Source organism: Pseudopodoces humilis, chromosome 4 (assembly GCF_049639895.1).
Source record: "Pseudopodoces humilis isolate 2021_Gansu_Grassland_sample_001 chromosome 4, ASM4963989v1, whole genome shotgun sequence".
NCBI classification, from domain to species: Eukaryota; Metazoa; Chordata; class Aves; order Passeriformes; family Paridae; genus Pseudopodoces; species Pseudopodoces humilis.
Window position 1 is genome coordinate 66,453,230 of NC_142203.1, and position 144,179 is coordinate 66,597,408.

Genomic DNA, 144,179 nt, shown 5'->3' on the forward strand with positions numbered 1-144,179 from the left:
ACCAGACCAAGACACTGAGTGCTGCTTCCAGGCTTTTCTTAAACACCTCCAGGGACGGTGACTCCAACCTGCCTGGGCAGCCCATTCTAATGTGCGATCATCCTTTCTGTGAAGAAATTACTCCTAATATCCAACGTTAACATCCCCTGGCACGGCTTAAGGCTATGTTCTCTTGTCCTGCTGCCAGTTGCCTCAAAGTCTGACCCCAGCCTGGCCACACCTTCCGTTCAGGGAGTTGAAGGAGGCAATGAGGTCTCCCCTGAGCCTCCTAATTTCCAGGGTAAATTCCCCTGCTTCTCTTAAGACCTGTTCTCCAGGCTTTGTTGTGCTTTCCAGCTTGGTTTCGCTTTCCTGCACTTGCCACAGCACCTCAAAGTCCTTCCTGAACTGAGGAGCCCAGACCTGAACACCGGACTCAAGATGTGACCTCACTAGTGCTGAGCACAGGGAAAGAACAGCTTCCTTAGGCCTGCTGGCCACACTATTTCTGAAATAGGTATTTCTGATTCCTGTGGGTGTTGAGGAGCTCAGAGGCACAGCCAGTGCAGCACAAATTCTCAAGGTAGCTTTTTCCTTTTACCTGTGCTCTTCAGAGGTTTTAGGGTTGGTCCAAGTGGGTTTCCTTCTCTAGGTCAGGTAAGTAGGCACTACACAAACTGTAGTGTAGAGCTTTGGATCAGACAGCAAGATCTGGAGGACCTAATCTCAGTGTTTAGTCCAAACATTGCAAATTGAACACGTGTCAGGAGTGCCCTGGCAGCCAGGAGGGCCAGCCCTGTCCTGGGGAGCACAGCATCACCAGCCAGGCAAGGGAGGGGATTGTCCTGCTCTGCTCTGCACTGGGGCAGCCTCACCTCGAGTGCTGGGGGCAGTTTGGGGTCACCTCAATGTAAGGATAAGCTATCAGAGTCTATCAGGAGGAGGGCAGCTTAAATGTGGAGAGGTCTGGAAGGCAAGACTTGGGAGCAGCTGAGGTCACATGGCTTGTTCAATTTGGAGAGGAGGCTGAGGGAGGACCTCACTCCAATGTACACCTTTGTCACAGAAGGTTTTAGCTGGAATAGTCAATTTTCATCACAGTAGCAGCTAAGGAGCTGTGTTTTGGATTTGTACTGAAAATACAAATGTTGTGTTGATAGTAACAGAAGAGCTTGCATTATTGCTGAGTAGTGCTCAGACTCATGGCCTTTTTTGCTTCTCATCCACCTGCCAGAGAGGGGTACACAAGAAACTGAGAGGGGACACAGCCAGGGCAACTTACCCCAGCTGACTGCAGGTGTATCCCACCACACCATGCTCAGCATACAAAGCCAGAGGAAGAAGTAAGGGGAGAACATTCAGAGTGACACATTTATCATCCTCAGTCACTGTTACATCTCATAGAGCCCAGCTTTTGTGGGAGGGGAATACCTGCCTACCCACAGGACATAGTTGATAAATTCCTTGCTTTGTTTTGCTTCTGTGCATGGCTTTTGCTTTACAGAAAGCTTTGGGTTTTACTAAACCTGTATCTCAACTCACAAGTTTTCACTTCTACCCTTCTGATTCTCTTCCCCACCCTACCAAGTGAGAGTGAGCAGGCAGCTCTCTGGGGCTGAGTTAAACCACAACACTGTGTCAGGGAAAATCCTAGTGGACACCAAGATTCTTCATGCAGAGGGTGGTCAGTGGTCATGGCACTAAGCCCGTCAAGAGTTAAAAAGGATATGGACAGTGACCTCAGTCATATGGATTATGTGTGTTAGTTCTGCAAGGAGTTAAGTTGGACTCAATGATACTGATGGGAGTCCTTTCCAACTCAACTGTGTCTAGATATTAGATTATGTGAACTGAGGACATGCCTATATATTCACCAGGTTTTTTTCCAATCATATGAAACACAGACCACTTTGCTGCTCAAGTTATATAGGATTACCCTCGCCTTGTCGGGTAGGTGATATTTAAAATTTAACAGGTCAGCTTCCTCTTGAGCCAGCTGTGTCCTTTCAGCATTATGCTGGAAATTGAAACAGAGGAATCACATAGAAAAAGGGCATGAGCAAGACTTTGAAACACAAGTTTGGGTGAGTGCACACAGAGACAGACTAGTCAGTGAAAGAACCATATCATGAGGTCAGGAACTGTGAACTAGATTAATGGTATGTAATAAAAAAATAGCTCCAGAGAAGTTGTCCAGAGCAGCTGTGGATGACCCATCCCTGAAGTGTTTAAGGCCAGGTTGAATGAGATGCCGTGTTATTTCTCAAAACCCAGAATCCCAGAAGACAATAGAAGAATGCAAACTCAATCTTTATAAAGAAATGTATGTCTTGTTTACTTGAAAACTGAAGTTCAGACATGTTTGTCTGTACAATGAAAATTCAAATATTTACAATATTCAGTTAATATTGTATGAAGTTTCATCCCTTGTAAGACCTATGTAGATCCTTCAGTTCTGAATAACTTTTTTTGCTTCTTCCTCTGAATTTTGCGTAGCTTCTTCTTATCTTTAACAATTGGCTTTGACTCTGGTTTCACAAGCTGTATTTCCACTGGCTTTTCTTCAGCTGGTGTTTCAAAGACCACTTCGGTAGGATCTTCTTTAACAAGGACCTTAGTCCCTTTTTTCTTAAGCTTTTGCACTTCTTTCACTTGCTGCTTCTCTCTAAACTTAGCTGCCACTGACAATCTTATCAGCCTTCGATGCTATGAAAGTAAGAATTTAAATTTCATCATGTTTCAAATAGGCAAGATGGAAGAAATCTGGTATTAAAGAAACACATGCTAATTTCTCTGCTTAATGGTCAAGGCTCTCATCTTGTAATAATGACGTGTAATGTCATCTTTTCAGTGACATGATTCCTGCATTCATTTCATGATTACAAAACTAGTCTGTTCTCAAACTGCCATTAGGCATACAAAGGGTCATGGGGAAAGGCATATGCACAGACTGACTGTAAGGCTGGTTTTCAAATTAGTTTCTAAATGAAAGAGAAATTACAGAAAAAATGAAAGAGCTGCTTACCATATTTGGGGACTGGTAATGAGGATTTTCATACAGAGTTGGTCCTCCAAAGCTACCTTGGAAGATTTTTATAAGGTTCAGGACAAAACGAGGTCCAATTTCTACTAGAGATGCATCTTCTTCTATTATCTGCAATTAAAAGAAAACTTTCTCTATTTCTCACAGATTGAATCAAAGCATATAACCTTGCAGGCACCTTGCACATGGTAATTAACATAGCTGAGTTTAAATCTGAGGTACAGTACCCAATCAGCTAGATTTGTATAAACCCAATTCTATACATAAAGTAGTTCTTTGAAATTCAAGCAAGCTTTTGGAGTACGATGTATTTGTGAATTTCTTCTACAGAAAGTAAGCTCTAGATCACTTTGGATCAAGGCAGCAATTTAGGTGACTTTGGATCAAGGCAGCAATTTAGGTTAAGGCACAGTTTAGGCCTTGAGTAGTATATCCTGCTACCAAGACATCCCTCACAGAATCACAACTCAAGTTCAGTGAACCAGATCTCTCCAGAGATATGGAAGAAGGTAAGTCATTTCAGAACACTGAATCTGCAAGCACTAGGGTCTGGCATATCCTGATTAAAAAAAAATTATTCTTATTTTAATTAATGGACTTGATAAAAAATTACCCCACTGACCTCCTTCTGAAGAGCTAAGAGAGACCACTCACCTGGTAATTGCGAAACCAGATCCTTTCATCAGTGACCGTGAAGGTGAAAACATGATCAACAAAAGGCTGGCTTTTGGGGTGGTAGTATGGTGTGCTAAATATCTGTAAAAAAAGGCAGTGTTTCTGAACATCCGCAATTGGAGAGGTCAAATAATGGCTTATTTTAAACTCATTTTAATTTACTAAGATCTCAAACCCAGGTTATATTTCATTACCCAAAACTTAAGAACAAGTGTCTTGAGTCATGCTGAGAATATGACACAAATCCTTTGTGATCTTTTCAAAGTTCAGAAGTGTAAAACTGCTACTTGAAAAAAACACTTGCGATTTTTAACATTTTAACATTTTTAACAAAAAAAAACATGTCCAGTGAAGAAACACCAGACAGCAGAACTACAGACTGACCTGAATAAACAATTCTTTTAGCAGGGCATAGTGTGGCTCCCGGTCAAATACCTACAAAAATTAAAGATGTTAGTTTATATATAAGACTAAATGTAAGTCATGCAAAAAGAAAGAAAAAAGAAAAAAACACACCCAAATGAAATTAAATCTATACTTACTGGATCAAAAGACAAAAGAGGTCTTGAACCCCTTAAGCAATTTCCTGTCATCTTCAATTCAGCCAGTGTGTGAACTACAGTGATTTAAAAAAAACCCAAAAATTATTACTTATAGAAAACTTTTCAGACAAAACAGCAAGAACACAAACACAATAATGTCAACCAGCTTACCATTCTGCACCAAGAATTTAGCAGATGGTCCCTGTGGTGTGTTTGAAAGCCTGCAGAGGACAGGTGATGGGGAAGAGAGAAAGAAAAATGTTAACAGCATCCAGACGACATGCTGCATTTCCACATGACACCCCAAACAGTTATTCTGGTATTGAAGCAGTTTCTGTCACTGTACTGAGTTCCTTTAACATGCTAATAGACATTTGTTTTCTAAATAATTTTGTTAAATGTTTCTGCAGTCTCCAAAAGCTGTCATGCATTGTAAATTTGCATTATCCATGGAAGTGCAATATTAGAACAAATTTAACTAAGCAGCACCATTTCATGCATCTTCACTATTACAGTAGAATTCAGCTAGAACTGAAGCATCTGCAGCTAAAAACAGAAATGTAACAAAGCATAACATTTCCTTACCACATGTAGAGATCCTGTTTCTTTTTGGCTTCAAAAAAGATGCACTTGTTGCAGTTTTTCATTTCACACACCTACACAAGACACATCAAATTAGCTGATCACAAACATCCCAAAGACAATTTTGAAAATTTTCCACATTCCTAATATTTTCCCCTCTCCAAAATGCAAGTTCAAAAGCAAAGATCTTGTCTTATTAAATGACATCTACTGATAATTTTGGTTTGTGCTTTTTTTTTTTTTTTTTTAAATCTCATGTACTTACTACAAGGAGTAATAACTTCATTAAATCTACAGGACCTGAGACATTAGGTTCTAGATTCAAAACTCTCAATGTCCTACTACATTTGGGTTGGCTGCTATTTGTGTCCTGCATTGTTCAAGTATAAGCTGTACTACACCTCTCACCTGCACAGTAAAGCACATTATGCTGTATGTCTTCATGATGATAATCTGTATCTAATTCAAAGTTTCATTCTGGTTTTATTTATCAAAAGTCAATTTTCTGTTTAAATGACTGCTTTTTGGATACCAATTATTTTCACCTAAGAAGTTACACTTTGAACTTGGTTGCCCCTTTCCCTTGCACACTGAAATTCCATTGAAAATAAAATAAAACAAAGAATTGCCAAGATAAATCCTGTATTACCTCATTGATTACAAATAACTGATCTTTACGGTCCATTTTAGTATCTGGAAGACAAAAACAGCATTTACAAGGCTGGAAAACCAATTTAATACATGAGATTCTTCTAACGATAAATTTTTGCCTTTTTAGCAAAAATTAATTTTACTAGTTTATAAATGAAACGGTAATTATTGCATTGTTTCTGTCATGTTATGGAATAAATACAGCAACAAACAAACTGCAGGTTCAGAACTGATGCCATAGGATTCACTTCCCAGAAGATACTATGATACAACAATTGCTGTACTTGTTGGCTCAAAAAGTGTTTAAGACACCAATTTCATCATAGCTCTTCTGTACCACATTAGAAAAAAATAAAAGAACAGGATGTTAAGAGCTGTTGGCTTAAAAATACTCAAAGTGTAAGTTAGGAATGATGTTCAACCCCCACCTGCTTTAGAGTGAGGCATCAATGTCCTTAAGTCCTGCATTAGGTGTCTTGTTCTGAAATTAATTCCACGAGAGGAGAATATCAGCACTCGCTCCTTGTTTTTCCATTTGCCCTAAAAAAAAGACACAACAGTTATATGGGAAGCTTCTGGCCTTCATACTGTTATAACACAGAAAAAATAAGTTTTCCAGACAGCCCAATGCTCTCGGCAGCAGTGGAGACTTGCCCACTGAACAGGGGGGCACTGCTTTTACAGGAGGAACCGTCCCCATCCTGATCCCCAGTGTGCTCACAGGCACAGCCTTTCACTCCCACCGAGGTACTAAAAAGCCACGTGCATTGCCTGTTTTCCTAAAAAATGGGCTCCGGGACACAGCACAACCCAGCTTTTCCTGTCGATAAGCATATTGCGAAATCTTTGTGTTTACACGCAGTACTTTACGTTTTTTTACAACCAAACAATTACCGAAATCTTCTCCGTATGATGCAGGAAGAGGCACAATTTCCATACGGCCTCTGTATACAACAGAATTGCCCAACTCTTTCCAATACTTCTGAGACTAAGGTAAACACATCGACATCAACCAGAACCGCAGTTTTCCCCGATTCTCGTGGAAACAACGCACCGCCACGTTTACTTTCACCAGTGCTGCCATTATAAAAGATTACGAATAAACCTCTTTGTCCCGCCCAAGCAGCCGTGTTCCCTCCGGCAGCCTGAGCCCCGGGCCGAGCGGCGGTACCTGGGACACGGGCGGCGGGATGCTGTATTCCTGCGGCGGGGCGCTGTTGTTTTCCTGCGGCGGAACGCTGCGCTCCCGCGGGCCGCCCGCGCTCGGGGCGCTCCTGGCGCGCTTCGCCTGCCCCGCGGCCGCCGCTCCACGCTTCCTCTTGGCCGCCATCCGTCCGCACGCCATGCTCGCCACTCGCCTGCTCCACCTCCCGTGTCACGTTTCCTGTGTGAGATTTCCTGTGCTGGCGGCGGTCTGATCTCACTTCCTGCGCTCGCATTGGCTGTGTTCACTTTTCCGGGGCCGCGCTTCGCCTGCTGTGCTCCCGCTGCCGCCGCGCTCCCGCTGCCCGGCGATGCCGTTCTCGGCGCAGCCGCCCGCCAGCGGCGAGCGCTACGCGCTGTCCGCCAGCCTGGACAATGCCCGGCACCTGTCCAGCCTCCTGCGGGCCGTGCACTTCCAGGACCACGCCACCTGCCTCGCCACGGCCAGCGGGCTGCGCGTGACGGTGGAGGATGCCAAGTGCATCCAGGCCAACGCCTTCATCCAGGTACGGGGACATCGGCCAGGGGAGGGCACGGCTGCTGCAGACCTTGCACAGGGCCCCCACACGTTACCGCCGCTGTCGCAGTACCGGGAGGACAAGGAGCCACTGGACAGGGTACAGCGAAGGCCACAGAGATGATTAAAGGACTGGAGCGTCTCTGTTGTAAGGAGAGCCTGCAGGAGCTGGGCCTGTTTAGTCTGGAGAACAGCAGACAGAGAGAATCTCATTAATGCACATACTTATCTCAAAGATGGGTGCCAAGAAGATGGAGCCAGACTCCTTTATGTGGTGACCAGTGATGACAGGAAGGAGAGCAATTCACATAAACTAAAACACCGAAGTTTCACCTCAACACGAGGAAGAACTTCTTTACACTAAGGGAGCACTGGAACAGAATGCCAGGGAGGTCGTGGAGTTTCCCTCTCGGGAGACATTCAAACCTTTCCTGGATGTGTTCCTGTGTCACCTGCTTGAGGTGACCCTGCCTTGGCAGAGGGGTTGGACTGGATGATCTCCAGAGGTCCCTTCCAACCCTAATGATTCCATGTGCTCACCTGTGGAGAAGGGGAGACTTTGCTGGAACCAAGGCAGAGGTGCCTGAGCTGACATGGAGGAAGGGCCATGGTGAGGCTGCCCTTGTTTATGGGTGTCCATGCTGCTGGAATTCCAAATCCTGCACCCAGTACATCCCTGCACATTAACAGTGTAGTGTGTTTGTGTCCTCATCTAATGTATTGGTGTCTGCCAAACTCACGGTTCCTTCTGACCATGTTGTGCTTAGCTGCACAAGGAAGCACTCATTGTGTTCCTCACTAAATGTTTTTATAGCTCATCCCAAAGCCAAAATGTTGGATTTATGTCAACTGTGAAAGAGTACAGATTCATAGACTCCTGACTGAAGATAGTTGTGCTGTGCTCAAAACCCCAGGATGGAGTTTTCCTTCTGGGCTGCCAAGAAAATATGACATTACTTTTCCAAAAACAGCTCATGACACCCTGCTTTATTTCTGAGATACTTGATTCTTGTAGGTGCTACAAAGCAGTGACTGCCAGTGACAAACAGGATAGCATGGAGCAGTTTACCACCATCAGGCTAGTCAAAGGCAGGATTCAGCACATATTTCAGAATGGTGAAGTCACTGTTTTGTTCTTACATTCAGTACTTGGAATGTTTATTCATGCTCTGAGCATAAAAAATGTAAGTATTGTTACTGAACAAGAGTGACACATTTTACAGTTCCATGAATTTTTCCAGCTCCAGAACTGAGCAGGTCTAGGCTTTAGTTTGTAGCTTGTACATAAATGACAAGTGTTTAGGACTTCATGTTTATGCCATCCTACCTTGCTTCAATTGTGGCCTGATAGTATTTTCCTAGTTTTAAGGATGAAGACACATTTTTTTATAATCAATACTGTGTTGCATGTAGAAATTACTTTGTGTTGCACTGATTTCTGTTTGGGAAACTCTGAAGTTTAAACTGGAAATAATTGCAGAAACTCCCAACTTGTCATCCCTTTGCTTTAACTTGCAGGCAGAAATTTTTCAGGAGTTTTCTGTTCAGGAGGAATCGGTGATGTTCCGGATCAGTTTGTCTGTTCTTCTGGACTGCCTCACCATTTTTGGAACCAGCTCCTTGCCAGGTGTGGTGTATTTTCCATGAATCCATGAAAGTCTGTGTGGGCACTGCAGGATCTGTACCCAGGTGGAGTGGGGTGATACCATGACAGCTTTCTGGGCAGTTCTACCCTTGCAGCTCTGTGTTGAACTCCTCATTCCTCTACAGTTTTGGTTGTGACTGACCTACAGATTTAAATTGAGTGTGCTAAAAGCACTGTGATTTTGGGAAAGCTGAGGTTCAGGTGCTGATAACTTGCAACAGGAGGGTGTGACCACAGCACAAGCTCAGCTGCATTAACTTCAGTTTGGGTTGCACAGGTAATAAGAGTAGTAAGGAAAGATGATGAGGATGATGAGAATTTTCCAATTCCTCTAAAGTATTTGTAGCATGTCTTCATTGTCACAGCTGGTGTTTCCTGTCTAGTGGGTGAAACTATTTGGATTTCACTTGTCTCTATACAAGTAATTTAATTTTACTGCATAACCATTAGCTTTTCAGAGAGTATCTAAGAGGCAGCACTAAGTGTGCTTCAGTAACATATTGGAGGTTGGACCAAACAAGGTGAATCAAATTGATCTATGCCTCTTCTGCCAGAAAAATATGAGTTTTCTAAAGTGGCCAAATGTCCTAGATATGGTCTCTGCATAATGTATATTTCATTCTCTTTTTCAGGAACATCAACGGCCCTTAGAATGTGTTACCGTGGTTATGGGTATCCCCTGATGCTGTTCTTGGAAGAAGGAGGAGTAGTAACAGTGTGCAAAATCAACACTCAAGAACCTGATGAGTTGTTAGATTTTGATTTCTGCAGTACAAAGGTTGTTAATAAAATTATCCTGCAGTCAGAGGGACTACGAGAAGCATTTGCTGAACTGGATATGACCAGTGAAGTTCTGCAGATTACCATGTCTCCAGATAAACCCTACTTCAGGTACTAGAAACAGCTTTAAACTCAAATGTTCATGCTTGGCTTCCTCTGGTGAAGACTGGAAGTTTTCACAGTGGAGAGAGGGGAACAGTTTTAGAATACTGGTTCATTTTGGAAAGAATTGTAATGAGTATAGGAAATCACAGGATGTACTGTTAGTAATAAGCATTTTGACAGCCTGGTAAATGTGACACTGGTGTAAACAGTTTAGCATTTTTGATTTAATAAAGTGAAACAAACAGTAGTGTTTTCTGAAACAGTCATTGAGATACATACAGTGACTCATTTGAAGAGTTTTTACAAAGCTCTCATCAGTTCTTTTGAGATGGTGTTTTTTGTCTTCCAGGTTATCCACTTTTGGAAATGCTGGAAGTGCACATCTAGACTATCCTAGGGACTCTGATTTGATGGAAGCATTCCACTGTAACCAGACCCAGACAAACAGGTTAGAAAGTCTATGGCTGATGCCCTCTACGCCAGGTTGTGCATTATTTATGGGAAGTTCAAAAAGTGGTTTTGCATTACTGAATCATTTATTTTATTAGTATGGGGGGCAAAAATACTCCCCATCTGATAAAAGTCTGTGAATGTAATAAAAAGCTAAGTGCTGGCAATGACAGTTTAATGTTGTTACCAAGTAAAGACCAAATAAGCGTGTTTGTAATTGTTTTTTGTTTATTCTGGGTCTTTATTTGTAAGTAATGTTTCAGCTCCTCTTTGCACAATGTGTTTTTTCATATTACTGTTTTTTCTCTTGCAGGTACAAGGTTTCTTTGCTTAAACCATCCACAAAGGCACTGGCTTTATCTTGTAAAGTGTCCATTCGAACAGATGCTCAAGGATTTCTTTCACTGCAGTATATGATTAGGAATGAAGATGGACAGATCTGTTTTGTGGAATACTATTGTTGCCCTGATGAGAACATCACTGAAGCAGAACTGTAGGTGTGTGTGTGCTAGTGCCTGTGATATATTTTTGTTTATATAAAATACTATATTTTTTTACAAAACTAAATGAAAGCTGTAAAGTTTGATAGAGTTAGTACTGTTTTTATTTTTTAACTCTGGAATAAGAAAGCTGAAGACTCATTTTCTTCCACTGCAAACATTTCTTATCCTTGACTCAAACTGAAGCTGAAAAAGCAGAAAGGGGGGTTGATGTCCTATGGACACTACTTCCAGCACAGATGTTAAATTACTGTTTGTGTTATATATTGATGCTTTTTACTTTTTAAAGTTCTCCAAGAATTTTTCTTTGTGTTATATTTTTTGTCTTTGGCTTTTAGTAAGCAATTACACAAGGGAAAACCCAAATGCTAGCTGTTATGTTAGCCAGTTAACTTTCAGTGACTTAAAACCAATTTTGTCTTGTAACAGAACAGCATTTTCAGACTGATCTCTTAATAGCAGCAGGTCTTGCTGGCAAATGCTGACATGTTGTCAGTCAAGTCACTAGGCTTCTCCTCATCTTTATTAATTCTTAATATAACTGAATTCTTTGGAATGCCATCTGACACCAATTTACCATTTTGTCTGCAAACTGATGTTAAACTGGTAAATTGATATAGAAGCCAGGATTTACTTACTCATTACTCATAACTATTCTGACAACATCATTGTTTTGGATAAGTAGTTTATTACACATCTGCAAAGAATGCTGCAGCTGAACTGTTTCTGTATATTCATGTTCCTCTTCCTACTCTGCTGCTCTCTACTGGTGGTGTTAAGAACGGTGAGAGAGAAAAGTTTCATATTGAAAATTATTTATGAAATCCGTTTGCCTTCTCAGTAGCCCTTTTCAGCAGCAGGAGTTGCTCCTAAACTGCAGCAGGGGAGTATCTGCCTGTGTCCTATGCAGCAGTGTATTCAAATCACTGCTAAAAATGGGGCTGACCTTATGCTCACTGAAAAGAGAGGTTCTTGGGCCGCTTTCTGCACTGTCCCATCTCCAGAACAGCAGATGGATTGTGTTTAGATCAAAAGTCCCTCTCCCTTCACACCAACCAGCCAGCTCAGAAGGGGAAGTACCTGGGAGCAGCCAGGCACGGGACTGGATGCAGAGTCTGCAGATCACACACAGAGTCCAAACTCTCCCTGCCTCTCTGCTGTGGGATGTGATGGAAGAGTCAGCAATCTGCAGGTGGTCTCTACAGATTTAGACTCTTGTCAAGTTTTGTTGTCTGTCAGATCAGGTCTTATTTTGTTTTCTGTGGAAAACAGTGTGATCATATGTTACCAAATCGATTGCTTCACAATTCAACAGAACCCTTTGGGTTTATTGTAAGTTTAAAATGCTGTTGTGGATCGTTTTTCATCTCTTGCTTAGTCCAGCAAGAGTATATTTTTGGCATGCACAGTGTTAACAGTTCACTTTCATTGTTTTTTTGTGTAAATCATCCGTTTATTTCAATAAAGTTTACAGTAAAGTTAAATGTTTGTAATTTATAGACAATTACAAATTTTTGAACTACAAGGCTGACATAGATACCTAATATGCTAAATTACTCTTATTCACTGTGGGTTTTTCCCAAACTAAAGTATACCCAGGACAAGTATAAATGAACTTCCTTCCGGCATACTGTTTCAATTTCTTCAATGAAAAAAAGTTATGGTGTCATTGGGAATTATTAATGTTATCCCTGACTACTGAGTATCAAGGACGATTTACATAATCCTTGGGTGACAGGATAAAAATGAAGTAGAACACACCACTTTCTTGGTGTGATTTATTTTAGAATATCCAAGTTTCTTGTATTGTGTTCAGGAATTGTGGCTTAAGATTTGAATTTTTATATAATTGCCTACAGATGTATTGGGTTACTTCTTGAAATAGTACTTCTAATGGTTTCTTCTCTAGCCTACCAACAGTGATCATGGAAGTAATACACTAAGAAGTTAGAACACCTCAAAATACCAGAAAATAACTTGCCTTTAGTAAATATTAGGTACTGAAGACACATGTGGTTTTTGCAGGACTTAATGTCTGTACCCCAAATGGACTGAGGCCTGGCCTAGTCTCCTAGATACAGGGAGGTGCTTGTGCACTTTTGACTTCATGGATATGATTCTAGGGAGACAAGTATGTGGGAGGTCTGGGGTACAGACTTGGTGCTGAAAGGCAGTGAATTGATTTAAGATCCAGCTGTGATGTATTCAGTTACATTTCTGCATTCAAACAGTAAAATGAAAAGGGTGAAGAGAAGGGTGATGACTGGAAGGGCACTGTGTCTGTTTGACCTAGTAAGTTACTTAAATTCTGCAGATCTCCACTGCTGCAGTAGATTTCCTGTTACACTTTGTATGGGATCGAGAACTCAGGTTACCTTTGGTAGATTTTGTCTCTATATTTAACAAGACTTTTGCCCTTGCAGACTACAGGAAACCTGCAGTAGAAATGTTCAGCTCATGTTTTCTTTCCTTTAGTAGTATCACAAAAGAAGCTTGTCATAACTTAGAGTTTTTCCACCTGCTTTCTTTTGAAATGCTGCATGCAAGCTGTCAGAATTGTCATGTAAAGTAAACCAGTTTCTGGGGTGTGGGGTGTAACCAGTGCCTTCCCCCTGGGTTCAGCTGTGGTAGGTGCTACCTGGCAGCTCTGATGGGCAGCACTGGGGGCTGTGGGCATCCCACATCCCACAAAACTGGCAAGTGATTTTCCCTCCAATTATTTTGATTTTGAGATTTTCAGAGTAGAAACTGACCTCGGGTCTTCAAGAAGGCATTTCTTTGATTCTGCAGAAAACTACTGCCATTAGGCCGTGGGTCCCCACCAGTCTTTGAAGATTCCAGAAGTCAAAATAATTCCTTTGGCTCCTGAAAATCTTTATGCAACTAAACACCAACAGTACTGGTGTTACTGTTATCTCCTGCCTCCCAATATGTTGGATTTGTCTCCTTGGCTTTCTACAGTGATTTGGATTTGTAAAGGACAAAATTCCCCAGGGGGAATTCAGTTCTGTAACTCTATTTTAAAGTCAGTGGTGGGAAAGAATCAGTTGCTTAACTTTTATTTAGTTTAGTTGTTTATTATTTATTTACACGTGAATTTACAAGGAGATAGTGCTCTTGTATACTTGACTAGATGAGTCTTTAGTGAGGTTAATGGAGCAGCTGGAAAAGCTGGGATAAGCCATATGCTGTTTCCTGTAGGTGTCTGTTTTTAACCTCATTTTGTAGCAGCTTGAAGAATTCAGCAGGTGTGTCATACCAAAATAAGCAGTGCTTTTGCTAACAGTAACATTAAAAAACACTGACATTAAACTGAAAAAATACAGAATTATTTTTAAATGCTGCTGCTGCAGAATAGTCAACTGATGCCTTCTTGTTGAGACAAAAACTCATTTTTATGTGTTTATGTATTTGGTGGGTTCAGCCTCTTTCTACCCTACTTCTGTCCTTAGCCAGGTCTAAGGACAACAGGGCAGGGCATTAGCATTGCTACAGCTAATTGCAAGGGCTCTTCCAAGCAGAAAGTGTTGGAGGGAGATGCAGTTGGGTGCCCCACACAGCTGTGATGTCTGTGGAATAATAGACTCTCACAGAAGTGAGAAGTGGGCTTGAATGTCCACCACGACTGTGAACGCCAATCTGTGTAAGTATTCTGGTGGAATGCGTCCAAGGGGGTTTAGAAAGAACTGCACTGCCCAGGAAAAGCTTCCCTTTTGTAATACCACTGAAAATCTGAGCAGAGAGACAATGGGAGTTTCACTCCCACTTTCACCTCCACCACGTCAGCATTTGAGGTGGGGCTGTGTCTGTGTGGGAATTAAAACTGAACAGCCTCCTACCCCCTCCAGTTCAGATGTAACCATGGAGTTGACCAAACAAGAGAGCAGAAAGCTGGAGGTCTGAGATAGGAAATCTGTCTGAACATATGTTAGGATTTTACCCAGTAAATGCTGGTGGAATGCAGGAATGGGTTTGCAACGCAAGGGAGGTGTGGAATTACTCCACCCAATTAGGTGCTTGCACCCCATATCAACCAGAAACGAGATTTAATCCATGAAACACATAGCAGCTGAGAAGCCCTAAGTTATGTCCAGGTGTTGGAAAGATAAATTACTTGTTGGCAGAATTGCCTTGTTAAACTTCGATGATCTCATACCTAGGGGGAGATTAACAAAGCTTGGGAAGAAGGATGTACCACTGATAGTAGGTAGACACAAAGAATGCAGGATTTTAGGGCCATAAGGAGATTTGGCAGAACTCCCAAGATAAGGGAGAAACTAATAAAGCCAACTCAGCAACTGTGCTGAAACTGACTGACTGGCTAAAAAGAATTCCAGCAGGGAGAAATCATGACAGACTGACTCATGGCCCACCATGTCCAAAGAAGAAGAAGACTGAGGGTGCAGACTAATTAGCATAAGAACTGAGAGAATCATTAAGCAAAAGAAGATAGAATACTAATTAATAAAAGAACTAAGTCCCTTGTAGCCCGTGAACATTAATGCTTATGTTTGCTAATGTTGAGGGATACATCTGGTGCAGGCAGCTGTGTTTGCACGCTGAACTGGAGATGCAGGATGTGAGCCCAGAGAGAGACAAGAGGCCAACCCTGTGATTAACAAAGAGCACAAAGCCCAGTGAAACCAGCCCAGGTGAGTGGACACTGGAGACACAGCAGAGGCAGACAATTTGGATAACAAGAGATGAAGATGGGTGATGTCAGCAAGGTGAATTGACACGGAGAGGGTGGCAGGAGCTGACTGGAGAGAAAGAGCTACACTTGTACTTGGGTAGACAGTGAGGGCATAAAATTCCCCGTTGTTCCTTTTTTGAGGGTCCCTCCTTTGGAGGCATTGCCACAGACTGTTTCTGTGTAACTGCACCATGAATAAATGAATGAGATGTCTGAGACTCTTTCATGGGAAACCTGGGGTGGAACCAGCAAGGTAACCTGGTCTGACTATGAGTGGAGTGTTTGAGGCATCAACTGCAGCCCTGGAGCCACCCACTGTGAAGGGCTTTGGTCCCAGCTGTGGAAGTCTGGCACTGGGAGTGTGACTGCCAGAGAGACTCAAGAATGGTCAGACAGGGGAGTTTCCTTAACACTAGAATGTATAAAGCATAAAAAGTTTTGAGAGTTGGTGTGTTTGATTTGTGCAGTACCACTGAGCACCCAGGCGTGTGCAACCGGAATAAATAATCAGTGTTTCTCTTGACTCTGTAATTAGTTGCTTGTTGCACACTGGGAAATGGGATTTTTTCTGGACAAACAAGCTGGCCAAACACATTTACTCTCCTAATAAACGAAAACTAAATAATGCTAATAAATTAAATATTGGCATGGAACAGATTCTGGAGGAGCTGGGGTATATCCAGGCTGCGAGCAGTCAATCTCCGGAGCTGACCAAGGCTCCCAGAAAAGTTGTAAGAGAGGCACAGGCTGTGCAGAGCTGCTGTGTCTCCCTCCATGCTGCAACCCAGCCTGGGCGACCCCGACTGGCTTTAATTATGTAGGTATTTGCAAGGGAACACGGTGCCAGACACCCACTGGCCAAAGCATCTGCGGAGGAATCTCTGCCAGCCTGCCCCTCGCCGGCTGTCGGACGGTGACACGGATTCTTCATGCGGCAGGAAGGGCAGGAATTTTAGACACTCTGAAAACCACACAGCCACCCTCGGGCAGCGCAGGGCATGGGGACAGACCCGCTCCCACCGCTGGCTCCCAGACCCTCGGCAGTCGTGCAGGGGACGATGCAGCAGCAGCAGCACAACCAGGGAGCACCTGTGCTCCCCACCGGGACCTTCCTGCAGCCGCCCGGCTCTGAAATAATTACACGGGTACCTGAAAGCCGGCTCTGCAACATCTGTCCAGCTGTGCTCACAGCCACCTGTGGCCCCACCAAGTGCTGAATGCAGCGCTGCTCTTTTGGGAGCTGCACTTTGAACAGAGAGAATCCAGACAAACTATTTCTAGGAATGGTGCAGTGCAGACCTTTGTGTTTTGAGTTGTCACTCCCCACTGTTTTTCAGCTGCGAGGGAGGCTCTGAGGGGAGGGAATGACAGGTTTCTTTCTCAGGAATGTTTTGAGTTTTTTCTTTTTGTCTGGAAAATTAAGTTTAATACACCATCCCCCTTTCTCCTCAGACTCTTTGGGGGATGACTCCTGCTGAGCAGTAGTGAGTTTACAAAGAAGCAAATACATCCAACCATTTTTGGACAGGGCTTCAGAACGTGCAACAGGACTGTTGCTGCTCTACGACAGGGAGGGCAGGAAGAGTGCTGTGAACTCGAGTCCAGGATCACATTAGCAGCATTTCTGCTAATCCCGAAGGGAAAATTGATCACAGCAGAGCAACAGCTTCCCGTACAGGCACACTGGTGTTTTGATGCAGGCAATGCCAATCTCCTGAGGGTCACTGGGTGTAGGGTACCAGCTGCAGCATCCCTGCCGGGCAGGGTTAACACCAGCACACTGTGAGCAGGCAGGCAGGAGCAGACAGCCACCCGTGGGGACAGGGGGAGACAGGCTCCAGCCCTGAGCTCCTTGCAGGAGATGATGTCACAGAGATCTGCCTGTTTCCAATCTCCAGCTGCTGGTAGGAGGCCCCATTACCAACTGTCTGAGCATTTCAGGCTGTTGGAAAATGTACAAAGAGGGCTGTGAATTTGGGCAGATCAGCATGTGAGCAGTCTTTTAAAATAATAGACTGAAAGCCCGATGATTGCAAAAATACCTGTGTTAAACTCATCAATTAAGAGTCTGTCAGGGCAGCCAAAGGTTTGTAAATACCTACAAAGCATTGCCATAGAATGCCCCAGGGACTACGGGCGCTAACACAAAACAGAACCTCCTGAAGCTACCTGTAGGATTGGGGGACTGACATCAGCAAGGCTAAAAGCACAAACCTTTGCTGCTTGTGCAAAGGCAAAAAATGGTCATCAGAGGAGACACATGTTAGTGACAGTCTGTGCAGGATGCCACCATTGTGTCTGATGCGACAGAGGCTGTAATTCCTCCCAGAAGACTTTTTGTCACAAGTACCGAAGCCTGGGGAATGCAACTAAGAGTTTTGGGCAAAGCACATGACTTTCTCACCAGCATACTTGGCTGGCAGATCTGCTCTGTAGTTAAAAAACTTTTAATTCAGGCCTCCTCAAATTAGGAGACACTTACTAAATCACTGATTTTTATTCAGCTGCAATTTACCCCTGTAATTCTAAGACAGGGGTTTTAAGGAAATTACTGTTTAGGAGAATGAATTTGTTACTGCCCTGAGAAGAACACAGATATAAAACCAAAACAAAATACGGTTCTAGTCTGTGCTTAGTGTCTCTGTTAATTATGTTCGAAAGGATCATGAAGGATCCATAGAGAGGAGGAGGCGGGGATGAAGAAAAGCATTTGAAACTTCTATGAAATGCTCTGCTGAGAACTGGTGAGCACCCACAAGCATGCACAGTGACCCATGGCTGCAGAACCAAGTGGTGCTACAGATGAAAGTTTCAGGGTACTCTAACTCTTATACTGTGCTTTGACATTAAATTCAGTACTTTCAGTATCCTCTGTGGCAGACCAAACCCAGTTAATAGACGATTTAGATCACTGAACTGTCCTAAAAGTCTTGCACCAATTTTTATTTGATTGAAAAAAATTGCTGTGTTACAGCTGTGCCTGCAAAACATGTGCTGGGCTACATCACATCTGCTTGCCTATGCTACTCTGAAACCTCCACACCTAACTCCCCCAGAGCTTTTCCACACATTACTCAACATGCACAGCTGCTCTGCAGCCTGGATCCCAAGCAGCAGACTGAAGCCCCTGACCCTCCAGACAGCCAAAGGGAGCTGCCTCTGCCCCAGGACCTGCCCTGCACTGGGAGGCCTGACCACACCACCTGAGGCAGCAATTCTCCCCTGCAGCACTTGGGTCTCTGCCACATCTAAGAGCCTCTGCCCTCTGTGTCTGCCTCTTGCTCAGATGAGGGCTGGCATGGGCGTGAGGAAAGCCTCAGGATGCTTTGGTGGGGCTGACCCAAGTAAGAGCCTCCCTGGGGAAGGTCAGACAGGCAAAGGGCACATGAACCCCCTGTTCTAGTACCATGAGCCAGCTCTTCTCCTACATCCCTTGTGATTCCCCAGCCTCTTGGCTTACCCTCCCCACTCCTGCACACTCTAGGCCGGTACTCTCCTGCCAGACCCCTCCAGAGAGCAGATTTGTGGTATAAACACAATATACATACTGTAGCAGTAACTTATGTCTCTCTGAAGTACCCAGCAGTGATATCACATGCCACCTACTGTTTCCCCCCAGCTAGCTACTCTCAGGCAATCTCACAGAACATGAACTGGGCTTTAACAGCTCTGTATAGTAAAATGGCACCCATCAAGGGATTTCTTGCCAGCTTTTCCACTGGCCCTTTCTTGGCTCCTTCTCCCAGGGCCCTGTGTGTGGTCTGCTGCAGCACAGAGCAGCATGGTCTTCCCTGGGCTTTTGCTGTCTTATGCTGACATGAAGCACATCACATAACCATGGAGCTGACCTGAGGAGAGGTGGGAAGGCAATCAGAAGGCTATTCTGCCATCCCTGAGCCCCCTGCTCAGCCAGCACAGGGCAAGATTGGCCCTCTACCTGTGCTTCTACCCCACTATCTGCTCCAGAAGGAAGTCTGCCCAGAAACCCAGACTCATCTCAGAGGATAATGACCCCTGTGCTCAGGTGTTGGTTATACACCACTACATGCTGCTGCAGCCAAAAGATCTGTCCAGCAAGGATACATGGCACACTGCAAAAAGTTCTCCTCTCATTGCTGCTGAAATCTTCTGGGTTTTCACCCTCCAAAATCTTCTCATGTCAACTTGGGCTGGCAAAAGAAGGGCCCTCTGAGAGCTAGATAATAAATAACCGAGGCAACACCTTCTTACAGGAACTTGCCCTTAGTTTACAGCAAGAGAAAGGGACAAAAACAAAAAAAACCCCAAAACCAAAACAACAACAAAAAAACAAAAGAAAAGGTGAACTTAATGCAGATCTAGGATGTTGTTTCCTCCCAAATTCCTTCTGAAGCCTGCTACCACTATTGTCACCATTCCTGCTGTGACAGGACATAGGGTGGATGAGAAGTGCCAGTATACTCAAGCTCTCTGACCAAATTATACCTGTTGTGTGCAGACTATAATGAGCAAGTTGGGCAAGAGGAGTTTATTCCCAGTACTCATACATTTAATGGAGAGAGGGAAAGGAATTCACTATAATAATGCTGCCCATGCTGTTATGACTGACCATGCAGGAGGCCAGAAACAGGTCTGGATGTCTCAGAGTAGCAGCTTAGGCAGATGTAGCCCACAGGCCCAGATCCTGCATGTCAGCTTGTCCATCTTCAAAGGAAACCTGGTGCTGGGCAGTTTACAGAAATTTACTACAAGAGGCTAAAGAGCCTTGATGTGATCGCAAGAGATGCAATTGCTTCAGGCAAGATACTAGCAAATTAGTCACTGATGGAACATTTTCTCAAATAAAACTGAGAAGAGATGATGATAAAAGGCAATGGGGCTGTGTAGTTTAAAAGACAGACATGTCCACATACCCATATGCATACACATTTACATATATTCCCATTGTAGTTCTGTGTGTGACAGAGAACCACCAATTTTGAAGAATTGTGGGACAGCATCAATCTGTGCTACAGCTCTAAGGTATTTTAAACTTTGCTGGAATAAATTCAGTGGCAAATGGAAAACCTGTATGACACCTAGCAGGATGTTTATGTGAGAAATGGCCATGAACTTATCAATTACATAGAAGGCATCATCTGCAAAACTCATTGCATGGGGTTTGGACTGGATTTATTCCACACAACAGATAAAGATAGTTAATTATGAAGATGCAATTTCAGGGAGGAAAGTCTCGTTCTTGTGGCATCCATTTAAACAGGAGATATAGAACACATCTGTACTATGTTAGAACAGTGTAATGAGATTGCTCTCAATACAAAAAGTAAATGAAGACAAAAATGAAAAAAAAATTGGAAATAGTTTATTTGCTGCATGAAGAAACCTTGTAAATTACATATAAAGAAACTTGTTATGCTGTAGTATATAATTTCCAATATTCCACAAAGATAATTGTAATAAATATACAAACCAAACCAAAGTAGAAGACTAAATCCATCAGGCAACCTACAAAATGGTTCATCAAGTTTTATACTTCCAGCATTGGCATGCTTAAAAATTTTGTTCTTTTTGAAGTGATGCAGCAAAATTTTTTTTCACATTTCTTTGGAGCATTTTCAAAGCTGTCTAACTATAAAATACCGTTCAAAATTAGACAGCATTAGTTAAACCACTCAAGAAAAGTAACACCAAGGTCTAACTGATGCAAAGGTGGTGTTTTTCTTTTTGCTTTTAAAATCCATTTAGCTTTGCCAGAATTAGGAATTATCTGATATAAGTGCACTATGAGTCCAGTCAGCCTGAGGCACTGCTGACTCCTGTCATATTATGACTCTATATAAACTTCATAGATTATATAGCTCTGAAAGATTTCTCTATTAATAGAGACATATCCCCATAGAATAAAAAAAAAAACCACAATACCATATTGAAGCCACAAGCTTGTTAAAATGGTTGTACCCTCAAGTGCAGTGTGTGCTTAAAACATTTTTCCATAGTTTCATTCTATTCCACATCAGGCATTTTTATTTGACTTTAAATGTAGAAGTGCTGATAAAGGCTTTATTGATGCCCCTAGCCTCTAGAAACAACATACAAAAATTTTTGATACCTCCTGCTGTTCTCTACCTATCACTTCTAAATTTGTTTGGAACAGCAGGCTGAATTTTAGAATTCACTGCTCTGGACCACACTGACAGACAGGTCTATTATTCCATACAAATTTCTTACTGAAAACACTTCACTATACTTCACTATTACTGAAACTTGGGGGTATAAAAAGAAACTCTCTAAGACACAATTACCTAAAAATATTTGTTAATAAGCTTAATGCAAATATTATATAGAAAAAATGGTTTAGTTACAAAAAAATTCATTAGAGGGCCAGTAAAAATATACCGAAGAGAAGATCTTTACAAAAGTGAGGTTAGGAAGTATGAGGCATTGACATTCACTGTAAACATCCTGTGTTCACTAGAATCCTTTGTCTAAAAGTATATGACCTGGTTTTGTTCCTGAGCTTCATGGCCAACGCTTGCATAGACAGCTAAACCTATCATAAAGGGCTGTTTATAGAGACAGTTCTGTTTGTACATAACTTCAATAAACTAATGCTTTTACCTTCTGAAATAGTTTCATTCCACTACCAGGTATTTAAGGAAACTATGAAATATGGTATGGGTTTTGTGTACTCAGTGCATTGGGTGAACTGGGGCAGCTACATTTTAGTGTGTTTATCTTAAATAGTATTACACTAGAAGAGTAGCTGTTTGACACTCTGGCTTAGCATAAATATCTTCTCCTGCTCGCTGTTGCAACGTTCACTTCTGCTCTGCCAAAGACTGCATATGGCAAAATGTCAGCAATCTGAGTGCTGCAGCTTCAAACACACCCAGCAGCGAGATGCAGCTTATAATCAGTACAGAAGACCTCACAGAGAATTTCACCTTTACCCAGGCAACACCAGTGCTTTCCTCCAGGTTAGCTTGCTGCTGTTGGAGGAAGCTGGAAAAGTACTCACAGGGTAAACACGACATGGAGTGGCCTATGTAAAAAGTCTGAAGAACATACTTGCATTTTGGGTATGAAAAGCAGGCATGTGTTTAGCTACTGCACATGGAAATGCACATGGAAGTGGTACAGACAGACAAATATATCCCCCTCACAAATAGCACAACAACACAGAAGCAGCAAATTGCCAATTTGAAATCTTATGTTAAGGCAAATCTAGATAAAATAACCATAACAGGATTAATAAAAATAGGGAGTTTTCCTTGGCTTTTTTGTTTACTTTTTCTGTGACTGGCTTTTACACATTGATAAAATTTGTTTAAGCACTTTCTGGACATCTTCATCCATTTGACCCTAGACAAAGGGAGAGAGAAAAAAAGATGACTGAATTCATGCAGCTCTAGTCTTTAAGAATATTGACAACTATTTATCAGGTATAGTAATTAGATCAATTTCCTAAGTGGAAGCAGTGTTAAATTTGTTCTTGAACTGTCATACCTTATGGGAGGGATGTCTTAGTGAAAACATGAAAAATTCTTACTAGATCTGTGAGTGACTGACAACATGCAACCATACCTGCACAGCATAGAGAAGGTGCATCCTGTAAACTGAGACAATTTCTTGGTGTTGTTTCTTTGTTTCCTAGAAAACAGTTAAGCAGAAAGGCACAGAGCATTCAGAACTATTGAACTGAGAACTAGATTCTGATTGGGGAAAACTCAAACCATAGTCTCATGTAATGCATTGAAGACCATCTCAGACAGTGTTGTGTCACCAGGCACTCTAAATTTGCTTGGAAGCATGTCCAGGAAAATGCTGTAGTTCTGCCTACCCCAGTAAAAGAACTGGTGAAATCATCAGTTTCAAGAAGTGCTGAGCTGCAAGGTGTGGAATGAGCATATACTCTATTTCCAAGATTATGAGGAACCAGAACTGAGGAAAGCCAACAGTACTCTGACAAATGAACTCTCAACTGCAACTCAGCTCTTCCCCAAAGGCAGTGACTGATGCCTTAAGATTTTAGCTTTTATATTTTTCAAATCCTGTACTGCTTTAGGGTATAACTCTAAAACTCCATAGCCTGTCAGCTACTGTTCTCCCATTTTATTCAGACATAATAATTCCTCTCTAGGCCTGTAACTCAAGAACACCCTACTGCCTCAGGCCCCGAAAAGTATAAACAAAACTGAATTGGGGAGGAAGCAAACTGGGGGTATATGACTTCACTACCTGAAGCTGTAACTGGAGGATTAAACCCTGATATGCAAATAGAACAAACTTGTAATTGTCTGAAAAGCTCCTGATCATCATCTATTTTGGGTGTAGCCCCTTTGGGGAAGCTCTGTGTGCCTTTAATGTACCTGAAGGCACTTCATTAAATATATCTGGTTTATTCTCCTAATTCTGTCTGGCCTCTGTTTTCAGGTGAGCCCGAAAAAGGCATCAACCCCTCTGTTAGAGATGATGCCTCCCCAGATGAAAGGAGGTGCTTACAAAGGTCTTACTCTGTAAGACCCTATCTTAGTGAAAGCCACCCAATCCTTTTCAATGATCCCAGACTGCCAGGACTCAGAAGCCACCTGTCCAAAGATACATGGAGCTGTTAGGAAAGCTAACCTACAAGAAGGAAAGAGTGCTTCTGTCCTGTTCTAAATGCTACCTGCTTTCCCAGTATGCTGCACACCTTTGCACTTTTTTACACTACTTTGCTGGTCCTAATTAGTGGGAGATGAAGGGTCCTTTCAGACATGGAGCACTGGAATAAGAAAGTCTGGGCCTTCACACTGACAGGATGTTCTGCCTACCATTTCTCTCATCTGCAAGGGAATTTTTTCTGGCGTACTGAGCCCTCTTTTTTTCTGCTCAGAAAGGCAGGAAGCAGACACCACTTAGCATGTCAGCCTGGGAATTCTCCTTTCAGAGGCACTCCAGAGCCCTCAACAAAGGCCTCCAGTGAATACTTTCTTTTCATCCTCAACAGTGAATGAAGTGCTCCTTTGGGCAGGCAAGCTCTACGAAATATCAATTATGACTCAACTGAGCTTAGATGGCTGGACCTTTCATGCACAAACAACAAAATTTTAAAAAAATAGATCTGAAAGGCATTTAGAATTCCAGAGAATAAACTATGCTCCCCATAAACATTGCATTTGCTTGACTTCAAACCTCATGCTTTCTTCCAAAAAGCTTAAATACACAAAACATAGAACTTCAGCTGATGAATGTTCTTGAAAATGCTCTGCACAGTGATCATACTTTTCCACAAATTAAGGTCTGAGCAGCAGGTTTTGTCACTCCATTTTACTACAAGAAATATGTTTCTCAACTGGTCTGAGAAAAAAATGTGGAAAACAAGCTTTCTTTAGTTATGCTCTTTCTAAAGTGCTACTCAGGACTTGAAAATTCCTACATGTTTCAGAGAAACAGAAATTACAAACTTTTTTGATGAAGATTCTTTTCCCTGTACTCACTGATTGTACTCTATTTTAAATAAGGAAGAGTGAAGACTAGTACATGTTTCCTTGGAGAACTGGAACTAATGTTAGGTTTACGAATTATCACACTTACAGTCAGTTGGTTTTGCAACTGCTTCACTTGTTGCTGTAACACTTCCAGCTGCTGGCTTTGTCTTTTGGGGGCACTGGTTGAGTAGGAGAGCTGAGAAAGGCTGTTCAGTGCTTCTTTTAACTTGCTAATTTCCTTGGACATTTCATTGATCTAGGGAGGCAAAACACAGGTTTTCATTGAAATATGCTATGAGTGCTGTATTCCTGTGTGTCTTATCTTTGAGTTATTTGTGATTTAAATTTAAGAGATAGGGAAAACTAAATTGTAAATAAACTCTATGGACAAACAGAATGTCATATAAGCAAAGGGTTACAATGCTCCTCTATTCCCCATCCTAATCTAGTCTATTCAAACTACACTCCTTGCTCTGAACATCAGCAATATTTAGCAAGAGCTGCATTTGCCACCTTTACCAATTTTGCTGCTGAACCAAACACAGGCCAGCTATTCACAGCTACCAAAATGCATAATTCCTTATAAAGGAACTTGTAGTGAGGCATATGCTAACTGCAGAGGAAAATTAGTGAAATCATGCTATGGTTGAGATGATGTAGTAATATCCCAACACTGAATTTTTGCTCCTTCCTGATATTTTGTTTTCTTGTTTCCCCTGGAATATCTTCCTGCTTTAAATCTGACTTCTTTGACTTCAGTGGCCTGAGTGGTGCAAACCCAACCTACAGAGACCTTAAAAGAGGTAAATTGAAAGATCATGTGTATCTCCACAGGGGAGAGAAACCAATTGCAAAGCCAAGCATACAGAAACCTTCTTTGTCTTTGATAACTGGATTTTCAGAGGGGCAAATGCACTCAGAAGTTACTTGAACCAATATTGCCTGTTAGGTCACTTTGCACTCGGACACAACACGCTTTGCACTCTGAACTCACATTACCCCTCCACTGTACTGAGACACTGACCTTTTTGTCTTTATCTTCTTCTATTTTTGACGAGTTTTTCATTTCAATAAGAGCTTCTTGAACTTGGTGGTACTTGTGCTGAAGATCAGTCACCTCCCGTTCCTTTGCTTCAAGCAGAGTATGCATACCTTCTTTCGCTTCTTTCAAGTGCAATATTTCATTTCTCATTTTCATGGCATCTAAGGATATATTTTCCTTCTCTCGGATTACATCCTTCAGTTTGGATGACAGAGCACTAACTTCACCCTCTAATGAGGACTGGAGCTTTTCATATGTGGCCTTGGGTACCATGGCATCATTAATTGCAGCTTTTTCTTCCAGTAAAGTCTTTTCCAAGTTTCTTAATTCACTTTCCTTGTTGCTAAGCAGTCGTTTAAGCTCATTTATTTCTTCCTCCATCTCCTTTATGGTATTTCTGAGTGCATTGATTACCTGGTGGTGTTCAGTAATTGGCAAAGAGTTTTGTTTCTGAGTGTCTAACAGTTGCTTGAGTTCTTCTGCTTCATCTAATACTTTTGTGTACTGGGATTTCACTTCTGATAACTCATTTTCTGCTTTGTATTTCAAAGAATTTGTTATCTCCATCAGTTTCTCATGTTCATCTCTAGGAATGTAGTCTGAAGTTATATCATCTAGAGTTTTTTTCTTCCTGTAGTCTTCAAGCTCTGTTTGTGCTTCTTTGTACAACTGAGACAATTCACTAAGTTGCCTGTTGAGCTCATCTATCGTTCTGTGCATCACATCTTTCTTTTCTCCAGCTTCAGCACTAGATTCCAACTGCATCTGATTTGTCAACTTGTCCTGTAGCCTTTTGATTTCCTCTTGCCCTTCCTTGTACCTCTCAATCAGCAGTGCTTTCTCTTGATTAATGTTATCAATAACTGAACAATATGAATTCTTCATTTCCTCACACTCTTCCACAGACAATTTTCCTGCCACATTCTGCTCTCTGTCTTCAAACATTTTCTGTAGCTCTCTCACTTTTTCTTTTTGTCTTTCACTTTCCTCCAATGCTTTCTTTAATTCTTGCTTAAGTGCTTCAACTTCTCCATATGTAACCAACATACTCAGATCAGAACTGGTTTCTTCACTTTCAGAGGAAACAAGACCTGGCTTCTTTTGCCTTTGTACATTCAAAACCTCTTTCACAGCTTCCTCATGCCTATTTTGAGTTTCTTGGAACTTCCAATTAATATCAGAACCATTTTCTGAAATGTCTGGGCTATTTAAATGACCTGTTTCTGGGACTCTAGACTGGACTTGAGTTTCCACATGCTTTCTTTTGGCTTCAGAATTCTCTAATTTTCTCGGCACATCCTTTAAGTCTTCCTGCAGGTACTTCATTTTTTCTTCTCTAGGGCTTGTCAACTTTTCTTGGATTTGAGTGGCATTTAATGTAGGCTTCAGCTCCTGTGCCAAGAACTCATTTTGTCTCTCTGCTGTTTGGTCAAACTGTGTTTGGGTTGAATAAGATTCTGCAGCTGAATCCCCTTCTTTAGGTGTTCTTTCCTGTTCAAAAAAACCCACCAACATTTGCACAATAAAAACAAGTACATGATTCTATTTTTTTAGACTAGAGTAAGCAAGGAATATTGCCACATCCTACAGACAGATGATTAAAGAGCCATGGAAGAAAGTTCTAGAAAAGCTAAAAACTCAGCTACTCCCATTTGTCATCTACAGTGAGAGAAGGCAGTAAGTGCCAAGCTCCTCTGAAAGTCTGGGCTGAGCTCCATAAGCTAATAATCAAAGCTATGCAAATTAAAATCTGCTAGCACAACTCTTAACAACATATTTTAGAATGTGGTTATCATAATAAACAAAGTTATTCAGCAATTTATGGGAAAAGTGAGAAGATCAAAACACTGATTTAATCCTTTGGGGATTTTCAGTGTTTCCATGATCTTACCAACAAGCTTGTTAAAAGATCTTCACAGTACAACTCTTTAAAACAGTAAGCAGCTCTTTGTTCTGCCTAGCAGATTAAGACAGCACCAGAACAGCACAAAAATATGCCACCTGTAATTTGTCCTGCAGCTCCTTATTGTGCAATGTCAGAGAGGCAATTTTTGCTTGCATCAACAGAAGTAGATCTTGTTGGTCAGCTTCAGAACTTGCATCCAATAAACTGTCAGCACCTTTAGAGAAAAAAAAAAAATATCAAAAGCTTTCAGAAAGCTGAAATGCTAGTTAATTAGTTATTCCAACAGTACAAATTAAACAGTTTGTTCCCATGACCACCTAATGAGTGAGCAAGCAAACTGCTCCCTAAGAATGTCTTAAGTTAATGCAATAGAAGCAGGATGTTTTGGTGGGGAGCTGCTTGTGGAATTACAAAACATCACTCTCAATACTTAGTGTGTCTCATGTTCTAAGTGGAAAGGTACAGAGGTTTTCAGCATTTCATGCCACCTAAAACACCTAATGAGATAAGGATTAATTGTATACCTGTTATGCTGTCACTCAGTCTGTCCTTATTATCCCTGTGCAAGGAGCTGAATTCTTCCTGCTAAGACATCAAAAGAAAACATTTTCACAGAAAGCAGATGTAAAGCTGGACAGCTCACCAAAAATAACTACAGACAGTACAGATTCTGCTGGATAAAGCCTGTCCAAGTGGATGTATTTAATTTCTAAGGTCTTGATTAATTGTAGCATGTGCCCGGTATTTCAAAGTGTGCTAAAGCCATTCAAGTTCCATTGCCCAATTCCCATTAAATACTAATGAAATACAGACAACTATCTTGTAAATAGTTTGGAAGACTGCAAACCCTGAGATAAGTAATAGCAATATACTGACGTATTAAAAAGTCTTCAGCAACACAAGGTAAAGATCATATAGGACATAGTCAAGCCTTTCACTGACATCTTTTGGTAAAATGGTCTCTTTTTGCACTGCCCACTCCATGCACTTTGCTGGTATTAGAAATTGAACCCTTGAAACATAAATACTTTCATAACCATACTCCTAAACCCCACCTATGACTATTTATAGGTACATATTTGTTACACATTAAAGTAATCCTTACACTTGTTTTATGAATTGCATTGAAATAGATTTGGATTAATTCTTGCTCCTAAAATTCAGCTAATTAAGTCACAGAAGACTCTGCAGTCATCAAAATAGAACATCAAGCAAAACAGATCCTGTATTTTCCTTCCCAAAGCTCGTAAGAATGGAACACTGATACCTTGCACACTTGATCAGCAAAGAAAGCGTGCCCTTTTCCAGTCATGGGAGTTGAAGTTGATGAGTGTGAAGAGGACAAATCATTAATCTGTAAAAAATTTTATATAAATAGATATGTATATGTGTATGCACATACAGATACCTCTCTAACATGTGCCCATTTACACGTATGTATATATGTGTATATCTATATCTATATCTCTACATACATATACACACATATATATATGTATACTCGTGCATTAAAGAGTACTTTCACCTGCACTAACACAAGTCACAATTCTAGATTACTTTCAGAGAACAGACCTAATTATTTAGTAACCTTCTGAATCAGTATTACATGAGGAGTGTAGCTGTTACACAGATTACATTCTGGTTTAAGATTAAACCTAACTATTAAATAGACTTACATACTATCAAAATGCAGTTAAGTATTTTATTTTGATATGCATATATTCTCAGAATATGTATCCATATATATAACTAAAATATAAAGAACGTATTATTTACTTACTGAAATCAGCAAAAATGACAACTTCAACTTTAATTGGAAGAAGTAATTGTACAGTAAAAATTGTACAGTTGTATCTTAGACCTTGCTGTATTTTAAGCAATTTTGCTTAGTTATTCTAAGCAACATGTGGTTTCATGATGTCATCCTAATGTTAGGAAAAGTACTCATGGTAAGACAGGCACATAAAATAACAGCAAGAGAGAAAATCCTGCCCACATAATTCTAATAATGTTCAAAATGCTTTATGTCCCCTAAAAGAATCTCAAAATTGGTCTTTTCTTTACCTGAATAGGACTGATAGGAGGAGGTGGGGCTTTGCGTTTTTTTGGAGTTCCACTTCTTTCTGAACTTAATTTAGAGCCTTGATCATGCTGAAAGTTTCACCAGCCAGAAAAGGTAGGTTTGTTAGTTTGGTTAGTAAAGTCTGAGCAAGTTGTTTTATAAAAAAAAAAATAAAAAATATAAATCCCACATTAATATCAACTTTAGCAGCTCATGCAGTGCCTTTTTTTCCCCTGTGTAAAGACCACATCTCTACTAACACAAAGATATTAAACATGCCTGACAATAAGTATCTGCTCCCTTGTAAACCATGCTTCAGTGAAAACAAACAAGATTTAGTGAAAAAGCAGAAGCTGACAATAGGCTTAGCACCAGTGACCTTAAAACACTTCCATTCGCACACAGCCCAGTCATGCCATTCTTCAGAGCCACCATCATCGGTCCTCTCCACCAGATTCTGCCTGAGCCACCCAAAAATCCCACCTCTGCACTCAGAAGAGGAATAAACCAGTGCATTGCACCCTTGTCTATTTCCCAGCCACCAGTAAGTCAACAAGGTCTACTTGCACGCCAACATATGACACTAAATAAAAAATGTAAGAAACTAATTTAATCGTCTAAATCTGCCGTGATTCTCACAAGAAGGGGTTTCCAGCAACTAAGGATAACCTTCAATTTTACGTTTTAGAAAGAGAGATATTTTCTAAATTCTCTTTTCTGCAGCTCAAAGAGACAGGACACCCAAAAGCCAAGCTCCTTCACTACACATGAGGAAAACAGGAATCATCCCAGCACACATGCACACACATACTCGCCCTCCTTTCCTCCCCTCACCAAAGGTGCTGACTGCTGCTACACAGGGAAGCCAAGTCTAAAAGTAATGTTTCTGAAACACATTTCTTAACTAAGCAAGAAAAACCTTTTACATTACACAGTAGTCATGGCAACCCATCTCACATTGACATTTACTAGTGCTTCTGTTACTGTTTTTTTGTTATGTTACAAGTCTAGAGAGTCAGAGTATTTTCAAGACCAAAAGAACAAATACCTGCTTCACTTTTGTTGGAGACTTTGCCTCTGTGGAGCAGAAAAGAAGTGGAATTAAAAAAAATTATTAAAGGAAGAGTTATTTGCTGTTCTTAACCCACCTCTCTGCTCTACTTCTCATACCATAGATAAATGGTTGGGTTTTTGAATTCCTGTCTGAAACCTGAGAAATAAAATTTGTAATTTCTAAGTCAATCACATCCTTTCTCTTCTACTGTCTGGTTTCATTTTGAGAAAAAATTTGAAGAAATTCTTCATGACAATTCTTATTCTATTATAATCTTGCACCATTCTTATGCATTAAGCTTCCTACTTTAGAAATCCATTGTAGTTTGACCATGCAATGCTCTGTCTAATTTAGTTCATTCTCCAATCCCTCTGCTGAGGGGTTCTATGTAAAAAAGAGAATCCATTCCAAAATGTATGCAAAATTTCATGATGCAGCCACATCAAGTTGTCTTTCTCCAAAACACCTTTTTGTCCTGCTCAGGGCTTTATCCCATGCTAAATATTACCAGCTATGGCAAAGAGTTTTTGGGAAGTCTCAGCCTTGCAAATGGCTTTCGCAACATTTCAGGCTACACTTTGAAGTAAATTTGTTCAGTGCTAAGCATCCATGTAGCCTGTTCAAGAAGTAACAAACTACAGGTCAGCCTCTCTCACATACCTGCATCCTGCGATATCTTTGACGACAGGAGATTCTGGATCCCTGTATTCTCCGAGAGTTTGGCGTAATGCAGGGCATTCTGTCCAAAGACATCTACTAAACTGACATCAGCACCTCTCCTAAGGAAAGCATCCACCATGTTAAGGCTACTAGCTTCACAAGCCATCATCAAAGCAGTTCTGAAGAAGAGAAAAGAAAACAAAACACAAACGGCAAGTGTCAATGGCATTCTCTTTAGCAGCTCATTTTTCAGGGAAAAAAAAGGGTGACTGTTATTGTGCAATAAAGCTCAAGATTCCATCAACATGCTTATTGGTACATAAATATAACTGCTGTTTCTTCTTACAAACACCTGCCAGCTCTCCCTCCTCTTCCTCATACACGCCAGCTGCAAATACAAGTCTGCAGACATTTCTAAAAATGGCTTCTTGAGGCTGAGAGGAGAGTCAAAGATAGAAAAGACTGCAGGATAAAGTCAGACTAATAAGCCTCACTGCTACACTCTGATTACAGTGGTGGTACAACATGAAAACCTTTATTTCATTCCTGCTCTCCTTCACATGTGTTCAAGACAAATCAGACAAACAGATTTCAATCAAAAAGACAAACAAATCTAAAAGATCTTCAGTGAGTCCAAGAGATGAGTTTGACCTCAAACCCTGTCAACCTAAAAATAAAGAAAAAAATAAGTTAATGAGAAATCACAAACAATTCCCTTTCCAATCCAGGGCAGCTGCACAGAGAAAGCTCCTAGAGTAAGCACAGCATACAGAAGGAATCTTCTCCCAACAGGTTGCATCTGCTTTTCCCAATTATTTGAAGGGGTCGAAAGAGACATGCAGAACAAACACACAGAGAAATTACAAACACACAGAAAACCTCAAGCATGCTTCCAAGCATGGTCTAATACTGCCTTCCTGCTCAGGCACAGTTCTCCTTTCTCAGCATGAAAACATGTCAAATAGGTTGGCCAAGTTTACTGTCAAACACATTCCTCAGTGCAGATATGATGCTGAAAAGTTACTACAGTGATAATGTTTGCTAACTATTAAGACAACAGTTTCACTAATGAATTTAACATACTGTAATGGGTGAGTCACTTGGAAAAGTGATGATGCTGCAGTGCTGTGATAAAAGTAGCGGTGAGTGATAATTCGGATAACACCTCCTGAGTAACAGGGATGGTTTTAGATTGCCAAAATAATTCACTTAGTCTGGACATGATAGGAATCTGGAAATGCCATTTTTGAAGGTTATCCCTCTCTTCTCCCAAGGAGGTTTCTCCTGTTTCAGTAAAATCTTAACTACTTCTGTGAACATGAGATGCAGGAGTAGTCACTTCCCTCATCACAATTAAAGCAAGAAGTAAACCAGCATATTCCACGAACAAAGTTTTGTTGCTCCTACACACAGTACTATCTTAAAAAAAACACAGAAATGGGATCCCTATCTATGACTCCTCTGTCCAATTAAAGCAGAAAGTCTGAACATTGTCTACTGATTAAACACTAGGAGAGTGAGGGGAAGGCAGAGGCCCCAGCATGTGCAGCACCATGGGTTCAAAGCAACAATGAGGCCATGAAAACTGACAGAAAACAAAGGGGTTTTCTTCAGACAATTGGAAACAAAGAGCACTCTAATGAACTTTGGACTGATAAAAAACAAGTTAGGGCCCAGTTTTATACTCACAGGTGTCGCCAGAGAACAGAATCAGCATTGTGTCACACAGAATAATCAAAATTGCTATGAAGTGTAAATGCCAAGTCTTCTCAGTATCCTACTTTACCTCCACAGTTTAACCAGCTGTTTATAAAACAGTCCACAGTTTTCTAAGACTCTTGATCTTTGTCAGTATCATCAGAACAAGTGCATTTTTCACCACAAGGATGTCGCTTTTCAAAAAGTTTTCTGATACATGTACTACTTCTTAATGCAGAAAAATCTCTAATTGGCACCTTCTAAAATAACAGTATCTCCACTACAGAGATTTACTGTATTTTTTTCTTGCTGCTGTGGCTGCATTATGGCAGAAAAAGCAACCCTCCACAGATTTTGCTCTCAAGTAGCAGTTTTAAGTATTTAAGTTGGAGGTATTAACTCATTCCAAGAAGAGAGCAGCATTTCAAACTGGGACACTTAGAAAGTGATGTGTGGGTAAGTGCTATCAATCATATTCATATAGGGAACATTTTAAAAATGGGCTATACTGCTCTGGTAGCCTAAGGGAAATCTCACAGGCAGATTATTTTTATAGTCACATAGTTTCTGCTTCATCTTTGACTTCAGTCAGATTTCAGTAAGCCTTCTCAGCAATCAGGATATGCTATCTAGTACAGAAAGCATTATTTCACCTAACATCAACAATTTTGGGAAGGATCTGAGAAGAAATCTTCATTTGACAGTCAGCTTTGGTGAAGAATCAACATGTTAACCTGCTGTACCTTCCATTTTTATCCCTGGTGTTGATGTCTGCTCCATGATCCAGAAGGTATTTGCAAACTTCTGTATGACCATGTTGTACTGCAAGCAACAGAGGTATGTTCCCATCCTAAAAATGCATACAAAGAAACTATGAACAATATTCCATCCACTTACAAAAACACACTGAGATTTAAGGTCAGCTATAAATTTTAACTTTACATAGCAAAAATGAGGTGCTATTAGTACATTTTTCCTGTGTACCATAAACAGTTTGTTTATAGTTGAGTGTGCTATCATTCCCTTGTCTGCTGGGGATGATGCAAAACACAGGGAATAGGAACAATTTTTGCTTTTGTATTCCCTTTGCTGTTTGCCCGATGCTAAAACACCGTTATTTTGAAACTACAAAATATCTTTCCATAGCTCTAAAACAAAAATGGTAATTTTAACTAAGTACTAGGCAAAAATACAAGCTTTCATAAAGTCATAGAATAACACAGTTGTAAGACACCTTTAGAGATATCTGGGGTTTCTCAATCCAAAGCTAGGCAAACTTAAAGTTTCAGCACATCGCTCAGAGACTTGTCCAGTCATGTTTTAAGCATCTCCAAAGGTAAAGACACAGCTCTAGGTACCAGTTCCAACGTTTGACCATCTTCTAGATGAGGCTATTTTTTTACTAGTAGCTAACTGGAATTTGCCAATTAGGTCCACTACCCAAATTCTGACCTTTGCTTATCATTTTGTCATGCACCTCTGAGGCTGGCCTCTATTTCCTATAACCAGCCATGATGCAACTCAGCACATTTTTAATATACTCCTACAGCCTTAAGACCGAACAAACCTTTTATACCTTTAAAATGCGTCAACTGAAATCTTGTTTCTGCTAGAAAGACCAGATATAGACCAAAGCCAAAACCAAACAAGTTTGAGTACCTTTATCACTTCCTCCTGGCCTCTGCTTTACAGATCCCTTCCTTTTGTCATTAGGTTTTCTATCAGGCAGTTGCATCATTCCCAAAACCAGACCTGGTTGGTTGTAGACATTTCACAGTAGTGAATGTAGTGTCTGAACCTTTGGAATATGTCAGGTATATTTTTTATTTGCAGGTTTATCATACTCTGATTGGGCTTTGTGAACATTTTGCAGCCCTTGGCAACAATATTGGACCTTTTCCAAAGCCTCCTGGGGACAATGGAAGCACTTTTAATTATGTTTTGAATGTGTAAGAATTGATCCTAACTACTGATGCCAGTGTCTCAACAACCAGCAAATCCTGCCACTATGTTATCTGATGGTGAAGTGCTTCCACACTTCTGCAATGGCAAGCTGCAAAAGGAACTTCCTCCAGCAGAGAAATCCCAGAAGGTATGAGCACAGCATTGCTTTGAACTACTGCACCCGAGATGGAGTGTGGTAATGGCATGGCATGAGGGCAACAACAGCTCTGAAGAATCTGCAGTACACAACAGGAGAAGGCGTACTTACCAAATCTTTGGTGTTAATGGGACATTTGTGCTCACACAGGAGTTGAACTGCCTGAAGACATCCACATGCAGCTAAAAGAAAATAAAATTAAATTAGAAAAAAACAAGACAATTGTGAAAGCCCATTAAACCCCAATTTCAAAATTTTCATCTCACACTTCTACTTGCAATACTACAGCATTACAGTGGGGTACAAAAAACAAATTCTAGGCTGATGAGCTAGGAATATCAAGCACAACAAAGCAGGAGAAACTTTCATCAAAGAAGTTACCTGCATAATGTAAAGCTGTTTTCCCAGAATTGTCAGTGCTGTCGGCTGGGCATTTACTCTGCATAATTCAGTAAGGAAAAGGAATAAAAAGCAATTAGAGAAATACAAACAAAATAAAACACATGTTTTATATAGACAGAGTGCTTAACACCTTTGCAAAAATATTTATGTGCTGCTTTAAAGAAGAACACTGAAGGAAGGTACAGCTTCTCCCTCTACCAATCTATTTCCTGTCTTCATACCAACTTAAATTGAAGCCATAGGAAATACTCATGGTTAAGAGAACTTGCCCTAAGAAATTTTATGGTTTCAGAATAATTTAAGCCAGTAAATAAAAAATTAAGTAAATAAATAAATCAGTAAATAAAACCTCTCCTTTGCCTCAGATTTTTTTTTTAACATTTGAGTAAAAACCAAAGCAACCATGTCCTAAGGCAATTTGTCCTGCATAATTTCATAGAACTGTGGCATGGTTTGGATTAGAAGAGACCTTAAAGATCATCCTGTTCCAACTCCCTGCCATGGGCAGGGACACCTTCCACCAGACCAGGTTGCTCAAAGCCCCATCCACTGTAGCATTGAACACTGCCATCACGGGGCATCCACAGCTTCTCTGGTCAACCTGTGCCAGTGCCTCACCACCCTCACAGTAAAGAATTTATTCCTAATACCGAATCTAAACCTACCCTCCTTCAGTTTGAAGCTGTTGCCACTTGTCCTATCATGACATACTTTATGTAAAAATTCCCTCTCTGGTTTTCTTGTGTGGCCCGTTTAGATACTGAAAAGCAGTTCTAAGGTCTCCTGGGAGCCTTCTTTGCTCCAGGCTGAACACTACAGTCTCAGCCTTTTCTCACAGCAGAGGTGCTCCATCTCTCTTGATGCCTTAAGTTGTAGCTTTCATATTTTCCAGATTCTGTACTGCATGAGGATATAACTCTGAACTTCATATAAAGTATTAGCAAGATCTCCTCTCAATTTTTAGTTAGACAAAACAATCCTTTTCCAGCCCGAGAACCAAGGACACTGTTGCAGCTTCAGACCCCAAACAGGATAAACAACAGTGAATTGAGGAGAGCAGTCTGGGAGGATGAGACTTCAGAACCTGAAGCTGTAACTGGACAATTGACCCCAACATGCAAATGGACCAAATTTATAAAAGTGTGAAAATGTGTGACCCATTGTCCATCTTGGGTGTAGCCACAGCCAGGCTCTTGTACTGCCCAAGGTACAAAAGTATCCTTTGAAGGCCTTTTTAATAAATACCTACTTTATTCCTTTAACACTGTCCAGCCTCTGTTCTAGGTAGCTTCTCAAGGCATCCCTCTGATCACCTTCATGGCCCTCCTCTGTGCTGGCTCCAGCAGGTCCCTGTCCCTCCTGTGCAGGGACCCCAGCTCTGGATGCTCCAGCTGGGTCTCAGCAGAGCAGAGCAGAGGGGCAGAATCCCCTCCCTCCCCTGCTGCCCACGGGGCTCTGGATGCAGCCCAGGACACGTTTGGCTCTCTGGGCTGACCCAGGTGCAGCATCAGCACCTGGCCTTGTTAAAGTTCATGAGGTTCCTATGGGTCCACTATCAAATGCAATAAAGGTTTATTAGCATTTTTAAAAATAAGCACCAACAGTCCAGTTATATCTTGTTGTATTATAATTATCAGATACTATTAATCAACCTAGACTTTGAAGCAATAATTAGTAATGAAAATATAATTCAAGTCCTTATGAAGGCTCATTTTGGTACAGAAGATTTTTGTTTTAGTTACAACAAAGACAGAGTATCATTGAAACTTAGGTCACTTGGGTTGAAACTAACCATCATGATGATCAAATCCAACTATTAACCCAGTACTGCCAAGTTCATCACTAAAACATGTCTCACATCTACACATCTCTTAAATCCCTCCAGGTGAAGACATTTTCCTAACATGTAAAGTTCCCTGGGTGCAACTTGAGGCCATTTCCTCTTTTCTCACTGTGATATGCTCTACCCTAAGCCTCCTCTTTTCCAGGCTAAATACCACCAGCTCCCTCACATGACTGGTTCTCTAAACCCTTCACAAGTTTCAGTGTTCTTCCTTGGACAGGAGAAGACAGGACCCTAAAATGACATGTTGCTAGAAAACAAACATAATTTTTGACTTCCACATGCAGCACTGTCTCCAACATGCCTATGATTATCTAGGAAAACAGGATTACACAGACTGTTATACTGTGTAACAAAAATGTCATGATTCTGCCTGTGTAAAATAACTATTCAGCCTGTTTTAGTTCAACACCAGTTAGACATTCCTTGCACACACACTAAGGTCCACAGAAGATAATCCTAAGGGCATGAATTACTGGAGAATATTACCAACATATCGCACATAGGAACATATTTATAAATCTGCATATTGAAATAAAACTAGAGAAGCATCAACAAAAGCAGTGTGTGGCTGCAGCAGTCAAGTGGAAGGGCAGCAGATCCTTGGTGTTAAACATGGTTGAACATGTTTAGTTCTAATATAATATGCTAGTTCTGAGCCGCGGGTGCTGCTGCCGCGATGCCGGCAGTGACGGCCTGATGGCGATGTGCATCGCCGCGATGGCACGGGCTGCGCTGGCTCAGGATAACCCTTCCCGCCTGTGCAGCAGCAGGGCAGACAGCCTGCACGGGGTACGGAGCTGGGAATCAGTGAAACTGGACTCTGTGCTGTCAGAGACACTGACAGAGGTCAGTCACTGGACAGCTGGAGAGCCCTGAGGCAACCAGGGAAAAACAGTCTGGAGGCTGGGATACAGGATCCAATCTCTTTCTGCACCATCGTGTTCAGGTGGGGCTGTTAATCATTATTTCATCTGTATTCTCAGTCTGTATTCATTATTTTATCTGAGATTTACTGATAACTCCAAGCTTAGAAAAATATGTTCTGTTTCTCTGATCACCACCATGAAAACATATCTGTATTTCTGAAATGGAGCTGACATAGACAGTGTCTTTGCTTACTAATGTCTTTGCTTACTAGCACTCATCTTCAACACAATGAGACTTCTGCTCATCTTCACTTTTGTTTCTCTTATTTTCTCTCTCCATTCTTTCAACTCCCTTTCTAACCCCTCACTGTCCTTTACCTCATTTCATTGAAGATTAGATAATTTCCATATTATTTTTGGGTCCAAACTACTTTGTTTTCATCTTTCTTTGACTTTAAACTTGAAAACATTTCTACTGTGAACAGACAAAAAGCATTCCAGTGGAACATTATCAGAATCCCCTCAGAAGAGAAAAACCTCTTCCCCTGTAACTCTTCATCCACCCAATTCCAAATCATCCAACCACACAGACCAAACACAGGAAGTTAAACTGAAGTTACAACCTACTTGAAACCCAACCAAGCTATGTCAGAGCAGCTGGACATGGAAATCTGTATTTGCAGACCACTCAGGGAAGACACACTGTTTTATATCATCCATTCACAGTGCCTAAGAGGTTCTTAAATTCTTTGTGTTTAAACTCTTGATGCCAAGGAGAGTATAGACAGCAAACAGTATAGAACTGTGGTGCAGATTATTAGCATAATAATCTATAATAATATTAGCATAAAACGAGTCCACATCTAATGGAACTAAATTAAATTTTCAGAACTCAAAATAAATTTGATTTTTCTTTTACCTGAAGTAACCTCTTAACGCAATCAGGATGGCTGTTCTTTGCTGCAAGATGCAAAGCACTGTGCCCTAAATGAATAAAAGCAAAGAAAATTAATTATTCAATCATGCCAAAGCACAGGAATAAAATCATCCATGACAAAATCTTGAATTATCTGTCTTGTTCCTGTCATGACACATAAAAAGTAAGGGTAGAGAAAATAAAGTAAAAACCTACATCAACCAGAATGTCTTTACTACCTGTTGTTCAGGCAAGTAACAGAATACTTGAAGTCTTAATTCATATAAAGGAGTGACAAAAACCTCATGTCAGAATACACCTTGGCAGAAGTAAGTGCAAGATTGTACATTATATCTTGTTTCTTAGAAAACAATTCTCCACTATTCACAGTCTCCCTTGCACACAGATGTCTGTTATGATTCCTGATATTGGAAATGAAAACATAAAACAGCATCAAGAGCAAAACCTGGCAAATTCACCACCTACAGCTATACTAAATTTGTGTCAGCCATGAAATGCACTTGGAAGACACAGGCCTACTTTAGTTTGCACCACACAGATTCCCTATTACCTATCAAACACAGGTCTACATTGGTTTGCATTTCAAATAATTTATTTAGCCCCTCTGAATTCATATTTAGCTACGCAATGCCACGATCTACTGACTATGGATTTATGATGAAACACTGAAGTCTCTCCTCCAGCTTCATCTTACAGAGCATCTGAAAAATTGAAGATGACAAGACAGTAAATGAAGAAATTATCCATGCAACTAAGAAAAGAAGGACTCAGGATGTAGTACTCAATAAAGACAAAGACACTTGTGATAGGAAACGCTCATTGCAAATTATGTGACTTTTACATAGAGATGTCACTAAAGAGCACTGGGCTGACACTTTCAGGTAGAAGTAGGCAGGCAACCTCTTACTGTGCAAGCAACCCATAAATCATCAGGCCAGGTGAAGCATGAGTTTAGAATTATAGTCTGCATTAGGTACATATATTCCCTTATCATTATGTAAAATACAAATGCTTCTTCCAGTATCAGAGACACTTCTTTATAGAGGCAAATCATTCCCACATATGACAGATTCCCTCAGGCTGAAATGAGTGGCAAAACAGAACCCATGAGCCCAGCAATCACAGATCATTCCTGGAGAGACAGAATGCTGACAGGTCATCCAGGTGGCTCAGCTAGCCAGAGAAAATGCTGGGCACAGATTCTGCAGATGTGTCAACTGAAATCTATAAGGAGAGTTTGCCAGTTTCAAATTCAGCTCCCATCATTCTCCTAGTGAAGCAGTAATTAAGCACAGGACTTTTGAGAACTGAAACATCATATTTAATAGCTCTCAGCTCTGTTTTGGCCTGTATCAGCTGTTTTCACTTGTCATAATCATGAGGTAATGTCTTACTGCATCTCCTGTAAAGTTAATGGGATTAATAGCTTGGATAAACATGAAAGCCAGACTGAAGATCTTGATGCAACCCATAGTAATAAGAAGAGGTGGGGGTAAGAATTTTTTTGGTTTTTTGTTTGGGGTTTTTTGTTTGTTTGTTTTGGTTTTTTTTCACTTAAAAATAGCAATCTAAAAAACTGAGCAACTATTTTACATCTAGAGGCCACTACAAATGCTGAAACGTATAGCATTAGGACAAAAGTTTTAAGGACTTTAAATTCTGAATTCTGTGTGCAGGAAAGCAAGTATGCCCAAACCTGCAAGTGTTACAACTGCTTTTCCTACAGGGTGTGTGGGGGAAAGCAAAACTGTCAGATCTGTATTTTCACTCTGCACATCAATACCTATATAAACAAATTGAGTGTATCATACTACTAGTATAGGTTCAGAGAGGCATACCTGCACCATCTTGGGCTGTCACATCTGCACCATGTGTTACCATGATCCTGAGGCACTCTGCATGCCCTTTTGTGGCTGCCAGGTGAAAACTGGAAGAAAACATTTATTTATTATTATTATTATTATTATTATAATATCATTTCTCTCTCATTCACTAACTGCATACTGGCAAGTTCTTTCCTCTCTGTTGTTAGATCTTTTGGCATCCTTCCACTGCCTCCCAGGAAGATAACAGTTCTGGAAGTGAGATGGCACATCAAAAAGACTTTGTAGTCATACTTTCACAATGCAGCTCAAATAACATGTGCATTTTGGGACCCTCATTACAAGAAAGATGTTGATGTGCTGGAACACGTCCAGAGAAGGGTAACAAGGCTGGCCAAGATTTAGAGAACAAGAACTTGAGAAGCAGCTGAGGGAGCTGGGGCTGTTTAGTCTGGAGCAAAGGAGGCTCAGGGGGAACCTTGTCACTCTCTACAACTCCCAGACAGGAGCGTGTAGCCAGATGGGGGTCGGTCTCTTCTCCCAGGGAACTCAGGATAGGATGAGAGGAAATGGTCTCAAGCTGCACCAGAGGAGGCTTAGATTGGACATGAGGAAAATATCCTTCACTGAAAGGGCTGTCAAGCCCTGGAAAAAGCTGCCCAGGGAGCTGGTGGTGTTACCAGTCCTGGAAGGCTCTTGGACGTGTTTAAGAGACAAGCAGATGTGCCACTGGTGGGGGAACACTGTTTAGTGGCAGACATGGGTTAATGGTTGGACTCAATGATCTTAGAGGTATTTTCCAACCTGAACATGACATGACAACCCCCATGACTCTATGATTTTACACAGGCTGCTGTCCCATCAACTCATATCATATACCTTATGTACATCTAGTCCCACACAATTTCTTCATTTATGTCCCTAGTGAGGTAATATATTCCCAAAGAATGCCTGGGCTTGGAGAATTAATAAAGAAAACAATCACAATAACTGACTTTGTAGTAGACATTTCAGTCATAATAGTCAGATTTAGTTAGATTTAGTCAGATTTAGTTAGATTTTCCCCTTTCAGTGGACAAAATTTAGTTCCTCTAAAACATGATTCTGCATTTCCCTAAACTACATCAAGCTGTACTTCTGCACTGTCATTTATAAAGCTCTTCTGTCCTTCGTGTCTGGGTTGGGGAAAACACTTTACTGTGTGTATCACCTGGAGAAATCAAAGCCACTTGTGAGACTATGCCAGAGATGTATTTTTTCCACTTGCGGTTTTGCTGCTTACCCCAAGCACTTGCTTGTTTAGACAGTGTGAAACTGCAGACATTACCAACCACACCATGGCATGCACTTTCAAGCATCAATTACCTACGATGTAATTACAGAACAAACCAAAGAAATTATACTGAATTCAAGCCTTTTTACAGCTGAAATTTTATGTTTGACATCCTCAGGCTGGGCACATCAAAATTCATAGGAGGGCTACAGAGATGCTGCTGACTTCATTTTGCCCTGAAGCAAAAATGAAGGAAAAGTTTCTGAAAACAGAGAAGTGTTTATCCTCCTGATGCATAGCGTATCAATGTCGTCAAGTCTTAAGATATGGGCCAACGTCCTGCTACCATGTGAGTCCTTCCAACATTAGTCTGATGTGCACAGAGCAGTTTTTCAGTGGGAGTAATGTAAAACAAGAATTCAAGACAAAACACTTCTAATTACTATTTCTTTATCTGTGGAAAGCTAGTACCATCATCAAACATGCACCAAACTGAAATAGCCAGTATTCCTGGGATTGTTTCTAGTATCTTTTGAAGGCGGTAATAATTTTTAACATTATGCACCCCTGTGTAAAAGGAATTTTCCCCTGGAATGTAAAAGAAACATGATAAATCATGGAGCCACATGGCTCTCCATTTAGGAGTTTATACTTTGAAAAACTGCTTCCTTTAAGTGTTAAAGCTAACACTGAAAGTTCAGCCTGCTAACCAGGGAAACTTAGAACAACAGGCAGGAATGAAATGGGTATTTCAGACACAGAGTCTGTCAACTGCAACACAATGTTTCTTTAAGCCATAGACTTCTTTGCAGCCTTCTTGAAAACTCAGCAGAGAAAGAAACCTGCAGACAACATGACTAAGAGAGGAGAATTAATCAAAACAGAAGAGGTTCTGGAACAGTGCTATCACGTACAGCAACCACCTCACTTCCTAAAAGGAGTCCTTCCTTCTACACCAGCTGCTACTAACTGCAAATGGCAGACAGGCAGCACTTAAGCCTTGAACCTTTCTCTGCAAATATAAAAGCATTCTGTGTGTTCATCCTGCAAATTCTGCTGCCATAAACAAACTGAAGAGTTAACACTTCCAAGAGCACAAGAAGCACTGCTGCTGTCTGTTCTCCAGTCATTCAAAATCAAAACTTCATGTACTTGGTGACCAATGCAAAGTTGTATAAACATTCTTTGGAAGAAGTGGTTTCTCAGGCTCTGGGAAAATGACTGGGGGAGGGACACAAGAGGAGTCTTACAAATTCCAACACCTCTAATTTAGCCAGCACAACATACCAGCAAAATACCAAAACATGTTCAGATACATTTGTGTAAACACAAAATATAATCAAATTCACTTATGTATTAGGAAGATTGTGAAGCACACACTCAGCTAACTTACATTTGATAATATTCATAGTAATAATAAATACCTGAATAATAATAACTTGGCTAAATCTGGGGCACTGAGGTTTTATGGACAGACTTTGTAGGACAGTGCCAAATGCAACATGAACACGCAAGTGCTAAAGAAGTTTTATTTAGGTAAAATCTGACTGCAAAGAAGTATCAGAGAAAATTAAAAATAACTCTTTTCAGGCTATGCTCCTATGAACACATGAATCCCACCAACAAAAACAATTCCCATGGCAGTTCTCAACAAGTCATTACACACGCAGATGTTTTATTTCACTAAGAATGGCTTGCTGTGTGTCTCCTCTCTGCATCCTTGTTCTAGTACTATCTCTCACACAAACCTGTAGTGAGAAATTTCTTCTTAATAGTCTCAAAGCAATTGGAGGGGAATAGGGATAGGGATAGGGTTACTTAACTGCTGGTTTAGTAAATACAAATCCTGATCTACAGAGAGAACAACTCCAGAATGGAATGAATCTATTACAGTCATATTTAAGCTAAACTATTTAGAGTGTTAGACAATCCCTCCTCCTTAAGAACCAATTCTGTTTTTAAAGGTAATAGCCCCTACTTTGGTTTGGGGTTTTTTGTATTTGGGTTTTTGGTTTGTTTTTTTTAGTTACAAAACCCAAACAAACTAAACAGCCAACCCAAAACAAACAAAGAAAAACCCCAAACCCAAACACTTGACTAGTAGATACTGAGGACTGCTATATACCAAGGAAGGCTCTTGAAACAAAGAAGACTGTAGACATTCATTTCAGTACAGAATAATTCTTTACAAGCTACATAATTTCCAAAAATATTTGAGGCAAAAACTGCAGGTTTCCAAACACTGGAGTTCTCTCCATCTGGATGCCTTAAGGAGTGGTGCATTTTACTTGCATCTTCTATGAATAAACTTTCCTTGATATGAAAGCAAACAATTTTTCCTCCCATTTCCTGGTTGTGCAATGACTTAGGTAAACAAAAACAAACATGTAAGACTTGATTTGGACCAAGGGCTACATTGAGGGTTGGATTCTCATTCCCATTACAACATAGCTCATTTTCTCTTCACAATAGATAAGCCTGTTATTGCCACTTAAAGCCACATTCTTGATAGCCCAGCCTGAACTGATTTGAGATAGATTTCTTTTATTGCTGTAAAACATTCCTGTTCTTCCTGAGGAGAGGGGTGGCCTCTTTTTATTGCATCCAGACGTTTCAGTGAGCAGAGGAGCAGCTACCATTCCCAGCAGTTCAAGAGCCACCTCTGCAGCAGGTGAAAGATCAGTAGGTTGACACTGCTTTTTCCTATTGGAAATGTACAGGTCTCATAACTATTCAGTACTTAACAAGAAAAGGTGAAAAATTATGTTCATTGTGAGGAATGCAAAGCCCAGTTGGGGTAAACAGACTGTTAGAGTAGGAGTGAACTAATTTAATGAGGTTCAGATTCAACTGGAGAACAGCTACAAGGCTATCACAACAAAATCTTGTCAGATCCCCAAATTTCTTGACCTGAAGTATTACTCAGATAAAAACCCCACATTGACAGACACTTTTTATGATGTTTTCTGCTTCAACAGAGGGCACAGCTGTGTATGACATCCCTGAACTACTCTGAAGCAGGAGATTTTTTACAGATATGCCAACAGGTGAAGCACTTACATCTCTCCTAAACAAGCCTATGCCTTATTCAGGGCAAATGACCTTTTCCACATTTTGGTCACAATATTAAACCAGCAAGGGAATGAAGACTTCCTTAACCAGCATTTGACAGACAAAGCACAAGAGTCCAGACAGAGCCAGTCTTTGCCAAAAGACCAAGAACGAGTGTTTTCAGAAATTATTTAAATGTCAGTCAAACTAAAAAGGACAGTAATTTTTACTACTCAGCTCACATAAATTTTCTTTATAAATCATTACACCATACGTAGAAGAACAGAAAAAATCCACATTTAGGGGTTAGACTTGTAAAACTGTAGCTGATGGCAATTGCTAAGGTGGTATTAGCAGTAAGGCTCTGCTATAGTGAGGTTCTCTGCTTAACCATTTGCAGAGCTACTTCCTGCAAATCCTCTTACTGAATGGTATTTTGACATCTGGCTTAAAACAACTGGGTGGTCCATATATCTAGGGGAAATGCCACAAAAGTAAAGAGGAACATGATAAAATCAGAAAAAAAAATAAATATCAAGTCTTAATTTAAGACACTAAACTTCTAACAAGGAAATTTTCATTTGTGTAAAGAAAAACAGGGGGGGAGAAAAAGCAGAATTACACCCCATCAGAGGGTTCAATCTCTGTCTGGACCTTGCTCTTGTCTGGAAGAAGGTCATGCTCCAGATTTTTTTCTGGGCAGAATTAACATTCTCTGTAATACAGATTTTCTCCAGGGCCTGAAAGTAGTTCAACACACTACTTACCAAAATCCAAAGCAAATAAAGAATACGGCTGAATTATGGATGCTAAGTGAATACTGTATTTGCTATTTCCTATTATGACAAACATGGAACCCAGTCAAACTTATATGCAAGCATATCATACTATTGTTCTCTGTAATTTCAATCTGAGTGCTCTGAAAATATTTTAAGTGCAAGAATGTTTGAAAAACACTATGAACTCATATACACTCATTGTCAAGGTTTATTTTGAGTAAAAACATCCCTCCCCAAGGCAGATCATTCTTCTTCATTTTCTAATGGATGTCAACCCTTTGTTGACTTTTAAAAGTCTAACTTGCCTTCCAACTATATGATTTACAGTTTCCTCACCAACCAATACCTTCACACAAACAAACAAGAATGATAAAGATACAGAGCTGCCTAGAGACCCTGTTTTGCTGATTAAATAATTGAAAAAAAAACCTAGAAATAGAAGACATTTAAGCTTTGCTACTACCAGGTTAGACAGGCAAGCAATTCACCAGATATCTCAGCCACAAAGTGACTCACTGATAACCTGGCTGACTTTCTGAACTAACTGTAACGTTTACATATTTTAGAAGCAGCACCTAGCTTACAATGCTATCCCTCAAGGCCTCAACTCCTCCTTCAATAATAACAGCTAAAATAAACACAGTAGATGACATCTGGCTTTTGGTGGCTTTCTACCACAGGCTGAGTGGCAGAAGCACCAAAGTTCCCGAGACCTGGTCTGAAGGAGAAAGGGCCATGAGTTACCACTAAAGCAGCACATTCTGTGCATGAGGAAGTCCAGTGTGGTCTCCTCTCACATGCAGCACCCTGATCAGTCACCGTAGAAGAATACAATTTACTGATCTTTGAAGGGCTTGAGATTTTATCAGCATTAAAGCAATTTTAGAAGTAAGCCCTTTTTGACACATCCCAAACCCAATAATAGAAAAATTACCACCCTCAGATTAAATGATTGGGAAAGCCCCAGAACAGTCCTGAAACTGGAGGTGTCTTCTGCCTTCCTCTGTAAGCCCTCTCTGGCTTCTGCTTCCTCCTTGCACCAGCACAGGCAGGTAGGTAAGTGTGGCTGGTGAGCTGGCACAGGAAACAAGACCATTTGAAAACCAAGGCTGCCTTCCACTGCTTCATCACACAGCACAGAGGCAATCTGTCTGTGAAAAATAAGGAGCAGCATGTAGAATTTCACCTTAGACCTAAAATTAAACCATGAAGGTTTTGCTATAAAAGTCAAAAGGATCTTCATCTTTTCCTGACTGCATCACCAAGATACTGTCACTCATTTGCGTATGAGTACAAAATCACTCATATTTTGTAGGGAGAGCCATACTGATGTTTGGCAGATCAGACTGTCTTAAAAGAAAAATCTAACATCTACAGGTAATCATTATCAATACTTACCAGTTATTTGGGGTTTTTTTTATTATTTTCTTTAAACAAATAAAAATTATAGCTTCACACTGCACCCATTTTACATACTCCCAAGAGCAACTGTAAAAAATGTGACTTTTCAATAATGGTGGCATTCCATATCATTATCCCGTCACTTGCATACATGTAACCAAAAGAGTTCAAAAATTATCTTAGGAGAAAGAGAGGAAATACATTTTGTTTTCAAATCAGACCTGGCACCAGTACAAGCTGGGAAAATTATGTATTCAGAGTTTTAAAACATTCAATCAGTGAGTTTCTGCAAACAACTTCTAGAGTGCAGTGCAAGTTTTTAAGACATTGACAGAAGCAGGTATGGATTTACCAGGAGCTGTGTGAGATTATTTTCCCCTCTCTCGCCTTTAGCACCAGCCACAGTAAAGTGAAGTGCTGCACACAGCCTGTGTCCTTCTATTTTAATATGAGATGGCATCTGCCAATACACACAGAACCCTCTGATAAAAATCCTCCATGCCCCTTCTGTGTTAGCATGTATTCTGGGACAGCTTTCAAAAAAACCAATAAAACCAAAAAACCCACCACTGAAACCAAAACAAATGCAGTTTTCATATAAAATTTCCAGCTTTGCATCATAGCATTAAAAGTCTTGTTTCAGTAATACACGCTTTGAACTACAGGGCATTAATAAAAGGCAAGCCTCTTTAATGGCTGCTTTCTTACAGAAAAGAAGCAATTGCCTTATGCAACACAGGAGCTGGCAAGCTACAGACTCCTGATTTTAGCCTTCAAACTCAGCAAAATATCCACCCAGCTGCTCTTCAGAGAGATTTCTGGGATCCCCAGCAGCTTTATACTTTTCATTCTCAGGTTGTGCTCCAGCAGTTCCATTTTCACATACAGTTTTCTTTGGCAAACTCTATTACTGCATTAACACAAACTCCCACTTCAAATCTGAAATGTATGGACTTTGCTTCCATGTACCATTAACTGTAAACACAAGTGCTCACAATTTAGATTTATCACATAAAGTTTCTTGCACAGTGTCTATTTTAGAATTCCTTAGGAACTAATGTCAGTGAAATGCAACAGAGATTCTGCAAGCAGAAGCTTCAGGGCATTGCTAGGTGTTGACAGAAAGTCTGAAATTTAGACATAATTTTTTTTTATTATTTTTGGAGTTGTAGGATAGAAAAATTGACAAATGACGAAGTTTCAAAAAGCTTAAAGACCCCAGAAATCTGTGCAGTATGGCCTGAGCCTCCAAAGCAGGAAGGCAGGTAAGTAGGGAAGATTACTTTAAGGGAAGTAGGGAAGATCATTTCTTTAAGACCACATCCCATGTATAAAGTCCAAACAGCTGCTCAGTTACATTCTCAATATACATGCCCTCTCTGGCACATCATCTTTATAACACAGGGTGAAATCCCTGAGGATGTGCCCAGCTAGGCATCTTTAGCCCTTTCAAGGCCCAACAGAGTTCAAAGTTAAAATTAAGCCCAAAAATGAGAGCAATGACTACATCCTCCAACACAACTCACTTGGTATGGCTGCCTGTGGGTCAGCAATTGCTAATAATCACCTTAGTATATGGAAAGTCATGAACATTATAGCAATGTAATCCTGAACCATGTTGGCATAACAAGAGGCCAGGAAGAGGCTTAAAAGAGTGAGAGCAATTGAGTAAAGGTTAATCTAAACCAAATATTTTTGTAACATGAAAATGCAGCAAGACTTAAGAATTGCATCTAGTGTTCCAAGACTTGATGAGCAGAAATATCCTTATGAACCTGAGGGATATTGACAACGGATAGCTCAGGATATGTTATCCTTGCTGTTTCTGTATCTTTTATGCTCATAATACTTTCCACCTCTTCAGATTTGAAGCACCTGTTTGGATTTACTTATTTATTTTTTTTACTAAGCTGTACAAAGTGAACTTCCCTTACTTCATGGGATAATTGCAAACCAATTTACTTACAGTAATTAATCTACCTGTAACACTTTCTTCAAAGACCACTGGTTACTATGACCACTTAATATTTTTTTTAAATAAACTCTTTGGATTATTATGGCAATATATGTTTTATTCTGTATTTCAGAATAACTGTCCACCTGAAGATTCTGTATTTTGGAAGAAGACTAGGGGCTGGACCACAGGCATGTGCAACTTCAGAGCTTTTCTAAATTTTTCAGTAACTTTCCAGCTACTTTTCAGCAGTTTCCTAACACAGAATGCATCTGTAAAGAAGGTAGCAGAAAACAGAGTGAAACACATCCAGTAAATAAGCAACCACCAGCACAGTCTATTGCCTGAGATCTCAGTTTGAAGTTTAAAAAAACCCTAAGTAAATTGAACATTTGCACATTGCTCTGTTTTGGCTGTCTGCTCCCCTTCCTAGATTAGAGTACATTTTTAAGCCAGTAACAACCAGTGGGTATAATTAAAATCTACACATACAGCTCATTTGGTTGCATAAGTCTTTGAAAAACATGTAAAACAACTGCAGCCCATTATGTAGATATAAATCTGAAAAACAACTGCAGCATTAACCCTGTCCCCTCCAGCCTTGAAGAAGTTGAATCTGGCCCAACCCATGAGAGGCACGCTTCCCTCATGGCTCTCCTGCCAGCTCAGATGGTACAAGTGCAGGGACTAGCCACAGCATTCCCCATGGGAAAGTGGGGCGCTGGGTTTTGCCTCCACATGAGCCAAACTGCAGCTGTTTCAACCCAGGCATACAAAAACTCCCAATCATCCAGGCTGTGCTCTGATCCAAGCAACTGACAAACTTGTTGAAAGCTGGCCAGGTCTGGCAAGATCTGGGTATTTGGCAACTCTGCAAATGGAGCTGAGTTAACAGAGAATTCCAGCTGCTGCCTGATGCTGCATTACAGGTTTGGCTGATCGTGCCTGTGGCAGGAGGCTCACAGGCTCAGCTCACAGGCTACCCAAACATGAGTACAGGGGGCCCTTCAGAAGAGCATTTGCTTCTCTCTGAGAGGACAGCCCCAATAAAAGACAATGAAATACAAAAGTTCTTAAGAATAGCCATCAGCTGTGTAGAAATGCAAATACAGAACAGAAGACACAAGCTGGCTCCTACAAGAAATTCCAGACTGATTGTTTTGCCTTTGAACTTTAGATATCATCTGCATGAAGCCCTATGCATGTAAGATGCAAACCCATTGGGAGGCTTCTCAAATGCTTAGAGAACTTTATATGGAATAGGGAGTTCATTCTTTAAATACATGGAATTTGTTTAATTTATAACATAGGAAATCACTAAAGAGATAAAGTAAAAAAGTTTAGCATCTTGTAACTGAAATACAGCTAAAGATGATTCATTTCTGTCTCTTCAGAAGATGGCCCCTTCTCTCTCCCCTTTTTTTTTTTTTTTTAAATAACAGGAAGGTATAAAAATGCTAAAATGTCTTATAAAAATTGCTTTTAAAATGTGTATAATAGAGCCTGGATGCTACTGATTTCAAATCCTGTTGAAAATGTAGGCAAGAACTAGTGAGGCATTAAAACCACCAGAAATGGTCTACACAGTTTCAGTCAAGAGCCAGGAACAAACCACTGTCATGAATTCTACTGCACGGATCTCATTTGAAAGCCTGCATGATTGCCAATATGGTGATGTTTGTAGGCAGTGTGGACTTTTTCATGTATCGCCAAATTATAAAATCAAAGTTAAGTATTACTCCTCTCTTACGGAGATGAAAGCATTCCCTCTCACCATACCTTAACAATCAGCTCATACCGAACATAATAGAAAGTTAATTAGCCCAATTTAGTATCTTGGCAGTGGACACATTCATCCACCCATGGCCTAGAGTTTCATTAGCATTTCTGAGCATTTGTCTAAAGCAGAAAGCAATTTTTCAGGAAACTTAATATCAACATCTTAATTAAATTATATCCCTAACAATGCTGCAGGGCAGGGGAAGGGACAAAAAGTGAACAATCACAATTTGAACCTAAAAAGAACTTCAGAAAAGATTTAGAGAGACAACAGCTTTTACACCCAGATTTCCCATGGAAATAAACTTTATTAGAAATTCTGGAATAAAAACCAGATTTCAGCCATCTGTTGGCTAGAGATAAAACAAAGGTTGAGTTCCCTGTGGTCTTTCTTTGTCCATGTTCAGAAACCTAGACATTATTGCTACCACCTGGACCATCAGAAATTAAATACTATGATAAAAAATAATTAATATTTTTTTCCTCAGAGATCAAATCAATATAGTCAGTGTGCATTCTGATGCATTTGTGTGCATCTACATGACACACTCTTACAAGTGCCAGCTCCTCTACCTGGGCAGCAGTGTCTTGCCACAGTCCATCAGCCCAGATGGGTTTCCTTCTGCATTGCCAATTGGTCCTTTTCTCTCAGTCCAGGCACAACCAGAGAGTGTTTGCCAACACCCACAAGCCAGTGTAGAGGTAGAGCACTGTCCATTTCTCTCATTCAGCAATATGTAAAGACAGCAGGGTGGCTTTCAGCTCTGCAACCTGTGCTTCAGTGCCCATCACTTCTGAGGCAGCTTGAACCCCTTCATAAACTGCTAGAATCTTTTTCTCAGCTGGTGTGTAGCTGGCCTCAAATCCTCTGTATCCCAGACTCCTGAACCCATGAGGTCATCCTTGAGTCTCTCCAGGTCCCTTCCGTCCATTCTCCCTGGCTGCAGCGTACAGCACATTCCGCACAACGCGCCCTGTTCTGACTGGCCCAAGGACTCCTGCTTAATTTGTTCAAAAGCTTCTTTTTGTTCAGGGCCCCATTTGAAATAATTCTTCTTCCACGTCACTTGATAGAGAGGGCTGACAATCTGACTGTGCTCTGAAATATGCATTCTCCAAACCCCACAGTGCCTAGGAAAGCCTGTGTTTCCTTCTACCTGGTTGGCAGGGACTTAGCTGCTATTTTGCTGGCCACACCCACTGGAGTCTGATGACTTCTATCTTCCCATTTTACTCCTTAAATTCAATTTCCTGAGCAGGTCCCTTGACCTTTATGGCAAAACCAGCCTTCAGGAGAACCTGGATAATCTCCTTCCCATTCAAATAAGTTTTCCCTGCTGTGTTTGCTCATACAATGATGCCATCAATGTTCTCTAAGTATTCTGGAGCCTTGCCCTTTTCCAGTGCAGCCTGGATCAACCCATGGCAGGGGGTGGGACTGTGCTTCCACATGTACTGGATGCTTCTCCAGGTGAAAGCAAACTGTGTCCTGCATTCTACTGCCAGTGCAATGGAAAAAAATGCATTGACACTCAGTGGTGTGCACTGATATTTTAGTGCCTTGGACTCCAGTTTGTACTGAAGTGCCAGCATGTTGGGTACAGCAGCACCCAGTGATGATGGTGTGACTTTGATCAGGCCTCGACTGTCCACTGTCAGTGTCCAATCTCCATTGGATTTATGTCCTGGCTGCATGGTGCTGGCTATTAAAGGGTGATTTGTGGCTCTGTTAACAGACAGCGTGTCATGAGTGAAGTGGAGACTGGTGGCTGTGTTGGCCTCAGAGACCACAAAGTGATGAAGTTTAGAATCTCTGTTGACAGGGCAGAAGTGCCAGCAAACCTTCAGCCTTGGACTTGGGGAGAGCAAACTTCAGTCTGCTCAGGGAGCTAGTGAGTAGGGTCCCCTTCGAAAATGCTTTTGAAGGGGCCCCATCAGTGCCTGCCACTTTCTAAGCATCACCTCCTAAGTGCATAGGAGAAGGTTATTCCTAAGTGTTGGAAGTCAAGCAGACGAGCAGAAGGCCAGAAGAAATGATCTTCTCTTGGAAATAAGGTGAAAAAAGAAGGTTTATGTCCACTTTGTAGGTGTAGGTCAGGTGCTATGGGAAGAATACAGATATGCTGCTGCCAATGTAGGGGGAAAACTCATGTGGAGTTGAAGCTGCCCAGAACCGTGCAGGACAACAGAAAGAGTTGTTTTAAAATATATTAATGGCAAAAGGCAGGGCAGAAAACAGATTAGCCTGTTACAGGATGGGGATGGACACCTTGCAAACAGGGACACGGACAAGGCTGAGATGTGTTAGGCCTGTCTTCAATACTGATAAAAGGCTAAGAGGGTCGCAGTGGCCTGAGCTGGAGGACCATGGCTGGGAGAATAATTAATGCTCACTTGACCATAAACTTGTGTGGGATCTGCTGCTCCAACTGGATCCCTAGAAATCTAAGGGGCCTGATGGAATTAATTTGAGAATACCTAAAGAGATGGCTGATGTCTCCACAAGGCCTCTCTCAAAGGCTTTGAACAGTCCTGGGAATCCAGAGAGGTCCCAGCTGACTGGAAGCTGGCTAATGTTGTCTAAGTTTTCAAAAAGGGCAAGAAGGAGGACCCTGGAAACTGAGTCTGTCAGTCTCACTGCAATGCTCAGTAAGATTATGGAGAAGATTCTTCTGGGAGGTACTGAAAAACACCTGGAGGACAATGCAGTCACTGATCATAGCCAGCATGGCTTCATGTGGGAAAAGTCCTGCTTGTCAAACCCAACTTCCTTTCATTACAAGGTAGCCCACCCAGTTAAGCAAGGGAAGCCAGTGGATGTTACTCTTATCTTTCTGCACTTCAGCCAAGCTTTTGATATTGTCTCTCACAGGATCCTTCTGCGGAAAATGTGCAGTTCACAGCTGGATAAACACATCCTTTGATGTGTGAGCAACTGGCTCATGGGTGGGATACAAAAGGTTACAGTGACAGGGGTGACCTGTCACTGGTGGGGTTCTGCTCCATTCTCAGCCTTTTGCTCTTCAATACCTTCATAAATTACTGGGACACAAGACTTAAAGGGATACTAAGTAGGTTTGCAGATGATTTGGACTCCCTAAAAGGCAGGGAGGCCCTGCAGAGAGACCATGACAAATCAGAGGCCTAGGTAATCACCAACCATACGGAGTTTAACAAGGGAGAGTGACAGATTCTGCACCTGGGCCAGGGCAACCCTGGATGTGCGTATAGACTGGGGAATGAGACACTGGAAAGCAGTGCTGGGGAAAGGGACCTGGGGCTGTGGGTCAATGGCAAGTTGAACAGGAGCCAGCAGTGCCCTGGCAGCCAGGAGGGCCAACCCTGTCCTGGGGGCATCAGGGACAGCATCACGAACCAGGCAAGGGAGGGGATTGTCCTGCTCTGCTCTGCACTGGGCCAGCCTCACCTCGAGTGCTGGGGGTAAAAAGGTGTAAGAAGGGCATTGAACTGTTAGAGTGACCAAATGATGGCTGTGAGGATGGTGAAGGGTCTGCAGGAGAAGCCGTGTGAGGAGTGGCTGAGACTGACAGGACACCTCACTGCAGTTACAACACCCTCCCAAGGGGAAGCAAAGGAGCAGACATTGGTCTCTTCTCTGTGGTGACCAGGACCCAAGGAAACAACCTGAAGTTCTGTCAGGGGAGGTTTAGGTTGGATAATAGGAAAAGGTTCTTTGTCCACAGGGTGGTTGGGCACTGGAACAGGCTCCCTAGGGCAGTGGTCACAGCACCAGCCTGACAGAGTTCAAAATGTTTGGACAACACAGTCAGGCACATAGTGAGACTCTTGGGGTGTCTGGTGCAGGACTTGGATTTGATGATCCCTGTAGGTCCCACCCAACTTAGATTATTCTATCATTCTATGTATTCTTCCAATAGCTTCTTTTAAGGTAAATATTATTACATACAAGGAAAAGTTCTCTCTCAAAGGTAATTAAAACACTACACCTTTTGAAAAGTGATGTTCTTCATGCCAGTCACCCTCCTTATATAGTAAGATCCGAAAGGAAGAAAACAAAAAAGAATACTATGTACATAATAAATATCAAGTATTTACAGTTGGGATATGCTCCAAAATTTATTTTTAGTTCAGCCTCCAAGGCATGAACGGTCTCTTTCAAATGAAAATATATCTTTTCTATTAACTACTACGGGCAGTAGTTTTGTGGAAGAATCCTTAAAGAGCAAATTTGCAGAGGTTTCTAAAGCTTTTTTGTATGATTGTTAGAGCAATTTTATTAAATAACAGCTGATTCAATTGCAGTTTAAAAAATTGTACAAAGATCTATTGTTTCACTTAATAGCCAAAAGCTTTTAATTCTAGTTTAGTACCTTGCAGAAACATGCAAACATGGCAGTAATGGACTGGCACACTGACAAAATAACTTCAGGACAAGGAAGTGCTACCATTTATACACTGTAAATCCTTTCCAAAATCCTTCCCCCACCCCCATCCCTCCACTTCCCCTCAATAATGGCAGTAGCTTCTTAAAATAACAGCCCATTTGAACACTTGATCTTGTGGAAAGCGCAGCACATGAATTAATCCAATCCTATAGTTCCTGAAAGAGATCTTTTTGAAAACCCTTTATTGCTAGTTTAAGTGGATTTAAATGATCAAATTCCAAGCTGGAAAGCCACATTTTGTTGTTTAAGGAAGCTGGACCAAAAGAAAAAACAACCAGCCTATCTGGCAAAGTAAGACTACAATGGCAGAGTCAGATTTCTAGATAGGTTCTATTACAACTATGCTTGGCAATAGTCTGTGCTATGTAAGTGGGAGCAACAATAGGACTGTGTCAACTTATGCCAAAGGTGGATTTGCTCCATGGCCTTAAAAGTGATTTATTGTTTATAGAAAGAACTTAGTCAAAAGCAGGGTGATGGTGTGGAAAGTCAAGTGAGTCTTAAAAAACTATAATTTCATTACTCTGACAAGGTATTTTTTAAATACCTTTTTTAAAGAGATACTGCTGAGGAGTTATACCTCCTAATGAAAATTTGTAAATATTATCTCTAAGAAATACCTAGCTTAATACTAATACCTTGAATTAAGGAGGTATCTAGACTTCATTCTTTTACGCACCATTTTATTGCATGTCAACAAGTCACAAATGACAGGGACTAAAGAGAACACCAAGAGGAAATTATGCCCAAAACTGAGCCAAAGCTGCTGCACATCATAGCAGGACTCAGTGGGATGATACATACAGTCCTCAACAGGGTGAATAAAGAATATCATCAGTTCTGGTCTCTGTTCCTTTCAGTTACAGCATTTTATAATAGGAATCCATATAATTATAAAATAAAAATTTAAAAGTACCTCTCTGAGCATAAAAAATTATCCTCTCCACCTTCTGTTTAAAATAATACACTATATTACTGTATCTCAAATACCTGGACAGAATTAAAAATTTTTCTTAACAAAAAGAATGAAAAAGAAAAGTCTTAAAAGAAACACGTCACACTTAAGGGTACAGACAACGATGGAACTAACAAACCTGTATTGCAATGTGTAATTGTTTCTACTTTTTGCTTTCAAGCACATTCCAAAGTCTTTAATCACATTATGCACTCTGTTACATAATTAAATCCACCATGTTCTTCTGATTAGTCAGCTTCATCCCAATCAAGTAAACAAATGCATCAATATTTACTCACAGGGCTCAATACAACACTCATCCAAAGAGCTCACCTCCCACATGGCACTGCAGACAACTTCCTAAAATGTAACCAGTGAAACCACATGGGCCCTGTGGGGCTCAACAAGGCCAAGTGATGGTCCTGCACCTGGGTCACGGCAAACCCAAGCATGAAGACAGGCTGGGCAGAGAATGGACAGAGAGCAGCTCTACCAAGAAGGACTTGGGGGTGCTGGTGGACAAGAGTCTGGACATGAGCTGACAATGTCAGCTCACAGCCCAGAAATCATATCCTGCTCTGCATCAAAAGAATTCTGTGGGCAGCAGGTCAAAGGAGGTTATTCTGCCTCTTTATTCTGCCCTCATGAGAGGGAGCACTGGTCCATCCCACAAATCCATGTCTCTCCAGGCTGTAGACAGCAGTGCTGTGCAGGACAGTGTCAAGTGTTCTGCTCAAGTCCAGGCAGATGATATTGTTGCTTTTTCTTCATGGACCAGAACTGTGACCCAGCTGCAGAAGACCAACAGATTTGTCAGGCATTATTTGCATTTATTGAAGCCATGTTGGCTGTCACAAATCACTGCCTTATTTTCCATGTGCAAGGCTCATGGGAGGAGACTCTGGAGAGACCTTGGAGCACCAAGTACCTAAGAGGGAACCTACAGGAAAGCTGGAGAGAGACCTTTCACAAGGACATGTCTCTACATGGACATGTAGAAAGAGGACAAACATGGACAAAGTGAATGGCTTCAAACTGAAAAAAGGGTGGACTTAGATAAGGTAGTAATAAGAAGTCCTTCACTGTGAAAGAGGTGAGGCACTGGAAGAGGTTTCCCAGAGAGGTTATGGAAGAACCATTCCTGAAGTGTTCAAGGCTAGGTTGGATTGGGCTTTGAGTAACATGGCCAAGGGTGGGTGTCCCTGCCCATGACAGGGGGATTGGAATGAGATCATCTTTAACGTCTCTTCTAATCCAAACCATTCTGTGATTTTGTGAAATCTGAGCACAAGAGTGGACAGCTCTCCCAAGAAGCCCTGTGAAGATTTTCAGTGATTTCCAGCACAGAGGTTACTGATGTCAGAGATGGGGTAGCTAACTAACCAGCACTACGCTGTTGCAGCACACCAACAGACCTCAGTGCTGGGCTGCAGAAGGGTCTACTCATGTAAGCAGAGCTTCTGAAGCCAGGCACATGGCAGGAATGAAGTGCTGTCATCACATTGCAAACATAGAAGAAACAAGTCTATACCAAAATGATGGTTGTACTCCATTTTGTACACACCAAAAAAATACTCAGAGTGATAAAAACACAAACAAGACACAGCCCAATATTAGTAAGACATGCTGGAGAACATTTCTGGGCCACCTGTGGTAGCTATGTCTCTTCAGGTTAGTGCCATTGCTTCCACACCTGTCAGTCTCTATCTTTTAAAAAGTAGACAGAAATAACCTGACCAGATCTCCTAAATTTTCCAAAGCACAAGAAACAAAATGAGACTTGACATGCTGTATTTCTTCATCACAGCAATGCTGCTTTCTTTCTTCTCTCTCAAGAAGAAAATGGTGTTGTGCCTTTTAAACCACAACACAGAAAAAAAATTCAAAGTAAATGACAGTTAAATGAGCATACAGAACAAGAAGCAGCAGAGATCTTTATAGCACTAACTCACAATTGTTCCAAGCAATTGAAAGAAGTATTTACAACTGCATTATTAGTAGCAGCATCATTCATATCAATATATGCTCACTAACTTCTTTGCAGCTGCAAATAAAGAATGACAAAGGAAATTTTTTTGGTAACCATGTAAAGCAGAAAAAACCTTGCACCAATACCTAGCTACATTCTTAGGAGTTAAGAGGTACAGATAAATTCAGTCCTAGGTGGTTCCCTAGAAAAATCCATAGTATCAATTTATACATGAAACTTGCAAAGTAGGTGCTACACTGGATACACTGTATGCAGAAGGCAGCTTAAGAAGACATTGAGAATGGAAATCTGAAGTTACATTGGTTGTAAAAACATGGTAAATACTAAATATAGCTGTAATTTTGAAGGTTCAATGGCCAAAAGAAAAACATATGTAAGCAACTTTTAAAAATTAAAAACCTATTAAAGTATGGAGGAGAAAGCCTGGTTGATGAAATTGATGACTTGGACTTCTGCAGTAAGAAATTGCAGGTCATTATGAACCAATCCATCACTCAGTTTCTTCAGATGCAGAGCAGAAATAAGAGCAAATGTAGGAAATTGAACCAGACCAAGAAAGAAGCAGAGTATGACTCAATAAATGTAACCCAGAGGTAATTTATCAGAACTTATAGTTTGGTATAAACTGCTTTGTGCTGCCTTTTCCAAGATAAAACTGCCTTGCTATGCCCTTCCAAATCCTCCTTTGTCTACAACTATCCAGAATTTTATCAAGGTTTTGGTTCTGTAACAGGACATGTGTCTCACTTATCCACCAAATCATCTTTCTGTGCCATACAGAAGAAAGTATAAGGACAGCAATCTTTTGGCTGTAGTTTTCTTAGTGGAATCTTTTATCTTCCACAATTCAGAATGTTCACAGGAGAACAAGAGGAAGAACAGAAAATGAAAATGCTATATATGAAATAGATAACAAAAGGAATCTCGTTCAGTCAAACCCATTAGGATGAAAATATATCTTAGTTTCTGTCTTATTAAAGTAACGTCCATGGGAAAAAATATCCCCAAAGATTAATACCTTTTGGAGAGTGCAGTCTTCAGTCAGCCATGAAGTTTGAAAACACCCTGTCTTAAAATGGTCCCAGTCTACCCAGTAGTTTGTTAACCTTCAAGTTACCTCCATGGGTTTATGATTTTGAAATGGCATTTTAAACAACGAATTATAAATCAAGACTTGCAGAATGTGTTGTGCTTCAGAAGAATAAGAAACCATTTTCAGGATAGTATCTGGTTTTTAATTCACAGAAGAGGCACGTGCATCTAGGGCTGGGGTTTTCTATGAGTTAATCACAGGTTTTGGTTGGACTTACGCAGTTTTTCCTTCACTATCTTGTTTGGTGGCACTGGCTCCCTTTTTACCCAGCAGTGAAGCAACCTTCTCAGGGTCTCCATTCTCCACCGCCTGCAGCAACCGATCGTCATTCTTGTTCCACTCGTTTGTCTGAGTAAAAAGAAATGAAAGAAGAAATATTTTCAGTACCAGTTCACTGTACAGGCTCTCAAGAATGATCCTGCACACATTTATCACCATTGAAAGCTTAAACAAAGGCCCAACCCAAAGAAATGGCACAGACGAAGTCGAATAAAAGTAATCTGCAAGCTGTGCAGCAGAGGCTCCCAAGGATTTGATGGCTTAAGCCAGGGCCTAAGCGATGACTAAAGATGAACTGTAACTTGGAAACTATGTAGATGAGTTGCGGGAAAAAAATAGCACATTTTCTTACTGTATTTTCAAAAATTCTCCTTTATTCTTCTAGTCCTGGTTTCCATTTCAGAGCTGCACTGGCCCCATTGGACCTTTACAACATACATCACATGGATAAGCAATGAGGTGCCTCATCTTATCCAGACCCCACCCTAACAACCCAAACCAGCCAAAAACTTTCCATATTAAAGGCTTTTCCCAGCTCACATTTAGTAGAGCTTAATGGGTGAAGAGACTGCCCTTTGCAGACTGCAGCTAGCTTTATTGGGTTTTTTATCCCATGTTGGTCTTTAAAAAAAAACAAACAAATCACTCACACAGCGCTACTGGAAGAAAAGAAAACAATCCTACTTTCAGATCTTTCCAAACCTAATCCACTAAATCTTTTTGTTCCCTCTCAGCAGCTGAATCAGTCATAGAACATGACTTCCCAACTTGATGACTCTCCATCCTCCTCTGAACCATCAGGACAATGGCCTATTTCCTCTAAAAGATTTCCAAGTTGAGTCTAGCAAGATCCTAAGAAAAGAGGACAGTTAACCTTCTGTATCCCATGTGATTACAGCAAAACTAGCTCTGGAAAAGGAGTTGAAAGTTGCACACATACATTCTAGTCTGGACCAACAACAGTGTTCAGTCTCCAGGAAAAACAATCTGGTGCAGTTAAAAGCTGTATTTGAACCAGTGTTAGCACCCTGCTACACTCAGGAGAGTTAACTTCAATAGCTGTGGCTTTCTCTTTGATATCAGTCAGCTCATCTCCACCATGACTGCCTGTCCATGAGCATTTGATTTGTACACAACTTCTGAAATTACTGAATTCATGTTAATACACACCTTGAGAAACTCAACTTAATAAAAAACAATAAAAAACCACCACCATCTCCCCCACAACACCTTGCCCTGATGCTCTATATAGACTTTTTTCCTACAGATACATAAAACCTTTGACATTTCTCTGTCTGGGCTCGTGGGGAAAAGTGTATGATGTGCACACTGATAACCCCACAGGCTATTCACACCCTGAAAAACAGGAGGAGCAGGAGGAAAGTGTTCCAGGTTAAAAGTTATTATAAAACAAATTAAAAGAACCATTAGGGAGAGCGCAGTACTGGCAGGAGAGCAGACAAGAGTTGAAAGAAGACCACCTGGAACCAAGAGTACGAATGGCAGCTCTGCCAAAGGAAGAGATGCAGAGAGAGCAGCTGCAGTCTGTTAGGGCAGTGGAGTGACTGGTGGGTCAGTGCACAACCAGCAGGTTATAGTCTTTACCCTTATGGCACTGCAGTAAATTTCTATAGACTCTAGAGCACTAATTACATCAGAAAAAAAAAAAATTGTTTCTCTAAGCAATATTTAGACTCCATGACAATGCAATGAGTGGTCAGCCAAGCAGCAGGCTCCACCCAAAATGAGACTCATTGCCCATTCTGTATTTGGGGAATTTCATGCTTTAAAGGCAGCGTATTATTAAAAGCAGATGTTAAAAAAAATGTAACTCACTTGTAAATAAAAAACTTTAAAGTTAACACTCTTTATTTTACAGTACGTCTTTTGTTTTGGAGTTTGACCTGTTTCTGAGCTTTTTTATTATTCAGTCATATAAGATATTTAAATACAGGCTATTTGATGAATCAACCTTAGTCTACACACACCAAACACACAGATCCAATCCAATACTAACCTATACTTTGAAGAAAAAACACAACGCCTAAATTAAGATTTTTTCCTGACCTGAAATCACCAATTTACTTTCAAAGCATGAAATAGAATAAACTACAGGAAGATGTTAAGATTAAGGCCTACTGAAAATCCTCGGCAGAGCAGCTTTCAGAAGAACATTCAGCTATAGAGTACAAAAATGGCTATATCTTCAAGAAGTTTCATGAATATTCCTTCAATAGTCAGCTATTAAATTGAAACGTTATTGACATATAATCCAATATTCAGTGTTCTGGTACAAGCAAGTAAGCACACAAATACTATCTCCCATATTTAAGAAATATCTGAGATGAAGTGTCAGTCTCCCCTTTGAGAAGCTGCTGTGGTAACTGTATACATCTGTAATTACACCATCATAAAAATCCCAAACCAAATAGGTAAGAATACAGTTGTGTCCCAGATTATCCCTCAGTATTGACGTAGCATGGAAACTGCCCTGAGGAAATACTCGGATATTGAATTGAGAACCCTGGAGTATTCAGAAAGCAATTCTGATGATGCAGAGTAATGTTCACGCTAACAGTAAAACATTTTATGACATGTGGAATCACTCTTTTAACCTGTTTTAAAGAATAAATTCTTTAACTCATCTTTACTGTAGTTTTCAACCATATTGTTTTCTGACTTTCTGGTATCCTAAAATGAACGCTCACACACAAACACAATTAAGGAAAGACTTAATGACGCCTCAATTAAAAACTGCTGCTTACTTATCTGTACAGCTAAAAAGATTCCCCCATACTTGAGAAATAAATAGAACTGAACTTGGACAAGCCATTAAACGACCCTGAAAACACTCAGTTGAATCAGATGTGTCTCAGTGTCAAAGAAAGGTTATCAGTGTACATGTTTTTATTTTTCTCACAGAACTGGAGAATTAATTCCTCTTCCTGCTTAGAGGAACGTGGTAGAGGCTGGTTAGGCTAGATCTGTATTTGGCAGTCATTTTAGATTCCTGTTTTCAGCTCTGTATCTAAGTAGTGTTTCTTCTTGCAAGCATTGTGACTCAGAGATGTTAAAGGAATGAGTAATTTTAGAGATTGTCAAACATCTAAATCCTCTTATATTAGTTCTTGTAATTGCATGTTTAACATCTATTACCTACTGTACCTGAAACTTTGCTTTGTTCCTGAAAAACAAAAGAATACATGCAGTTTCTCTTCATCATTGCACAGCAAAATTATGCTTATTTATAAACTAAAATACCTGTGTCCTACCCAAGTTGTTTAAAAGCCATCACACTCTATTGCTCACATAAAGTCATTCATCCTTTCATTAAAGCAATAAAGATTCCATTCTAAGGCATCAATAATGTGTCATCATCATAACTGTAGATGAAATGTCAATTTTATGCAAGCTACAATAATCTATTTACAGAGCTTGTTTTATTTTTGAAATAAAATTATGTATAAATCTGTTCACATAGAAGAAACAAGTATGCAGGCATCAATTGTTGTTCAAATATTCCTCTGATAGGATCAAACTGTTTTTTTGCTTCCCCATTGTGCTCAAAGACCAGCACTATACAATGCATTCCAAAAGTTAAAGGTACAGCTAATAAAATAAATGGCACACAATGGACTCTCAAAAACCCATTTCAATATGGAATTGTAGCCCTACTGTCCATGTTCTTCAGGGAAAGAAAAACATTGAAAGGCAGGGAACACATATGACAACCAGAAATACTCTGTACCCAGGATTTGACAAGAAAGTATGAGGTATTTAAGTCAGAAGGGCTCTCAAAGTGCCTCATGCTATCAAACATTGCACAGACACTGCTCCCCATAGCAGATCAGAAAACCCAAATTTCTGAACAGAGGCAGTGACTGCTGCATTACATTACATTTTTGGAATCTCTTGTAAGAGTAGCCTGGTTTTGACCCCACAAGTCACACACCATCAAGCATACACCAAAGACCTGGGAGGTAACTTCTGGGATACTTCATGGGTACTCCCTGTTACTGTTCTTTGTAAAAGCCACCTTGAACTGACACCCATCATGCAGCACCAGCACTTGTCTACTGGAAAACACATGGAGATGCTCTCTTTTGCCAGGAGTACAGGATGACCAGCAGAGCTGGAGACCTTAACTTCATAAACCTACTGCATCAAGCTTCCTCCACTGCAGTCCCCAAACCATATCCCACTCCACTTTTCCAAGCTGCCCAGACATTTCTGTAAGGTCCCTTGTTCAGCTGTGTGCCACATCCTGTCCCCTCCATCTAAAGACTTCTAACTTGCCTTGCTCTCAGATCTCATCCAAATAGCATGGCACCATCCACCACACAGCCCTTGGGAAGCTTCAGTTCTGTTGTACCACTCATCAAGGTAACATAAAAGAGTGTCAGAGAGGTCTCCACATATAACATTGAGTTTGAAATGCAGAGCACTTCAAACTCAAGGTTGGCACCAAATAGCAGCACAGTCTTCAGGAAAACCTTTATCATAGCAGAAGAGCAACAAAACCACAGCTAAGCAGGTACTTCTCATCACCAACAAAGCTAGGGTCTTTTGTTTTGTTTGGAGATGTTTTTTGTTTTGTGTTAAGGCTGATGCAAATGAACAAGTTAGTCAACTGAGTATGTATCGCAAACCTGAGCATTTCAGAATAAACACATCTGTGTAATGAATTTGGAAGAATCTAATCCTTGAAAAGACTGCACATATGAGTTCTCTTCACCTCCACCCTCACCCTACACACACCCCCCACTTCTGTAGGCCACATGCCAAACAGTTATCAACAGCCTTCCTTTAAACAATTAACATTTTGCAATAACAATGGCTTGTGAACACATGCAAAACTGATGAAATGTATTTCAGCTTCACAGACCACAGCCAGTGCTCCACTCAGTACTTCTTCAGGTTTGGGGGAGGGGTAAGAGTTAGTATGTTGTTTGTTTGGGTTCTTTTAAAGGTGTATAGCGTTCAGTATAGGTAGCAATAATGAATATTACATATGCAGAGACAAAGTAATCAGAACAAAGCTCAAGATGTACAAATTTTTGGATAAAACAGGTGCTTTTCAGTCATGTCTAAAAATAGTTAACATTTTCCTATTAATGTGCAGGGAATCAGAAAATCTGTCATCCCTAATAAATCTTAAACTGACAGCTGAAAGGATGGAATGCTAAAATCCAAACATCAGGTGGCATTGAACATCCCTCTCAAGCATGATTTTTATTCTTGATTTTCAGTTTTCAGATGGAAAAAGTGAGCTGTAGGACCTCACTCAGAAGCACCTCCCTGGTAACAGTTCAGTTTTTCATACTGAAACGCTCATGAACCTGAGAAAGGAGCTGGCAGCACAGAGCTCACAAGCTCAGGATGGAAAGCCACTCCTGCACAAGCCACTGCGTGGTCGGTATTAATGAAGTGAGACTGAGAACTTGATTGACTTGATCTACACCACTGATTGATTTATGACTAGTGATTAAAAAAGGCAATACTCAAGCCAATACAGAGTGCTCACACCACCATCAGGATGACTTCTCAAAACCATGGCTCCATCACAAACTTCAGCAGCACTTACCAACAGCAGCTGCACTGGCTGCTGTTGAGTTTCCTGTAAGCTCTCTCTGTGCACAATTTATTTCCAATTTAATAATTGCAAGATACTAGTACAGTACTTATCTCAGTTGTAGGGCTGAAACCATTCAGTAAAAATCCTTCATGTTTGGGATCACACATATCAAGTTGACGAGTTGATAGATTTTGAATCCAAAGAGAAACCTTAATCTCAAGGCCTGTTTTCCTACAGAGTTAAGGCTTTCCCTCCTGTTTAAAAAATGGTTTTCTCTGCCACAAAGTGAACAATTTCCTTTCCAGAAGTGAAGCTGAGGAATCAAAACGTGTTCAAAAAAGATACCTATTCTTGTTTTCATCACCACCATATCAGGATATTAAGCCTCAATTGTCTGAGATTACCAGCACATGTCATGCAAGAAATAATGAATAACAAGAGGTGATAGTTCTACTTAGCACTTGTACAACTTTTTCTATGAGCAAATACCTGAACAAACATTAACTGGCAACAACTTTGTTTCTTTATCTTTGGCATGCAGCCTACAGGAGATGATTTAAGTGACCTTGCATTGTTGCAAACCTACTGGAGACAGAGTTATGTTATCTCCACTGAAATCAGAACTACAGGGAAGCTGAGTAGCAAATTGAAATTCCTGATAATTTCAAACTCAGCAACTCAGTGTCTGAAAAGGAAAGGAATACTTAAAGACTGGCGTCACAAATGCATGGCAAAGACACTGAACACCACTGCATCACAAGGCCATCCACAAAAGTCCACATGTGCTGGACTTCCCAAGAGAGTTTTAAAAACAAGAACAATCTTATTGTACTGAATGCATTCACAAAACAAAACATTCCTTGAAGTTAAAACAACAGATGACAGTTTTTCTCAAAGGAATGGCTTATCTGAAAACACTATAACCAAGGAGCCAGTGGTATGTAGGTAAGGAGCTTACACCTTTCCTGGCCTTCCCATCTGTAATTTAGAGATTGTATTTGCCAGCAGCAAGCTTGGGTGGTGGGATTGGAAATCTCACTTGCAGATGGGCAGGATGTTGTTGACCTTGTCAGCAACAGCTTATTCCAGTCTGCAGCAGCTTCTCCCAGGACATTCAGAGCTCAGCAGATGCCAGCAGCTGCTGCCTCCCAGGCTCCTTCCAGTTGTTGTGACTCCCAAAGCCTGCCCTTGGCGCAGATGCAGCACAGTGGCATTGCAAGCTGACCTCTGCTGCACCGCGCCCGACCGAGGCAGCGCCCTGAAGGGCCATGCCAAAAGATGCTGTGTTCATTAACTTCACCTCAAGTAAGGGCTAGACCTCTAAATAAGTTCTCAGAAAAGTAAAGCGTGACAATGGCTTTCAAAGTATTCATAGTGATATTATCTAAATGCCACTAATTGCTACAACCCAGTCTTTTCCAGCTTCACTTGACTATCCATGTGGCCTGTTTTAGGTGACTGATGGCTAATAACATTAATTATATTTACATAAGATGAAACATTCACAGCTCACAAGATGACACATGCCATTCTTTAAAGGTGGAAATTGCAGCAATGCAAGTAACCTGTGCACATTTTACAACCAGAATCGTCAGTCCATTGCCCTCCTCTTGCTTCTTGAGCTATGGTGCCTAGATGGAGTAACTGGCCTTGTGAATTGCATTAAGTCTGTTTGACACTGGAGACTGTATTTGTATCAGACCATGAATTTCATTTCAATCAGAGATAAAAAGCACTACAGGGAAGGCAGGAAGCAGTTGGAATGAATGGACAAGGAATGGTAACAGAAGACTAATGGCAGATTGTCAGTAAACCTTGATAATTATTCATTCACTGGGTAGCTTCCCTAGATAAAGAAGTGATTATTATCCAAGCAAACCATTTTTTCATGCTGAGCCCCAGAATAATGCAACTGAACAGCAAGTCACTCAGCAGGGCACTTCTATCAGCCAGCGAGGCTGCCCGGAAACCTTCCTGGCAGAAGGGGACCAAAAGCTGTGAAAAGAAAGGGTCTTTCACCAAGAGAGAAGGGGAAAGTTGACCTGACTAAAATGGTCATCTGAGACTCTAAGTCTGGGGACTGGGGGTGTGGGGGAAGGGAAGTTGTAGAAAAAAGTTAATGTGGTCTTCGCTTAAATGATGACTGGAATTTGCAGCAGGTTGTGAGCTGTGCTCCAAGAACACTCAAGAGGGAAATGAAAGTGGAAATAAGTTTGCTGTTTTGCTGAGATGTTTGTATTTATTGCATGCAAGTTTCTTGGGTGTTTTTTGTCTGTTTTGGTGGCAGTTTGGTTGGGTTTTGTGAGTGAGGTTTTTTGTTTGCTTTTTGCTTTGTTTTTTGTTTGGGTTACTCTAAAAAACCCCTATGGTTAGTTTCACAGTTTCAGTCAGGCTTTTAATGCAGAGTAGCCATAAGGTGAGGAAGTTAAAGCACAGAAAAGGTGAGGAAGTTAAAGCACAGAAAAGCAGCCACCTTGTAACTCAAATGCAAGACTTCCATTTCTGTGAGAGCAAGAAAGTGAAGAACCTGAGAGCAAAAGTCAGCAAGGGACATCAAGAGAGCGTGACACAGCTCACCCAAACCAAGGAATACAGCTGGCCCAACTGCGATTTCAGAGGCTCATGGTGGAGTTTTGTATGTGTTGGGAGGCACACAGCTCATAGGTGCTGCTTCTTTCCCTTCATTCTGAAGGCTACAAGGATTCTTTCATTCAGATACAACTTTTCAGCCCTTCTTAAAGAGATAAATCAATCTTTGCATTTGAGGAACAGTGGTATTTCCTGCTAACATTACATCCAGGTACATCAGGTGTTTTAAGAAATTACTGATGTTTTCACTAAAGTAATTTCATTCCATTGAGTATAAAGGAAAAGCAATGAGCAAACAGCTCACAACATGCAAGGCATTAGAACAAAACAAGAAAAAGTACATCTAAATCATTAGTAACATACAGCCAGAGCACTGGCAATAAGTCCAGCTACTGTCCATTGTTTATCATCTCACACATCATCAGTAAAGCAACTGAAGATTTATCTTTATTTTCAGATAGCAAAGGATGTAGCAGTAACTGCACCACATGCAAACAATCACTCTCAGTAAGACAGAAGAAAGTAAAGCCAAGAATTAATTGTGCATATTTGTATAAATGAAACTATGTTTATCTTAACACAGGAAAAAACACAAGGGACTTTCTAAAAATAAAGATGTTAAATCTATTCTGTTTGAAGTGGCCATCTCCCATTGTTCTGTCTTTTCTCAAAGTTCTAAAGATCTGAGCTACACAGAACTCAGATGACTGTTCTCATCTTGAAATTACTCAATAATTTCACTAAAACTAAAACATATCTAACAAACTACTGATTAGTGCTGGACACATGGGAGCTCTTCCCTTCAAAAAAATCCATGAGGTATCAAAACACAGACTTAAAAATGACCACACTTCTTAAATGGTTATCCAAGGATCCTCAATTTTTCCTTACCCTTAAATATAAAAACCTACATAAACAGGAAACTGATAATCAGCATGAGACATATGAAAAAGACCGCTTCTAACAAATTTTTAAGACTGAAGAACTACTTAATCAACAGACTTTAGTTACTTACAAAGGTCAAATAGCAGCCTACATAAAGCCTTTCAAGTTTTGGGATATCTGCTACAAAACTGTATCACAGTCAGCTAGGAAAAAGGGGAAATCAAGAGGTTCAAAGTAAAATTGCTTGGATAATCTAACATGAACTTTTACATGGTAAGTATATTTCAGTAGTAAGCAGGCTGTAAGATACAGGGAGAATGCTAACTCTGCAAGCAAAGTTTATTCAGCTATTGTGTTGACGAGCTGGACAATCCTCAATACTGTGTTGACACTGTGGTCTGTGAAGACCACAGTCCACCCAAAGACCAAGGACACATCTGAACTCCTTGGTTCTAGACAGGAACAGGAATAGTCCCTTAGATTTCAACATTTAATGCCATAGATATACGACTTCCTTAGTGGAAGGTATGTAAATTCTGCACATTAAGCCATTAGAGAACATTCAAAAGAGGTGAAGGGTCTGGAGGGGGAAAGCTGTGTGAGGAGTGGCTGAGGGCATTTGGTCTGTCCAGCCTGGAGAAGAGGAGACTGAGGGGAGACCTCACTGCAGGTACAGCTTCCTTGTGAGGGGAAGAGGAGGGGCAGGCACTGACCTCTGCTCCAGGGTGACACTGACAGGACCCAAGGAAATGGCCTGGAGTTGTATCAGGGGAGATTTAGGCTGAATATCAGGAAAAGAGTCCTCATCCAGAGGATGGTTGGCCACTGGAACAGTGGTCACAGCACCAGCCTGACAGAGGTCAAGAAGCATTTGGACAATGCTCTCAGGTACATGGTGTGTGACCCTTAGGGTGGTGCTGTGCAGGGTTGGGAAATGGACTCCACAATCCTGATGGGTCCATTCCAAATCAGCACACTCTATTTATTCTACAACCTGGTTTGGGTATCTGAGCTGATTATGTCAGCTAGACATAATCTACCTAGATTTTTAGTAGCATGCTCCAGTTTCTGTTGACTAGTAAACTTAGAGAATACAGGTACTTAATGGATCTTCTTGATTTCTGATGGCCAAATGGACATCCATTCTGTACTGCCACTTTAGACCTAAGGCTCCATTTTCCCTCCTGTCTGTTGCTAAACCCCTCAAAATACTGCTTATCTTGCTACTTCTGCACAGTAAGCTGATTTTCACTATGTTTAGAGCTGCTACCCGTTTTTCCTCCCCATTATTCTGCAAAGGAGAATACAGACACAAAGACTGCAGACAAGAAAAAAAAAAATTAAACACCAAACATAACTGCACACTGTCCAGAACTGATCCAAGAAGTACTGCTGTAAGCTGTGTTCATAAGGTACAAGCCACCATGGCACTTTGTGTTTGTATTACAAATGCCTACATCTGGCTCACAATGAAAGTTGCCACCTTTTTTTCCCTCTTTTAGCAAGACAAAGTACATTACTTGACTAAACTTCACCTTCTTAATATCCTCCACAAGTGCCAGAAAAGTTCTTAGATGTTTTTAAAAACACTTCACAATATTTTTATACCTACTAGAATGCCATTGTAGGAAGCAATATAATTTCTAAATTCATAACAAAATATGTATTAACATTTCAAAACTATTCAGAGTAGAAAAACAGTCTATTTATAGTTGAATTCATCATTCTTGTAAAGGACATAACCACTGCTACAAGATTATAGCCTTCTATTCTGAAACCCATGACAAAGCCAAACAAAGCATAGTGCAAGCATAGAGACAAATCCCTATTCCAAGAAATTATTTTGTTTGGAGTCTTCAAGGACTCAACTCAATCTCCAAAAGTACTTCATGACTACATAAGAAGGGAAAAAATTTCACTATCTGTCTGATCTTCCTGAGGCCACTAACAGATGTTAGTGCTGTAGATTGACCTCTAGACCTAATATTTGTCAGTTTCCAAGATCAAATATTAAAGAAGCAAGCTAAGTTTAGCTGCTTTTACTTCCATGACTGCAATGAGGGATAAATCCAAGAGTCATGGGGAAAAGCAAGCAATTGTTTTGCATGAAAATAAAATCCACTTCACTGCCAGTGAAGAACATGTGAGATTTCACACCACCGCATCTTCCCACGTTGTTTATCCTCCACATCACATGCACGGAGAATCAGACAAGTCTTTTATGCGTCAGACTCTCTGTATGCAGAACATCAACTGCCCACACATGGCAGGCCTGAAGCAAAAGGAGAGAAAGAACAAGCAGACACTCACCCCAGCTCCTTTGCTTAGGCCTCATCTGAAGAAAGAGCTCCATTTCTCTGCAGGCATGAATAATGACATGCACAAATTTTCTGTTCAGCAGGCATGGATGGCCTTGCCTTTCATCTGATCAGAGCCAAAGCTTGTGCACCTTTCTCCAGGCAGCCCCGGAAACTCGGTTTTGGCTGCCACAAGCCAGTGCTGGGGGTTTAACCCTTGCCAATTTGACCAGTGATTGAGCTATCTGCTGCCTGGCACAACCACCACAGCTCAGTATTAATGGACCAATCTGCACATCAATAACCTGTATTCATCTGAATATTTTTATCAATAATATGTGATTTGCTAGAACACCCAGTCCTTTCACTAGAGTGCTTTTGCTAATCTGGATACCCTGCAACTCACCAAATGCACTAGGATGGCTCACACAAGAAGACAAGAGCTACAAACAAGCCTCTGCTTTTCTGTTTTGATTAAAGATTCACTTGACTCCTTCTAATTAGTCCTAGACTGGACTATATTTGCATGTCACAATCATCAAGATACTCTCCTTTTATCAAGGTAAGTGCTGCCAGGGGTTTGTCTGTCCTTTCCCTCTAAGAAATACTGTTGCTGCTATATCAAGACACCCTACTGAAAGTTGTCTAGTTTATATTCTGATTTCTTCACAAGATCTGCACACATTTTCTGTAACAGAGCTCAGAAGCTCAACAACATAGAGATTTTCAATTGCCCCAGTACAAAGCTACTGCAAATTAAAAATCTATAATTAAATTATGTCCAAAGCACAAAATCCTGAAGGTCAGTCTGCTTCCCAGAGCCTCTCTGGAGAAAGAGCACACAAACCCAGGAAAAGTGAGTGGGCTGGCTGTAATACAAGCCCCTTTCACATCATCAAAAACATCCCTGCTACAGCTATAACCATTTCATCACAGTTCTTGCAGGGGCTGACATGAGAGAGAAATCCCTAGTAGTATCATAAATCTTATAAAGCATTTTCCCCTTGATGCTTACAAGCAAGAATGACCTAACCAATATCCCTAGCCATGCTCCCCATCAGGATCAATTTACTCTAAACACATTTCAAAGACTGAGACTGCACACCAGGGCTACGTTGGATTCCATGAAGCACATCTAACACAACAACTTTGAGTAACTGCTGAATTCAGACATGTTCCCAGGAACAAATAGCCAGTCAGTGGCAAAGTAATTCTCATCTTTTTTCAAAACATGCTTTTCAATAATTTATGTGAAAGGGTGGAGGAGCAGAGGGAGAGCAAGGATTTGTAACAGGTTTTAATGGAAGAAGAGATAATGCCTAAGAGCCTTATGAGTCATGACAAAAATGCAAAGAATGTGCATTTGTTGATTTTTTGGTTTATTTTAGGAATCCACGTCACATATCTTAGGGGTTCCCTTCTATCTCATGAGATAGGAAACCCAGAATAACATACAAGCATCCTTTTTTTCATCCTGTAACAGCATCTTGTAGCAGAATCAATTAATAACTGCAAAGGATTATATAAATAAGCTGAAAATGAGATAGTTTTCATTGCCAGAGACAGCAGAAGGTTTCCAAATTTTATGGGGTAAAAAAGCCAATAAATTTAACAGTCTTTTGAAGATGCTAGTATAATCCTTCCAAAACTGAAGAGAACAGATGACTCAACCATATGGCTAAGTTCCACCAAAATTCTGTCTTGTAATCATAAAACATGATGTAATGCAGTTTGGTCCCAGGAGAAGGAAAGGCGTTAGACATATGTGACATGCACAAGCATTGCCTGGATCCATCTGGCTGTTTTAAAAAGGTATTACACAAATGAGCAGGGTTTTCTAGAAGACTCCAAGATAAACATTCTTAAGCCATCTCTTGGAAAAGAAATGGGTATTGCTCTTAAAAGCTACATTAATGCACCAGCCATTATCATTACAAACTAAACAGGTATAATGAGCAAGTTGTTACACCTTTCTGCAGCAATGCAGCTTTAAAACATTTGCCTTTATAAACTTTGAAAGCAACCTGTGGTTTATTACTACTTTGCACTTAATAGCATGAAACTTCTTGGAAAAAAGAATTTAAAGGACTATTTAGAAACCAAAAGAAGACTACCTTTTAAAATATCTGGGAAAGGGAAAAGAAAGCACATTAATTCGTCACCTCACTAAGCGAGGAAGGATGTAATTTTCTGCATTATGTAAATGGAATGTACGCTGAATGGAAAAAAGGTGCTGTGATGGAAATCAGAGTAATCAACTGTAAGACATAAAGTACTCTTCAATTCACTACTGAAATATGTGCAACAGACTCCATCAATACCTTGGTGACTCAAATATCACACAGTCTCTTCGAGTTAATGGCAACCATTCAGCACATTGTTATCACTCTGGTGCTCATTGTATTCAGGGTGCCATTTAAGAAGGTATGCAGAGATGCCTTAATTAACATGTAATGTCTAAGTGTTATATTAAAAAAACCTCCACTTTTTATTATAGGTGGTTTAAATCCGCCCACAACTCAAGCCAGGTTCCAGAAAAAGAAACTAATTCTTGCATGAAAACTAAAGAAAAATGACAAGCAGGAATAGTTTTGTTTCTCATCGTGACAGAACCAACAAAGAAAAATTCTGGGGGACTGACTGAGGTGTAACTACTCCGAAGTCTTTCTAAAAAACATCAACTTGCAATTACCCCCATGCAATAACACCTTGCTTAGCAACACACACCTGAGCCTGTCTGCCTGAGCACCCACTGAGTATCCTTTTCCTCTAACAGTGTGTACACTCAACACTCTAGTGTTGACAAAGACATCTACAAAGAAACTAAGAAGCCAATATACCACACAAGAGAACCAGGAAATGCATCCATACTACCCCAACCCAGTCCAATTCAGAAGCGTTAGGAATCATTAGGTAAGGCATAAAGAAGGAAACAGAACAACTATGGACTGTACTGACCAATGTGCAGTATTGGTCTCTTTCTTTAAAACTGCATTAGAGCTGGAAAGGTTTCAAAAGGGCAAAGATGATCCAAAACAACATTTGTATGGAGATCAAAGGCCTAGTTAAACTAAGGGGGACACAAAGGCGACAAAAACCACAGAAAAGGGGGACGTGGACAGGGATCAACCATTACAGCAGAGATGACAGACCATCACAAGAAGGTGGAATCAGGCCAAAGTAAAACAACAGATAGACAATATCAGACTTGTGGAAGTCCTTTCCAAGGATGTTGCAGTCAATAGGTTTATGTGGGTTCAGGGAGGGACTGACCTAACATTAGTCACAAAGGTTCACTACAGGTTTGGAAGAGTTTCCACATGTGTGGGGAAACTGCTTGAGCTTGAGCTACACTAAGCAGCTAGGAAAGCATTAAGGAGAAGTGTCGTACACACTCGATCAGCGCTTGCTCTTCCCTAGATATGCCCTAACAGGCACTACTGGAAACAAAAGATTCTCAAACTGAGTGTTCTATTAGTAACAGAACAGAAAACTGTTCGGCTCCATTTTTATTATTTTTTGTGCCACAGCTCCTATTCCCTCTCCTGCTCTGCAGAACAAAAACCAACAACACACTGGTGTCTGTACAGCCTGATAGGCACCAGGACCAAGTCAGGCTACAAACACTGCCCTAAACCAGTGTCTAACCACATGTGACAATGCTGCTTTGCTTCAGTAGTGAGAGAGGGAAAGCAGGAAGAAAAAAATGCAGAACTGCTACCGCTCATGGGGCCTTCACCTCACCAACAAGCACAGTCCTAAGCCAGGAACCCCTGTGCTGAGGCAACCTCCACAAAATAGGGCTGTACAGACCTCTCTGCTCTTGCTCGATTATCCCAAGACAATGAAGGAAAATGAGGCAGCAATCTTGAATTCAACATGTCAACTGTGTATCACCAGACCAACATTTGTTAAAAGACAGCAGAGCAAAAATGGTTTAAAGCCACCAGATTTCGCTACACTGCCTTAACCACTCAGGCAAACAGCTGGAATACTTTTGATTGTATGGTTGTCTCAGGCCCCAGCTACCAATTTCTATAATCTTCTGGCAACAGATTTTAATGGAAACATGCGTCACAGGATGAAGTCTAAACCAAGGACAGGCTACAGCCACACTGTAATTCATGGTTTGAATAAAAAACCTCTGCATGGGTAGAAAAGGTCATTCTGACATGGGCTGAGTACACATCTTTATTGTGAAAGGATACAATTTCATCAAGAGATGGTATATTTTATGCTATGCATATCCCGTTATTGAATTATTTGTTGAACCAGCCATTTTGAAGGCCAAATATATTATTTATGTACCTAACTAAGGATTTGAAAAGGAAGCTCTCAAGAACCCTCATATTAGTAAAAGAATACTTTCTGTAACTGTTGAATTATCAATCACCACAATTTCAGTTTTGTTTCATCCTTCTAAAAATCTTCACTGCACTAAGGGAAAAAAATAAAAAATCAAGGACTTCTATTTAGAAAGCTCTGCATAGTATTTCACAACAGCCCTGCAATTACTTCTGAGAAATCAAATTTTAAAGATTTGGCCTGCTATGTTATTTGAACGGGAAGAGGCTGACAAAGCTAATAAAGTGAAATCAACCTCCTGTTACTCTTCCAGAAGGAGTTGCAGTGAAGATACCACTATTAGCAAAATCTGGGAGTAATACTACTGTAGTGATGACGGAAATTACAGTAAAGTGTGAACAGACAATTCCTCCATAATCTCACCACAGAACATTGCTATCTGCTCGAGAAAAAAAGGCTCAAAATGCTCTTCAGCATCTCTAAAGAACTCTACAAGACTGAACGATTATGCACTGGAAAGTGTTTCCTTAGGAATGAGGAAAGTTTTGGCACGCACTCTGCAACGTCACTATAAATTAAACCTCTGTGCTGCAGCTGTCCAAGGCTTTGTACTCAGTCCCTGACACAACACGTTGCCTCAGGCTGCTTGCTGAATGCCTGCCCAGCCACTGAACTGGTTTTATTGTGCTCCCCCTTGTAAAACCCACTGTTACACGCTCACTACAGCCTAGCCATCTCCAATGCCACTTTCTTTTAGGCAAATGCCTAAATTGAACAAGACATCAAACCTTGAGCCAAGGCTTTGTGATTGCTCGAAGGTTACCTGCAACCCCCATGGCATATTAAAAGCAGCTTTTACACAATAGCTTTTCACACGGTATTTTAAAAGAAAGAATCAACATCATGTATAAACGAGGGAAGGAGGATTCCATCATTCCAAATTTAGTTTTGTTTTGTTTTGTTGGTTTTAACAAACAATATTTTTTGTTTGGGGTCTTTGGAGTTATTTTGGGGATTTTTTTTTGTCTTGTTTTGTTTTGCTTTTTTTTTTTAATGAAGGCAGAAAAAATTCTGGCAAATGAGAAACATTCTGAGAATATTACATTATTTGGAAATAGAGGTTTTAGATTAATATTGAGCTTCATGGGTAGCTAGCCACTTCCTTAGCTTTGTTTTATTTTAGAATGCGTCATTCTTTTATTTCTATGCCTATGCAAAAAGTTTTCCAAACATTTAATGTCAGACAGGAAAACTGAAGTGGAAAATGGATGACAGCCAGTCTAACTGAGCTTTATCAACACAGTCCATACATCCTGGCACATTATAGATACTCTAAGTTACCTCAAGCACTACAGCCACTGCTATTTGAAGAGACACCACAATTTTGCAAACAGAAACTATGGAACTTCAGTGTAAAGTCCAAAGTAACATACCATGTTGTTTATGATCCATATGCCGTTTGTACGAGATTGGAGCACACAATAAAAAAGGCAATAAAAATTATCCCTGCATGTAAGTAGAACTACAAAAGTTAGGTGCTGTAGTACAACATTTTTATTACTTTTAAGCCATCAAAAATGACTATGTTTAAGAAGTATATTATTAGCCTGCAAAACTCCAGATTTCATTGTGTATTCCTCTGTCTATACATGCACTTCTCACCAAACCAAGTTGATATTGATTTTCAGTTGGCTGAAAGAGCAGTAACTGTGGAGACAAGCAAGCATGGGAAGGATTTATGCTCAACCACATTTCAAGACATGGTCTCTTCTGACCTTGGCAGCTTGGGAGTGAATTCTGAACACTTTCAGATAGGTGGCAGAGCCTGTCTTACATGGATGATCTCTACAGAAAACACCGGACCAAAAGCAGATAGCTAATTCCCTGCGCTCAATAAAAACCGATGTTTCTTGCTACTGCACCGAAGCAGCCACTAACAGTACTTATTTTAGATACAGCTAAAATGTCAAGAAAAGCCTGGTTACCTTGGAGATCACTCCCAGACAGCTCTGGCACAACTCACAAGATGCACTTTACCAAAATTTTTCTCTTTTTTGTACACAATCAGACAATTTCTATGTGCTTGAGCAAAACACAAGGACACCAAACAAAAGAACCACCAAATTAGTTCATACTTCAACTACTCGCCCAGCACAACTAGAATTTCAACATGAAGTAAAGGAGAAAATAATTGTGTCCAGATCCTACTCTGTAGGTGAGCATTAACACCATGGTGTGATAGAAGGCTTCTGTACACACAGGGGGTTTTGTTCGTTTGCTTTTGTTAGGAATTGTACAGACAGCAAGTAGGTATCATATCAAAATTATTAATTTAAGTAGCCTTTCTTCCCACCAAATGTAGAAAATATACCAATTATTTCATTGGTTTAATAGAATCTCTGGGATGGAGGATTGATATTTTGGGACACATGCTGGAACAAATACTCATGTTTACTTTTAAAATAACAAAACAGCAAACTCACCTTGAAATTGCCCCTTCTAAACTGAGCCTAAAATCATTTCTATCTGGGAAATGAACTGCAGAGCCCTGCAATAAACACAGTCACAGGAGAACTGGAAGGATCTATGAAAACAAGAGTTCAACACATCTGTGATGATGCACAGTATTCAAGAATACTTTTGTTGTGTTTCTGAAGACAGCATAAAAAAGGCATTTCTTGCACCAGCAGATGAAAAAAAAAAAAAAAAAGGCAAAGAATCCATTCAAATAGTACAATTGTATCTGATTTGCATGGTTAAGCATTCCAGTTTCCTTAACTGTTTAGGTGGGAGGACAGGAAACATAATCCATGACCTTTCCCACAGTAAGCTATACTGAGCTGTATACTCTGTATTTACCTGTGTTCCACATAGCTAGGTTAGCTGGTCTTCAACATGGCAAAAAAATTAACTCTTTGCAAACTATTCATTTCACAGTCAATCTATGAACAGAGACAGGGGAAAGAGAAAATTTATAACCACTCAATTAAAAAGAAAAAAAGCACAGACTTCCTAGTATGTATTTTGAAACTGCCACAGGATATTTGAACTCAATTTTCCCTCATTTTTAAGGCACATGTACATCTCAGGGCTAATCAATAAGCCAGAGTAACATGGTTAACAAAAGCTACAGGCTGGTCACCACAAGGAAAATACATGTTTAGAATTCATTGCACTGATTTTACAATTTCCTCCTATTTTAGCATTTCTTCAGAACAGACACATGTATCCATATTTAAGTTTCTGCCTTTCTTACTGCATCTGTGCAGCTCACCTACTCACACAAACACATGCGATACTTGCCCTTTTTTTTCTTTTTTTAAAAAAGGCTTGTTTATCACCAAATTGTCAGAAGTGAATTCCTGCATAAATCAGGCTCTAGGAAAAACAGACAGCTCCACCGCCTCACTTTAATTCTGTACACAGTGTTGTCAAACAGGACTTCTAGATCCTTTCAGCAGAGATATGTTCCCCTATTGTGTTATCATTTGTAACACCCCCCTGCTCCGTAAGACTGCCTGAGGAGCTACCAGTGATGCATGCTGTCTCTGCTGCCCTACTGACACACAGCATTCAGGCAGTGGATATGCTTTTGCAAAAGACTGACTTGATGTTCCTCTTCTCTCAGGAAGTCAAGCAGACATTTCCAGGACTCTGTAAAAGCCAATCCACCACCACAGCTTAAGCTCTTTACTACTTGCCCCCAACTTGGCTCCCCAACTCTCCTGATAAAACCCTTATGTTTTATCAGAAGTACAGCAGAATTGATACCTTACTTACCACTGCAGCTACCTCTCATGCTGCTCAGTCCCTGAGCTAAAAAATCTGCAACCACACCACACCAAGAAAATGGAAATGTTTCTCTTCTGCTCAGAGAAAAGCCAGGGGAGCAGTGAGCAACAGATGCATCACGGGCTGAAGTTAACCCTCTCAACAGCACACACAACTTGCAGACAGTATGCTTTACAATACATGAAGAATGTCAAGTGTTTACAAAGGAAAACATAGGTTGCAGAAGGTTCCAGTTTCCATAGGCCAAACTATCACAGCTAAGCAAGATAACGACTTACCTTTGCATATTACACATAATTACACACCAATTTTTAACTTGAAAGGTGTGTTTTCCCTCCACCATCTAAATGCTGTGAAGTTGTACACAAAAATAAGATGGCTTTTTATTCATGACTTACATTCCAAACCTGAAACAGGCATCAAGTTCTTCTCAAGATAAAAATCGTTTTAAAATTCTTTCTGGTTTTAATTTCTTTTGGTGAGAATACTCTAAATAACAGAGGGTTGGGAATGGAACATATTTCTGTTCATATTTTCTGAGTTAGCCTTCCCCCCTCACCCTGAACTTTCACCTCCTTGCAGACATTCATGCCTGTTGAAAATTAAAACGTCTGCATTGCAGGATGGGCCATTATAATTCAACACATGCTGTTTTGGAGGAGAAAAAGCATGGTTTTGAAATAGCTCTGTTACAGGTCAGGAATGTAAAGCAGAGTTCATATTTCAGATGACAATGGGAACCAGAGCTTTTTCCTGCAAACCCAACCCAGCTTACACGCAATGAAGGAAAAAGAAATCTGTGCAGTTAGGTCTTTGCAGGATCCTGCATCAGGCCACTGACTGCTTGTGCTTTAAAAAGGGCAGCATTGCAAAGTCCTGTTTTTACCACTGAATGAAAGTTTTCAAGATCTGTTTTTTGAACACACTTTCCTGCTGTAGTCTTTGCTCTGCCACAGATGACTCAATCACTTACTCTGTACCCTTCCAGACAGCATCCCAGGCTCACAAAACAACTGCACTATTGAAACACCACAAGCAGAAACAGTACAGCTCAAATGAGATGATATCACAACTATGTATTATATTCCTCAAAGCTATGAAGGCTGTGGTCTGTTGCATTTTGCTACAAGCCCAAACAACTCCCCACAGAGGAGGGCAAAAATCTCATTGTCTCAATAAACTAATCCCACTGTTTCAGTTCATCTACTCCAAACAATCCTTTTTTGCACTGAGATTCACGTGTATGCTTAAGAAAGACTAAGAAAGTCATTACAGCTGTGTGATATCAGTGCCAATATCCTACAGTGGAGCATCTTGTTTGCTGGCCTCAGAATACAGAGGGGAAGCCAAGCAAAGCCAAATAAGACCACAAAGAGTTCATTCTCACAGAAAGAGCATCTGTGGAGCAGCTCCCAAGCTCCACAGAACCTGTGTTGCAAAACTTGTCCACCCCTCACTTGCATCTTGTCTGAGATGTTAGAACCTACCAGTTGTAAGAACTTATTTGCTATCACAGTAACACATTTTACTGTTCACTAGGCTACAGCACCTTTCCCAGGTAACAGGCTCATGGTAAGAACTCCTGAGAAAGCTCTATGTATCTCTCATACAGAAGATACAGACTTTGCATGAAAATTATTTAATGACTGCCAGTTTTTAGCAACATCTCCTGAAGCAAGGCATCTCAATAGCTTCCTCTCCTAAAACCTCTGCTGCTCTGACAGAATGGAGGAGGCAGCAACAACAGACAGAGCAGGCACCAGGTAGACATCATTCCTGCACATGCATTTTCAGACATGTGAGATTCAATAAACCTCTGAAGGGTGAAGCTGAAAAATTTGTATCACACAATAAAGCACAATTATGATAATGACAAAGTACCTTATTCTCTTCCATTTCTTGTCTGAATAAACAGTACAAAAGTATCAAGAAACAGGATGCAAGTTCTATCATTAAAGTTCTCAAAACATTGACAGTTTTGACTCTTATGAGTCAAATAATAATCACTTTAAATATGACTCTTCCGTGACAAGGGGTTACAGCATAACATACATGATCCTATCAACATAACATACATGATATTCAGGTAGGAATAAAGGTATTGTAATGATGTCACAAAAGGCAGAGGTCTACTTATTTTATTAGAAACAGTGCAGGCAGACGAGTGTCAGAGTTCAGTTTATCCTAACATTTCTGTCAGGGTTGAAAGTGCCATTGCACAAAGCACTAGAGAAAAAAAAAATCTAACCTTAATTATTCTCAAATTCCAAGGACAGCCAGATGCTTGATGAAAAAAGGACAGTCTCCAGAACAGCCACGTTAGGCAGCTTTAATTAAACAAGTTCAGTGCAACACTACTTTCATAATTCCAACTATTTTACAGAGTTGAATCAGATCTCCTAACAAGTTTATTTAGCGCAGGATGAAATCACATCCCTACACTTAAATATAAATTGTCAGCTTTAGAAACAGGTCCCAGCTGGTAGCTGTTACCGCTGCTTTGTGACCAAGAGAAACATTCATCCCTTGATAAAGCTGGTTTTAGCAAACTCAGCAATACAGGTTTGAGGGTCCTGTTTTTTTACAGAATGGCTCCTCTAGAAATAAAACTCAATTTGGTGCCATTTCCTCTCCCTCCCCAACCCCCCAGAGATTTATGCAATCATTCTATACCAGTATACCAACCCCAAGATTACCAAAAGCTAGAAAGCAGTCTCCAAGATAAATACGCTCATGAAAGTTTCATGAAAAACTGATTATGTTGACAAGAATAATGCTGTGCTTCCACCAAAGGCTGCAGCATGAGCTTAGCTATTGTGTTTGATCTGTCAAACGCCAAACAGCTACCTGCAGTATCTGCTTCAGTAACTTGGAACAGCCCCAGCAGACACTGTGTGATGCCTGGCAGGCACATGGGACCCTGGAGAGAGTGATGGGAGAGAGTTGCCTCTGCACAGATGTCAGAGAAAGAGCAGAAAAGGCAGACACTAAAGGCCAGAGTGGGAAAAACCACAGGTACTGTGATAATGTGTAGGAGTACAAAACAACCATGCAGGGGGGCCACGCTTCACTAGTTCTGCTTCTGACAAAGGACCTTGTGAAATCTAAGGAATCTAAGACTGATTCTGCCCAATCCCAGGAAAAATTGTAAACACTCTTAAGATGTTTCCTAAATGGGTCACTTTACTTTCTTACAGTTTCTGCAGGGTATGCAGTCATAGCTGCAACATAAATCGGGGAGACTTGTTTCGCTCAGAAAGGAGGTTTAAATTGGGATATCAAAAAGGAAGGTAGAAGAGATCACAAATAGAATGTGTTTGGTACTTTTTAACACCAATGGCAGCAACTCCAACCCTCACTTTGCATACAAAAAAATTAGTTGATTAAATCTTTTAAAAGCACTCTCTGTATTGAGTCACTGAGGAGGGAGAACTGCATGAACACTATGCTGCTTTCCACTACTGGAAATAAGATTCTCTGTCACTCTCATCAGCTGAAATTACATTCTCCCCAAAAACTGCTGTGCCATGGCAGCCCTGACAAGCTTACATACTAAAACACTGAGATAGCTAAGCATTAACACAGAGAGCACAAATTACCGTCAACTGCTGATCTTCCCCACCACTGCTTTCCTGTAACAAAGACTAAAGGCATTGTAATTAACTTTCCTCATGAAATGCTATGTTCTAAAGTTGGGCCTAATTAGATGCAATATAATTCTTGCCAGAAACAGATAATGTGTGTCTTTCATCAACTTGGGTGATTGGAATTTATTAATGTTCGGCATGTCTGCATAGCACAAATCACGTTTTACCCGCTGCTCCACAATCAAGCACAGTGTCTCTTTTAAGGTATGATCATCTGCATTTGGTACTTTGTAAGTGGGAAATGTGGCTTTCATTTTAGAACAAAACCTCATAAAAGAAGAACCCCTCAAACTGGAAAGGCAAGAAGGGAAGATAAAAATAACAGCACTAAGCATAGCAAGATCCTGGCCCAGTACAAGTTTTCTGACAGACACACAAAAAGCTTGCAGGGAACAGTACAGGGATATGGAAAGAGGGAAAAAGGCACAGCTTAGCAGCAATGCTTTTCATTATAGCAGTAACAACAACTTAGATATGTTGGTAAGCACAGTGCCTCAAGGGCAGTGTGAAAAAGCCACATGAAGAAATGCCAAAAAGATCCTCAAAGCTGCAGGAGGACAATGGAGGCCCAGGCTGATGGTAACTCACTCCCAAGTCGGTGTCTTCTGAAGTTAGTTTAGCTTGAAATACTTTTGAACTCCACCCACTATCAGCTGAAGAGAAAACAAGGAACAGAACATGGATGATGATGATTCATGTCAGTGCAAGCTTCTATTTTTCTATTTCAAATAAAACTCAGACTCCATGTCAATAGACACATTCTCTTTTCCTCTGTTTTTTCTGTTTGTTTTGCTTCCAACCAAGAACTTTTCTCCCTGGCTCAGCAACGGCAGGCAATCTCAAATGTCTTAACCCTTTTCCCAAAAAGGGAGACTGAAGCGACCTCTCCACCCCTGCAGGAAGCAAGTAGTGTTAAAGATCCAGCAAAGGTCTCAAGCTGACTTTGCCAGACTACTCCTAAGTGGAAAGAAAAATGGTAGGCTCTCTCTGTTGGTGTCTTCCTCTACCAAAAGGGCCCAGGAACAAACAGAAAACAGACCAGAACAGATAGAAAACTGACCAGAAATGCAGGGTGAGGAAGGGGTGTAACACCAGAAGATGTGTAATTTTGAATCTTGCCTTACAACCCCAAGCTGCAACAAATCACACATTTTATAAGGATTAATTGCATGGAAAAACCGATTAAGTCTAGAATTACAAATGTCAGAAAGACTAGAGAAGACCCTCTAATTACATTATAAGGTCCTGTCCCTGTGTTTAATCAGTTACAGAATTCAAAAACGACAGTTTTGATCTCATGTAGCAGGCACTCAGTCCAAGTTGTAGATTCTTAGCATATTACATGCCTTCTACACAACCTTCAACATTCTGTGTTAATTATTGTTATGGGTGATGGATTTCATAACCACAGCTCGTAGTCCTCTTTAATAATTACTGTTGTACAAATATTTCTGACTTCTGTAAACACTGTTACAAGAGACCACCTAAGGCTGGTGGTCAGCAAAGCTGCTGAACCTGGAGAGCAAAATCACTGTGTCCAGAAGCTACAGCTGCGTATTCCCGTTGGGATAGGAGCTGGAGATGAGTAAGTTTGAACTCCTGGTCATGTACCAACACTACTGCTCATCTTAGCTAGTTTTGTCCTACTTTAGACATCCTGGATTGATAACTAAGTTTGAAAGAGCCCAGGATAATGCCTGATGTGACTATTTAAGGACATTTTAAGATCAGCAGTAGGTTAGTTTTGAAAGTTACACTTAACGTGCATGTGTTTGAAATTACTTGTGAAGAGACAAGACTACAAGAAATCCACATCATACACACTCTATGCAGGAATTTAGTACATTTCTGGTCTAGCCTTGCATGCTCATTGTGGCAGCACTCTGGTAAACATTGCGAGTGTTTTCAAGATTTGCCCTATTAGCCAACCACCAAATGCACATCTAGAATCAGACAGGTCAGGTATAAAAATATCTATGAGCTTTTAGACCAGGAAACAGAGCCTTAGGAGAGCCTTCACGGGTTCTTTTCAAAGCCTCAGAAAGTGGTAACTTACTCTAGGGCAAGTAACCTTTCCCATAGAGGAAGGGACTTACCTCACCTATGAATAGCAGGAAGCCGAAGTTCATGCTGTGTACAGATCACATCTCCACAAAACAAGATACTTCCCCCACAGCTCTTTGAAATATCTACTTCCAAAATTTATTTTCTACAAGGTATTCTTTTGTGTTACTTGGCTGGATATTTTGGTGACAAGCAAAACCAGCAAAGAGATACAAAAGGTCTTTAAATATTTCAGTTAGTGTATGGTAAAGAAAGACATATATCTGGATTTGGGTTTTTTATGTTGTTGGTTTTTTTTTCTTCTGGTTTGGGTTTTGGGTTTTTTGGGGATGGGGGTTGATAGTTTGTAACAGCATGAATTTGGCAATATGTAAGTTTCTTCCAAATTTCTCTACTTAAGACTTGAAGAAAAAAAAATGCTGCTTTGATGAAGACCTGTCCAGAAACAGAAGAATTAGAATTCAAGAAATAAAGTGAATAAAGTGAATTAACATGCAAATTCCTGAGAACACTGGTAATAATTGGAAATTGTGATGAATATTCTTTTCACATTAAGTGTCAGTATGATAGCACACCTACCACTTCTAACAGATCAGAAATGCACATAGCATGATCTCTGTTTCACCACACTTGGTCTGTATTTAGAATTGGTTGTATTTAGAATCCAGACAATTTTCTTTAAAATGCAGGCAAAGGAACTTGGGTGATGTAACTTAAGAACATACTGAAACCTGCCTCTATACTCAACCCAGAAATGCTCACAGCAGCTGAAGCATGCAATGTGAAATAAAGCTGGTTAAGAAAAGACAAGGGAATTGGTTAGGGAATAGGGGCTTCTTGGCATTCCTTTAAACCACTTCCTGTTCACCCTTGTGGAGTGTAATATAACGCTAAGAAAATATATCTGACCTCACTCCTTTCAGCTGCATTAAAAAGGTTTTATAAGCAATTTAAATATCAGATTGCACATTCATAAACAACAGAAAAGAAAGAGGTTATACATATTATTGCCTTCATCTTCCACTAAGACAAGTTGGGGGAGTTTTTCTTGGTTTTGTTATTTTTTTTTTAATTTAATGAGAACTTTTGATTTTCCCTGGGAGACGAGGTCAACAGACTAGGGCACTTCCTGTCTGCAGCAATGTCGTGTGCTTATGCAGACATGAGTCTTCTGACAAACAACTGATTTATTTCAAAGAGGGGGTCATTACAATCATGGAACATAGCAAGATCACATTCTTTCCTACTTGTTTTGCTTAATCACTATGGATTACTCAAACATACTTGAAAAGAAGATGCATTTCAGCTGTGTGTGAAAACTGACAACTCATCCAAAATCACACACACACACTGAAAGCAGGAGGAGACATGCTCTAAGTCAGAGCAGGACCATGCACTGACAAAAACTGTGAGTAATTCCACAACTGAACTACTAAAATGTAAAAATTGTGGTCCTACAAAGTCCTTAGCACCTTCTCACCACAAACATAGCTCTCAGCTTCTCAGAAAAGATTATTATAGCAGACTATGATCAGGGACATTCACAGCTTCTCTGTTTAAAGTCACCCCTCTGAATCTCACTGATGGGACCCTCATGCAGTCCTATTACACACATCTGGGACAAACTCAAGAGACCTGCAAAGCAGGTCTGGTCTCCAGCAGCGTACAACACTAACTACCCACTGATTTTAAACAGGGGAAAGCTCAAGAGACAGAGTTTTTCTTGGTCACCATAGCCAGCTGACATACCACAATCAGAACAGTCTGATGAAACCCAAGCTATGTAGAGCTCAGAAAGTTTTTAGTCTGGGTATGGTAAAAGCTGCTTGTCTCTCCTTAAAGAGTATTTACACAGTCCTCGTGTTTCCACAGTATTTAAGCACTGCAGAATTACTATTATACCTACAACAATTACCCCACTTAAATATTTTTCCACACCTCTTCATTATTTTTAAGGTGCAAAAGTGGAGTAATAAGTCCCTGCACAAGGCAGCAAAAAATCACACTGAAAGACAAGGGGCTGAGCCTTTTTTCCAATCTCCTGACTTTTTCTTCCTTTACTGCACTGCATTGGCAGTTCTCATGATTTTCAACTAGCAGCTTAAATAAATTCCAGTGGCAAGATTTACAGTGTCCATTCTGCCCCCCTCCCCCCAGTGAGATTGTACTAAGTTTGCTTACAGCCACCTTCACTACATGTACCACAGACAAGGTTGTTTTTCTTATGTCAAAGGATGTAATTTTCTAATTGTGTTCACCTTGTGTACAGAGCTGAAGCAATCCTACATTCATAAAACTGAAGGTACTGAGCACTGCTGAGGTAATTTACAGGCCAGTGGAGGGTGGGAGAAAGGGAACCAAACATCAGAAAAACTATTAGTGTTTAAAACAGAAACATAAATTTAAGAAAATTAAAATTCTGCCCCAGCCACAATTATTCAACCTATGGGAGTTACCCAGGAAACAGGAGAGGAAAATGAGTGGAGGAATCGCTACTGCCAGAGAGCAGGAAGATATTTGTTGTTAAGTAATATTCATGTGCAATTTCTAGATAGCAGACTGTTTTCTTATTAGCTTATAGGCAGACACAGCCACAGCCACCACTGCAGCAAACAGGTAACTTAGCATTTCAAGAATAAATCATAAAGTGATTTGATCTTCGCCCAAAAGCATCATGATACTTTGCATTTGGAAGTGCGAGGAAACAGATTATAGATCTAAATTCTAGGCATGGAAACTCCCTTATGCGGAGTTCCAAGGCACAATAATTACATTCTTATGCTAGCAGAAGAAACACACAAAAATGACAAATACATTTCACCTAGAAGTTAATTTGCTAAACTTGCCTTCCTGGTCTCTGAAAAACACTTACTTCATATTCTTCCATTTTGCATCAGAAATTCTCAAACTGGACAGAGTTGAGTTCCTTTCAACACTGCACAGCTAAATGACACAGCTACTGAGTATTTTACAAGGTGAAACAGCAACCATAGTTGCTCGTTGGCCCAAAGCTATGCAAAGATACAGTGAATGAGAAGAGTCTAGACAGGAGCTTCTATGACCAGAAGCGTGTCTCATGCTCGCCCAGCAAGACTAAATTAAAAGAAGAAAATAATAAAGAAACTTTGGTGTTGACCACCTCATGTGTAGTGACTGAGCAAGCATCACACATACAAATGAGAAAAAAACATACCATGCATTATCCCAAAATCCCAAGCAATTTAACAGAAACCAGTGGTCAACAGAAGAAACTTACCTATAGCCATATATAACCATATAGCATATTTTTCCCACACACTGGGACAATGTTTGTCCTGCCCCATCCACTGTATTACAATTTAGAAAACAATATAAATTAACATAAATTACATTTATTTTCCCAAAATGATCCTCTAAGGAAAGCAAAATTACTCACAAACATGAAAAGCCAACAACCTACATCTGATCTCATGCATCTTACCATCATCTAAGTAAATGGAGATAGCTGCAGTGCATCACCACTGGAAATTTTCAGGAACTTTTTCCTGTGACATTAATCTGAGCTAACATTCCTCACAAACACATGGAAACACAACCTTCCTCTTGAGTGCACAACATGCTAAATAACCAGCACAGCAATCCAGCTGAAGCGAGACCTGGCTTGCACACAAGGAACCTACACTATGAGAAACAAAACCAAAACACACTGAGCAACTCCAAGTTTACAAGCAAACAACATATGCATTAAGAAGTGGTATTCACTACTGGAAAAAAACTGCTGCCCAACATGAAGCCTAGGGCAGCTTCTTGTGCTGCAACACTTCACATGCACAGCCCTATCTGCAACACCAGGGCTGCAGGGATGCACACCTGCTGCCTGCTGCATTTATCACACTTTGAACACAGGACTGGAGAAAGCTGTGAGACAAATCTAGCAAAATTAGACAGCAACAGGCCGTTTGTACCAAGTGGGACAGGAATACAACTGGGTGGTCAAAATGAAATCCACAAGAATCCCATCCTTAAGTATGCTGTTACTGTGCCAATAACACGCTCTAAGACAGTTTGAACTCGTAGTCTTTCTCAACAACGTAAGGCATAAGCATGTCGTATATTGCTCAGGTTCCCTTAGCTAGCGAAGGAATTAAAGAAAAGTGCTCTGCCTCTTCCCCTGATACGCACATAGAAATAATGTCATCAACACATGGCCTCTCCCAAAATGCTGCTCTCTAAACCAGAGACACATGGCTCTGGAGGACTGTTTGGTGGGTAAGGAATTGGCAGAATGGCCACATCCAGGAGGCAGTCATCAATGTCAATGTCCAGATGGAGATCAGTGATGAGTGGTGTCCTTCAGGGCTCTGTACCAGGACCAGGACTGCTCAATGTCTCCATTTGTGACACAGCCAGTGTGATCCAGTGCACTCTCAGCAAATTTACAGATGACACCATGCCAAGAGGTGTGTATGACCTGATGCCATTCAGAGGGACCTGGAAAAGCTCAAGAAGCAGGTCCATGGTCCTTCATGAGGTTGAACAAGGCCAAGTGCTGGTGCTGCACCTGGGTGAGAGCAGCCCCCGGTATCAGCACAGGCTGGGCATGAACAGACCCAGAGCAGCCCTGCCCAGAAGGACCTGGGGGTGCTGGTGGGTGAGAGGCTGGACATGGCCCGGCCATGGCACTCACAGCCCAGAGAGCCAAACGTGTCCTGGGCTGCATCCAGAGCCCCGTGGGCAGCAGGGGAGGGAGGGGATTCTGCCCCTCTGCTCTGCTCTGCTGAGACCCAGCTGGAGCATCCAGAGCTGGGGTCCCTGCACAGGAGGGACAGGGACCTGCTGGAGATCAAAGGATTGGAGCACCTCTCCTTTGAGGTGCTGAGAGAGATGGGGTTGCTCAGCCTGGAGAAGGCTCCAGAATAGTTTACTGTGGCCTTTTCATACTTTTCTCCAGACCTGTGGCAATAAGACAAAGGGTAATGGTTTTAAACTAAAAGAGGGTAGACTGAAACTAGATGTAATGGGTTGCCATTGCTCCTGTCATCATGCCATAAGCAAACATGCCCCAAAGGAAAAAAAAAAAAAAGCTGGAGGAACAGAACAAAACTCAACCTCTAGACCCCAAAAAGAAGCCACTGTTGGACAACCTGCCAATCTGACCATCTTCAATATGCAAGTGTATTTCAATGCTACATTGAGGGGAAATTCATCCCTTACTGGAGCCCGCCATATGCGTCCATGGAGCCAGCATTTTGGTTTTCGTCCTTGATTCAGTGCTCATCCAAGCAGACCAAAGTCTTTCTCCTGACTTCAAAGGGCCCTGTTTCAGGCTCTGGATAAGCAGACGGGTTACCCAAGCTGGCAAGATTGCTAAGAAGTTTCCACCACACACAGCAAAGAAGCAAAGATGAAAGAGAAGAGGTATGCACCCATGAACTGAGCCACACAGGTATGTCAGGCACATTCATACGCATCAGCAACCACATCATTTGCAAAGTTATTAAAATACCTTTGCTTCTATCATTGTAATCAAGTCAATGCAAGTGTTCTGGACAGTTAGCTGCGTATTTCATCTGAGACAAATGCAGCGTATCTGGGGAATGAGAGTCCTCATACAACTCTACAGGAGTAAATTTAGCTGGTTTCAGATTATGTTTTGCTAATTATACAAATGCAAAAATCCAAATAGTAGGAAGCAGAACTAGTGTCATGTGGAATAAGAGCATTTTCTACCTCAAAATACTTCAAAGTAAATATAGAGTCCACATAACAACCTAAATACAGGGAGAGATAGAACCTGTGGGAACAATAAATGTGGATGCAAACTGTGAGTCAAAGAAATTAAGATATTTTGAAGCTGTAGTTAAAAGACATTCCACTGTGATGGCTTTTGCCAGCTCAAGTTTAACAGTACTTTCAAAAGCTTAAGGCTGTAGCTTTGTCCAGATCTTTTAGGTCTTGAAGTAGGCAAAATAGCTCATTAAACAGTTTTCAGATGTCAGAGCATCTACACAAGTCCACGCTTCCCATTTCCTGGGAAGAATGGCCACTGACACAATGGTTCTACTTTATGCTTTAGCTTCACAGATATTCAGAACATGTATGAGACATATATTCAGCACACCTCAGGTGTGGCAATGTGCAAGGAAGCAAAAAAGGGCTTGATATGCCTCTAAGGCTGGATTTTGGCCTGGACTGCACACAATCAGAACAGCTTCTTGAAGAATAGCACTGGAACACACTGCTGGAATAAGGTCTTTAATACACCTCTCTCAGTCTGACTCACTCCTTAGCATTTGCTGTCTGCTTGTATCATTCAGTCTACCAAAAAATAAACACAGAACGAAAAGGCTCAAATCTGAAGTGTGTGGGTGTTATATTCACTAGATAATATTACAGCAGATACTCACAGCAAACTGTCTTTACTAGCAACAAAAGGCAAGACAAAAGCCTTCAAACACAAAGATTAGGCCATTCCTTAAAATGCTCTCCTTCACATGAGTTTAAACAGACAACTTCATATCAAATAAGGCACAAGCAGTGCCAAAAAGGAAGAGGGGATATAGTGTACCACATTAAGGACACACAGACTGCTCATTTATAATTTTTTAATTTATTTTGCTTTACATTTAAATCTAACTAAAGATAAACAAATAAATGAAGAAATTGCAAATGCTTTTTTCCCCAACTCTTCCAAAGTTGGAAGGCTTTGAAATTTTGTGCTCTCTTTAAGGGGACACAAAAGAAATGTTTCTACACAAAAAGATTCCTTTCTTGTTATCGACAGATTCAAAAATACTAGTTTTCTCCAGTTTTTTATGCCAATTTGCTTTTCTTTTTCCTACTCACTCCCATTTCATAATCCTGTTTAAGGAAATAACCATGTGTTTATTCAAAGTAAACCAACTCCAACCCAGGTATGTCTACTGTAATTCCAAACACCACAGCACAGCTCTCATTTAACCAATTCCCTCGCCTTTCTGTCTCAAACATTTGGAGATGCTGCAGGTTGTTTACAGAGTATCTGCAAGTTATTTAGCCTTAAACACTTTTTGTACTTTCCCATCCAGAGACATATGATCAACAGGCAACCCGCAGCAGCTGAGTTGCTTCTTCTCACAAGAACAGTCATCAAAACAGTAACTCTGACCCTTCAACTGTCCCTCCTTTCTCCTCTTTGTCAGATCTTCTTGCTCCCCTTCTGTTTTCCCATACCCTTACTTTCCAGTGTTTGCTTGTCTTCTCCATTACATTTTCTTTTCACCATTAAAAGAGATGCTACATAACTTTTGGGCTGATATTGGCCCCTTCACAGAGGGCTCCTACATACCAGAATTACAGTTCACCTGAATAAAATAATTTCATATGTACTCTAAGGACATTCCTATCGACAATAAAGAAAATACACTACCTGATGGAAAGAGGTTCACCCTCAACTGACTGAAACCAGCAGCAGGTCTTACTCTAATATACTCAGAACATGTTTAATTTCTTTCCTGAACAAAGCAGAGCAAGCTGAGTAGAGCAGGGCTGTCCAGAACTGGAGGCATGAAGCCAAATAGCAGAACATGGAGTGGTTTTCCATTCCCAAGAAGACCTGGTTGAGGGCAATCTGTCCGGTCCGGAGATCAAGCCTTCCTTCACACACTGTATCTTAGAATCAAGGATTACTACTGAAGAACACAGTAAACTGAGCAAAAGTAACAGTCATAATGATGTCTTTCAGGCTAGTTCAATCCAACACACAACAAAAGCAGGATACTGAAATAAAAGCGAGCCTCAGTAGTTCATTTTCTGAATAATTATGTACATTGGTCATACAACACTGCCATTACACTTTTTTTGCCAGACAGAACTTTGTATGTGGTGTTCCTTTGTCACATTTACTCTGAAAGAAAGTATCTATGTATAAAGCAGATACTGCAAATTTCAACCCCACATTCCTTTTTAGGTTAATTGTAGCTTTTAGTGGACAGAGAAATTTAAGGGCTGTTTGCAGGAGATCCTGCTTTTTTACTCTTAAAGTTGCCTAACCAAGTTTTGCTCTCCCACACATTCAGCCCAGAACACATGAGAACACTGAGTTTAATTTAATGTATCCCAGCAATCTTTCCATCCAAACCCCCAAGTAGCTTAGCTTTTCATAATTTAAAAACTGCTAAATGTAAATTCACTACTTCAAACATTTGGCACTAAAAAGAAATGAAAAGCCTTAATGAGCACAGTGTCTAGATGAAGACTGAGATTTTACACTACAACATACCTAACTGCCTTATCATTTTGAGATTTATGGAACAATGATTACAGCAAAGGCCAAAAAGCAGAAATTTTCATTAGAACTGCAAACTTCTCAATGCCCATGAAATAGTACAACAAATAGGCCTTTCTAGAAATATCAGAAGTTAATGCTGGTAAGTAGCATTGGGGAATCCCAGCCTGTCTTGGCTCTGCTTCTGACAATATGTACCTTTTCTGCTGAACTGCACAGTCAATTTTCAATTCTAAAATACACTCCATTATTTTAATTAATCAGTGTTGAGGATATTTGGAAACAAATCCCAATTATAATCTTCTTGCCCATTCAACAAGATAGCAATTAGGAGAAAATTTGTCTTGGTCAAATTGCAGTATATGTTTTTCAGATGATCTTCAATACTTAAAGAAAAGGATGCTAAAACTTTTCAGTTTCTGCCAATAGACTTAAGATAGTGAAAACAATCCAAACCATCAGAGCCTTCACACAATATACCTTTTCTAGAGTAAACAAGAACATGGTTAAAAGCCAATCTACCTGAACAAACCACTTACACACTTACATCATCCTAGTATCAAAGAGCTCGACACTTAAATATGTGTAGGTGCCTGAAAATGGTGACAAGCATCTTGTCATATTTAAGAAACAGGCAAAACATGTTTAGACAGGCTTAATCTTCACACATTTGAAAATCTACTTTGCCACTGTTTAAGATTCGAGACACCTTTGAAGTCAGGCTCAAATTGACTAGTTACTACAGAAAACACTCCAATCTTAAATATTAGAGGAGTAATAAGACATCAATAGCTACATTTTTAATTGCAATTTTTCAAAATCTGCTTTTCTAAGCAGAAACTATGAAGAACTTCTGTCTTACTGTGTAGAAACATTCATTCTCCATTGTGTGAATAAACTATGGACTGTGTATAAACAAATTCATCTCTGAAGTGATAGTTCCTGGTATTACTATAGCAACTTTTTCAAGTGTTACATGTGATAGACTCTAACAACAATTAAAATGGTCCTCCTTTTAGGCGGTCAGCTTTTATGTGTTTGATGGTAGCTTTTGAGTTTGATAATGAGAAGCAAGAGATGAGGAGAGTAGAGAAAATACAGCTTCTCAGACAGAAGAGTCTTGTTGCTTTGTCAAGACATGATTGCACTTTCTGTTGTCTACACATTCTTTAAGCATGCACATCCACTGCTTAGCTTCCAGTCTTGGCATTTGCTTCCACCCAGGCACCCTGTTCACAGACTCCCAGTCTACAAGCATCCTCCTGTGACTACACATCATGCTTTGACAATAGTCATTAGTGACAGAGCGATAAATCTCATTCCTTCTCTCCAAATACATGTGTTCACATGGCAACAGTCACCCCCAGGAAGGATTTCACAGCGATTAAGTGTGTCAAGGACAAAGGATTCTCCAGTTAATGGAGCTGGCTTCACACACAGTAAATCAGGTGAAATACAGGGATACAGCAAAAGCATGAAGTGAGGAGTCTCTCTTCCATCTGAGACTCATACTGTCATCTCTCAGCTGTGGACTGTATCAAGCCTCCTAAACATTTAAATTAGCAGCCTTATTTACTTATGTATTCCTGCAGCTCCTTTCCTGGCATGCCCAGCCTTGTGTTTTTTGTGTCAGTGTTCTCAGGGTGCGATCAGACAATGGAACTAAACCAAGGAACAACTGGAGAAAGGGATGTCCTGCTGTTCCTCCAACTCCCACCATTCCTCCCAGGGCTGACCCTACAGTAGCACAGAGCAGAGAGTTACCCATCTGACATTCACCCCACAAAGTATTTCTCCCTGACTTCTTGTCCTTGACCTGGCTCACTGCAGGGTCAGATACCCTCAAAATGAGAAGAGCACATGTGAAAAAAGAGGAAGCAGGGCCATTTTTTTCACAAGCATCAAGATTGGTGTCATTTGAGCACCAAAGCAATGCCCTCTGTCAGAGACACCAAGAAATATATTTGAAGATCAGCAGTTATACTCATTTTCAACTCAGCCACTGCAGAAAAGCCTAGAGAGCTTCAATATGTCAGTGAAATTTCCTTCATGGTCTTCATTCTATGCTACCAGCCCTACTGCTAAAGAAGTGCTTGTAATTCCTGTTTCTCGTGCACATCTTGACCACTTGCCTCCTACTCTCCCTACTGCTTATTTTCTAATGCAATGTTTCTAACAATGAAGTTACAGACAAGGGTATTCCTCTTTACCCCAAGACATCTTCAGTTCTAAAGTACAGTACCTTAAAGATTTCTTTTAGAGAGGAATGAGAAAAATACTCAGTGCATCTCTTATGACTTTACCCTCATCCCCAATCCAAGAGCAGTTACCACATCTTATAAACTGAGATATAAATACAACCAATTCCCATTAAAAAGACATCCTTTTTCTCCTCCTCAAAAACTGTAACTAAGAGTAGCTTCTGGAAACTGAAGAGAAGGATAATTTTCCTCACTTATCTTGCACAAAATATAGGACAGCTCCTTTGGTTGCCTTGAATTATGCCCTTAAGGCTTGGCTTCAAAACAGAGGAAACCAGACTTCATGGATTTAGACTGTTGTGCTCTTAAGAGCTGCATATCTAAATTTTAGGTATCTGAAAAATCCTTTGCGGTCAACCTAGTCTCCAGCCAGCAGACAGCACTAGTACCAAAACAGCAATTACATTCAGACTGCCCTTGATTCTGGGGAGAGGTGCACACAAGGTATCAGGGCTAGATAAGTAAGCAATAAGTGAACCAGTGTGATTTATGACAGTGGCTGAACTCCTACAGCAAGGTCTGGTTTCATCACACATGTCGCTTAGCCTTTGCTCTAGATCAGCAGCCCATCCAAGCAGCATAAAATTGTGAATGAAGTCATCCTCACATATGGGCACACCTAACTTCCAAGTGTATTAGCCAATGGACTGCTCTCATTACCCAAGCAGATGCCTATTAAAAATTTTAGCGGTGTGGGTGAACACAAAATAGCAATTGCTGCTGCTCCTGCAGCTCTAAACTGAAAGGCACGGTCAGTGAGATGGGACACCAGAGACATGTGATATAATTTTTATTTGTTGTGAAGTGGCACAAGACACTTTGCCATTGGCTGATTCAGTCCAGTGACCAAGGAAACCAAATACTGCTTAAATAATCAAAACTGTTTTCCTCTGCACCCAAAATTAGAATATTTCTGAAATATTCTAGATAGTCTAGAAAGCAAAGGTTGGTTTATGTATTTAGCTTGTTTATAGAGGCAGTCTTTTAAGAAATACCTCTTGCTAAACTGAAGGAGCAAAGCATCCATCAGTGCTGCTCCTGCAAGGACACCAATTCAGCAGCTGTACAAATGCTAACCTAATGCTAACCTACAGCTCAAAAGACTTTCTGAGCAGTACCCAGCACATCTGCAGGTTACACCTCAACAGCAACCCTACCTTCTTCTGCTACTGATGTGCACTACAGGCTGGCTAAAGACACATTACTCTAATGGTGTGCTGTGAGAGCACCATCTTTACATCAAAACACCCACACTGTGCACTGTGTAACTTTACTCCTGAACATCAAAACTTCTCAAGGTGCTCCATTTTCAAACCTAAGCACCTTCATCCAACACAGCTGCCCCAGGACCCCATGCAAATCTGGAGATGACAAACAATACATCATTTTTTTCAAAAGGCCACAAAAACTTAGGATGAAGAATGAAACACTGTGCTCTTCACAGATCATGAAGATTTCTTACAAATTCCACACGATACTTGGAAAGTCAATTAAACACACCTATTTCACAGATTTATTACTAGCAACACAAAAGCCAGAAATGAGTAGTAGTAGTAGGAACAGAAGGACAAGAATAGGACTAGACTACAGCAGTTCCACTACTCCAAGGAAGTATTGCTTGTTACATGTGTCAAAGTTTGGTTTTCCACTGATACTTCCACAACAAGCAAGATTATGTGCAGCCTAATGTCTCTCTAAATGCTGATCTGGAGATTCTCCTGAGAACCTCTACATCTATGTCTTCCTTCCCCACTCAAGTCTCATATCCACTCCTCATGTCACACTAGAACTGATAAACCACAGCTGCCCTAATGGCTCAGCTGGTTCCTGTATTCTTGCTGACAAAGGAACCCTGCCACAGACTGGGGAGAATTACATTAAGTGCTCAAACACCACACTGATAAGAACGGTATTAGGCTTAGACAGAAATATTATTGGGTAGCAAAGTCCTTATGAGGCTCAATCCTAAACCAGGAACAAAGCTCCAGTCTGGGCACCAGCACAATCTAACAGAAGTTCTGCAGACCCCACAGATGTGTATGATTCAGCTATGGGGAACAAGATAGTAAAATATTGTTAATTTGCATAATAGATAATGGCTCTACAAATAGGAACAGCCTACTCCATACTGTACTCAGCTGTTGCCTTTGTGCTTTCTTCTCTGTAATTCATTAACCTACAGGCTTATCAAGGTGGGAGTGAAGAACTTGTTTCCAGCACGAAAACCAGCAATCAAAGGGAGCAGAAATACTTACGTCACTCTTCCTGAACTTTGCTTTTAAGCTCTTCATGCTGATGACATTCAACCTTCCAAACCTTTGAGGAGCTTTTTATTCTTCTTCAATATCTAAACAAAAAATAAAGAAAGTAAGATTCCAACTTGATACCATTCAGTTCACTGGCAGGCAAGTTCACAATTCAATTTGCATACCTCTATCACTTCTGAGGATTTAGCCTTCAATCTTTAAAACAGATTAATAGCCACCTAAGGGAAACTTTCTAACTCTTTCTCTAAACTTAGAAGTAAGCCTAAATCTGAGCACTGAACAACAGAGCAAACATTTACCAAAAACTAACCCGTGTATCATGTTATACTAACTACATCTCCACGTATTTAGGTTGCCAACGCATTCATACATGAGCAGATTCCTCTGACCACTGCCTATTTTAGTATTACCATCAGGACAGTCATTTGTAAAGTGGCAAAATCATAATTAAGCATTCATTAAAACTTCACCATCCCATCACCACAGGTCTGCACTGGGTAGCAGAAGTACTTTATTCTGTGCACATTATTCTATGTACAAGTCTAACCACAGACCAAACTCTAAACTGTACTTCAAGCATGCAAAACACATAACTAGGAGAGTTCAAAATGACACAGCAGACAGAATTGCCTGAGCAAGACAGAGGTTATTGCAGGAAGAATTGTTTTGGATTCTTCCCCATATGGAACTGTATGTGGGTTTCCAAGAACCTTAGCTGCTTGTAACTTGACAGTGCACTATCACAGTCGTGTTCCCCCTTCCTCCCTTTCACATGAAGGAAAGCAGCAGTTGAACAAACATATAAAACTAACCTAACAGACAAGCTGCAAACTCTCACAGAGGAAAGTGAGTGTCTAGAGCAGTTTCCTACAGAAAGTTTCAATGATACCCCACGTTGCCAATCCAACATAATAGTGAACAGCACATTAAAGTAGCACAGCAATGTGCTTTTTCCTAGAGCACAGCAGAAAATCTTAATGAGAGAGCAACATCTGGATTGGCAAATGCACCTAGGTAAAAATGTTCCACATTTTTAGTTTTACAGTATGCTTACTGAAATAGCTAGTTGCTTTCATCTACAAGTTTTAGCTGCTATACAAATTCTTTCTGAAGGAACAGTTTAAAGTTAAGGATGTTCAGCTGTATAAACTTCCTCTCTCCACCCTAGGAAAAAAGTAGAAAAAATTTTACAAGTCTAGTCAGATAAATAAATAACTGAAATAGGGATTGAAGCATAAATTCAAATAGGTCATGCAGGGTCACTATGTTCCACATAACTCTTCAGAAACAGAAGATTACAAAGTGAGATTCAGTTGTTTAATAAAAGAATAAAAATTACATCTCACTATTAAAAGCAAGTTGCTGTGTTCTACATGATGACTCCACTATGACTTTTAAAAATCCAACTACACAGCACATTGTTAATAGAATATATACGTATATGAATGCTTCTACAAAATACAACCCTAACTACCATTCAGGAATAGCAATCAGTGCTAAGTAAACATGTTATTTAGTTCAAACCCATATTTATCTGACAGCCATTTAAGACAAACTCAAGTACATTTCTTCAAAAAAAAGCAAAAAACCCAAACAAAAAAATCCCATACACTGTAAACACACAAACACATTTCCCACAGGCTGCACCTCTCCAGTAGGCAGCAGAAGGTAATCTGGATAGTGTAATTCTGTAAGTTGTTAAAAAATCATTAAACTGAATTAAATTACCCTAAGTCTAATTAAGCAGTAATTTTCAAGCCATGCCAGATCCCTAACTGCATTCAGGTATATGAACAAGTGGTTTCATTCAAAATTCTTGCATTTAATCACAAGGAGAATGGGTTTGTCACATTTTGTCTAATTCTTTAGCAGGTAAAAAGAAAAAAGGAAAATAGTTTTTGCAGAACCTTTTGACTCCCTGATCTAGCTGAAAATTTCTTAGCTTTTTCCTAGGTGGAATGGAGTACTTGTAATATAGTAAAAAAAAACCTAAAAAAAAAAAAAACAAAAAAAATCAACAAAATAACTCAACAATCAAAAAGAAGGAATTATTTCAGATTGCTCTGAGAGAAGCATGTCACTTGATGTCTGCTACACCTACCCAAACATTTGAGAACGTGTTTAAATTGCACAACAGCTGTCATTACCTGCACTGGAAAGGAGCCCGAACCTCAGCAAGACCCCAGTAATCTCCTAAATTATCCTCTAGTAACATCAAGGATGATGAAAACTGCAAATGCCAGACAAGAAAAATACCATTACTCACCTGGCTTTCTTTACACACCAGCTAAAAAAACCCAAATCAAACCAAACCAAACAACCCCCAAACTTCTATGAAAAAAATAACAATATAAAGAAACTTTAAAGATGTGAAACATTATACAATATCCCACAAAACCCAAAACTCAACAGGACTTTGTGTTTTATAACTTAAATATATTTTGACATAAAAAACTTAAATGTTTAATTATACCAGTTAATGAAGTATAAATAAATCCTGTGCACAGGGAATTGAAAACAAGAAATCTTTCCTCACATGCAGATTGCCAAAGAATTGTCTGCTGTAGGCTGTCTTTCCCCTTCCCACTCCCTCAGCATTTCTGGCTCCTATGGACAAAAGATTTATCATAGCTCCCAAGGAAGAGAAAGTGCTCAACTACAAGGCTGTGAGGGAGATGAAAACTCCTTGTAGGTACACAGAGCAGCTGCAAAGCTGGACCCTCTTCTCTGAGGAACCTGTAGGAGAGTCTAATTAACAAGTTTTGCAAGCACTCCCAATACATTACTCTCCCTCTTGTGAGAAAGGAAGAAGCACACTTTATACACTGAATGAGAAACTCACATCCTCAGCTTAATTAAAAAGGCATGCTCAAGGACACCAGAACAGCATTCTCAAGCTTAGTGTGTTTTTTCACATCTGTATTTTTTCCATATGATGTAGTTAAACACAAACATTAAGATTACAGTTTGTGCATCATAATGCCCATAATCCTTCAAATGCAGAGATAAAAATGCATGAAGTGGGGAGGGCTGCCTTTTGCTGTCACTGTTTAACGGAGGAATTCCCCTCTCAAAGGGTGTAATTATTGGAATTGATGCAAAAAGAGGTCAGCATCCTGATTCGGCAGTGCTTTATGATAACTGTTCATTTGCCAGAGGGGGGATAAAGGAAGCGCCATTAAAATTACTCTCCTGTTTTACAAGATAGGAAGTGACTACTAGAAATTCACCAGGGAACACCAAGACACTTCAAAACAATATTTCTGCAATGAATCACAGGTATTAACAAAAAGCAATCTCTATTAATAGAGATTAAACGGCATTTCTCCATTTTCAGAACGAATGTGGTAATAAATATTGAGCATTGTCATTTTATAGCTGCAGCAAGTTAGCAGCAGATAAGTGCTTAACTCCAGGGATTCTCAACAGCTAATGCTGATCACGTGTTTTTAACCATTAGCTCCAAAATTAAAAATCTATCCTTTATCTCATCTTCCTTTAGCTTAATATCAAGAAACAGCCCTGAGGAATACAAGCCACAAAAAACATCTTTAGGTAGGTGGTAAACCTATCTAGCTAAAACAAGAAACATTGAAGTGGTGGCAATCTTTGGCCTCAATAATTTCATTGCAACTCTGTTTTAATACACAATACAATCTTTAGGTTTAAATGTAGGAAACAGATTAAGATAATTTTCCCCAGTGATTTATAGTGAGATTTGTGCAAACCACAGTAAACAATAATACAGACATTTTTTTCCCTTTCATTAATTTGCATTAAAATCAGAGCAAGGCCTTTCAAACAATGTTACAATTAACTCCTTCAAGGGGACAAAATCCAGTGATGCAACAAGGAAAAGACTTTGTTTCCCTGAGCAAAACTGGAAGTTTACAGTAAAACCATATACTATGAACAGTGTTCATGCTAATGAGTAATTCCTCACTGGTAAGTGCTGAATTCAATTAATTAAGGTGTCAAAAATCTTACACCTCTTTCAGAACACCCTGAGAAGCTTCCATCTCACACAGAGCTCTTTTGCAGCAAAGCATGACTAATGTTTCAATTAATTTCCCCTTTCCCTCCCAAAACCACTTCAAAAATATTTTTTAACCTTGAAAGGTTACAGAAAAGATTTACAGACTCTAGGCAAGATCTGGCAACACACAAGATGTGGGGGAAATGGAAAAAGGGTCTGGAGTGTGGAAGAGTACTCCTGCTGCTGCTATACCCTTACATCCTCATTTGTGTGACTACACATACTCTCATGGGGAAAATAAGGGGCCCCAGAAGCATCTTCCCCCAAAGCACACCATCATTTACCCATGGATGATCACTTTCTAAACCACAAGCCCAGCTCTGACCCAGAAGCACAACCTAGCAGCAGCCAGCACTGCAAAGCAGCCAGAGGCATCAACTCCAATGCATCCCTTCTGCTGATCACCTTCAGTATCCAACTTCATAAATGCTTCACGTCCCTGAGCTTCCTCGACCTACCCTCCAACACGAACATGTGCTCCAGCCCAGGCTGCTCTTTAACACTGCCGAAGTCACAGTACTGCCTGGAGGCATTAGCCATTGCTCAGCTTCTTTGGCTGCTCCCACATAAATGCAGCAAGCCCTCTATCCTAAAAAGAAATCCACCCAACACTCTACCTCCCCTGACTACTTCCTATTTCCATCCAGCTAAGCATATTCTTCCATTTCTCAGGCCAAATCAGAGAAGCATGTATGATGAGACCAAAAGCTACAGGAACATTTCCCCACTCTTTATCAGCACAACTCAGTTTTTCCATCTTGAGTAACCCACCCTCCCATCATAGGAAAAGTCAAATGGAACAGAATTTTATAAACTCAGTGTTACCTATAAAGACAAATAATTCTTGGCTTGGTTAATCTACTATTACTTACTAATGAAAACACACTGAAAAATGCACAGAGAAGCCCAAGCGCTACACAAGAGTGGGAGTGATTTATATACAGTTAATCCCACTTTAAACAGAATCAGACATCAGAGATAGCAAGGGCCTTGGGTAACCTAGTGCATTCCCTCTATCTGCTCACAAATCACTGGCAAGGATGTGCTGAACTGTACAAATTTAAGCATCTGAGCCCAGAAGTTAGAGCGCCATGGATGTTGCAACACTAACAATTATACAGCTATTGCTCCTCTTTCGAGGACACTTTGTATCAACTCTACCCTTCATTTGATATTCAGAACTTGCAAACGTTGAATTTTCTTTCCATGCATTCAGCTGAAGCCACACCAGCCACTGAGGATGCTGTACAGCCAGTATAAATCAAGGCAAGATGGTTGATCTGGGGATACATGCAGTTTGTTTAAACAATGTATTCAAATGCACTTCTAGACAGCCAGAAGACCGTTAGCACCAACAAGGATCAGAAGCAGAATACAGAAAAATAAAAATGTGACATTTCCCTAATTTGTTTACTTGGCATATTAGACAGGACTCTGGGCAAAACTCTAACTCAAATTAAGTCGAAGTAAATTTGTTGTTCACTCCTTACATTTTACATGATTTTATTCCAATCCCACTCTTGTTCTTTTGTCTGGAGGTATCTATCAACACACACCCAGGCATAACAAAAGAGACAAGACTTGTTGCATGAACTGGGGCATACCGATGCTCTTTCTCTGCCTTCAGTTTTCCTGTCTCTAAAACAAATGCACACACACCCCCCCTTGCATGGCCCTGCATTAGTTTGATCATACATAAGATACGCTGCAGTCCTGAAGACTTTTCTACATTTAATATTCAGTTCAACTGGATGATGCTGGTAATAAAGCATCTAGCTACAATTAGCGATAGAGAAAAATGCCTTAGAGTCCCACTTCTGAAATGTCAGTTCTTAAATGAGAAATCCACATGGATAACAACAGCTAGTACTTGTTTACACTTCCTTCCTAGTATTCTGTTATCAACCATTGAATTTGGTGTTCAGAATGAAACATCGAACATGACAAACTGTACAGTTGCAATGTTAAATCTATGAAGAGATATATTCATGACTTTATGGATTAATATTCTGAAACAGCCTAAGGTAAAGCAGTCACCTAACAGGGGTGGAATTAGAAAGACAGGAACATCAAAGCAATTTACTGAAGACACTTGACAAGCCCCACTCCCACAAATATCTTGGAAAAGTATCCTACTGGAAACTACTTTAATCTAGAAATACCTTCAGAGACTGTGCTGATAACACAGCTCGCTACTCAGCTACCAAGCTCTTGGGTAAATAGCTAATGAAAACTGAGCATCTTTTTTAACGTTATCCAAAACTTGAGAGTTTCATGTGCCTCCAACTTTCAATAAAAAGCACTAAAAATTCAGATATTTTCTTTTCTGGAAGACTCTTGATGCTATAAACTAGCAAGACGTAAGCAAAATTAGCACCTACATTTGGTAAATTATATTTGTGGAATGGTATCTATGCTGCCATTCAATGAGATCTGAACAGGCTAGAAATCTGGGCAGAGAAAAGTTAACAGAGGCAAGAGTGGGGTGCTGCAGCTCAGGGACCAGCACAGGTTAGGGGTTAGTCTGCTGAAATCCAGCTCTGTCCAGAAGGACCTGGAGTTAAAAAGCAGTACGTCCTTGTGGCCAAGAAGTCCAATGGTATCTCAGGGTGCTTTGGGAATAGTGTGGACAGCACACCGAAGGAGGTTCTTCTGCTCTGCTGAGGCCGTATCTGGAGTGCTGTGTCCAATTCCCGGCTCCCTAGTTCAAGAAACACTAGGAACTTCTGGAGAGGGTCCAGTGGAGGAACACAGATGGTTAGGGAACCGGAGCACCTCTTTCACAAGGATAGGCTAAGAAAGCTCAGTTTGTTTGGCTTGGAGAAGAGACGACTGAGAGGGGTTCTTATCAATGTTTACAGATATCTTAAAGATGTGTGTCAGGAGGATGGGGCCAGACACTTTCCAGGCATGCCCAGTGACAGGACAAGGGGCAACAAGCATAAACTGAAACACGGGAAATTCCATCTGAATATGAGGAAGAACTTTACTTTGAGGGTGACAGCACTGGAACAGGCTGCCCAGAGAGGTTGTGGAATTTCCTTTTCTGGAAATATTCAAAACCTTTCTGATCATGATCTTGTGCAACCTGCTCTAGCTGGACCTGCTTTGGCAGAGGGGTTGGACTAGATGATCTCCAGAGGTTCCTTTAAACCTCAGCCAGTCTGTGATTCTGTGATCTTAATTACAATCGAGTGTCTTTTTTCTTATTTTAATCAGGTTTTTGAAATTTATATTTGATAGCAGCAGCACTAAGTGCTGTATAAATACAAGATACAGGGAGAAGAAGATACAGTGTTTAAGACACTTCTCCCAGCCTTCATAGACTTAGGAATCTTCACATATCCCTTAGAGTTAATATGCTGGTGTCTCAAGCAAGTAGCTATAACCAAGGCCCTCAGAAAGTACTCAAATGTCAAAACTCTGCAGAGATACTTCGAAGTGTTCCAAAGTGCCTTTGGGAAGTCTGACATCTGCAAGAACTAACAGTAGCTCCCTGCCTCTCAAAAGTTATGAGAAAAGAAATAGAACATCATCAGCTACTGAAGTTACAGTCATAGGCAGACCAGCATACAAATTCTTTTCACGTTGTAATGTATGAACAAATTTGGCTTTCACTCTCCTCTACCCATTCCCTCAACAGATTCATGTGGGAGGGGGAAAAAAAAGAAATGCGCATCTTGTTTTACAGTATTTTCAGTACTGGCAATGGCTTTCAGGCAGAAAATCAAAAGAAGACTTTGACAGCTTTAGAAAATGTACGTAAGTTACTACAGCATTCATCTAAAATGCAAGTTCTGCCTGCAGAGGAAGGACTTGTCAAGACCTAAATCTTCCCAGGAAAATGTAGTAACCATAAGGCTCTCCCTAAGAGATGACCATCTCACGCTCAGCACACAAATCACAACATCACCTCTGGGTGTTACTGGCCATCTTGCTCAGGACCTCAACACGAGGGAAGGGTGCATTCTTCCACTCCTGTGCGCTTCCACTCCTGTAGTCCTTGGCAAGTAACTGGACTGTCAGCTAGTCCAAAGTGCCAGTGAGAGCTGCAGTTGCTCCCACAGTTCAGCAGACTGGCATGTCTCTAGCAGCTGGACAGTGCCAAGCTCTGCTCTAACATATTACCAGAATTATACCTGTTAGCATTACTTCCCATGAACCATAAGAGCCCATGATCAGATGACTCTAAATATAAGGAGCAGCCAGGACTGACAACTCTGAAAGCAAAATCCAAGCTCAAATACAGAGCTATTACCTGCATGCATCCACAGGCACTTAGACAGCCGCTCCAAAAAATGCTGACAACTGGGCAGGCTTCTCAGACATGCAAAGGTACAAACACAGCAGGAGCCAGCTGCTCAAATCTATAACCCCAGAAGATGTTATGGATTGCTGTGCTTCTACCTTGGAATTTTTAGTACTCTACTATGTCTGCTGTTAAGTAAAGCACTAAATATTTGAATTTATTTGTTCTAATTCCCCTTGTTTTTTTTGTTTGTTTTTCTCTATATTTATTTCAAGCACTATCCCTGTGGAAAAAGAACTAGACCACAATAAGCTCCCAAAAGAAATGTGATTAGGGTATTGTTATAGGAGGACTTAGGAATTACCAACATCTTACACAAGAACTAGCTTTCATGTTTCTCCAGTCATTGCTTCTCCCTCAAAAAAGGCATGAAGTCATCAGAGCAGGGGAGAAGGAAAACTGAACACACAGATGAAAAAAAAAAAAAAGGAAGAGATGAGGCAAGCAAGTGATGAAATGTTTACATCACTTCATGAGGCGAGCAGCCTCCCATCTAGTCTCTTCTTCACTTGATGTTATCCATCTATCTCTTGGTTCAGGGAAATAGAGGGAATGATGTAGCCTTTTATTACTTTGCTAGCTGATGCTCTCTTGGAAGGGGAAAAGAACAGCAGAGGGCCAGTAGTTTTAGAGACTGGAAGAATGGGTGTCTGCTACTGCTCAGTGACTTACTGGCACTGAGCTTGGCTTCAAATCAAGGGAACCCTGAGCTCATATGATGTGCTGTTCTACTCAAAATGCTCTTTCACTCTGTTCATATGTCTGTTATGCAATTCTTCTATTAGTAAATAAAATCTCATTGACAGTTTTCTATGAGTGTCCCAAGACAAGAGCCAAGCAGGTCATTGACAGATATTCACTAAATTCAGTCACTCCTAGTTAATCCTGGACACCAGAAAACCTCTCTAACACAAAGTATATGTAATTTTTGGCACTCAAGACAGATATATAGATAGATATAGATATTTTTATTATTATTATATTATATTTTATTATATTATTATTTTTAATGGCACAGCTAATCTGCAACCTGCTAGGATAGAGAAGAAAAGAAAACCAAAAAAAGAGACTACAGCTTCTACAAAAGTAGCAGTAGACTGGAAGTGTTTTATATCAGTGCTGTAGTAAGCACATTCATACTCATTACAGAAGCAAACGGGAGAATTCGTTAGAGATTCTGCAAGGCTGTTAAAGCATACTCTTTTCACAAGGAGAAAGTTAAGAATGTCACAAGTGGCAACAGCAGACTGCAGAAAGCTTGAGCTGCCAAACGCAGTGCAAGAGGAAAATAAATCTTTTGCATGCCCTGTGAGAAGTTAGAAGCACAGGTTCCCGATTAAACTCTATGCTATTCCTAAAGCAGACTACTTTTTTTTTTTTTTTTTTACAGCGATAGAAAACCTGGATCTGTTAAGCCTGCGCTGCCATAGCGCAGCCCCCTGCGCGCCCGCGGGGTACGGGGATCCGCGACCGGCAGCGAGGCGGGGGGACCGGCGGGGCATTTAATCGGGGATCCGCGGCCCGGCAGCGACCCTGCCCTCCACGGGCTCCCACCAAACACCGGGGGAGAGCACCGGGACACTCGGGGCTACCCTTCTGGTCGGAGGGTCTCTGAGGGTCCCCCCGGGGGAGGATTTACTCCCATCAGGGCGCCCCGGGACCGGCAGCGCCGCTGCCGGGGCTCAGGCGGACCTGCGCTACCAGGGACCCCCGAGCCCGGGGCGGCCCGGCTCGGGGCCGAGGGACCCGCGGAGACCCCTCTGCGGGCGGGCAGGGTGCGGGGCAGGGAACCGGCGGTGCCATCCCTCACCCCCGCGGGCGGCTGTCACTGCCCGCCACGCATCTCGAGAGGAAAACAAAACAAAACAAAGCAATCAAAACATTAACTACATAGTAAACGAAAATAAACAGTCAAACGGCAGCGACTCACGGGCTGCGTCCCCCCGCTGCTCCCCGCTCCCCCACACCAGGCAAACGGGGCGCTCCGGCAGCGCCCGGCGGAGAGAAGGGAGAAGTTCCCTCCTGATGCGCCCCTCAGAGGCTTCCCCGCTCGGGCTCCCCCGAGGAAGCGCCCGGAGCCCCCCGCGCCGGGGGGCGGCGGCGGGAGCAGGTGGGCGCCGCACACAAAGACCCATTCACAGCGCCCGCCGCCGAGCGCGCACCGACCCGCGCCCGCCGCCCACGCCGCGCCCTCACCTCACGGAGCGCCCGTGTCCCGCTACGCCGGCGCGGCTCTGCCGGGAGCCGCGCAGGCAGCGACCGGCGGCGCTGCCGAAGGGCGGAGCGGCGGCGCGGAGCGCCCCGGGACACTCGGGGGCGGGAGCGGCGGGCGCGGCGCGGCGGCCACGTGACGGCGGGGGCTGGGCCCCAGAGCGGCTCGGCCCGCCCCCGGCGGGGGCTGCGGCCCAGAGCGGCTCGGCCCGCCCCGGTTGGGGACGAGGAGGGGAGGGGAGGGGAGCGTGTTGGTGCGGGAGGCGGGAAGTAGACCACCCTGCCGGCTCTGGGGCGGGCGTGTGTCTCTGGAGGCGTGTGGGGAGCCAGGGAATCACTGAGCGTGCCGAGTTGGAAGGGCCCCACGAGGATCATCGGAGTCCGACTCGTGGTCCTGCGCAGGACACCCCAAGAGTCACAGCATGGGCCTGGGAGCATTGTCCAAGCACTTCTTGAGCTTTGTCAGGCTTGGAGCTGTGTCCACTGCCCTGGGCAGCCTGTTCCAGTGCCCAGCCAGCCTCTGGTTGCCTGTGGTTGCCAACCAGCCCTAGCACCTTTTCCTGATATCCAGACTAAACCTTCCCTAACACAACTTCAGGCCCTTCCCTCAGACCCTGACACTGGTCACCCCAGAGAAGAGATCAGGGTCTGCCCCCTCCTCTTTCTGAGGAAGTTGTAACTGCAGTAAGGTCGCCCCTCAGTCTCCCCCAGGCTGAAGGAGGATGCCAGGTCTCTGCCATCTCTGGGTGCTTTGGGATCTCCTAAGGATAAAGCTGGGGACAGGGGAAGGGGCCAAACCTATCTCAAGTCCTTAAACACAAGGACTTCAGTGCATAAGGGAAGTCCTGCATTTTGGTTCTCCCTAAAGCTTCCCTGTATGTCAAATGCCCCATGGTCAGATCTCTATGTAGAAAGGATTGTTAGAGAAGAAAGAGAAATGGGCTACTTCTTGTTCAGAATCCATATTATTGACTGGTGTAGTGTTTGGCTACATAGGAGCTTAGAGGTCAGGGAATCACAAATGGGCTTTGTAGCAGTACCAAGGTTCTGATTCCCTGGACGTGCTCTAGTCTGTTTCCCATGTAGGCCAAACACTTTTCAAAGTTGAACCTCTGGAGCGCCCTTTCTTGAGTCTTCTGTCAAGCCAATGGCAAACCACCTTGACATCTCACCAAAAAGATCAGGTGATCTATGCAAGACCTGGCACACTTTGTCTATGAGTTAACGTGTTAAGTGCGCCTCTGCCTACCATCCCACCTCAAGGGTCCTGCCAGAGCTGCTTCCCATCTCCTGGTTTCACTGACCACAGCTGGGCTCCCTGACTGAGAGGTTCTCCTTTAATCCCTGTGATCGCTCTTACCTTCTCTGTTCTCAACAGTATCCACACCTTCTGAAGTGGCAAAGAGTACAGGGAGGAAATGACCACTTCAAAACTTTAGGTCATTATTGTAATAGTGGCAAGTATTGTTATTAAACAAATACACTTGATTATCTCCAGAAGTATACTTTCCTCTGCTAATCTGCAGTCCTTACCTTGGTCAATTTGTTCTGCATGTGTTTTATGTCTGAGAACAGCCATCATTGTGCCAGCACTGTTCATTTTATTTGTTTATTTTTCTTAAAAGGTCACACCCCAAAATGTTAATCTAATATAGTTAATTATAAGAACATAATTTGCACAAAACCAATAAAAACAGGAAAATCAAACTTTCCCTGCAATGCTAGCTCATCAGATACAAAACATGTTCCATCTTCTATTGAATTATCTTTAATTCCTCTTATTTTAAGAAGCCAAATATATTCGTACAGTATTGTTAGAAAGTCTCTTGCCTACTTACAGCAAAACCAGCAAATGTCTGTGTAGTTATGTGTGACTAACCTGAAAATGTTAGTTATCACCTCTTGCATTTGCATAGTTTGACCTAGTATGGTTTTTATTTCCATTCTAAATGCCAACATATAATAAAGATGGAGTTTGGCTATGTTTGTACGGGATATTCACATATAAAATGACACATGAATAACTGATAGTACCTTCTGTCTACAGTATCATAAAATGTTCAGTTCTTGAGAAGTGGAAATATTTCCTATTTCCCAGAGAAGTATTTCTCTTCATATAAGCTGTGGACCAAGGTAAAGGCTTTGGGGTGTGTTGTTGCAGCAAGCTTAAATGCATTAAACCAATCTGATCCATGCCTCAGAACCTGACTGCCCTCTAGGTTAGTCTTCTTACATGGAAGGCTATCCTTTCATCTCTTCTTTCCTGAGCCCCCTTTTGGGTCCCCTTCCAAAGGCCAGGCATTGCCTTTTATTCAAAACACTCCTATGTAATTTTGTGGCTGGAGCCTCTGCAGACACAGGACAAAGCTGGGAGCTGGATGAGCTCAGCTGTGTTCCAAATTTTGTCCTTGCTGTGCTATGGTACTCTGCCATAGTCATGTTTTTCCACCTGTGCTTCTACTGTGGGGCAATCACAACTCTTTAAGAGCTTCATTAAATACTCAGCATAAGCTAACATCAGTTGTTAGCTAGATGGAGAGGACTAAATCTGTGAAGTACATCCCACACAAGCAGCTTCTCTCAAAATATAAATATTAGCATGTTGTCTGTGTGACACCCTTCCTGTGCCCCTCCATTCCTTTGTGCAGCAGGCATGATGTGAGGATGGGGGAGCAAGAGACTACCCTCCTCTGCTCATTCTCCTGGAAAATGTGAGAGGTTGCACTCAGTTTTGACTTGGAATTGGCTGCCCACAGTGAGGATGTAATGAAACCACCTATGTATTCCTAGCCACTTCTCCAGAAGGGAGAGGCCTGCAAGTGGCTTAAAGATGCCTTTAATCACATCTTATCACTCAGTCTTGATAACATCTGCTAATTAGCTTCCCTTGTCACAGTTAATTTTTTTATGCTGCTCCTGGCTAGTTTGTTTTTTTTTTTTTCTCCTCTTCTGGCCACTGCCTTTAGCAGAATACAAAGCACTGGCCATATCTCCACCTAGAAATTATTTGCAAAGGAAATCACACTCCTGAGTTGGCTAATCATTTCCTGCTACCCCTTCCAGCAGCCTAAACCTGTTCTATAAGCTCCAAGTGCTGCATTTTCAGTTCCCCTGTTGGACTTGTTCCAGTTTTATTATTTTCAGTTGTAATATAGTTTGATTTACTAATCCTGGCTGTTATTTTTCACTGACGTACAATTTAAAGAGAATTTAGGTTTAGATATTAAGACATGATTTTGTTTCCAGACTCTTCTTTGCCTACAGTAAAAGATTTTTTTTCCATTCTTTGTAGCAGATGTCCCCCATAAATGCAAGAATCACTGTGGTAACAAGTGAGACAGTTAAAAACTGTCATTTTTATCTGCTTCCACCAGAGCACTTTCTTTTTTTAATAACTTGTTAGCATGGAAAGGAGGTGATTGATGCCTCTTCACAATATGGTATGTTTAGAAAACTTGGCCGGGAATTTTTTGCCTTTACGGTTTCCATGCTCTTCATATAGCAACAGCAATGAGCCTGACGGAGACAACACAGGAAAACACTAAAAGTTGCAGAAACTCACAACTGGAGTTGTTCAAACTAGGCTCTTAAATGAGACAGAATCTTCAGAGAGAGGAAAGCCTACCTAGGGACTTATTTTACTTTGAAATGAACTTTCAAAGTGTGAAGGAAAAAAATCCAGTAATAGTTGCAGGGAATTATCTAGATTATTTCAACTTTCTCTTTCAAGATGGATTTCTTCCACCTCCAACAACCATTCTTCTTTCTCATGGTTTTTACGTCTGCACTCACCTTTGCATATCCTTCTGCAAGGAGCCCCGGTTTATAACTTGACCTTTTCACAATCCCAGGTGACATTTCTTGGAAAGCTCCAGTGAAATTCTGCCTTTGTGATGATTCTTCCTGCACCACAGTGTCCTGCTTTGCTGTGGCTTCAAGTGGCCCATGAGGCTGGGCTGCCCTTTGAATCTGAATATTCCTCCTCTGCCGTAGGAACAAAAATCAGGAGCCAATGGAGGGGTCATGCTGTCTGCATTACTGCTGCTAAACCCTTCAGTGGTTTTGCAGCAGAGGTCAGATGAACCCTGGAGACCCAGCCCTAAACAGCAGCCTTACCTTAGTGGGGCCGAATAGATGTACCAGTTAGGAGAGAACAGAAATGTAGTTTACTGTTCTTTCCCTGTGAGAGAAAGGACATTTTCTGCCTCTGGTTATACTTTTCATCCTAGTTTGTAGCTACTGGAACTAAAAGGAATTAATGCAGTCCTTCTTAAGTACAAAGAGTAAAAATTGTTTTCTTTTTTCTTTCCTCTTTCTCACATTATTATGGAAATGCTAGTGTCTTTGATATGAAAGTGATTATGTAGGTTTAACTAGAAGAAAAAAAAGGTTTTTTCCTTTTCACCAACATCCAATGTAAAACGAGTTTATTTTGTATATCTTCCCTGTAGGGACAAACTCAGCTATGTGTTGCATGGAAGTGGGCTTGATGATCTAATGCAGCTTTCCCACAAAGCCTCAGAATTATTCCATAACATATTTAATTCTGAAAGTATTTTAAAAGTACAAGCCCAAGGAAACAACAAAAGAAAATGACACACTCCTTACACAAACATACTGTGCTTGAAATGGCAGGGCATCTATGCTTTTTTAAATTTAAAAATGAAAAAGTGTTTAGATTCTTCTCACAGAGAAGTTCATCAAGCAGAAAAACAACTGACCAAACAGACATCAAAACCTCTGGAGGTAAAGAACCAAGCTTTGTTAAAAGCCTATCCCAGAATTAACAGGTCATATTTCAGGTCTCAGTACCATAAGTACTGTTTATGTGTAGCATCTATTGCTTAATCCTTGAGTTAGGACTGCTTTATTCCCTCTTGCACAGGTGCATGGGAATTCTGTGCATATGGGCATGCTCAAGTTTTCTGTATTATTCTACAAGCAAGAGGAAGATTTTCCTCTCTGCTTGGCCCCATAGATACAGATGGGAGCCAGCACCACTTATGAGAAAATCCTCTATCCAGACATTGCACCTAGAGGCTTCCCTGAAAGCTTGAGGACTGAGATGGGAACACCTGTGTGAAGCCACCAGACTACCACAAACAGGGAGAGCACACCTTGAACAAAGCTGACTTCCACCCCTCCACAAATATAAAGGGCTCTTTGAAGGCACACCACTGAAAGTCCTGAAAGGCCAGTTGCCCAAGAACAACCAAGAAGAAAATTACTCTAATCTGAGGATCACTAAAGACCAAAATTCTTAGTATTTAGTTACACTGTTGAGCACCTTGATTATGTTGTCATAGCACAAAAGTCAAAGCAGTTCCCACAGCAAGAGGAGGCTACATGCCTTATACACTCCACACAAGAGTGCAGGGAGTTGCTTTGTCTTTAGTCTTGCTCTAAGGTTCCTATTCCAGTCAGAATTTGTAAATCAATTTCCTCTTCCCATTCAAACCTGAAAAAACCACATTCCTACATATTTTATATGACTATTTGCATTACAGAGAAGCCAAGTACCTTGCAAATGGCATTTCAAACTGCCTATTTTTTGTCTTTGCTCTTCACAGGATTTCTTAATGCATTTGGCATCAGCAAGCTGAAACTCCAGTTCTGTCCCATGCTATATTCCCATGACAAGATTTCTGCTGCTGATTTTGTTGTGGAGGTTCAAAATCCCATATGCATTCTATCTTTGTTGACATTCTTCCAGGTTTTGGAAGTTTCCTTACATCTCCAGAGAAACCAAATCTCACTTTGTCAGTCGTCTGTTTTGTTTTTTTAAATGCTTCTCTGATGCAGAGTGTTTCAGACCATATTAAAAGAATCCAAGGATTGTTTCCACTGTATCATGATAACCAAACTTTGTGTCTCATTCATAATTGTATGCAAAGGCCCCTGCCTCTGCTGGGGTTGGTGTAAATGAGTGTCAGACATTCCTTTTTACTTCTCAGAGATGGTTACAGCATTTGTCCTGCATCACAAGGAAAAATATCAAAGGGTTGGAAAGCGGGATGGGATCCAAGTTTAAGACTGCGATTTAGTGTGGAGACATTGGAGATTTCTGCACTTTGCACAAGGACAGATATAAATCTTAGGTAATCCTGCTCCAGCAGAGAGGCTTTTCTTAAGGACTTCTACAAATGAAGCATCTAATTACTGCCAAAAAAATAGCAAACAAAGGAGTGAGAGTAAATCTTTAATATGGTGTAGCAGTCCTTAAAGACCGTGACAAACCAAAACATCACAGAGGAATATAAATGTACTGAGAAGTTCATAAATATGGACCTGAGGGCAGAGTTTCATGAAGTGATGAGGTCTGGCTTTGGCATTATCAAAGTTTAAAAATGCCAAAGCCACATTATCCAGAGTATTAGTTAACTCTACTCAATAGAAATCATTCATACTTTCTTGAAATGATTTCTTTAAAGTGATTTCTTCTGTCTAGTGGAATTTTTCTCATGTGAAATATCATGTATCTGTACAATGCTTTGCTGAAATGTTGTCTATTCGCACAGTTTTACATTGTGTGCATAATCTTTTGCTTGAATATTCAGTCTTAGGCAGTTCACTGCCTAATGCCAAAGTATCTTCAATTCACCTGTTTAGCAGGCTCCTCTGGCCTTGAGGGAAGAAATAACTTGTCTGCCATGTGAATGACCCACAGGATCACATCATCCTCTGTGAGGGTTGTGTCAAATGGTCAGTGGTCACCTTCTCCTTCCCACACACTCACCCATCTTTCATGACCAGTTGGAGATTCAAGGGTCTGTAACTGAGTCTAGGCCAAATATTACCCTTCTCTCTCAGTCAGAGAAATACAAGCCTATCTTCTGCTTTCCAATTACAACAAACAGACCACAAGCCTTTATTTCCTAGGAACCATTAGGTCCCTTGTGCACATCAGTGTAAACACCATGTGGTAGATGTGCAGATCTCTTGCCATACCAACACACGTTAAGTGTGCTCAGATTTAAGGCAGATCCTGTTTATGCTGAGAGGTGCCTAGCTATGCCCAAATCCATTAATAATTACCTTGAAACCATGGGCTGTTATAACTGATGGTATGCAGAGTTCCTAGAAGTTAAGGCTCTTATCTTCAGCTCCTAACTGGGATCAGCAAAATCTTTGAGTGTCTTACTGTTGTCCTTCAGTAAACAAAACATAGGGATTTCAATATGAGGAAAGAACTTTAGAACTTTTTTTTTTTTTTTTTTTTTAGTTTGAACTGCTGCCCAAGAAATGAGAAAAAAGGTTGGTTTTTTCTTCTTTTTTTCAAGAGTGCCACTTAGGCAGAGAGACCTGATTTTACAAATGGTTCTGATGGTACTGACCTCTAAGGAAATACAGGGCCTGACTCTGGAATCTGTTAGCTTTTGCTGGAACTGAAGTCTGTTCTGGCAGGTTGTGACAGTGAGAGCCCAGCTGACAACATGGTGCTGCTTTCAATTCCTTTAGTTTTCAGAAATAATAAGAATAATTAAATATAGACATTTGGAACATTTGTTTCTAATCAGCTGCCCTACTTCTGATTCCACGAAAGAAAGAATGTGATTACTGAGAGATATGGATACAGTTTATTAATCAAATTTTAAGTATATTTAAAAGCAAAGGACAAGAAACCGTAGCCTCAGGTTGAAATTATTACTGGAAGGAATGGAACCACTTGCAATAAAATGTAATAATAAAGCACAAAAATAATTAAGAAAGAATTGCTTGCTTGGGTACTTGTTTGTCATTTTGTTTTACTCTGCAGTTGGAAAACACTTATCTTTGCAAATGAACAGTGCGTACATATTAGCAGTAAGGATGTTGTCAATTGTATTTTAAGTAGCTGAATAGCAAAATTATAGCTGCAATTGGATGCTGAAGATTGGAGACAGAAGGACACAGTACACTTTTTTTTTCTATGAACATTAGATAGTTCATGATTGTTGGAATGAAATAAAAACCAAGTACCTTAAAATAATTTTATTGCCATTTCTCAGTATTTGCTTCTGCAATCATATGCAAAACCAAGAAGTTTTTCTTTAGAAAATTCAAAGAAAGGAAGAGTCTTGAGGATATTTGTGCACATGAAAACTTACAAAATGGTTCTTAAACCATAAGTTTCTGTCATTTTATTTTAAAAGAAGTGTAGGTCACCTTCCCCCTTTTATCAAATGAGTCTTCCAAACTCCACAACTTAATTTTCTCTAGGCAGCTATCCATGAGGAACCATATTTGAACCAGATCACTAAATAGTATGCTAAAGTTATTACCTGCAAATATTTTAAATGAAGATGCTATAATCTCTGAGTTTTGATATATTTGTATTTTCTGTCATTAGCTGGGCCCATATTTGATCTCTCTCTAGAAATGATTTCCTGCTGGGAAAAAGTCTTAGCCTCTGCTGTTCTGCCTTTTGGATCAAGTTTCTCCTTCTCTCATTAGATATCCAACAAATTTCAATTTGGGTCAAAACATCACAATTACATTAAATCAGTCCTAAATTCAGCCTTGCCATTTATTCCAGAGTTCTGCATCTGATGTTCTTAGTCCAGTTTGTATATGAAGTAGTATGCAGAATGAAATTGGAATCACACTCGCCATTATTATATCTGGATGATGCATTATTATGGCTTTATTATAAGGCTGCAGTGAGATACTATCTGGTTGAAATGAGAGGCAGACTGGTGAAGATTCAGTTTCTGGTACCAACTTCATCCTTCAACATAGCCAGTACTCTGAGAGATTTATTTGAAGTACTGTTTTTTCTGGAGAAAGCAAATAGAGTCCCTTTGCCCTGAGAGTTTTTATTAATCTAATACGTGCAATGAGAAATTCCCTTTGGAATGGAAGCCTTGCCTTCGAATTTTATGTTCACTTTTATTTCTACCAGATCTTTCATGCAGCTTTTGAACTTCACCTCTCTTTCTCAGCACCACACCTTCCCAAGACTGCTCTTTTTCAGGAACCTGAGTGTCCCACATGCTGTCCTTCAAAATATATCAAATCAGACCTTTTTTCCATCAATGAGAAATGAATATTATACAATGAATAGCAGGGTTCAGTGAGATACACCTTCCCAGCCAGGACAATTTCTGCCAATGTCTGCTTTAGCAAGACATTTAAGGCTTAGGTCCCCGTAGATTCACTACACCAGTCAGGAGTTCTTCCTTCAGACAGCATTTGGCCTTGTCCCCTGAGCAAACTGTCCCCAAAGCAGGTGGTTCAAAGACATCCAAAGAGCAAATTTCTGATTTAGACCCCTAAAATCTCCTCCTTCCATGTCTCCAACAATGAGTTGGAATGTTTAATAGGCTTTTAGGGTGGAGGTTCTTCTGAATCTAATGGATCTCCTCTCTGAGGTGACAGGGTACCAGGGTCTGAGGGAAGGGTCTGGAGTTGTGTCAGGGGAGGATTAGGTTGGATATCAGGAAAAGCTTCTTCCCCAGAGGGTGGCTGGGCACTGGAACAGGATCCCCAGGGAAGTGGTCACAGCACCAACCTGACAGAGCTCAAGAAACATTTGAATGCACTCAGGCACATGGTGTGACTCTTGGGCTGTGCTGTGCAGGGCCAGGAGATGAACTCAATGATCCTTGAGGGTCCCTTCCAATTTAGCTGGTTCCACAATTCTGTCATTCATATGCACCAAAGTTGCTCTTCAAGTCAACCCAAAATGATGGGAGTTAACTCTGTAGCCACACCAAACCACAATGTTATTGCACACACAGTGCAAGCTTCCTGACTTACTCTAAAAGTGATTACTTTAACCCACTTGAGGAACCAGAACCAGGACATTCCCTTTGCTTTGTACACTGTAGCAAATACCTGTCCAAATACTTTCTCTGCATGCAAGGAGGGAGGATTGCATGGTACACATGCATGAGAGCTGTATCAAATTAAATTGAATCCATGCCATGCCAACAGGCATTTAGGTCTCAGTTCAGATCATGATGGAGTGAGATTGCCATCAGTATTTAGCAGAATTTAATCCACAAAGTAGAACAAAATTCTGTATGCATCTGGTATCCAAAGAAGCATTTATTCATCAGGAATGGTTTTGTGCTTTGTGTAACTTCCAGCAGGTTAGTGAACAATGGGATATTTATCATGAAAGGCGTAATTGAACTACAAAAATTTGTTTAAAAAAATCCTTAATTGTGCTGTAATTTTACCTGTCCTCAGTAAGAAATATTATACAATTTATAACTGTTTATGCTTTTGTTTGGGATTTTTTTTGTGGTTTTGGTTTGGTCTGTGTTTGTGTTTTGTATTTTGTTTTGGTTTTTTTCCCCACTCCTTCCTCTCCTGGATAGTCAGAGAACAGTCTCTTCCCTTCAGTTTACTATCCATTTGTGATCAGTCTCAGGGTAAGGAGATTAGCACAGACTTCTGCTTTGTGGGCTTCTTGCTGTATATGGAATTGCATTTAACATGAACACTTTTATTTTCTGAGGGTATTTATTCATCAAGAACTTTGTAAAAAAATTACAAAAAAATACAAAATCTTAATTTAATGCCAATTTAACAATGATTATCTACTCATTTACAGCCATGATTTATATTGTCTACTACATTTTAAATTCCTTTGGAGTGGATCCAATTACATTTTCACTGCTTTTCCTGCCTTGGTGCAAATAAGAACCTACCCATGTACTCCGTTCTTTCCTTTAGCTAATATTTCATAGGTCTGGTTGAGGAGCCAGCTCTGCTTCCATTTACATGGTTACAGCTCCCAGAAACAGTAAAGGCTGAATCCTTAGGTATTATCTCATTATTTAAACTAATTATGGGAGTGCTAACAAAAGCTGAGTAAGCACTGAATCCTAAGTTCTTGACTATATCCATCACCAGCATTCCAACCATACCAATATAGATGGCAGATTTGAAAGCTTATTTTCATTGATTGTGGGTTTTTAATTCTCTTTACTTACCAACTTGGAATCTATGGTTTTCAAAACAAAATAAATTAAGTGGAAACCCTAATAATCCAAAATCTTGATGTACCATTAACACAGAGCTACTTATCTGATTATGTACTTGTTCTTTAGGTTAGGTTGCATCACCAAAGACCAGCTCAAAACTGGCTAAGCACACAGCTAAGCCAGCCACATCTTTGCACAGAAATGTTATAATACTTATTAGCAAAAGCAAATTATCCTTACAAATTTTGCTTTCAATAAGAATTCTTTTTACTGCATATCCCATCAACTAATAGTTAGAGTATTTAGTTTGGAAATGCAGAAGAGGCTTATTGTTACTTTCTGGTTCTTGAAATTCTCAAAGGACAGACATGCATTTACAGAATTAGAATAAAGTGACACAGATGGCAGAACTAATAATGACACTAAAATCAGTAAAGGACCAGTCCTGGGAAGATTTACTTAGGTAGTTTAATCTCAAGAAAATGGTTCTACTAAAATAGAACAGATTATAAATATAAGAATGTGAGGCATAAATTACAGGAAAATACTTAAAACTGCTGGTGGCGTGTGTATTATGTCTAGTCAAAAGCACTCCAACATATATTCTTCAATCTTTTTATTTCATATAAATGCATCATTCTAGGATTTTCCTTTCCCTGCTACAGAAGTGCTCTGAAGATTTGTTTAAAAGCCTGAGTGCTTCTCATCATACCTCCAAGTAGTGGCAGGTTGAGACTCTACAGATAGCTAATCAATAGGACCAATTCATGTTTAATTTAAATTTTCATCCATGGGAACACATCTTATGACTTTGTTGCTCTGAGATGAATTGAAATCCATAACAAAGGAATATAAGAAGAACATTCAGTGTTTCTGTTGGATATATAGGCTGTGTATATTAAACCGGAATTTTGGTGTGTAAGATTCTTTCACAGTCTATTTCTTCAGGGCTATAAATCAGGTGTGCAGGATGTCCTTACTAGTGCCAAGACCAGCCATCAAACATAATTTATGTTGACAGTTCTCTTCACTGATCAGAGTACAATTTGGGTTTCATAGCCATGCATCTAAATAAATTCAAAGCCCTCCCAGGTAACATGTATAAATTTTTGAGAGGACCTTGAATCCATCAGGGGTTTTAAAAAAGATTTCCATTAGTAATAACAATAATTGATTAAAAGTTACTCTAGTTCCTCCTTTCCACGCCCCTCCCCCACACATTTTGTCTTTCGGTCTCCAGCCCATTTGCTCTGTTTGTCTGAATTTTTTCCTTTACACCCCCCCTTCATCCCTTTGCCCTTTTCCATGACCTCTGTTTTCCTTTCCTGTGGAGTTTGTTCCCTTCTATTTTTCTCTGTTTCTCCCACTCTTGTTTTGACACTGCCTCTTTCTCCTCCTCCCCTCTCTTCTTCCATTCATTGTTTCTTCCCAGGAACCGTGGCAGAGAGGGCAGCCTTTACGATGGGATTCAGCTTTTCTAGGCTACTGATCATGAGCTGATCTTTTTGAAGACTGTGTTTTAATTAATAAATCTAGATTTACACCCAAGTATGAGTACTGCAACAAAGGAGCTTTATATTATAGAGCTGACAACCATTTTCTCTGAAAAAAAGAAAGCTTATGTCTTTCTGACTAATTTTTCAGGCTATCACTCCTCAAAATATACTCCCTTCCTAGAACATACTATGTTTCTGGAACACAGATCTCCTCACTTCCCCCATTAACTACCTTGGAAAGCAGAAGGGCACTTGAGCAAGCCCTAAAGGTGAAAGGGATGTGAACAAAGTATCAAAGCTGAGGATAAATTCTCATTTTATGGTAGGTCAAAGTGGGCACAATTTTCACAATGGAACAGAACACAGTTTGCCACCAGGCTTCCCCACTAGCATATCAGGTAGCTATAGCTGGCCTTATGTATACTTGGAATTTTAGTTATTTATGCATTTGAGACTTGCATTCATATTAAACTTTATCTACACGGCTCTGCCAATGAAAGGAGACCTCTGAATATCTGTAAATTGCAATAATATCTCAGACTGATGTGATGGGGCATCAGTGGAAAGTAGTAGTTGTCCCCTGTGATTCAGCACAAATCCAAAAGGGTATTTTCAAGGCAGACGGATATCCTCTCAGGACATGAGTGTGAGTTCTTGCAAGTTATTGGACTGGGTAAAAGGTTAACTGAGAAAAATTCTGAAATATAAGCTACACCTGTGATGAGATTGAATGTTCACAGTGGTCACTTAACAATAAAAATACATCTATCACATTTTTTCCCTGTAGATCTTTATCTTTTTGTTTGTTTATTTGTAAACAGCTGTAGAACTTATAGCATTTTTGCAATGGTAAGAGAATAAAAATACAGTAACATTTTTTGCTTGGTTTGCTTTTTACCTTTGAACATAATTTGTTCACTGGGAATTTACTGGGAAAATCATAAATAAACTTATTTAATAGGAGGAAAAATCATGTGAGGGAATGTCAATCTGATCACAATAGACTTGTCTTCCATTTATAAACTCCGATGTTTCCAAGGAAGATTTTTAATAGAAATCTTGTGTTCATACCCAGTTGCTGATAAAAACCGTTGCAATTTGGGTGCTGTGATTAACTAAGATCTGTAAGGCACAACTCCTGGTCCTTTCTATAGACTGAGATCTGCCTCTATCAGTCCATCCTCTGCTTCTGAGGAGTAACAATCTGGGAGAGACAATACCTGATGACTTTGATTAGGTCCAACTGTTCTATAAATGTTTTTAAAAGCAATAATAGAAATGTGCAAGTAACAACAGAAGACACTGGAGAACCTCTCTAATTGCTCTAAAGGCGTCACTCAAATATAGTTCCTTTTTCAAAGTCAACAAACATAAGTTGCTTAGGAATTTAGATCTAGACTGGGATTTCCTATAGTTTTCACCCTGGGTAGATAAGCAGAATGGTTATGATACTAGCTAGAGACTGCATCAGAAAATTCTCCCGCACAGCCTCAAGTAAAATCCCTCTGTGGCTGTTACAAGTTTTTATGGACTGCTGGTAGCTGGGAGGCAGAGAAAGGGTTGGGAGAGCATGTTTGGAAACTCCTAAGCTAATGACAACCCTGATCTGGATCAGCTATAAAAATACAAAGGTTATTTTCCAGCAAAACTTCCACGCTGGACAGAAAGAGTGTTCTGACTTGAAAGGCAGGGAGGATTTTACCTAGATAATTTCCAAATATAATTAGGTATTTTCCTACACTTTCCAGTACTTTTCTATAATTTCCAATACTGCAAAAATGTGTACAATGTGTCCTCCCAGGCAATTCAGTCAGCTCAGCTGGGGAAGTTGTGACCTCACATCCCAGTAGAAAGTAGGGACTCTTTATGTTGGCCTTGTCACCAGGAAAGATCTGTAACTCTGCCCCAAAAACTGAGCTGTGTGTTCATTTTTGAGCTGTGAATATATTTAGTTTATGTAAACAACAAGATCAACCTGAAGTTGAAATGAAGACTCTCTCAGCCTGGCAGGAGTGCAGAGAGATGGCCTGAGCAGCCAGGGATTGAATTAGGGGAACCAAAGCCCTGATAGAATTAAATCTGGCCAGGGTTATCAAGTGCAACAAGAGAAGCTTCTACATGTACATCAGTGATGAAGACTAGGGAAAATGTGAGGCCACTCCAGAAGAAAACAGGAGACCTGGTTACCCAAAATACAGGGAAGGCTGAGGTACTCATCTACTTTTTTTGCCTCAATCTTCACCTGCAAGTGCTTCAGCCACACTGCCTGAGTCACAGAAGGCAAAAGCAAGGAGAATGAGGAGCCATCTGCTGTAGGACTAGATGAGGTTCAAGAACATCTAAGGAATGTGAAGATGCACTAGTCCATGGGGCCTGCTGAGATGCCTCTGTGGGTCATGAGGGAACTGTCAGATGAAGTGACTAAGTCACTGTCCATTATTTTTTTAATAAAAATGTCCAATATTTTTAAAATGGGAAATAAGGAAGAACCAAGGAACTAAACATTGGTCAGTCTCACCATGGTGCTTGGCAAGATCATAGAGCAGATCCTCCTGGAAATCATGCTAAGTCTCATGGAAAATAAGGAGATGATTGGTGATGGCCAACATGATTTCATTAAGGGCAGATGTGGGAAGAAGGACTTGGGGCTGTTGGCTGAGAAGAAGTTATACATGACACAGCAACATGTGCTCTCACAGCCCAGACAGCCAGACGTGTCCTGGGCTGCATCCAGAGCCCCGTGGGCAGCAGGGGAGGGAGGGGATTCTGCCCCTCTGCTCTGCTCTGCTGAGACCCAGCTGGAGCATCCAGAGCTGGGGTCCCTGCACAGGGACAACACAGAGTGAGTCCTGAGAAGTGCCAGAGGGCTGGAGCACCTCTCCTGTGAAGACAGTCTAAGATGGGGCTGTTCAGCCTTGAGGAGTCTCTGGGCAGACCCTGTAGCACCTTCCAGTACCTATAAGGAGCCTGCAAGAAATCTGGACAGGGACTTTTCACAAGTCTTCACAACCTCATCTAGTGAAAGTCATCCCTGCCCATGGCAGTGGGGTTGGAACAGGATGATCTTTAACATCCCTTCCAACCCAAACCATTATGAGATTCTGTGATGTGTCCAGAGCTGAGAAATGGAAAGGAGAAAATATATTTTAAAGATTAAATAAAACAGGCACCTCCATTGAATATATTGATAGAAAAAGGGAAACTATAATGACACAAAAGCAGAAAAATAAGGAAAAGTCCTCCTGGGTTTTGTGGGTGTCAGTGCACATCCCTGTCACCAGCTATCAAGCAGTTCTCACAGGCTGGCTTTAGGAGCTCATCTATGAGTACTTTGCAAGAGACTAAAGATAAGTTAGTAGCATATCCTCACTGTGCCTATTAGTTTTTAAATTCCTTCCTTGATATTCTGGAAAAGCAATTTAGCAAAGCTTCCCTGTCTATGCAGTGCAATCAGAGTCAGCCTAGAGAGAAAGTCCTGATGCATTGAAATCAATCTGCCTGTGATACTCCTCCTCCAGCACAGACAGGGCAGTAATTCCTTATCTGGTTCCAGAGAACTGCTGTGAAGACCTGCTACTTGAGTCCTTACAAGTTCTGGTGTCATCTCATTTTGACAAATGTAAAGGGCAATGACACCAGGAATCTGCACCTCCTACCCAGCCTGTGGGGAGCTGGATGAAAAGGCGTTCCCAGTCTGCAGTTTATACAAAAATCAGGTATTTGTGTGTCTAATTAGAGGAGGGAACTGCTGGCCTCCAGTAGCAGACCTTGCCCTTTGTCAGTGCCTTTGTCAACGCCTTTGTCCTTTTCCTGCAGCCCCTGAGGCTGGCAATCTGGTTATGCCTGCCCAGAGGGTGATCGATAATGTATTGGCCTTACATTGATTCAGTTCAGCCTCGACATGGAGAGCAGCAGCATCAACAGAGGAGGAGGCTGCTTTGGGAGCAGAATCACTGTTTTCAGCCCTCGGCAGGGAGACACACATGTTTTTTCAGTTATGAAAGCCTAGACCCTGCTGCTAGTGGATATTTCAAAGCTGTGTATCTTGATATTTGGGAGGAAAACCAGAAAGAAGCCAGATGGCACATCACAACTTTTACTAGCTTAAAATTAAGAGTGCTTGACTTGTGAAAATCGTGTAATTTCTGCATCACCTTTGTTCTGGACAGACAGGCACATGCAGCTCATAAACAGTGTGCTGGGAAACTCTCAAATTCTTAAGTCAATAGACAAGTTAGCCTCGACCAATATCAGATTAATCCACCCCAATAAAATAGAAATGAAAGGCACAAATCTTGACAGCATTTTCAAAGAGAATTGTAGCTGCCAGCCATCTAATTATGTTTACATGTTTCCCTGCCCAAAATGCAAGTCATGGTACACTGGTGAAACAGGAAACTTACACATTCCACAGGATCCAGACATCACAAAAACAGCCGTGAAAAGTTCACACAGCAGGTCAGCTCGTCCTGCATCGCTTCAGCCAGGCACGATGCTTTTGTAACTGGGAAACCCATTTTGGGTTTCATTCGAGTGAGTGCAGCCCTGGCAGGATTGAAAGGGTGCCTGCACACTGCTTGGGGCTGCGTGGGTGTGCAAGGGAGCTGCTATTGAAAACCATTAGCTGTCTGACATGAATGTGCTCACTGTTAACCAGGAATACTGCAGCTAGACAATCTATGTTTAAGCTGATTTTCAGTTGTCATATCTCCTTTATTAGCTATCCAGTGCAATTCTTGGCTCCTCCCATTTCTTTGACACTGTAGTGTTTAAAAATTTTATACAAGTCAGTCTAAATTCTTAGCATTATGAATATAAATTCTTTCCAGTAAAAAAACAAAACAAAACAACAAACTTATTTTCCAGGAATAACCACAAGCCCATTTAGTCTTCAGCCTTCATTATTCTGAATAAATTCTTCAAAAAGGGGGTTTAAATTAGAGAGGAGTCAAAATTAGAAACCTGGATCCTCACCAACATTCTGACCTTGGGCATGTTTCAGTTATTGTTAAAGCATTTCAGCTAGGCCACTGTAAAAGAAAAAAAAGACCAGACCTAAACACTTAATCTGGATATTCTGAAAATGCAAAAGAATTCAGTTTCATATTGAACATCAGAGCTAGATTTTTGCAAAGATCTGACACCAGTTTCTCATAAAATGATGGCATCAGGTAACTTCTTTATGGGACATTGGATATGAGACAAAATTAAGATCTGATTTTTTAAAATGTGAGTGCTTTAAATATTTTGAACATTCAGCTATTTTAGAAAGGCTTACACCTGAAGTCACTTACCCTGTTTAAATATTTCTTCCTCCATGGAACTGTTTAATGGCAGCCAAGTCCTGCTCAAAATTATTTGTTTGACAGATAATGGATTTAATAACAGAAAAATGGTGATTTTGTATATATTAACTTATCTGGCACACTTCAAAGTATTTGGAAGTGTAATTCAACATGTACAGTTCTATGCTTCTGCTTTACCATTGTGCCATAATGCAATCCATATAACTCACTCAGAGAGATCCACTGAGGTTTCACACTTCAATATGTACTAAGTAAATCCTGTAAATAAGGATGTAACTTTCCCTGCATTTTGGTACCACAAATAGATATATCCTGAGCCTCCAGACTGTAATCCAGAGGGCACCCTGAGAAAAACAAGCCATATACCATTTTGTATAAAATGTTCCTTTAGCCTGCAAGAGCATCTGGAAAGCAGGCTAAGGTGAAGGTAGTGTCCCTCTGCAGAGCTTGCTGGTCTAATGGTATCATGACAATGAAGCATGGGAAAAGACAAAATTTGATGAGAAGGAAATCATGCTGGTGTAAATGGCAATGAAACTCAAGCCCAGTGTGAAGTCCATCCTAAACCAGTTTCAGTACATTTAATATTGATAATGTCATCCACTGCATTTCAAGTTTACATCTTGTCCATACAAGTCTGGTGAAGTCTTTCAGCACAGTAGTCTATACTTGCATCCAGCTGTCCTTAAAATAGCACTACACCAAGGCTTTTGCTGAAACACACTTGCTGTTTACTGGCCTCCCTCTGCTAATGGCTGTGCTTTTTATATGAACCCAAAACACACGTTTTTCATTTCCTTAGAATAGTAAGAAATCTTTTTACAGAAACTGCTGCCTAAGCAAATTACAACTCTATAATATTTCCATTAAGATATCTTATTTTCCCAGTGTGGAGTGCTTTTGGTGGTGTGTTATGAAGTCCAGAAACATGGAGTGAAAATTGTTCTTGTGACCACAGAACCATTTTAGATTTTCCTTGTGAGGCCCACGTCCAGGTCATTTAAACTTAGGTTTGATTTATGCTTCCTTTTTCCTTTTGTAAGTTATAGGGATATAGAAGAGAGACAGATTTCTTTATGAAGATTGTTGTCTAAATGAGAACAGAATAACTTTCACAGAACAGAATAACTTACACTTTGCCTTACTGGGGAGAAATGAGCACATCTGGATGGTAGCTGCATCTGCAGGACACAAATATCCCAGCCTGGGGATCCTTGGTGGCCAGTGTGGGTTAAAGCTATTGATGGCTTCTGAGGACCTGGTGGGGTAGGAGACAGGGTAAGCAGAGAGAGATGTAAACCCTTACTCGCTGAAGTGATTTGTCTCCCTTTTGTTCCTTTTCCTTACAGAAAGCTCTTGGGAATAAAATAACTCTGTTGGGTCCAACCTAGTGGAGCATAGTGTCCAAAGCTGAAAGCCATCTACAGTAAAACCTGTATTCCAGACTCAAATACATGGCCTGAGAGCCTGATTTATACATGTATGGGGGAGGTTCTTGGCTTTTTTACGCATGCATTGTGTATGCCAAACTGAACCTCATATTTACTAGTCAGGTTTTCAACCACTTCAGGTGTAGCTTCACATTACATCACACTGTATTTCATAATCATGTAGTCACAAAACAGCTTTTGCAGGTGCTGCAGTTGTGTGCCTGTGTCCTAGCGACTTTGCTGACTGCCTGGTTGTGTGCTCACTGGCTGATAAGAACCAGGTCCCAATGTATAAGGCCTCTGACAGGGTATGTCCCTGTAAACAATGTCTTGCTTTTCTTGCACTTCTTTTCCATGTTGTCTGCTTCCCATTTCATTCAGCTTGAAGGAGACCAGGGTGGGCCCTTGTATTTTATGAAGCTAAACAGATGTCACAGTGCAAACACTCAAGATGGGGAGGGTACACAGCACTTTATTTACATGAGTTATCAGAAATAAAAAAAAAAAAAAAAAAAAAAAAGAAAAAGAAAAGCTACCCAGTCCCACTTGGACTCCTTCCAGCTGCAGAGGAATGTAAGGATAAAGACAGAGGAACAGTTTACTCAGGAGGAAACAGGATCTGGCTTTGCATTACAAGGCTGGAAACAAGGTTACAATAAGTAAACAAATTAGAAAATCTGCTTTACTGCTTTGCTGGCCTGTCCCTTACCTGTAACTCTTCTGGCCCACTCTGCACTGCAGATGTTGGGATACATGTACCTGGCATCCCCTGCCTCAGCAACCAGGTGACCCAGACTCCTTTCCTTCTGTCCCCTCAGTTACAGCCCTCTAGCTACACTGGCACTTCCATACCCATGAAAAAGCTACACAATTCAAACAAACTGTGGTATTCAAGTCCTGTAGTGGTCTTGCCTGTCCCTCCTTTAGAAAGGCCACTGTCTTAATTTTTTTCCCAACTCTTCCTTCTTTGGGCAGCATAACATGAGAAAATCCTTCTCAGCTCCACTTTGTTCATACAATGCTATGTATTTTCTGCAAAACTCTTATATTTTGTTTCGTGGTTTTGGTTTGCTGCTGGAAATCTCACACCCGTAAGGCAGGTCAGACCACTGGGCACCTCTGCCCTAGCTTGCTGTGAGCTGCAGGACTTCCCTACGTCACAGGTGAAGAGGTCACTGCTAAGAACTTGGGTTCAAGCTGGTTGACTTCATAACCCAGTTAGCACTGGGTCTGGAAGGAAAAAAACAGGAAAAGACTACGTCAGAAGAAGTGTGAATAAGCCGGGGGGAAGGCATCCAGACTGATGTCTGGATGGGATAATAAATAAAGGTGTAATGACAGACTGGGAAATTCAGGTTCTCAGACCTTGATTCAATTTGACACTAGTTGTGACAGGAAGGGAAAGTCTGATCCAGCTGATTAGACTGGGATGGGACAACTCCAAAGGACTGCAAAGGGTTAGGGTTGATACTAGTGGGGAGTGGCAGGGTGGCTGTGTGCTGACACTGAGGCAAGGCAGGGATTCATCCCAGGGGCACTCAGAGACAGTGCTTTGGTTGTCAGGAGCTGATGAATTGGGATGTGCTTCAGAGGTGCTGCTGAGCCAGGGGAAGCAAGTAATTCAGCTGTGTCTCTGTCTGACTATGCACGCACGGTCTGTGAATCCATTCCTGTAACCTTCTCGCTTGCCAGGAGCCAGAAGGCAGCTGGTCAGGCAGGCTTCCTATATCTCTTGGTCTCCTGACTGGCTGTGATTGCCTCTTTATCCACCACTACCTCTAACAAGTCTGAGGAAAAGATAGCATTTGGAGAAGAAGGGGGAAAGTGGAAATACTGTCTGTGCAGGGAACAACAACTTTTATTTGAGTATCCATAAAGATTTTAAAAACGTGTCTTCTTTACCGGCACATTCACTCGAGTTAGATACAACTGCTTGATGTATCCAGCCGTATCCTCCAGCAATGGTTCTTGAAAATGCCTGAATCATGCTGTGACAGCAAACAACCTTTCATTTGGTAGGCTGGATAAAAGTAACAGTGATGCACAAATCAGTCACTTCTGCCTCAGAAACAGAATCTGTAACTTCATTCTAGATCTGCCTCCTCCCAAATTGACTGACATGTCATCAATCTGGCTTCTGTTCCTCCACTCCACTCAGCGACCTCTCTCCTCAAAAAGCTGTTCTCCCTCAGTTTCACTGCTCCATCCTCTCCTGGTGCTTCTCAGACCTCCCTGATTTTCCACTCCTGTTCCTGCCTTTGTCCACCCCACCACGTTCAGCTGATTTTCACTTTATTACTTTATTTATTATTTTCTCCCACTTACTCCCAGATTAACCCCTCCATTTCAGAGCCAAACTCTGTAGATGTTTTTTACCCAACAGCTACACCTGCCTAACCAGTTTGTACCCACGCTTCTGGTTATGTCACCCTCACGCCTCCCTGTTACTCATGTTCATGGTGACACATGTGATATGACATGCTGGAGCGGGTTACTACACCAACAGTCTGTGTGGAGAAGGAGGAAAAGGCAGTGCCCATTTGCAGTTCGCTTCAGAACTCCCCCAGCTGCTGCATGGGAATAACACGGGGGTGGCGATGGGAGAGGAGCAAGAGCTGGGAACACTTGAAAACCACAGGCTTAATTTGTCTTCCTTCAGACAAGCCTATTGCTCCGGGCATCTGCCTGTGTGGTGCGTGGTGAGTGGGACAGCCTCGCCCTGCCTGTGCCTGAGGCTGCCTGGGAGCAGTGGGGCTGGGTTTGTGTGGCCCAGAGTCCAAACTAATGAGGTCCATTAAAGACAGGTTATACTGAACCAGCCTCGAACCACCCTCCTCTGTGCTTCATCTGTTCTTCTCACCACAGACAGAGACAGAACTGAATTCCTCTCTCTCTGGCTTTCTTCCTTGCACAGCACACAGCACCACAGGGGCTCCAAATCAACTGTGTCCAGCACAATTTTTCCCGTGATTTTGTACACATTCCTCAGATGTCAGCCTCATGGTCTTATTGCAGTTTGTGCATGATGAGTTTGTGCATGCTGATGGCTACAGTGGCACTACCTAGCAGATCCTGTCAGCTGCATTGCCTCTTCTTCTATGGAAAATCTTCAGCATGTCATAAAGATGGAAATAATGATATTATATGGGAACAGAGTTGGAAATGTCTGAGATGTACCCAACAAATGAAAATCCAATACTGAAGGAGATCCTTCCAGCTGAACTTTTAGCCTCATCTAAGGAATTTAATAGAAAATTCTATCTATATCATAAAATGTTATAGGCTGGTTTAAATATTTTGTCTGAAGGTATTAACCTTCTGTGAAATTTACTTTTCCCTTTCCATAATGTTTCTCAGCTGCATACATTTAATATTCTCATTCTAATGGACAGCATTTTCTAGACGACACTTTTTGTCCAATGGTCTAATGACAAAATTAAATAGAAGTCTTAAAAATATCGACCGATTTGCATATTGGTGAGAAAAGATGCAGAGTTGAAGACTAAAAGGTTGCATTGCTCCAAGGTCTGAAATTCTTTGGCATGCCAACAAAGCTGCCAGCTGGCTGTAAAAGAACAAAAATGAGCAGAGCATCTGCAAGATATTTACAGTAAGGGTAGAGGGAGGAGGGGAGCAGCCCTCAGAGTTTATCAGTGGTATGCAGAGGTCAAAACGTTTATCAAACCAATTTGATGTGAAAAACCCTGATGATAAAGGGGTTTTGAATACTCTGAGCAAGTCCCAGGATGATGAGTTGCATCTTCCTAAGTGCACTTTGATTCCCTTGGGAACCGGATGGAGGGGAAGAGAAGGGATCAGGGGGAGGAAAGGGGAGGAGGCTGAAGGAAGCCGAGTCCTGTGTGTGAGGCTGTATGTCAATGATGTGGAACTGCTGGGCTGCTGCCTGTGCACAGCCAAGGCCTTGACTTGGGCTGTCTGGGACGCCTTACCAGTCATCCCCATTCTGCGTGCCCTGAATGGATTTCATTATCCCTGTCTGGAATGCAGAAGACATTTCTTCCAGACAGTAAAAAACATATGTAAACAAAATGAAAATGCAGAGGAAGAAGATGCTGATCCCACTCAGTCTCAGATCACTTCTGGTAACTTCTGTCCCATAGAGGAGGCTGGGGAAGGAAAGGAAAATCCCCTCAGCCATCTTTGTTCTCAGGGATTATTCCCTGCTGGAAAAGCCCAGGCTCCTCTCCACCACCCTCTCCCATTGTCCTTCACCACCCCACAGCTCCCAGGGCTGCTGTTTTGCAGCATGCCCCTGTGACTGTGGTGCTCTGTGCAGACCTGTCCAGCCCTCCAGGCTGGTTGGGCTTTCCTGGAGTGCAACATTGATAATTTCTAGCTTCTCTCTGCAGACTGGAGTTGCAGGGGATTTCCAAGAATGGGTTGATTTCCCAGCTTTTGCTGTCACTGCTGGAGCACAAGGGGCTTTCCGAAACACAGACTCTTATTTCTGACACACAGACTCTTATTTCTGACACTGAGTCAGAAGGAAGGCCAAAGGGAGGGGATGTTTTAGTCTGACTCTGCCCCAGGAGGTGAAATGTGAGCTTTAAATTCTCTGGTAAAATGAATTCAGGTCTTCAGATCTGAAGGGTTTGAAAGCAAATATGAAGCAAGTTTTGTCTTCCCATTTTTCTCTTTCCAGCTCTCCCCATCAGTGAAAGTGTGCAGCTCCTGATGGCCACTTCTTCTCCAGTATAGGGATAGCTAGGGCTCTCCTGGAGAAGAAGTTTTGAATTTCATCACCAGGAGAAGTCAGTCCATCCCCTTTCCCTGTACTGGTCACTCTTCATCCAGCATCTCAGTGACAATCAGTTCAGCCAGAGGTGAAGCACTTGGGCTGGCAGGGCTGGATTGGAAGGATCAGCGTGAGAAGCAGGGATGTTTCTGCAGTTACTGGGCAACAGGAGGACGTGTGCTCCTTGTGGAGCTCCTCGGAGCCGTGTTCAGCCCACCGTGGGGGTGAGCTGAGCTGTGAGGCAGCGGCATTGTGCAGCAGCCATCTCCCATCCGCAACCATTCCTCAGGGATTAGTCACTGACTTCCCAGAAAACGAGATCCAGTCCTGAGGGTCTAAAACTTTGTTCTCTGGTTTCTGCACCATGGCTGGGGTGACTGCTCTGAAGCAAATGCAAGCACAGGACTGGTTTAAGCAAGAGCCTTTGTCTTTTTTCCTCCACACCCACCTAAGGACATTTCTTAGTTGCTGGTGGGGGTTGTTCAGAGGGAGATGAGTGAAAGCACAGTCTAGACATTAACCATGAGCAATGGCAACTGATTTCAGGTATGTGACTACCTGGGCATTGTGGCACTGCCTTGCTCCTCAGGCTGTGCCTACACTGCTTGCAGCTGCAGTGTACATTTGGAGCTGCTTTCTGGCTGCTCTCAGTGAAGTTATTTAATCCTAAGAGACTAAAACCACAACAGTGCTAGACTGTATACAATCTGGTTTTCTCCTCACCCTGGCCCTCTTTCCCTTGACAAGCTTCCCTAGTCTGAGCTCTGACCTGGTCCCCTGCCTTCAGCTGTTTGAAAACATCTATATAAAAACATGTAGTAAAGTGCTTGAGTTAAGATTGTCGAAATCAGTGCTTGACCTCCGGTAAAAATTACATGAGCTTGTTTACAGCATTCTGCTGGTAATTTCAGTGTTGTAAAAATGGAACTAAATAGAAGTTTTGAGGTGGATGTTTCAATTAAAAATCTAGCAGCTGCTGGTACCACTGAGTGGCAAGCCTGATTAAGTGACGGATGGAGGAGAACAGAACAAGGTCCTTTCCTGCTCCTCAAACACCCCACACTAAGCTTCCTTGGCATGTACAAGTCACTCTACCTCCCACCCCATCCCCCGAAGATAATCTGTTTTGAGACAGGAGTGACTATGGAAAGTTTTGGAGAAGACAACATGGCTTGTCTGTGCAAGGCACTGTGAGGCCTTGAGGACTGGTGTGCAGGATGTTCTCCACTGGAGGTGAAGGGTTTGATGGGGAGTTTAGTCTGAGAGGACAGTGACAAATGACCAGTCTGTGGAGAAGGGATTAAGAAGAAGGGGAAAGGAGAGAAAAGAGAAGATAATACCAAAGGAATGTTGTTTTTGGAAGAACATTCTAAAGAGGAAGCAGATCATGTAACAGCCATAGGCAATACCACTTGCATCTTTCATAAAAACAGGGGAAACCAGCACTATGATTCACCTCATAGCATGATACCACCAGTCTTTGGACAAAGAGACAGTGAGGGTCAGGGCTGGCTGTGCATCTGTGTCTCTTGGACAGTCACAAACCTTCTGTTTCCCCTGTCATATGATTTACCTAGGAAATGATGAAGTATCCCTGTGACTATCACTCCACAGCACAGCTTACCACATAAGATCACTTTTTTCCTATATCTCTCTTGAAAACAGGGTATAAACTCCCCTTGAGGCTCCATAATATGCAGGCATCCCTGCTCTGCTCCAGCTCTTTGCAGGGAAGAGGAGTGAGCTCTGCCAGTCCGTGGAGCACCGCGGCCAGGCATGACTCCAGCTCCAAGGGAGCGGCCGCGCAATGAGGTGATGCAGAAAACAGCTGTGTCAGACCATAATGCCACAGCAGGGTGCATAAAGCTGGTATCAGCATCCCTCTGACATTACTGGATTTCACTGCATTTGGAATCACAGTTACTGCCCCCTTATATGTTCTTCCTGCAGCTGGGACCCCTTCCCATGCTCATAACCTCTTTAAGTGCCCCTGTTTCAATCTGAGAGAAACCAAAACACCCCCACAAGCACTGAGCTCTTCAGTGGCTTCGTTCCATGTCTATTTTCAAACCTATCATTGTATTGCCTTGAACTTTGCATGTCCATTCAAAGGAGCATCAGCTCTGATCTGCAGCAGGCACAGAGGAGTCATGCAAACCTTTCCACTTCCTCCAAGGTCAGTGCCTCCTGCTCTGTAACGTGGTTCCTTGGGGCACAGTGTTGATTCAAAACACAAATTCCATCTGGAAGGGATCTGATAGCTCATTGTCTGGCAGAAGTCATTTCCTTTAGGTAAAATGCCTTTCTTTTTCTTTTTTTTTTACACTTGGCATGTTTGACTGTTTTCAAAACAATTCTGCATGGAAGTGTTAGCACAGAATGTTTTTCTGCTGCTGAGCCTCTGGACTCTCAGTAGGAGACATTCAAGGAGACTGTTCAGGTGGGGACATCTCAGCAGAAAGCACGAGTCACCCCAGGACACACCATCTTCTCTGAGCAGCTCAGTGGGGTCTGACTCTGCCAGGCCCCTCCATGTCTCCACGCAGAAAAGCAAAGTCTGTGCCACTTGTCCTCATGGTGTAAGAAAAACACTGTCAAAGGTAAATAGGAAGGCACACCCAGCGCTGCTAGAAAGGGAGTTCCAAGAGCTATTAATTCACTCATTTCATTATTCTACTGTTCCTTTGATAGGCCCTGTATTCTTGTTCCCTGAGGTTTTCCAGAGACTTTATTTTCTTGGCAAGCCACATACTCCAGGGACAGGAAGGTACATACAGAACAACCTGGTGTTAAAAGCCCATCTCCTTCAGATGTGGGCTGCCAGGGGACAGACATTGCATCCCAATGCAGCTGCAAGAGAAGCAGGAGCTGTAAGGCCATTGCCAAACCATCAAGAAGCCTGGGGCAGGAGGTGGCTCACAGCAGCCTCACCACACTGGTCTCCCCCCACACCACAAAGGGTGGCCTGAATCTCTCCCAGATGTTCACATACCACAGCCTGCTTTTCCTTCCAGGCAACCACAGAAAGATTTATTTGTCTAAAGAAAGGGGAAGAAAGGATTTTAACTCCTCACTACTGCAACTGGCCAGTGCATTGCTCCCTTATGTAGATATCTACCAGGTGGTCTGGGTCTACAAGTCAGGTAGTCCTGGGATTCTGGGATGCTGTTATTTAACTCTTCTGTAACTTTGGAGTGATGAAGACCTCCCTCAGCACAAGAGGTAACACTGTAAATTGCCCCAAGTGTTCTAGAAGTACTTGGTCCCAAGCAGCTGTTACAGATTTCAGCTGAATGGTCTCCCCAGTTTCAATACAGCTGTGCAGAAATATATTTCCTTTGGTTTGTGTTCCAGACACTCCCAAGCAGCAGCTCACCCTTGTTTCTTGAGGTCTTAGTCTGTACCCAGACAAGTGTCCCTTGCAGCATGAGCCACAGGCCATTTTTTTTTTTTTGTTGGGGTGTTTCAATTTCCATCACAAGTTCCAAAGAAACTGCCACAGTCCATAGGCTTTATTCTTGTGCAACTCTGCCACCTTGGCAGATGTCATGTGGAAAATGCAATCAAAGCAAATACTGACACTGCAGGAAATGTGCTTGGCAGTGCAAAGGCATTGCTCTGCTCTCTGCCAGAAGCTCTGCTCTCCATCTCCATCCCACTGCCCCAGCCTTTTCTGGGCTTGGATATTTCACCCTTGTAATCATCCTGCTCAATACATTATCCAGCAAAATTGACTCTGCTTGTTTTTAGCAGCTTTGCTCTAAACTATGCCACAGGCCATTATTTATTATTTTGTAAAACATGCTGAAACTTTGAGAAGCTGCACGGCTATATTTCTACTTTGTCGTGGCAAATCTTGCACCTCCTCTGTCAGGAGGAAAGAGCTTTCTTAACACGTACCCAGAGGAGCAGAGACTGCAGACTTCACACAAAATGCCTGCAGTAAAAGGCCTGGGTTTAGACATCTTCTCATTTTCTAGCATTATTCAGCTTGTTCCTTGTTCAGTGTCTGTAGAAAGTGTCCCGTGGTGTGTTTGTTTAACTGCAAAAGCAAGTGGTGCTGGGGCACCACAAATGCATTTTACTAATAATACACAATTCCCATTCTGTTAAGTCACTATGGAGCACACATAACTTAGACTGGATTTTCTTCCTGTCCTGCTGTATTTATCCTCCTCTGGAATTCTGCTGTTGTGCTGAGACCTGAGATCTCTCTTTGGGGCGTGTTTCTCTGAATATACAAGAACACTTGATATCATTTAATCAGCACTGAAAGATGGGAAAAATTCTATCTCCAAAAAAAAATTGGGTCAGGAAACCTACAGACCTCTGTGATTACAGAGTGGGATACCACACATTTAATTTTAGCCATCTAAAAGTCATGGCATCTCACCTAAGCTATTTGTCTGGTCTCTCTCTATAATCAGTGAAAGGAGATAAGCCTGTCTGGTCATGACTCATTCCATCTATTTTAGGGTGGGGTGAATCACCCCTTTGCAGCTGCTTTGCTCTATCTGTTGACTACAGAAGGAATAAAAACAAATCCCTTAGACCAGAGATACTTAATCTGAAGTATCCAGAGTTGCAGCTGAAATCACCACTCTTGGTAATACTGAGAAGTACAGCCAAGGAACCCTTTCTGCTGCCTGGAAGTTGTCCTGTGTGGGGAAAGGATTGAATGACACCAAAAATAAAATGATGCTTCTTCATCTCATGTTGCTGTGAAGGACTCCACTGTCCTTTCAGCCTATTACACTTTCACCTCTGTACCTTCTGTGGATGCTAGGGAAGTTTCTCAGCAGTTAAAGAAGCTTCTGAATGCAGCAGTGCCGGCTGTCCCAGCCCATGTCTTGCATTCTCCCAGAGCAATGGAGAGGTCTCCACTAGCCACACTGGGGACAGGTGGAAGAGCTAAAGGTCATTTCCTCAGGAACTTCCAGTTCTGGATTGCTGGCTGACTGCAGAGGCAGGAAGAACACAATGTATGATATAATGTATAGAGTAACTATAAATGCAACTAAGCATCACAACGCCTTTCCTATGACTTTGACCTAGAGCTGCCTCCGCTCTGTATTCCCTTTTGAGCATGATAGCTCACTTTGATCTTGCTCTCCACAGCTGCACACCAGTATATTCTCAAGTTAAATACTAGCCCATGTGAGATGTGAATCCAGCACAGCTCCTCACTATGTTTCTGCTGCCATCTTGCTCAGTAGGAACAGCCACAGGGTGGGACACCTTTCCTAGCCCAGGTGGCCCAGCTTTCACTCTGGCTGGCTGGCTGGAGCTCCAGACAAGAAGGCCTGTAGAGGGGCATTGGATATTTGTTGGGGGATCAGCCAGTTCCCCACGGGCATATGGCCCTGGCTGGCTCTGTGGGAATGTCATGTGAAGCTGAAGTGGGGTGTGGCAAAGGGAAAAAATTCAAGAAAAACAGTTGGGAGGCAGGGAAAGGCAAGTGGTTGTTTTTTTAACACCATGTAAGATCAGTTCATAATTGATGTTTTTATGTCTTAGGTGGTAATAAGAGTATCAAGTAGGTGCTTGGGTGGTCTTATTACTCTTGTGCTTCTGTCACTGTCTAAAATTGTTTGAGCAGTGTGTAAATTACAATTAAAAAGTATCCACGCTAGCTTGTCCCAGGGGTTGATTTTGTTACTCAGAAGGACCTGGTTCCAGGCCAAGGTCTTTTCCTCAGGATGCCAATGTGCTACGTGGCAAGAGCTTCTGTTTCAGAATTTTCCAACAGGGCTTTTGAATCCTAGGCAATTGCCAAGCTGCCTGCCAGGCTGGTTAAGAGCTTGCTCAGGGTAGCAGACCAGAGACTGTTTAACTAACATTTTCCTAGTTATATAAGGAGGGTGTAGAATACCACTTAGGGAGGAAAATTTAAGCTTGTCTCTAAAAGGCAAAGTGAATTTCCCCCATCTCACCTGTTGTATCTGAACAGCTCTCTGTCACTCGATAGCTGTTTCCATCTACTGCCCTGGTGCTGTTGCAGAAACCTCGTCTTTGAGCACATTCTCTGGCCAAGAATATTTGCTTATTGAGTATTTCTTTATCTGTCCTGGCTATTTGTGGGCCCTTGGTTTGCAGATTCTTCTTTGGTTTCCTTTTCAGTACGTCCAAACTGGCAGCATCCTCTGCACTGGTTCTGCACTGTGTTCAGTTCCTCCTCAGGGCCTCCCCCAGGCTGCAGCTGCACAGTCCCATCTTGGCCAGGCAATCTGAATCCAGATTCTCACCAGCCACAGTGCTTTTTAAAGAGCAAGGATGTGAACTCTGGGATACCTGGGCAAATTCCAGTTGGAAAATCTTACTTAGAAGAGCTTCCTTTAGAAGCAACTGCAGGAAATGTTGTTCTTCCCTCTCCATCCTACCAAAACTTGGTACAATCTCTCTGTTGTCATCCCATCCTTGGCTGAATTTCAATAGGAGGATGCAAATAGGATAAAAATGGCATGACAACAGATTTATTTTAAAAAGTGTCCTCAAATAATTAATACGAGGATCAGTCTAGGGGAAAACTGTTATTAACAATTCACATGTAGGAGTTAAGTGTCAGCTCCCAAAACCTGCTTTCATGAGTCACCTTAGAGTATCCCAGTGCCTTGATACAAAGAAAAATCTATCTGCAAAAGAGTTGTCATGGAAACATAAAAATAGCTCTGCAAGGGATGTTGAAGGGCCAGCTAGTCTCTTCCCCTCCTACAAGATAAGATCAAATATAATTTAACCATTTCCGACAGATGTTCTCTAACCTATTCTTAGAAACACCCTCAGCTTCCCAAGGCAACCTGCTTCATTAGTTCCATTTTTCTGAAGAGGTTTCTAGACAGCAAATCATTCTTCTTGGTATCCTTATTCCTCTTGGGTCTACAACATTTCCAAAAAAATGTTTGCCCCAAACAGATTTGCCCCAAACAGACTGAGGTTCTGAAAGTAAAGCTCTAGTGGTGGCAAATTTAGGCAAATTATTACTTTCTGCATCTTATTGATTACATACCAATGTGGTGTTTACATTTTTCCCATCAGTATGGCACTGCTGGCATGTGGCTGGATTGTGACTGCCAGAGCTGCCAGAGCACATGTTCCTTCTTCACAGGAGAGTGAATGAACTGTGAATATCTTTTTCAGTTCTAATAGCATATTACCAAGTGGGCCTTCCCTTCCCACACCTCTGGAAACCTTTCAAAACGGACTAATGTGGATGGCAGGAGCGATGGCAAAATTTAGGTTTGGACCGGAATGTCTGAAGCTGGGACAAACACCACATCCTTACGTACGGGCTCAGAGTTCACCGCCTGAAGCCTCAGATGTGTGTGGAGCAACAGGCCCACAGTGGCTGTTCCCATGCACCCAGAGGTGACACCTTCCCTCTGGGAAATCACTGTTTGTGTCCTGTGTTTGCCTGTGAGCAGGGCTATTGGCAAGGTTTGTGTGTGAGATTATTGATTAGGTTGTGCTGGGAAAGTTGAACCACCCAAAGTCCACAGGCTGTTTTGTTTCCTGTTGGAATGTGCCTGCTGGGGGTGGCGTGTCTTCTCACGCTGTCTTAACCATTTTTTTTCCCTCTTGGTATTATTTGAAACAAAATTATTTTATAAAATTTGTTGGATTAGTTTATTTAGACTGTTTTACCACTGATAAATATGAGTCTTCACTGCATGTGCTTTATAGGGGAAAAAAAAAAGATGTTTCTTAAAATTTCTCTTTAATTCATACACTGAAATTATCTAGTTTGGACATTGCATTTGACCTTTCAGAGAAATTATGCAATCTTGTTTCTTTATGCCTCTGAACTTTTCTGCACTCTGGCTTCTCAGCTGATCTACATCTCCTGTGATATGGTTCCTGCTGTATAACTGTCTCTCTTTATCATGATGGATGAACCTGATATTTACAGTTTGATAAACTTCTATTTAAGACACAACTGAATTCCAACTTCTGTTTTTTTAAGGAAGGTATTTCAAGGTTCAGCCTCTGTGACAGTGAAATGATACTTTTCTTTTCTCCAAGGAAAATTAAATTATAATATTCTGCTGAAAATGAAGTTTGTGTCCTGAGCAACTCTGGCTCTGACTGTGGGCTTGAGAGATACCCATTTGCAGCAGGGCTGGTGGGATGCCCTGCTGTGATGACACCTGTCCTTTATCAAGGAAACCCCCTTAAACATGCTGCTTGAAGGTAGATCCTGGCACCCTCATCTCCTCACCCAGGAGGTGCAGTCCTTTTGGAGCAGCACCATCCCGCTCCCCATCCCCTCTGCAGCTGCATTCTCCCTGCAGGTGCCTGCTGGGCTCACAGTTGTGCTGTGATTAATTGGCAGTACTGCTCATCAAGTTCAAAAGGCTGCAGCAATTTCATGTGGCAGAGGGACAAGAGACAAACTTGCTGCCAGATTTTGTTAGCCACAGCTGAAATATTAAAGCTCCTTGGCCATTGCATAGCAGTGCTGGCCATGTAACCAGCAATTTCAACCTGCTTGCTAACAGGTAAATCAAACTCTGCACTTTAGTGCTTGGACAGGTGTTTGACATCTGGTGAGGGGTGGACAAGTACTGATAAGGTGGAAATCTAGATATTGTTTAAGGAAACGTGACTGGCCAGGAAGAAGAAACCTACAGCAAGGTCAGCTTGCAGTGACCTCAGAGCATCCATTCTCACCACGCCAAAGGGTAGGCAGAGCGCCACTGCAAGCAGTCCCCAGGTAATTTGTTGCTCACCTTAGGGCAGGAGAGAACTCATGCAGGGGGTACTGTGCATTCAGGATACATCTGCCTGTGCCGGCTACAAGGGCCAGGGCAGGGCGTCACCTCCCCCTGCTGTTTCACACACAGAATCACACAGAATCACTGGGTTGGAAGAGACCTCAAGATCATCGAGTCCAACTGATGCCCTAACACCTCAACTAAACCATGGCACTAAGTGCCATATCCAGTCTTTTTTTAAACACATCCAGGGATGGTGACTCCACCACCTCCCCAGGCAGACTGTTCCAGTATTTTACCTTTCCGTGAAGAACTTTCTCCTAACGTCCAACCTAAATTTCCCTTGGAGCAGCTTAAGGCTGTGTCCTCTCGTTCTGTCAGCTGTTGTCTGGTGAAAGAGACTGACCCCCACCTTTGAGGTTGTAGAGAGTGATAAGGTCACCTCTGAGTCTCCTTTTCTCCAGGCTAAACAACCCCAGCTCCCTCAGTTGTTCCTCACAGGGTTTGTGTTCCAAGCCCCTCACCAGCCTCGTTGCCTCCTCTGGACGTGCTCAAGCGTCTCAACGTCCTTCCTGAACTGAGGGGCCAGAACTGGACACAGAACTCAAGGTGCAGCCTCAGCCATGCTAACTACAGGGGGAGAATGACCTCCCTGCTCCTGCTGGCCATGCTATTTCTGATCCAGGCCAGGATGCCCTTGGCCTTCTTGGCCACCAGGACACACTGCTGGCTCATGTTCAGATCATGAGTGTATCTCACACTCTCAAGGACACCAGCAAGGCCAGTGGGTAACATGAACCTGAGAAAGTTTTTGCTAGGCCAAGAATGTGGGTGTAACTAAACACAAGCTTTTTTGTGCCTCTTGCTCCCAGGACACCAACATTGCCCCCTTGAAGGAAACGAGGTTCAGCTGGGACTCAGAAGATGCAGCAGCCAGTGTCTGAGCTACAATGGGCCACACAGCCACTGCAGGTGTCTGAAGGACATGTGCCATATCCTCTCCTCCAGCATTTCATCAGATGTGCTCTGGAAAAGGACTGGCTCATCTATGACCAGAGGCTGTTGTGTGTCCCCTTGGACAGATGGATGTGTCCGTCGTAACCAGGCTGAGTCACAGGACTGAATGTCAAACCAGCAACATGACAGTCAATCACAGGAAAAGTGACCACATGGTTGCACTTCTGGGAGACTGAGGTGTACAAGTCAAATATGTCACGTGGAAAGATGGTGAGAGAGCTGGAAGGGTGATGTCTGAGTGGACAGAGGAGGTTACTTTTGCTGCTTATGTCAGCATCTGCTTTCCTGTGTCTCCTCTGAGGCTGCTCTGTCCTGGCCTGTCTTAGCACCAGTTCTCCCCTGCAGACACTTTTCCATGATATCCTGTCTAGTTTCTGCTGTGGAAAAATACAACGGCAAAAACATTGCTGCTTTTTTTTCCCATTTCAAAACAAATTACAATAATGAGGATAAATGTGATTTCTCTTCCATTCATAGTAAGCACTAACTTTTGCATAATTTATAGATGCCTAGTGAAAGGGGGACAGTACAGTGTACTCTAAATTAGAGGCAAGATTTCTTAACTAAGCAATATGACTCAATTCTTTGAATACCTACATCTCTACACAGTATAAAAGAAAAATGGGATATCACCTTCCTTCCTACAACTGGTACAGCCAAGACTTTTGAGACTGTCTGCCTGAAGTTGTGTCCCTAAGCACGCTGTTCAGCCATCTGGATAAGCTGTCTGATTTTCAGACATTCTGAGCCTTTTACAATTCCCATGTGATTCTGCAAACAGAAAATCTTGGCCTCTGTGCTATGCTGTTAAATTAAGCAGCACCAGGTCTGGCTGTGATTATTAGAGCTAGAAAAACTTCCATTCGTGTTCCACTGCATGCCAGGCAGAGCTGGCTGGTGCCCCGAGCAGACCTGTGCTAGGTTGTCTTTTCAAGCAAATTAGCACAACTCTACTCAAAACAAAATGTGGCCCAAAAATGTGGCCCCACATGTAAAAATACTATGATAGGACTCTTGTAACTCCAGTAGCAATGCAAAGCAGCTCTGAAACTGGTGAAGGTGCAAGCACTGGAAGTGGTGAAACAAGCAGTGATGGAAAAGTCTGCTAGGATATGGAAATCTGAGGAATTTTACATGCTTTGAGAAGTGGAATTGAATTTGCTGATGTTTCAGCTCATGAGATGGAAGAAAAAGTCCTGTTTCAACACATGTTTCTAGTTTGTATACTAAACTGCTTTCACTTTGATGTTCTTTAATATTCAAACATTTTTCAATTATGCATTACAACACAAAATGCAAACACTCCCATTTTGTCAAAATGAAATCATCATAGGCTTGAGACAAGATTTCTCTTCAAAAAATGAATTCAGAAGGTCTGTCCCAGCTTCAAATGAATCAACCTGGAAAATCTTTAAATCTTTCATGGAACAGAACTTTCTTCCTCCAGACATATATCAGCAGCTGCTGCAGCTAGTGTGTCTGCCTGGATCAAAGGGATCAGGAAGGGGTGGTGAGATGGCGTAGCATTCATCCAGCATGTGATAGTGAGAGCCAGGGTTAGTGCCTGGAATCATGATGTCATCATATAAATTATAGAAAATCATCAGAGTCAAGGGAAGCCTTTGTGTCTGTTTCCTGGTTTGGGGAATATTTAATTTGCAAACTGGCTGTGGAAATATTTAAGCACAGGTGACAGGCAGTAAAACCTTTACATTTCAATGGGTGCTTTGAATTAATCAGGAACAAAGAGTTTAAAATTTAGACTGGTATTTCTGCAGATCTGCTCTACTTGCATATAGAGATTTGAATATTTGAATCACTGAATGGGATACTTGGCATGATGGCTTCTAAAAATCATACTGTTCTTCTGTTTTT

At 41.3% G+C, this 144,179-nt stretch overlaps 3 protein-coding genes across 5 annotated transcripts; 1 reads left to right on the forward strand and 2 right to left on the reverse strand.

Annotated features, from left to right (window-relative positions):
* Window positions 1-2,289: 2,289 nt before the first annotated feature.
* On the reverse strand, window positions 2,290-6,853 carry BRIX1 (biogenesis of ribosomes BRX1). The gene is made up of 10 exons (XM_005527982.2): window positions 6,644-6,853; window positions 5,901-6,012; window positions 5,471-5,514; window positions 4,825-4,895; window positions 4,411-4,460; window positions 4,240-4,313; window positions 4,082-4,132; window positions 3,677-3,778; window positions 3,005-3,133; window positions 2,290-2,685 (listed from the first exon to the last, which is right to left on the reverse strand). The coding sequence occupies exons 1-10, from the start codon at window positions 6,815-6,817 to the stop codon at window positions 2,416-2,418; spliced, it is 1,077 nt and encodes a 358-aa protein (XP_005528039.2). The 5' UTR covers window positions 6,818-6,853; the 3' UTR covers window positions 2,290-2,415.
* Window positions 6,854-6,861: 8 nt separating this feature from the next.
* On the forward strand, window positions 6,862-10,758 carry RAD1 (RAD1 checkpoint DNA exonuclease). Its single transcript, XM_005527983.3, has 5 exons — window positions 6,862-7,181; window positions 8,711-8,819; window positions 9,470-9,728; window positions 10,072-10,170; window positions 10,486-10,758. Exons 1-5 carry the CDS (start codon window positions 6,987-6,989, stop codon window positions 10,667-10,669), a joined length of 846 nt encoding a protein of 281 aa, XP_005528040.1. The 5' UTR covers window positions 6,862-6,986; the 3' UTR covers window positions 10,670-10,758.
* Window positions 10,759-20,684: 9,926 nt separating this feature from the next.
* Window positions 20,685-108,768, reverse strand: RAI14 (retinoic acid induced 14). 3 transcript variants are annotated; one of them, XM_014256956.2, is made up of 19 exons: window positions 108,661-108,742; window positions 100,267-100,349; window positions 98,108-98,199; window positions 60,131-60,261; window positions 41,227-41,315; window positions 39,371-39,435; window positions 35,719-35,776; window positions 35,449-35,519; window positions 33,980-34,086; window positions 31,539-31,717; window positions 30,873-30,901; window positions 29,827-29,913; window positions 29,030-29,116; window positions 28,287-28,347; window positions 27,858-27,976; window positions 25,839-27,347; window positions 24,921-25,070; window positions 22,929-22,994; window positions 20,685-22,706 (listed from the first exon to the last, which is right to left on the reverse strand). In XM_014256956.2, the coding sequence occupies exons 3-19, from the start codon at window positions 98,141-98,143 to the stop codon at window positions 22,629-22,631; spliced, it is 2,922 nt and encodes a 973-aa protein (XP_014112431.1). In that variant the 5' UTR covers window positions 98,144-98,199; window positions 100,267-100,349; window positions 108,661-108,742; the 3' UTR covers window positions 20,685-22,628. The 3 variants fall into 3 exon arrangements, with proteins under 3 accessions (XP_014112431.1, XP_014112430.1, XP_014112432.1); XM_014256955.2 differs by lacking the exon at window positions 100,267-100,349 and having other exon boundaries at window positions 108,661-108,768; XM_014256957.2 differs by lacking the exons at window positions 29,827-29,913; window positions 100,267-100,349 and having other exon boundaries at window positions 108,661-108,768.
* Window positions 108,769-144,179: the final 35,411 nt, after the last annotated feature.

Coding starts and splice junctions, on each gene's coding strand:
- BRIX1 (XM_005527982.2), bottom strand. CDS start 6,817: ATGGCGTGCGGACGGATGGCGGCCAAGAGGAAGCGTGGAGCGGCGGCC. Junction 5,515..5,900: donor GATGCCTCACTCTAAAGCAG/GTGGGGGTTGAA, acceptor TTTGTCTTCCAG/ATACTAAAATGGACCGTAAA. Junction 3,779..4,081: donor TAAAAGAATTGTTTATTCAG/GTCAGTCTGTAG, acceptor CTTTTTTTACAG/ATATTTAGCACACCATACTA.
- RAD1 (XM_005527983.3), top strand. CDS start 6,987: ATGCCGTTCTCGGCGCAGCCGCCCGCCAGCGGCGAGCGCTACGCGCTG. Junction 7,182..8,710: donor AGGCCAACGCCTTCATCCAG/GTACGGGGACAT, acceptor TTTAACTTGCAG/GCAGAAATTTTTCAGGAGTT. Junction 10,171..10,485: donor AACCAGACCCAGACAAACAG/GTTAGAAAGTCT, acceptor TTTCTCTTGCAG/GTACAAGGTTTCTTTGCTTA.
- RAI14 (XM_014256955.2), bottom strand. CDS start 98,143: ATGAAGAGCTTAAAAGCAAAGTTCAGGAAGAGTGAC. Junction 60,262..98,107: donor CAAAGTTCAGGAAGAGTGAC/GTAAGTATTTCT, acceptor CTTTTTACTCAG/ACAAACGAGTGGAACAAGAA. Junction 31,718..33,979: donor ACCAGGGATAAAAATGGAAG/GTACAGCAGGTT, acceptor TCTCTTCTTCAG/AACTGCTTTGATGATGGCTT.